Consider the following 121,896-nt stretch of genomic DNA (forward strand, 5'->3'; position numbering starts at 1 on the left):
TCAATGAAGCAAAGCTGCTCAGAATACATGGAGGAAACAACATTGCATGGGATGAGAGAGGTGCAAGGAGTTCTTTTCCCTGACTAATACTGTACTATACATTGTCCTTGACTTTGTGTTACTATAGCAGACAGCAGTGAAGGGCACCTGACTACATTAGGTACCAGCTGATATGAGGAAAGGAACAGGATGTCTCACTTACTTCTGGGCCTTAAAAAACTTAATAATTTCAATGGATAGTATAATTGACTATGCTACTAAAGGAACTTTTTAAGATGCTTTGAGATGGTAAAAATAATTAATCAAACTTTATGTTAGCTATTTAGAAGTGTAATTGAAATTATGCCTGTTATAAAAATTTCATTACTAAATCTGAATACTAGATTGATTTATTCTTTTGGTGATGGAATAATTTTGAAATTTAGGATACATTTTCCAGAGGAGTTTCTTCATGCATTCCAAAAATCAATGATCTGTTCCTGTTTGGACTGGTATAAATATATATAAATATAGGCATTTTTACCTATACAGAATTTAATGTAACAATTCACAATACAAACTAAGTTGGTTTATTTTTTGTTCAGTCTTACTTCTGATGTGTTATTGTTGGTGCCTTTCAAACATAACTTTATTAATCATGTTGTAGCTTGTATTTGTGCTTGGGCTTGCCCCAGTCCAGGTGCAGGACCTTGCAGCTGGCCTTGATGAACTTCATGAGGTTTGCATGGTCCCTCCTCTCAAGCCTCTCCAGGTCCCTCTGGATGGCATTCCTTCCCTCCAGCACGTTGACCACACTACACAGCTTAGTGTCATCAGCAGCCTATTGGGAGTACACTCCATCCCACTGTACATGTCACCCACAAAGATGTTAAGAAGTGATGGTCCCTGAGGAACACCACTTGTCACTAGTCTCCATTCAGACATTGAGCCATTGACTAGAACTCTTTGAATGTGCCCATCCAGCCAATATTTTATCCACCAAGTAGTCCATCCATCAAATCCCTGTCTCTCTGGTGTAGAGACAAGGATGTTGTGCAAGGCAGTGTCAATTGGTTTGCACAAGTGCAGGTAGATGATGTCTGTTGCCCTTCCCTCATCCACCACTGCTGTAAACCCATTGTAGAAGGCCAGAAAATTTGTCAGGCATGATTTGCCTTTAGTGAAGCCCATGTGGACTGTCATCAATGACCTCATTATTGTCTATGTGACTTAATATAATTTCCAGGAGGATTTGCTCTATGATCTTGATAGGCACTGAGGTGCAACTGATTGGCCTCTAGTTCTCTGGTTCTTCCTTATTTTGCTTGGTAAAAATGAGTGTTATGTTTCCTCTTTTCCTGTCAGTGTGAAGTTCAATGCACCGCCATGACTTCTCAAATATGATGGATTGCCGCTTCCTTACCAGGACCCATGGATGTGTCTCATCAGGTCCTATGGACTTGCGCACCTTCAGGTTCCTTAAGTGGTCTTGACCCACAATTTCCCTACTCTGTCCTTTATTGATAATGTCACTAAAGGAGCTTTTTTGTTATCCTTGGTGTCCTTGGTTAGATTTACTTCTGCCAGTGCTTTTGCTTTCCTTACCATCTCCCAGGCTGTTTGGGCAATTTCTTTGTATTACTCCCATGTAACCTTTCCCTGCTTCCAACATTTGTAAACCACCTGTTTGTGTTTAAGTCTATCCAGCAGGTGTTTGTTCAGCCAAGCCCACCTCCTGGCATTGTTCCCTGATTTCTTCTTTGTAGGGAAGCGTTGTTCTTGAGGCTGGAGAAGACAAGCCTTGAATATCACAGAATCACATAACATTCTCAGTTGGAAGGGACTCACAAGGGATCATTGAGTCCAACTCTTAAGTGAACAGCCCACATAGGGATCAAACCCACAACCTAGGTGTTATTAGCACCATGCTCTAAGCAACTGAGCTAATCAGGTCTTTCATTATTGCACTCTCTTGCGCCCCTCTTCCCTCCAGGGTTCTAATCCCACAGCTTGCTTCTTGCCCTCCTCATTCCCCCAAAACACTTCTGCCAAAACTCAAGAATGAAACAGAGACCTTTAGATCTTCAGTCTAATGCTCTTCCAAATTAGATAGTTCAGCTCCCATAGGTTGTTAACCTACAACTATCCAAAGAAGGACAGTTTTATCTAGTTAACTAGACACTTTTATCTAATTAACTAGTTCAATTTTCAGGGATTTTATTTCTGTATTGAGTGAGTCCTTCAGAAGGCACTTGAAATAGAAAATATTCTCATATTCTACCAAAACCATGTTGACTGTCCCATGAAGTAAGATGAGGTTACAATGACTTCACTTAGTTTTTACAGATTTATGCAAATCCTAGGCATGTTTCATTTCTGTAGAAGCACATTTCATATCATCAGTTGTATGTCTTCTGATATTTTATGTCTTCATAGTTTGTGTTAATGGGGATATATAATTATTAGGACTCTGAACACATTATATTTGATATCTTTGCATTTTGTTATGCCTGTCTTCAAACTGCTGCAAAAGATTCTCATCTTTGCCTTTTGGTCACTTCTTGTATTTTGATTTTTATTCCTTTCTTAAATCTCTTGAATGATATCAATTCCCTTATTTCACTGAGTGATAATATTTTCCCAAAGGAAGCAGCATTGTCACCAGCACACCTAAAAGGCAGTTATCAGACTCAAGCAGAGTCAAGTCCATTTCTTACAATACTGTTGTCTTGATATGGTTATGAGCTACTCCACATGAACAGTTTCCAGTACATTATTCATATGACTTCTCACTATGTAACTTTATTAAGTAACACAACCAATTTTGGTATCATGTAGCAATTGTTTTTGTTGGGGTCTTTCTGGTTTTTGGGTTTTTTAAGGGCAATGTACCTTTCCTCAGGTACATTCTCCTACGACTTTAAATAAATCTGACATTTAACTTGACTTTTATCTTGCTCTTTTCAGCTTGCTTCTTGCTCCCATTGGGATATCCCACATTTTCACACAGCACATGGATATCCATGGAGCTCCTTGTCACAGCACATTGTGAATGATAAAGTTTATAGAGTTCAAAAACTGACTGCACAAATTAATGGGAGAAAAATCTACTGAAGGCAAGTAAAAACATCAAACCTGCTTTTGACAAACATGTACCATTAGCTCAGTTGCTTATAGCATAATGCTAACAATGCCAAGGTTGTGGGTTCAATCCCTGTATGGGCCATTCACTTAAGAGAAGGACTTGATGATCCTTGTGGGGCCCTTCCAACTCAGAAGATTCCATGATTCTTCTTTAACTGAATGAATGTTTATTCATTTATTCATCTCCAGTGACTCTGAACAATGCTATTAATAGCTTTACCTACTCAAATCCCTTTTAAAGATGTCATAGAGAGTCTTTAAAATCTTGTGCTAATAAAACTGCACCACACTCTGGAAACTGGCTGGCACCAGGAAGCAGAATTTCTGAAGCAAATTGCCCAGCAATTTTCTCTTAATAGCCATCGACTATTTTAGTGAATATTCAGTGGCCATTTATTTCAACCTCAAGGTTCCTCCTCTTTTTCCTTTCACTTCCAGCATGATTCCCTTATACTGCCCAGCTGAACTAAGGCAATGTATTCCTCAAGGGATTGCAGCAGTAACCATGCCAATAAATACTATTTATAAATTATGAACAAAGGAGATTTACTTACCTCATTGCCACAACCCTTTGTGACTAGGCAAGCTGGTTTATTAAGCCTTCTGAGTTTAGCCTCAGCAATGGCTGCCTTACCTTTCTGCTGTGGATTCAAATAATGGAAGGAGGAGGAGACAGGGCTCAAACTTTTTGAGGAATAAAATAGTAGTTTGAGTGCTGTGGTTTGAATGCTGTGGCATTGGGGTCATTCAAGCTGCTTCACACTGGTAGTCTCTGTGACTGGATCTCTGAGCCTGGGAAACAATTGCCTGCTGAAAGCAGGGGTGATAGAGGAGGTCTAGAAGGAATGGTCTTTTGTTTGAATTTTACTAAAGACAAACAAACAAACTTCCCCTCAAAGACAACACCTCCACCAAAAGCCCACAGCAGATTTTCAAAAGGGGCTACTGAGAAAATAATTCTTGCAAGAAAATGAACCCAATAAAACAAAACTAAGTATTAGACACTCCTGCAGAGAAATAGTGTAAATGACAATAATACAGAAGGGTTAAAAAATGGAGCTGGAGAGTCATACTTACCAATGGTCCTGGAAGACAGAAAGTGCCAAGGTGCTTCTGTGTCTGGTATTGTTCAGTATTGTCACCAATGGTCTTGGATATAAGGTATATCACATTTGAAGAGGATATAAAGCTGGGAGAAACTGTTGAGTATCTTGGAGGACGTATGCTGGCAGATAAACTTATAATTCAAAATTACTTTGAATAATATTTTTTTGGTTGTGGAGTCTCCCTCGCTGGAGATATTCAAGAACCGTCTGGACACAATCCTGTGCCATGTGCTCTAGGATGACCCTGCCTGAGCAGGGAGGTTGGATCAGTTGACCCACTGTGGCCCCTTCCAACCTCACCCATTCTGTGATTCTGTGAATATTGCCCAGTCATTGCACATCACCCTTAGAAAGAGATGCAGCCCACACACAGCGGGATGACACAGAGGCAAGAGGGAAGCAATGGGAATGACCACTAGCTTAGAAAACATGATCTACAAAGAAAGACCAAACATATTGACCTTGTTTAAAATGAAGAAGGAAATATTTCAGAGCACACAGGATACAAATTTCATGTGTGACCATCCTCACCTTGAAAGCATTCACCCACATAATTATGACCTGTGAGGACAAAAGACAAAACCCTTCAAAGCTGCCATAGGAAAGGAAGAAATGAAGTTAAGGTCATCATGGAGGCCTTCAGGCCCAGTGCTGACAGGGCACATTTTAAGAGAGAATGCAAAGATTATCCTGACAATATGCCATAAACACACATATTAGAAGAACACTTGACAGCCCTTGCCAGACTAACCTTGAAGTGTGAAGTTTCCTTCTGGGCATAAATCTAGCAAATTACTTAATTTTGACATTTGAACAAGGTACATGAGCCAGGCATATGGAAAACAAAGACCTTAAAAATAGTGATTAAGAAAATTCAGGTCCAGGTTACACATCAAAATGGTGGAAAAAAAAGTCTTATGGTTTTGAAGACAACCAGCAATATAATTATAAAATTAAGTTCTATGACACTTTGAGTGCATTGAACTAATTAACAAGTATTAAATAATGCATCCCAGAACACACCTGTCTTCTCACTGACATTGTTCAAGCACTGCTAGTGACGCATAAATCCCTCTGTGATATCACTGAACTGGAGAGACTCCAAATAACAGTAAAAGCCCTCACTGTTGGTTTTTAAGTATGTAAGCTCCTCTTCAACATGTTTCTAACTTGCTAGGATGCTTCTGCTCCCACAGTCCTCAATAACAGCAATTGTGAGAGCAGTAATAGAGTTGTGTCTACCAGCTTTGTGATGGCCATACACTTCATAACCACACATACACTCCTTAACTCCAGGACCTGGGATCTCATCTCCAGACTGGTCCCTAGGTGCACCTTAAACAGCCTTCCTCTTTCAGTATCTTGGCTTCCTGTTTGCATTTCCCATACCTGAGGCTGACCCATACTTGCAGCTGTCTGCTCCATGTTATGTATTTTTCTCTGAAGGACTCTATTAAAGTGTAGACATCCAGACACTTTTGCTTCACTGCATTGCTTTTCCCTGAAGAATCACTTACCTTATCAAATATCTGAGTAGTCTGACATGATCTAACTTTGATGAACCACAATGTAGCTGAACTTATTCTTCACTTAGCTGTAAGACTTTCCTCAGTCAAATTAACAGGGCTTGGAGTTGCTGCTCCTCTCACACCCTCTGCCTTTTTAGAAAACAGGTTTCCTGTTCTCCAACAACAGTACTTCACCTTCAACTTGGCTGATTCATCGAAGTGTTGCTCAGGACTTGAAAAGATAGGTAATAATTCTTTCAGCATTTGGGGTGCAATTTTCTGTGGCCTGATACAAGGAAGAGCCTAACTTCAGCTTCATGTCTGCTGATGTCAGCTTTTACATTATCTTCACTTCTTTTGTGTTCTCTGCCAATACCTTCAGCTTAATAATTTTTTTTCATTGAAAATTAAGGCAATGTATTCATTCAATATTTGGAGCAGCCTTCATCTCATCCCTGGCATTTAGGCACCATATATCTCCCTCCTTTGAATAACTTTTATTTATATAGTTGAAGAATTCTTTGTTATCTGTTGGGCTGTTTTTCTTTGCAATATCTAGCTTAACTAGATTATTATCCATTCTTTCATTCTGATCCTGCTGTTTTGAACCCTGCAAACTGTACTTCTCCTATTTCCTTTCCTGTAGCTTCACTCACTAACAGCCTTTTCCAGGTAGTTACTTGTCCAGTAGATCTACGGTTGTTCCTGACCTATTCCAATCTCATTAATGGGATGAAAGTGTAATACAGGATTTTCTATTTTGGATTTAAAGTAAGTTCATGATTCTTCCATGCTCAAATTCTTGAGGTTTTAGGTCCATGCAGCCTCATCAATCATTTTTCTATAGTTTCTTAACGTTTGTCTTTAGATATCCAGGTCTGGAGGACCAGATCTATTCTTGGTTCTCCTGAAATCTGCAGTAAAAAATGTGAATCATTCATCAAAGGTTATTTTCTATAATCAAATTCTTTTTTTAAAAGGGTTTATATTATCCTTTTATTTTACTGAAAAGAATTATAGAACAGCTTCCCTTTAGGCATAGTTTGTTCAAGGGCTGCTGGTAAATAATGTTTATTGCACATCACAGCCAATAATACATGGTGCATATGGTCTTTCTTGTCCAGACTCTCTAGGGAATTAAAGTATTCCCCAACCCTTGCTGTTATTTAATATTAATAAAAATCTTCATCCATAGTTCTTCCTGAATGTGAGGGTGTTTATCAGATTTTGGTGCATTTTTATCACTGTTATCCACTATCCCTTTGAAATAAAAGTTTTATTTGTACCATCATCATCTCTGCCTTCTCAATCTATTATTTCATAAATGTTACTAAAATTAGTAATTAATAGTACAAATACTACCTCTACCCTATTTTTTCTCCTTTCTTCAACCTCTCCAAATTAGAGGATGCAAAGAGAAAAGTGTGGCTCTGTGGTTGGCCTTAGCTGCTGGCTTACTTGACTTCAGAGACTATGGGGGTAGTATCTGAGAAAGGCGTCTCTTTCTATCTAACCATTTCCTGGGAAAATCAGCCAAAAACCGAAGAACTTAAATACCTATACATACACACATACATTTGCAGGTTGGAGCAAAAGAAAAACAAGGATTTTAAGTAGAGTTTCATTTGTTGCATGTACAAGAACACACCTTAATGTAAGCAAAGCACTTGGCAGCCTATCAAAAACATCTTCCACAAAAAAATGTTATTATATTCTCTGCCATAGGAAAGTCACGCAAAAGGAGCAGCAGGCACCAAAACAGCACAGTGCCTTTGGCTGGTCCTTCTCAGTTGTTGCTACACTCTTAGAAGTCACAGAGCCCTGCATTCGGTAGCACTCTAAGCAACCTCTAGCAGTTCCTGGGTAGCAGCAGGACAAGAGTCCAGATCTGCACTGAGAATAAAATCCAAGACAGTGAGATTGATGGACACCATGTAAGAAAAAAACAGCCCTGCAGTATCTCTCAACTACTAATGTTTTCTGTCAGCCTATTCCTTCTTTAACCTGCACCTTGGAGATGCCTGCTCCTATTATTTCATTAGTATTTCTGGTTGTTGTGGCATCTTATTCCTGATGTATATTGTTTGGTGTTTGTTTTTTTTTTTTTAAAGGGAAACCCAAGCTGAAAGGAAAGTTTGGTAATTCTGATCTCCATCAGGTGACAAACTGTCCAAGAACAAATCCAGAAGTGACGCCAAGGCTGGGGCACGGGTCGAACATAAAAGGACTCAAATACCTAGTCCGAGCCCTAGGGTGACAGGGAGCGGCACCGGGAGGCGGGGGCGGGTTCCTGGCCAGGCATCCCCGGCGGGGGCAGCGCTGCTCGCCCCGCCCCGGCCCCGCCGGACTCCGCACCGCACCGCGGGCAGCGCCGGTCGCGGAGCGAGGAGCCCGAGGGCGATGATGGTGCCGCCGCCTTCCGCCGCCGTGTCGGGTCCGCTGGCTGTGCTGGACGCCTCAGGTGAGCCCCGCACCTGCCCCGGCGAGTGTGGGAGCGCCGGGGTGCGGTGGCGGAGCGCGGGTTGCGGCGCGGGGCTGGACGGCCGGGCTGCCCCGGGGCGGCGCCGCTGCTGCCGCGGGCTTTAGGCACGGGCTGTGCCCCGCAGGGTCGGGTTGGCGTTTTCAGCCCGGGGCTGACGGCGTGGTGCGCGCTGCCGCGCATCCTCTCGCCCGCTGACAGGTTCAAAAATAGCGGTTCTTCCTCACAGCTTTCCGTTGCTCTTGGTGGATCCCTGAGCTGGAGCTTTAACATTCGAAGGAGTAGCTCGGTGCGGACGCGGATAGGAAATTACTGTAAGAGACATCCTGCTGTGCTCGATGGCCGTGGCCGGTGGCCGTGCTGGTGCAGGTGGAGGTGCCCACAGGTGTGGGGAGGGCTGGGCACAGGTGTTGGGCTCATTTCCTTCCTCCGCTTTCTCCTAATTGAGTGGTGTGCTGCTTGTGTTTACAGTGTGCGTCCTGAAGTACAAACAGGCAGGTAAAAGGTCAAGTATTTCATTATCCCAGCAGGATTCACTGATGTCGAGAAAATACAGAGCTTATTGCTAGGAATTGTTCCGTGTAGTGTTTGAAAGGGTAAGCAGAGACTTTGCTGTACACTCAAGGATCTCAAGAGATGGATTAAAAATGTGTCAGATAATAATTTTTGTCTTAAACGTGGAAGAAAAATTACATTGGCATTGAAAAGGTGGCAGCGGAAGAAGTCCTGTAACTTAAAAATGTTTTCAGGTGGTCATTAGAAAAAGAAGTATCTGTATGCTTGCTTTAAATTAGTGATTACCTGCTCTTTAAATTATTTATTGGTGAAATAATTGCTGCCAAAGCAGTGAAGTCATAGTGAGACTGCATGGTATCATTTACTATTGCTATTCTATATAGTATAGCAGGATTTGTGGGATTGCTTTCTTGTTTTGTTTGGTTTGGTTTTGTAATAGAATTGTAAACTGTTACCCCGGTCTTGAATATATAACTCATGGAACCCTACTCAAGAAACTAATAATAAAGGTAAGAGATGAGTCTGATAAAAGTTGCTGTCTTGTGGCTTGAAACGAATGCTGTTTCATCTTCTTTAATTAGTTCAGCACTCTGGACAAGTCAAGCATTTAATCAGAAAAGGGAAAGTAATCACCAACAGCAGGTGTGAGTATCTCTTCTAAGCATCTCAATCCATCACATTTAATTTTGGGAGGCAGTGTAGGATTAATTCAGTTTCATTGGCATGGAACAGTTTGGAAAACACACACTAAAAACCGTAACTGAGAGAGAGATGACACTGAAGTGGGCACTGCAGTAATTAAAAAGTATTAATTTAGCTGTAGAGATCTTCTCTTAAATATTTTCTCAAAAGCAGCAGATGCCTTTAATATTATAGTCTGTCTATGGTGAAGTTCCACTTAAACCACCTTGTTATATATGGCTAATGCCACTCTTTGAAACGTCACAATTTTTAGTAGTATTCACTACATAATAAAAATGCACTGTTTTTTCTGTTACAAAAGTTCCTTCCTTTTTCTCATAGTATGATGCCAATATACATTGGGTTGGGCATTACTTCAAATAAGTGTTTCCATTTAGGTCACCTTAACTAGATCAAAGAAGAAGGTATCAAATTATTGTAATGCTAATATTCAGCAAATGTGACTGTGATCACAGCAAATTGCTACTTCCTATAGCAATTCTTTCCTTGCCAAAAATCATTCCAAACTTTTTAACAGACTTTGTAATGTCTGAAGATAAATTTAAAAGGAGTAGTGAAGTTGGCAAAGTCTAGTTGCCTTAGTCTAAATGTAGACTTCTATTTTTTTAGTTCGGTTGCAGATCATACACAAGTTTTCCAAGGTAGAAAGATGCTGTTTCACTCTTTCTTTCCCTTCAGCACTGGACACATTCTGTTCCATGGACATATTTCATGATTAATTAGTTCATTCTACTTTTAAACTCACTCTTTTGTTCCGTTCATATCCATACCGTACCATTCATCATTAAATTCACCACTTTGCAATCTGATGTATACCCTCCCCACAAACCCATTCATTTGCCCATAGTCTTCCCACAAATTGAATTTATCCCCCAGCCATTGCAAACAGAGCATTGTAAATATAATTTTGTTTTCTGCAGCCAATGAATGGACAGAAGTATCTTCCTGAGTGCAGCAGAGCATGTTCTTTAGCAGGCACTTTTTGGTGTTTGGAAGGTGATCTCAATTTCTCTACTCATAGGCTTTTCTCTGTCCCAAGGAAGCAGCAGTCTGGTGTCTCTCCTCCTTGTCCTGACAGTGCTCTCTCTCTCCTTTCATTGTGGTAGCAGTGCTGAATGGCTCAAGCAGGTACTTTGCCTGACAGACATTTAGCTAGAAAATCAGAGTGCCTCTGGAATTTCCTTTTTGTGCACAGCCCAGGTATGTGCCAGACAGAGCACAAGCCAGTGATGTGGAAGCAGCATTACCTTTATAATTTTTATCTGCAGCTCATTGCTGCAGTGTCAAAACTCAGTTAATACTTCTCTGGCCAAAATTGCTGAAGAATATTGCCAATAGATGGTAGTAGCAAATTCACACCCTCTAGTGACCCCAGCCTCAAGCTAATGCTAATAAAGATATGACAAGAACATTTTTTTCTACAAGCTTGATTTTTGGTATGCTAAATAGAAGAATTCTAAGTTACAACTAAATTGCATTAAGCTCCAGACTAAGAGTTTATAATATTCATACTAAATCATTGTTAAAGAAATTAAAGGTAATAAATGTCCAAATTATTCTTAGAGTCACTTCAGTATTAAAAAATTGGAAAGTGAATAGCCTATATTAACTGTTTCCTGCACTCTTGGTTTTGGAAGAAAGTTGAGCCTACAAATACTGACAGCAATATTTCCTCTGCTCTTAATTTAACTGCTGTTCTTGTAAATGGCCAGCCTTTGGTTTAAGCCTTGCCACAGAGTGTCAGGGAAGAAGACTGGGCCAGGCACACTGAGCTGTGGACATGGTTTCTGATGGAAGGCTCTGGCATTGGGTTTTGGCTGGCAGGTACATTAAGAACAGATCCAACTAAATTGCATGGCAACTGCTACAAACAGCAGTAAATAAAGGCTCAGAAAATCTTGGGAGCCAACATGACTGAAATTGCCGAAGGGAGCTAATAGTAGGAACCCTTTGCAGCATTTTTCATCCAGAGATATTTTACTGCTTTGCAAATATTACACAGGGCTTCTAGTATGCTGGAGGCTTATATGCATGTAGCCATACACTTTTTGATAGCTAGAGTAAGGATTTTTATTGTTGTGACTAAGGAAAGCTGAACTAGGAAAGCTGACTAAGGAAAGCTAGGATAGAAACCAATTTAAACCTGAGTTCTACGCATCTTCTCTGAGCATATGGAAGTCTTTGAGACCAAGTCTCATGTGTTGCCTCTGCTCCAGAAGGAGCCTTTCTGTGCTCCTTGCCTGTAAGTCATCTCTCCTAATGATGGAGCTTATCATTAACAATATGTAGTCACCAGAGTTTCCAAACCAGACTATGAAAAAGAGAAGATCTGACTAGGTATTTGCCTCTGTTTTGAGGTGCAGGTGGTAAAAGATCAGTGACTCTGAGGATGGAAGGGTAGTACATATATAACTGCCTTCTGGCATGTATAAATTTCAAAGTTGAAATGTAGTTCAGTCCAAGAAATGTCCCTACAAATTATGACATCCTTTTCTGTTCTGTCTCACTAGTTCCACATCCAGTTTACTCCAATAAAAAATAAGAGCATGCTTTTTCTAAGGACATTTTCCAGCAAAATCAGGCTGGGCAATCAAACTCGTGTCTTTCATTATTGATAACCAGAACTCAGGAGGGCAGGTTGGACCTGCAGTTTATCTGCCTGCAATCTGATCACCCTTGGCCAGTACTGGTGTTACTTTGAGATAAATGTGGAGGTTTGGGTCCTCAGGACTTCTTATAAAGAATTCAGTTATTTCAAAAACACTTGGCCGAGGAGCATCTGTCATAGTGACTTTCAGAAGGTTTGTGCTCCTGCGTCTCTTTAGAGTATGTCTACATTGAGCTGCAGTTTTGCAACAGTGCTATGAGCACGCATACCCAACCCACTTTCAGTCTAGCTGTCTTGACTATCATAAAACCAGAATCATAGAAAAATACAGATGGGAAGGTACCTCAGAAAGTTTCTATTCCAACCTCCTGCTCAGAGCAGAGTTAACTATGAGGTCAGGCTGGGTTGCTCAGTGCTTTTTCTGACTGAATCTTGAAAACCTCCAAAGATGGAGACAGCACAACCTCTTCCCACTCCAGTGTTTGACTGTCCTAATGTTGAACTTTTTTCTCCTTATACCCAGTCCAAAACACTTTTTCGTATTTCAGTTTGTCTGCTGTCTTTTCTCCTCCTGCTGTGCACCATTATGCAAAGCATGAGTCTGTTCTCTGGACAACAGCTCATAGGCACTGGAAAACGGCTACTAGCCTTGCCAAAAGTCATCTCATCTTCAGGATGAGCAAGCCCTGTTCCTTCAGCCTCTTCTTATACAGCAAGTGCACCAGCCCTTCTTTGCAGTCATCTGTTGAATTCACTGCAGTTAATTTATATATTGCCTGTACCGAGTGCCCAAAAATGGGTGTAAGGTTATGTGGTCTTAACAAGTGCTGAATAGATAGGTGTAGTTGCTCCTCTGATCTACTAATGATGCTCTTGTTAATACAGCCCAGGATTCTGTTGGTAGGGCACACTGCTGGTTCATGTTCAGATCATAATCTGCCTATAACCCAGGTCCTTTTCAGCAAAGCAGCTTCCTAGCCTGGCAGTCCCGTACACATATCACCGCAATGTGCTGCTCCTTCCTTTGCTCAGGACTTTGCATCTTCTGCTGGGTCTGTAAGTTTTCTGCTTACAAATTTTCTGCAAGCTGGACCATTTCTCAGTTCTGCTTAGATTCCTTTGAATGGGATTGCTACTCTCCAGGGTGTTAACTGGACCCCAGTTTTGTGTCATCTGCCAGCTTGTTGAGTAGGCTATTCAATGAATACATTAAACAGGACAGATCCCAAGACAGACCCCCAAGGTACTGTGCTTGTCACTGGCCTCCAGGTAGAGTACAATTCCTTAACTACTCACTCTGAATGCAGCACTACAGCTAAGTATTTTAGCCATCTGCTTATGCACCCATCCAAGCCATGACATCCCAGCTGGGTTATGTGGATGTTGGGGGATACTATGTTAAAAACCTTGCTAGAGTTAGGGTAAAAGACATCCGCTGCTTGACAAGTCCGCTCTTTTTGCCATAGAAGGCAGCTGGGTTGGTCAGATATAACTTGGCTCTGGTAAATCCATGCTGACTGTTGCCAGTCACCTTTTCCTTAAGTGGCCAGATGTCTACCACAACAAGAGGATTTACTCCATAGTTTTGGTCCCAGCATCCCAGGAACCAAAGTGAAGTTGGTTGGTTTGTAATTCCCTGAATTTTCATTTTGGTATTTTTAAAAACAGGCGGAGTATTTGGCTTTCATCAGTTATTGGGGATTCCTCAATCTCTAGGACTTTTCAAATATGATAGAGTGTAGCAAAGGCATTTAGATACTATTTATGATCCGGTAGATATATTGAATAATTCAGTTGATGGGAAGGACAGCTGATTTTTTGGAGCTGTACATCTGAAGTCTGCTTTTCCCTCTTGACCCTGTGAACTGGCTTCATTGAAAGAATTGTCTTCAACCCCATACACCTGGGGAAGAACTGATTGCTAATGAAGAACCTCTCCACTTCCATGTCCCCAGTGACCCTCCATGGGTTACCCGGAGGTTGGCAGAGGCAGACAGCAGGGACACGGGCTGGAGAAGAGGTGTTCAGAGAGTCTTATGAATTATTTCTTGATCTTCAGCAGGAAGACTTTGTACATGCAGGTGAAAGAGACTTGCATAAGCTCAGTAGATGATATTTGTATTCAGAAATGTGCTTGTATTTCATCCTGAAAGACTGGACTAATTTTGGCTGATTGCTCTACTGGAGAAATGTCAGTAAACACAGCTTTTTGTTATAGATGCTTTTTTTTACTGATTTAAATTCACTGGGCTGGTTTGCAGACATCTCTAATCTAGTCTGGCTTTCAAACTCTAAACATTTGACGAGTTACCTGATTTTAAATTGGCCATAGAACTCAAGTGACTCATTGCAAATGCCTTCTGCTTGCTTTTTGACTTTCCTGCATTTTCTCTGCTTTTGCTTACAGCAGCACCCCAGAGCCTGACCCATGCAAGCTTGCCCTCCCCTCTCTACTGCTCCTCCCTGCTGCCTCCTGTATTCAGTGGATCTCACAGCTTCTGCCTTCTCCCAAGACTGGGCATGCAGGCAGCTTCGTGGAGTCATGGAGGGAGGGATGTGAGCCCTGTGCTGTGGTCAGGTTGTGCTCTCTCAGGAGCTCTACCTTGCCCACGTGCAGTCTACGGTAGCATGGCATCCCATGGCCCAGTGCTCCAGGGAGATCCTGTACACTCTTGCTTTGCCTTTCAAAGCAAGAACATCAGAAATGGAAGCCACAGTCTGATTTCACTTGGGTGTCTTTTGTTAGTTAGGGTCATGTATCAGTGGCTTTTTTAAAATCAGCCTTACGTAAGTCTTTACTGTGGGATGGGACCCTTATGTTAGTAACGTGTGGCTCAGATATATAACCACAATAACAAGGCTAAGTGCCTTGAAGCAGGCTGAAAGCTGTAGGAGAGTATTCGGTTTTCACTTTGGGGTATCTGAGTCCAAATCTCAGTGCAACTGAATGTATTTCACTGAGCAGCTACTGTTGGAAAAGTCTCATATATCATTACCTGATCAACTCTATTACAGCTTTGCTTCAGGGATACAGATTGCTTACACCAGTAAATATGAAGAGCACATTCATTTTCATGATAGCATTCAGAGCTTCTGATAATCTTGTTTAAATATAATTTTTTTATGTTCTGGCCAGGTAAAGTGAGATTGGCACTTTATATAGTAAGCGTTTAAGGCCTGCAGGATCTAACTAACCACTGTGAGCAACACTTAGTTATAAACATTACTGAAGACAAGGCATAATTATCATTGTCACTTACAGTTCAGCTTAATAAAAACTCATCTCATACCTGTACCCAGTGCATGTGCATTAAGCTATGCTGAATTGTAACTAACTCTGTGGCTTCTAATTCCTGCTGTTGTCTGCCAGCAATTTTCCTTAGTGGGAGAACAGCAGTGCGTTAAAACCAGAAAGAGTAACAAAAGAAAATCTTGCATTATTTTGTATTTGTTCTGCCATGATTATAATGAAAAGCTTTTTTTTTTTTCTTTTTTTCCCTCCCCACTGCCTACAGAACAATTTGCCAAAAGGAAGAAGACTTCGCTTTGGTTCACAGTTGCACTACTGGTGGTGTCTGTTTTCATACTGACCATAGGGCTGGCAGCTACCACAAGAACAGAAAATGTTACCGTGGGAGGCTACTACCCAGGCATTGTTGTAAGTAAAAAACCAATTTTAGATTACTAGAGGTATCCAGATAAATTATTATCAGCTGTAAATGGGAAGCTCAGATTGGTTGGAAAACAAAAAAAGAAAATCGGTTCCGTTGCATTTCACAAGAGAGAGATGCTCATTTGTTTTGATCTAGCTCTAGTGTGTGATAAGGTAGCAGTGTAAAGGAGAGCACTCTGGACTCTGAATCCCAAGGACCTGAGTTCGAGTCTCAGTGGGGACCATCCCCTGGCAGTTCAATGCCTCCCTGCCATCCCATCCCGTCACATCTCGGATGCTCAGCAGGGTCAGCCCTGGTTAGTACCGGGTGCTGTGACAGTCCCAAGGACTTCACTGGCACTGTCCAAGCTCGCTTGGCCGTGGCAAATGGACCTTAGGACTTAAACGGTGGGGCCAGTTCTGCACACGCTGCGCCTCACCTAAAAAATCCACTGTGCAGGCTGGAAGGGCACACCCACATGGGGAGAGCCCTTTCCAAATCTTCCTTCATGATGTCTGGCCATACATACATACAAACTGTTCTTCTGAAGTGCCCCAAAGGGCTGTTAGGGGGCAGAAGGAGGCCAAGGTTGCACTGCACAGCAGTGTGCTGAGCTCAGAGACCTATGTGAAAACCAGTGCTAGACTTACTACTGGTCTCCATTAAATGTGGGTGTATAAGTGACTGGAAATAGGCATGGCATAATTTTAAGCAACCCTTTAGAAGTTTGCTACTTTGATGGCAGAAAGAGCCACTCCAACTCTTGTGTCCATGTGACGGGAATTCTCCTGGGTCTGTTGCAGGGAAAGCCCCCATGAATGGGCATGTGGAGGCTTCTCCCTGAAGCCTGCCTAACATCCTGTTGTGCAGTCTTGCTGCCAGTCCTCTCATACAAGAACCCATTTCCAAAATCTTTACCCTTGTTTTAGCCTTGGAAACAGAATGCTTGAACATGTTCCTGCAGTGGGCACAAGGTTTGAGCTCCACCTGCTTTGCCCTGTGGTGCCTCTGTGACTTCTGGGGACGAGTAGCCCTGACAGCCCCATGCTGGTTCTACCCCCATGGCAATTTGTGAACTTAGGAGAAGGGATCAGTCACAACCAGAAGCATGGAAACCCCTGGAGTAAATAAAAAAAAGTTAAATACCTGGGTTGCATTTTAAATAAGAGGAGTACAGGCAACAAATAGAGAAGGGCCCATCTACTCATTGGTCTCCCTGAGTCAGCCAAGTGGAGGTCAAGGCTGCAAGGTGGACTTAGACTTAGACACCTGCTTAGGTATGTGGCTCCACTACTGCCAAAATATATTGTGAAGTACCCTTATTTCTTATTCTCTGTGGAATTAAATGACCAGAGAAGAAGAATGTGTCTTTTAATACTGTGCATACATTTTGCATTGCCGTTAATAATTTGTGAGCTAGAATTGTTCCTCCTAAACAGATCCTCTTACATCTTAGTGTCATGCTAAGAACAGGACTTTCAGAAAGATAATTTTGGAATAATGATCTATAAGGAGTGGTGTTTTAAAAATAGAACAAAAAGCAGTTCCAAGAATAAGACCTTAAAAGAATGAATTCCCCTTTCATTAACCTAAAATAGATAGATTACTACTAATAAAGGTCACTTCTTCCATAATTTTAATTAAAATCTTTTAAAAGACCACATTACCTGCATTCATTCTCTAAAAAGAAGTTTCATTTTTAAATTGTTGTCTTTAACAAGTGTAATAAGTAATAAACCCATGTGCACAAAACAGGTTATTTCAGTATTTAGTTTCCTTTAGGAATAACACAATGTCTATTCAGACATCTGAAAAACATCATCTCCTGAATATTTTTTTCTGAATCTCAGAGTAACCAGATAAAATGATTAGAACACTTTGAAAATAAAACATTTCATTAATAATTTTCCCTCTCAAAAGATTATTTGAGCTATATAATTTTAATAAAATTCATTATTCTTTTTGTGATGGATTATTGAAGTAGCTGAGAAAGAGTGATGCATAATTGTTAGTGGAAATGTCATCAAGATACTAAATATCACAAACATTTAGTAAGAGTTAAAGGTGCTAAGCAAATCTTACATGGTATGTTGCCAAAAGCCTAGTCAGAGGTGTGCGACAACAGTTCCTGCCTTACTGCCAGAGGTTATTGACTCTAGTGCAGCACTGACAGATGGAATCATAGAATGGTTTGGGATGGAAGGGACTTTAAAGATCATCTCAATTCCCCTGCCATGGGCAGGGACACCTTCCACTAGACCAAGTTGCTCAAAGCCCCATCCAAACTGGCCTTGGTTGCTCAAAGCCCCGTCCAAACTGGCCTTGAACATTTCCAGGGATGGGGCATCCACGGCCTCTCTGGGCAACCTGTTTCAGTGCCTCACCACCCTCACAGTAAAGAATTTCTTCCTGATTGTCTTATTTAAACCTACTTTGTTTCCCTTTGAAGCCATTCCCCCTTGTCCTCTCATGCTTTCTTGTATGGCATCTCTAGGAACTGGAAGGCAGTAATAAGGTCTCCCTGGAGCCTTCTCTTTTCCAGGTTGAACAACCACAACTATCTCAACCTGTCCTCATAGGAGAGGTGCTCCTCTTTGTGCCCCTCCTCTCTACTTGCTCCAGCAGGTCCATGTCTTTCCCATGCTGAGGGCCCCACTGAATGCAGTACTCCGGGTGGAGTCTCAACAAAGTGAGTAGAAGGGCAGAACCACCTTCCCCCATCACTTCAGGATGAGCTGAGTAGCTCTGAAGAGGTGCTTCTCTTTGCCGACGGTAGAGGGAGCTTGGAAAACCAGCACAGCACTGATCCCAAGCTTCTAGATGCCTAAAGCCAGGGGAGTGAATTCAACACTACATATTTAACTGCTGTGCTCAGAGGAAAGAAAGAAAGAATATGAGGACAGTGTTAATTAAAGGCTAATTCTCATAGAATTCAGTAGTAAAATATTAATTTTACAGCTGGTAGATGAGATGTAAATCTCCACTGACCTTAGGCAAGGGATTTTGGTTTTAAAAATTCTGCAGAATTAACCCTACCTTGCAAACATCTATGAAGATGAATAACACTGTCCATTGGCATAGATTTACTTACACCTAAAAGCATTTGCAGAACAGGGCTTCAGGGTTACATCCATGATATAACTTGGTTTCTGCCCTAGTTCCCACTGGCTTTAAGAAGAGTTAAGTGCCTAATTTCCTTGCATTTGTCATTTGTCCTTCTCATTTGTTTTGAGAAGATCTTTTTTTAAATACATCTTTGTAGAGCTAGGTATTATCTGCCTTTATGCATGCAAAGTAATTGAACATAAAATCTTTCTGTGTGTAGATGAGTTAATATAATGTTATTCTTTGGAAGATGTTTGTATTTAGTAGATTACTGCTTGATCATCAGTTTGGGCTGTCTTGGAATAGTCTGTGAAGACAGAGTTGGAACTTCTTCAGCCTCACTGCCTTTATAAATATTGTTTATACTTAAATATTTAATGTCCCTTCTCTATGACTACTGCTTGTATTATTTTTGTTTGGTTTTTTTGTAATCTTTCAACAGGTTGCAATTGTCCCAGTCACCATACTGACTTGGACTATCAGAGTTCCCAAGTCAAATAGCTTGTTGTCTAAACAGACAGAAAAAGCATCTCATATGACCCTAAATCAACCTCAGGAATCCTGTGGCTTACATCATGATCCCTATGGTCCTGCTTCTTCTGATTTAATTGCTGTTGTTCTGTATTTGATGATTTTTTTCTTCATATGGATATTACTCCATTTTGTGTCCCCTTCCTCAGCTGTAAATGGGGCTTTATGAGTTGTTCCTGTTGAAATGAAAAATGGGGCTTGGAACAAGTTGTCATTTTGATGTAGTTATCTCAATTTACAAAGTTGCTGTGACCTGAACAGGGTGTCCTTGCTCACAGTTCTAAGTCTTTCTCCTATTTAGCTGTCAGCATGGCTGCTCTTGGGCGTGCCTTCAAAGTCTCTGCTTTTAGTCCTTGTGCCTCTTTTTCACATAAATCTTCCCAAAGCACTCGAGTAAATCTTCTTTCCCTACACTTGCTTTCTCGAAAGTAAGTGACGGATTCCTCTTGTGATACTGAACGAGTAAAGTGCTTGTGAGGGATTTGCTTTCTGCTGTGAGCAGTTGTGCATAACAGCAAGGAATTTACAGGCATTGCTCAAGCCCTTGGCTGGGACATATAGTCCTTAAAAACTTAATTTATTCTTGCAGGAGAGGCTCTGAGCTCAGCTCAGAGACCTTGTTCCAGAGAGTGGCTTAGATTCCTGAGCAGAAATGTCTTGCCTTGTCCATGGAATGGGTTGGGTGGAAGTTGAGAGGGTGACTTGAAGCTTTGTCTGTGCAGGGAGGAATGTCAGCCCGCGTAAAAAGGAGAGCAAAGAGCATGGAAGTGATGGGGAATTGAGTACGAGCTGATCACAGGGCAACATACAGCCAGGCCTTCAGGCAAGGAGGGAGCCCTATGAACAGTGACTGTTGACACTTGCAGTCCTGCTGTGGCTTCTTCTGGGTCTGTGGCCAGCTATGTTGCAGGTGTCTGGCACCAAGGAGACCCCGATTCTCCAAGTCAACAGGAGCCCCAGTGGGAGTCCTGACTCCAGGAAGTTCTGATGAAAAGCTGGTCTCACCTGTTGCCCATTTACTTCATGTTAACCATGAAAACAAGGTGTTTCTCCTGGTCCAAACCTTCACTGACCCACCATAAGGAGGGGGCTTTTCATGCCACCCCAGTGTTAAAGCAGCACTGGTAGGAACATAAGGGCCTGCTTGCTCCAGCATTCCTTCCTACTCTCTCTCTTCTGTGGCTGGTGGTGAAGCAGCTGATTGTACTGGTCCTTTTAGCATTTTAACAATGAGTTTTTCTGAGATGCGTGATAGTGTTTACTCAAACAAACCTAACTCTAAGGGTTTGAACTTCCATTATGGACATGGCAAATTTTTTGGAGGAAAACTGTGTGCAGTTGACTAAAACTGTGCAATTTTCCAAAATAATGATGTGTGGACTAAATGTAAATGTTCTTTTCTCTCACTTCACTTAATTTTTGCTTTACAGTGTGTAAAAACATATCTGAAAGTGGTAATAGTTGTCAAGTTATAGAAGTATGTCTCTACAGACTTCTGTTTACTGTGTGACAAATTTTGCACTGAAATATTGAAGAGCTGCAGTTCTGGCCAATCCCCATAACATTATATGATTTATGTCTAACAGTAACTTCCACCCTTTTCCCTGACCCGCCTCAGTTAGCCCATCTCTGTGATGCATCAGCTCAGATATCACTGTATGTGTTGGTATGTTGACCAAATAAGCTGATCTCATGCATTTCTGTTGGTTTTGTTCTTTGCCTTAGCTTGGCTTTGGATCTTTCCTAGGGATTGTTGGCATCTACCTGGTAGAAAACAGAAGACAAATAGTAAGTAACAGCCCTTTTCATTTTTCTTTTTTTTTTTTTTTTGGTAGCAGAATGTATTAAACATGAAAAGCACAGATTTCCATCTGACTTAAAACTGCTGTGTCTGCCTCAAAATGTTAGTCATTTGTTTCACCACTTCTGAGAAGTTTTAGAGAAGTATGAATGGGCTAATGACTTCATTTGTACAAGGCAAGACAAAAGCAGCTTGCTTTGTTTTACTGAATTTACTTTTCTGCTGGTTTAGTGAGTTGAATTGACCAAGGGCAGGATTATATAAACTCCAGAATTTGGCCAGGACTGTTTAGCTGGGGAAAGGACAGGGAGAGAGCAGAATACCAGTTTGAGCACCAACAAGCTACGTGATCAGCTCTACCCTAACATTTGATCTCATCCTGCACAAGGAGTTTGTCAATAACACTTCCCTGAAGCTGCATGTGTTAAATAGAAGGAAAAACCCCAGAGCTCTTGCTGTCAAGATTCCTGGGCTGTTCCAGATAGGATCTGAGACTGTGTGATTTGTTTGTAGATTTAGCTTGACGTTCCAAGTCCTTTGCTTTTATTTATATGGAGAAATAGAAAATCTCTGGGGCATCTGGGTAAAGAAAGGTGTAATAAGAGGAATGAAGGAATTTATGGACATTCTTAACACTTTCCTTGCTCTTTGCAAAAAATAGCAGTCTTGGTTGAACAATGGCATGTCCAATGTGCACTTTACGTTAGACTGGTTAAAGACAAGAATCATGAAATATGATTAATTTCATAATGCAGAGGTTTCATTGCTATAAATCAAGAGTGGTCTTAAGGTCAGAGGAGGAACTGATGGATTTGTGTTTTACTAATAAGTAACTATTTTACTTAAAAGTAGTTTATTTTGATTTCCTGTCTTGCCCTTCATAGAATACAGTCATGTTCTCACTATTTGCACATAAATTTCTTTCATAATGTCACTATGTTTTTGCATTGCCTTTAAATCTCAGTGGTGTATTTGCAAGTATTCCTTTGCTTTTAACTTTTGTTTCTAGCTGGATTTTCCAAAGTAATAAGATTTATAAAGCCATATTGTTTGTCTGTGTCTTTCTCTGTTCCCTATTCCAATTTTTTAACATGTTGCCCCATTACAGGCAAATTCAGGAGGGATGTAGAGACTTCAAAGGTGTACAATTTCCTCAAGTTTCATGAAAATTCATAGGTGGGTAGAGTAGACTCATGGTGGGAAAACTGCAATGTCAGCTCACCACTTACTAAACAGCAGAGAATCCAAATGGGACATGACCTATAAGACAAAAACCTGCAACAGGTCAGGCCTCATTAGTTTTTCTGCTAATACAACAGTTTATTTAAGAACTATTGCCCCTGACTTGTGCATTAGAGACCAGGATGAACATCAGGTTCCAGGTTGCAGACTCAGTGGTGGGCAGATGAAAATAGGTTTATCTTCCAGAGCATTCATGCTACCGTACTGACAGGCATAACTTTTTAGGGTGGTTTCGCTTTTCAGTTTTCTTCTAATCTGCCTTGTAGTTTTCTATTGCTTCTCCCCTTAATAGAAAGTAAAATGTCTACAAAAGTCATAAGGTGGTTAAGCAGTGGTTAAACCATGTGTTCCTCAATGTGTTGTGTCACTTACTCAAGGATAGTGGAAAAATAAGTGTCCTGTATGTTTGGGATTAGCGCCTCTTTGCACTTCCCAGCATGGAACAAGGAAACTGCTTTCTTCTAAGAACACATTGTGATGTTTTGGCTGTTGAAAGATTTAATTTCTGAGGAAAGACTAAGAGAGTAACTGGAAAGTTTAATTACGCTTCTTGCCTTGAGCACCATCCGCTGTGGGTCTTTTAACACTGTCTTTGCTGAGGCTGAGCTGTTTGTTGTAAATGTTGCAGAAATGAGATTGAAAGGGTTTATGGCATACTACAGCAGAGAGTGGTAATTATTCCCTGGTACATAACTGAGTTGAAATGGTTTAGGGCAGCTTTAAAAAATTTACAGCCATCAGTAAGACTGTAAACACAGAAATGTGGCATAAATGTCATATTCCTGTAACAAAAAAGTCTGTGCGTTGCAGAAGGACAAAAGAGAGTGGGAAGGAAAAGAAATTGTTTACTCAGTTGGTTCTATTTTAACTAGACTTCCTTAGAACAGTTGCTGTAGTGTAATTTGAGTTTAACCTACTGCAGCTCTGACAATTGTCTGGCCCTTGTAATGACTCTATATTGAATTTTTTATTTGTTATTTAAATTGAAAATTAATGCAGATTCAGTTGAGCTAGGAAAAAGCTCATTTTAAACTGACCTTTCTACTTAAATCTGTTTCTCTTTTTGTCTTGAAGTTCTATTTTTTATGACCTAAGCTCTGCAATTCCAGGTTTTTTCATGGTTGATGAAATGCTAAATACAATATAAAATATATAATGATTAGCAAATCTAGTACAGCAAAACCCCAGCACTCAGTAACTGATGAGCATAGAGTTTGAGAAGGAATGAAAGCACAGTTAGGCAGAAGGGATATTGGTTTGTTCTTAAAACATGACATTAATAATGTTGCACCTCTTTGACCTTACTCTTGGCATCCCAGGGCCCACAGTGGGAGTTCAATGTGCTGACCAAAGTATAACCCTTAATTCAAAGGAACTGCTGCTTTCAGAAGCAGGCTCTGCCTCATTGACTAGCATGACTTCACTTCAACTTTTAGCATTTGTGCTTGGCTCTGCTATGCAAAGCTTGGCACCTGCAGAACAAAATTTCCCTTTGACTAAAGATTTGCACTGACTTAGGATGTTTCTAACTGGCAAACAGAAGGCATTGAAGACTAATGTGTTGCAGTCCCTTTTTGCCTCTCTTGTACCCTGCAAAGCAGGTTATAGATTGAAGAGCGGCATATAAGCTGTATGTTGTTTCATTCCAAAGGCACACTTACTCCAGATGCATAAGTGGAAAATATGATACTGCTCAAATCAAATGGATTTGATTGTAAGACATGAAGTGTCCTTGTTTGTTTGCCATCTCCTCACGTTACAGTACAAAGTATTTTCAATGAGGAAATGAGATGCTGAAATTACATACAGAGATGGAGAAGGCTGAGTGTGTGGGGGGTTCATGGCAGCAGTTGAGCTGAGAGCAGAAATTCATGCTGAGAGAGTGCTGTAACAGGTTTCTTCAGAAAATATGTGGAGGTGGCATGAGCACTCTCTAAATGTGTAATGTCGATATGACACCATGCATGTGGTTTTAGCTAACCCAGTGGATAAACCAAGCTCTGGCTCACAGTTTCACTCACATGTCTTTCCAAAGCCAGCCTCACCAAGCTGTACTGTTTGCCAGGCTGAAAATGAGCATACTGAAGCTGTGGTGCCTACCAAAGAGGTTGGGAGATGTGAGGGCATCATAATAGCTGTCAGGGTTTTAAATGTTTGCAATATCACAATGCTGCCTGCAAGAGCCCACACTAGGCTCTTGAGAGCCACAGTGACAGGAGTGCAGCTATGGCAGAGAGAAGCACAGGCAGGAAAGGAGTAGGAGGAAGTACAGGACCATAAAAGACACAGAGAAGCTGGGGAGGGCTGATAGAATATGCTGAGTTTGGAGAGCACCCATCAGGATCATCGAATCTGACTCCTGGCCCTGCATGGTGCACCCCAAGAGTCACACTGTGTGCTTGAGAGTATAGTCCAAACACTTCTTGAACTCTGTCAGTGCTGTGACCACTTTCATAGGGAATCTGAGCTAGCACAAAGTTTGGTACTTAGGTACAACTTGGAGGCAGTTGCCAGCAGCAGGTCTGAGACCCAAATTCATCCACTGCTGAGTCTTCCTGATGTTTTCTTCATGCTAACAAACATTTCATTTTCATGCTGACATGTCTAGGTCATACTCCGATATAAATCTAATGCTCAGCTGGCTCAGCCCAGCCTGTGACTTGTTCAGGGAGATGGAGACCACTTCTGACAAAAGCAGAATTCAAAAACATGAGGAAGGTTAAAACATAGAGCTCTGCTCCCAGACAGGAAAGACAAAGCTATTTATTCATGCTTCTCAATGGATGCTAAGTTTAGGTGCCCTAATATGCTTGCTTCTTGATTTCTGTGAACAAGAGTGAGATTTCAAATGAAGTATTGAAAAGCAACTATAGCAAAAGTTGGAGAAACAAAATAATAATTTCATTTTTTGTTTTCAGTTGATAGACTTCCCTGACAATGCATCATTCCTACCCTGCATTGACATGTATGTGAGGCAGTATTTCAGTATCATCTCTTGCCACTAGACTTTGCATCTGTTTCAGAATAAAGCTTTTTATTGAAGCAGTTACATGTGTGTGCTGGTTTAAAGGTAAACTGGCAGGTGAAATGAACTTGATTCAAGAGAGGTTATAAGTCAGGTTTAAAATGTAATAAAAATATTACAAAAATACAATGATATGAAGGAAAAATTGGTTTTAACCCACAAACCCCAGATGTATATCGCAGCATCCTGGGGCATAAACAGAATTATGTCCTTTAGCCCCTGTGCTGAGCCCCACGTGGTCCTTCTGAGTAAAAAGTAAAAGGAAAGGAAAACCTGTTGGTGAGGATGATGGTCACAGTCCGGTCAAAAGTGGCAGTCACAGTCCTGTGGAGGTTCTGGTCATCCTCTGGATCCAGCAAATGGTACCAGAAGTCCCCAGACAGGTTCAGGTGGGAATGCCCAGTACCAGCCCCCTCCCCCCCTCCCCCTGCAGAGTGGGGAGTTTCACAGTGGGTGATTTAGTCTGTGAGTCATGGGATGTTTTTGGAATCTTTGATGATCTAGGTCATTGCAACTGCCTATTGTACCAGTCCCTAATGGCCCATTAGCAGACATGACCCCTCAGGCTGGGTGTGAAGGTGCTTATGCCTTCCCAGAGAGAAGTTATCACACATTGGTGTGAAAACAAGGAAACACTTTCCTGTCTCCCAGGGTTGTCTCACACCCAGCTTGTAGCCTGAGGTGCCAGGTGTGCCCTGGGCAGCTGCTGCAAAGAATCTATTGTTAACAGTTCATAAGAAATTCAGAGGGTGTAGAATACATAGTTTTGGTTACACCCACTGTAACTGTTGGTTCCTGCCACTGTAACTAGGACAATGTGTGAGCCAGTTTTCAGAAGAGCCAAACTTCTTTCACTTTTCAAAACCAATATATCTTGTAAATAGATTATTTTCATCATAAAATGCCCACTGGGCATTTTGTGTAAATGTGGTGGTTATTAACATGTGCACCCAAAAAAACCCCAACATTCTGCTAGGAGTATCTAATCTGCTCTGTTCAAACCTATTCTGTTTCATCTACTATTTCATGCAAATCAAACATTCTGGAAGAGACTAGCTCTAGAGCAGATTTTGGTCAAAGGTGTTAATTTCTGATTGATTTCATATCACATATTCAGCTAATTAAAGCAGTTTGTTTACATAAAGAAAGATCACTGATCTTCTAAAACTCTCCTTGATGTTCCTGTGCAAATAAGTGGAAGAAGTTTTTACTGTGGTGCAGGGGAATTGCAGATAATACAAAGGCAACCTTTGTTGTTACCAATGTATAATTTCTGTCATGAACTCTGTTTTGACAAACTCAACAGTACTTCTTTCTGTTGATGTTTTTTGTGGTCATATTTCACATGGTTCAGGGAAAAACAATTCTTGCTGATGTAGAAATGATAATAATGGAAGAAATTATCAATCATCCTTGTATTGCTTAGCACCTCTTAAATGATTAAAACTTAAAAGATATACTAATCCCTTTTCAGTCATGTGTTCTAGGTTTTGTGGTGTGATCTAACTGCATATTTCAGAAGTAGATAAGGAGATTTATATACTGATAATCAGTATAGGCTGATGTTGACACTTCCATGAGCTTGAGCAGTTCTTCTTTAGGTATCTTTGTTCTTTTGCAAATATGAAAGAATCTTACTACCTGTGAAGTTAAAGCAGCTTATTCTTTGAGTGTATTTTGCTGCTGTATCCTACCTGACTCTTCAAATCTCTGTAATTAGGTGCCCTTTGGAGGCATCTCATTCTCTCCTTAGATTCTGGAAGGAACCTGAAAGGGTGATTTAAACTAGACTCTAGTTTTAGGTAGCTAAATATGGTAAGAAAATTCCTGTATAAAGTGACAATTATATTTCTCTAATATTGAAGAGATTCAAAAGATGCCATACTCTAACGCTGCCCAGTTTTGAGTTTAGAGCAGAGCTTCCTATATAGAGAGTTGTTCAGTCTCCTTTAGTGCTATAAACATGGTGCATTCCTGGGTATTAATTGCCTTATTTTTCAGGAATCAGCTGTGAAACCCCTTTGCAATCATTTTTTAGGAAGGATTTGGAATGTAGTCTATCCATGGTAGGTCTGGGAAATCTGTGTTATTCCTCGTAGGGCAGGAGAATATTCAGCAAAGTCAGTAGAAGTGAAATGAGACCAGAGATGTTTTGAAGGCTCAGTTATATCAGCTGAAGAGGAGGCAGACAGGTGATATGTCTATGGGTATGAAAACACCATCTAAAGTGAAGACAAGTAAAATTAGAAGAAGAAAATTGTATGGCCTATGAAAATGTAAATAGTTGAAAAGTTGTTTCTTATTTATTTTAGTTAGGATAATGTTAGGAGTGACATTTTGCTGTTATTAGTGTTATATATTCCATGAATAAAGGACCGAGTAAAGTATTTTGGGGTTTTTTTATGCAGTTCTTTGACCGTGTGCATTTAATGTGAGGATTTCCAATTCATAATAAATGTAAATATCCCCCGGCACAAAGAGATCTTCCTTTCTCCTCTTTCTTCCTTCCTCTATTTTGCTGATTCCTTCTTCTCATCTTCCTTGTCCCAGCTGAAAATAGTCTCCACTGGTTAAGTGAGTAAAAAGGTTCCTAGCCAAGGGAGCATCAGACATAGCAAAGGTAAGTGGTGGGGCTGTGTAGCTCAGAGTAGAGAGGAATATGTGGAAGGACAGAATAAGACTTGTCCCTTTTGCTAGGAATGGTGTTCTGTCAACTCACTATGCTGTCAAACCTAATCTAAGTGCTGTCAGTGAGTTAAATGCCTGAAGTTAGTGTAAGTTTTCCACAGTTTTTGAGAATTTTAAAGTTCATGGACTCAGAGACAAAAATAGATGGTCTCACTGTGTGAATTACCAAAGGAAGGGTGGGAGGTATTTCAGCTCTTCTCTGGTCTAGTTCCTGATGGATCAATGTTTCATGTAATCTATCTACAGGTCTGTGTTTTCAGATTTTAACAGTGCAGATTCATCAGCTTGTCATGAAAATATTTATTTATATGTAAAATTATAATACAGACATTTACCATATAATATATAACCATATAATAATATAATTATTATAACCATATAATTATAACCATATAATATATAACCTGTAATGTATGTAAAATAATGTATTTACAACTGACATGTGCTGGCAAATGCCTGTCATAATGACAAAAATGTCTATGCTACTGTGCCACCGACACTGTCTTTATTGTACAAAATGCTTTTTGCACTCTTTACAGATGTGTCTGCCAGGGTGTTTCAGCTGTAAAGCTGTAATGGGACGTAGAGTCAGGTCTGTAGTAATTTTTATGTTTCATCATCAGTGCTGTGTCGGTCTGACATACCTAGAGATGCCACCAAGAACATCCTAGTGCTGTAGCCTAGCACTGTAGTTCTTTACCTCTCACACAACCCTATGCTGGTCTATTGGTTGTGCCAGTCCCATATTGTGCCCTTCCCAGCTTCCTCAGCTTGTGACACAACAGAGCATTAGCTCTGTCTCAGAAAAGAAACTACCATGTTTTTGCTGTTATCATTGGTAGAAAGAAATGGAAAATTGGTTCCAAAGGGGGAAATTTTGGAAAGAGATACTGTAGTTTCTGTTCAGAGGCAACCAGAGTTACTTCAGTTTGCTTCTGGAAGCTTAAATTCTATAGAAACAGAAGGGAGTTACATACATACAGATATATGCATATATATGTATGAAAATGCATATGCACCAGCACAGCTTATTTTTGACACTCCAATCTTTGAAGGCTGGCACCATTCTTCTGAGTCAGAGACTCAAGCAACCAATTCAGTTTAAGTCCTCTGTCTTATTAAGTGGAAGTATTTTGGGATACGATTCCTTTAAGATGTGTGCTTGCAAACAGCACACAGAATTAAGTGCATAATAGGACACTTCTTAACTGCCAGTTTGTTTTCTTAGTCTGTTTATGTAATGGAAGCATTACTGTCACATAGTTGAAAGCAAAAGTAAACTTTATGACCCATGAAATGTGTTTGTGGAACAATAAAGAAGTCGCTTGCTCTCCTTAGCAAGTAGGGGCACAAGATGGATAGAAAGACTTGGTAAGGAATCTGAGATAAGTGCTCATGTGTACATTGTGGAGAAGGTGAGGTGAAGTGTGCCCTGTGAGGACAGGCAGTTTCTGAGCCTCTTGTTGAAGAATAAGTTCAAATTAAATAGCTGAGCATCTCTGATGGCCAGATACAATCTTCCAGACTCTGCAGGTAGAACTTCATGAAAGCTTGCAATTGTAATGCATTTCTGATATAGAGTGTGTATGTCTTGAGAAACCAATGCAGTCACTGTATAGTGAAAGAGGATTTATAAAAACACAGACTTTGGTGTAAAAACACTTCCTGCTGATAAAACAGTCAGGTGTAACAGTCTTAATCTATGTCAATGTCACCATTTTCTATGAGGAAGCATTAACTTTTATGACATGTTGTATGCTGTGTATTTTTGGTTGTTTATTGTACTGCTCTGAACAGCTACCTGTGTTTAAGTGATGAAATGAGCTTGTTCCAATGTAATCAATAAAAGAGCATCCATGAAAGGAAGTATGTGATGAATTCCTATAATGAATCTGATTAGCGAATCTAAATTTTTCTCACTTTTGTTCCCTTTTAATGCTGAGTTTAGTTTTTGATTCTAGACTGAATTTTACGTCCTTAAAATGTGTAATCATTTTTAACCATTTTTAGATCAGTGCTGCTGTTGATGTTTGCAAAGGAGAATTCTTACCAGTTTGAAGTGCCTACAGGACTGAGGCTTGCTTAGGCTGGTTCCAAAACCATTAGCATTTCTCCAGCTGAGAAATCCAGATGATTTTATTTCTCTTTTCAGTATAACACCATTCTGTCTTCTTCTAGGCATCTTTCTCTCCTTCCACATTACTCCCCTCCCTCCCTCCCTTTCAAGTCCCAGGCAAATGACTGAAGGGAAGTTCTGAAGTGGAGGAGAAAAAGCTCAAATCAGAGCTGCCATTATCAAGGGAATGATTTTTTGTCGAGATGTTGATTTTGGCTGCACAGATACTTTCTCATCTAGGCTCCCTCTGTAGCCAGTGGCAAAAAGACAGATACCATCAGAAGGTAATTCATGCCCTTTCACAGTAAGTGTAGAAAGTACCTGCAAGTGTCTGGCTCTCCATTGACTGTGGAGGAGCACAGATAACCACCTGACACAAGTACTTATATTTTAAGTAACTGAAGGTGCATATGATGAAGTCTACCCCTGAAGAGGATTTTTTTTAGCAGCTTTGCCACATAAAACCCACTACAATTGGTGCCACTCAGCAGCCTGGATAAGAACTACTGCTTCACTTTGGATGGAGCACTGCAACATTCCTGTTTCAGAAATACATAGTGAGGCTTCACACCCTATATTTCTACTGATCAGAGCCCAGCTGATTGTCAGTATGGGCCCATCTGCTATGTGAAGGCCTGCTGGGTACATTTGGGATGTGCCTCAGCCTATACTTGTAACTGCACAAATGTATGAAGTACCAATTGCACCAATAATTTTGGTCTCAAAAATAATCTGGAATCACTACTGCCATAGAATATGGGAACAGATTTCTATGAAAAAAAAAGCTAAAATCCAAATGTAAAAAGATAAAAATAAATAAAAAGGTACATTTCCAAGAGAAAGCTCTTGAAACAAAGTAATAGTTTAGGGGTGCCAACTCTGATTCACTAGGAGATGCAAGACCAGGAGAAGATGCCTGTAACAGCACAGCACACTGATCTGCCCTGAGCAGCCTCAGTGTTCCTCTACATGGCTGTAAGAATGAGAAACAGAGAGAAAGAGTTTGATCATACTGTCAACACCCTAATGGGCAGGAAGAAAAGTATAGCAGCTATTAAAATAATATTTCTAAAAGGAGTGAAAACATGGGTGGAACAGACAATATGTATTGCACCTGCTTGAACTAGAGATGGTGGTTGTATCAATTCAGACTAGGGAGCAAATAGAGCAGTGCTGTTTGAATGAGCTGAGTGTGCTGCTGCTAGAAGGGAGTAACTGCAGTAATGGTTAGTGGGATATGAACTGCAGTCCTCAGATGCTGTGGGGGCTTAAAACAGCTGTGATAATAAAACTAACCCTGCCTCAGGGAAAAAATACTTTTTTTAGATTGCCTTCTGTTTCTTGTCCTGGAAAATGTGAAGCAAGTACTGTCCTGTCTATTTTTATTGTTATTATTATTTTTTTTCTTTAATCATTTTAGTAATACCTCCTGGACTTCAGTGGCTTAAACTCTTAAGACTCTACCAAAGTCCCAGGAGTCCTAATATTGCATCATCAACGGTGGCATTTTTAACTGAGTCAATACAAGCATTTTACTCATCAGTGAATGGATTATCTTGAATTTAATATGGGTTCATTTACACATATATTGAATTCATTCTCTGATTTCAGTGTAATGGTGACTCCAGTTTCAAAGTCTAAGTGCACAGAAACTGCTTGATATAGGTTATTTTATTCAGTAGATTGGTCATTCTAGTAAAGATTTTCATGTAAAACAAATTGAAATAATTTCCTAGCTATTTTAGGTCTGTTTTTGTAGATGATATTAGATTATGAGGGAAGAAAGAATGTATTAATCAGGTAATCCTTTTCAGTAATTTTGTTTCATGTTTCATAATGGCTGTTGATTTAATTCCCACCATTCTTTCATTGTCTGAAGATAATATAGGAAAATTTATCTTTATTTCATATAGCATTTTTCACAGAAACTGTATCTTTGAATGCTTTATTGGGTTAGAAGAAAAGACAAGATGAATTACAGGAAGAGTAGTGTAAACAGATTGGTACAAATTAAGGATTAAGAAGACATTTCTAAAGGGTGAAATCAATAGAGAGACCTAGACTAGGGAAATGCCAGAGTTAGCATACAAGGTATTATTTGGACAATACAATGTACAGGCAAAATGTTTTCCTGCTACTTTTTGATAATACTGAACAGCATATGACTGAACTTGCTGAATTCAGCAGTGATTATGCTGTGGAAAGGCTGTAGTTTTTCAACTTTGTCACTTGATCTATGCACAAAGTTTGATCTAAATATCTAACAACACAGAATCATAGAATCACAGAATGGTTTGGGTTGGGAGGGGCCTTAAAGAGAAGTTTGTCTAGTTCCAATCCCACTACCGTGGACAAGGACCAAAAAGCCCCACCTAGCTTGGGCTTGAACACTTCCAGGGATGGGACATCCACAGCTTCTTTGGGCAACCTCTTTCAGTACCTCACCACCCTCACTGTAAAGAATTTTTTTCTAATATCTAACCTAAAGGTTCTGTCTTTCAGTTAGATGCCTTGTCCTTTCACTAGATACTCTTATGAAAAGTCCCTCTCCAGCTTTTTTGTAGGGCTCCTTTAGGCATTGGAAGGCAATAGTTTGTGCAGTCATGGAAGTCTTTTATCATTATGAAACTGTGTCACTGTAACTGGTGCTGACTGGAATTGACATCAGTCAGTAACAAACATGACATAATCCTATCTCTTGTGGTGTGACAACCCTCCAGCAGGAGCCTCAGTTACAGTAGTGCCATTACTTAGGAACCAACCTTTGGAAAAAATACCTTGTCAGGCCATAAACTGTGAACAACATTACCTGGTGTAGTAAGAAACCTCCTTATTAGCTCAGTTGTGAAAACTTACATAGTAGGAGCCTTGCCCAAGCTTAATTTTCATTATAGCAGCAAAACTTCTGTCCCAAGGGCAAAGAAAAGAAGTGGCTGTTATGTGAGGAGAAGGGGCCACACAGGAGAGAGATTTTACAAATTAGAAAAAATTAACTCACAATTAAAAGCACTAATATACAGTCCCATCTCACAAGAAAGGCAGTAGTTGACAGCAGCATCTGAAATGCAATGAGTTTAATTGTTGTAGTTTTGCGTGCTGTTAATTTACAGACCTGCTGAGGTGCCATGGTAACAGATGCAGCTCCTGGCTGAGATTGGCAGTTTCAGCTCCCTGGTTGCACCAGGGTGGAAAATCATTCTCTGTATTGGATTTGTGATAAGTTTTTGTAAACTACTGCTCTTACATTGTCATTCCTATAGAAATGAAGAAACGCTGCAGATTTATTTAAGCATGTATTAAATATTGATCTTGGAGACATAGAGAAATCAAACCAGTAACAAGGCCCACAGAACTAAACTGTAATTTGGGGAATGTAATGTTAGGGGCAGCCTACAACCAACTGTCACATGCATTTCTTTTCCAAATACTTTTGCTTGAACCTGTGTGAGAATAAAAAGGAGTTTACAAACCTGTGGCATAACATTTCCTCAGCCTTTTGCAAAGACTTCCCTTTCCAGAGGAAAAAGGATTGGATGACAGTGGTTCTCAATTTACATTGATTAATGTAATTCTGATTCTTTCTCTGCCTGGAAAAAAATCCCTGAGAAACTTGATGAACTCACAATACTTGGAGATACTGGAGGCCATGCAATGAAGAAGTAGCCATTTAGCATGAGCAAAGTGTTTGATATCACAGAACTTGCTTCTGGTACTGAGGTGATTTCAAAAACAAAAATCCATATATTTTTCAAAGTCCCAGATCTACTTAGTCTAAACTGAGCGAATGAGGCATCTCACACAGCATCTGGTGGTAGAAATGACTTTATTATCTGAAACGTTGTGCCTTTAGATTGAGGACAGGTAAGGGCTAAATTAGAGCCGTGAGGAAAACAGGGATGTGCCAGAGTGGAGAACTGGAATCTTGCTTGCCTCTTGGAAGTATTTCACAGGAATGCTGTAAATATCCACCGAGGTACCAGCCTGTAGCCAGCATGTGCTTATGCTGGGGAACAATGGAATTTTCTCCATGTCTGCTGGCAAACATTGGTGGCATGTCTCTGCATGTCACACAACAGGGACAGAAGGACATGGCACCAGCAGCGTGTGACTCAGCACACGAACTGCCTGGGATCTGAGATGCAGTGTTTACGTAAGAGTAGCTGCAGCTGGGGTGGCCTCATCAAACTACCTGCTGGGTCTGGTCTGTGGCCAACTCAACTACAAAACCATGCATGGCTATCATTGTAGGAGACAACAACTACCTGTGCCAGGTGCATTTCTGGAAGCTGAACAGAGTCTGTGACCAGTGTCTGTGGCCACTGTGTGTCCTCTGTTGCTTTCACTAGTCTCACTTGGACAGGAGGGTGACAGTGCAGGCAGTGGTGTTATTATGCCTGCTGAAGGACAGGAGGTTGTCCAAGAAAGGTGAATTCTGCAATAAAATGCATGCCTTTTCTGAAAGAAGGCAGCATACAAGAGTTTAGCAGTCCAGCCTTTCACTAGATTTGCATTTTTGAGTGTTTTCATATTTCTGTGACATGTCTGAAGATAGATAACAGCTCTTCAGTTAATACTGCATACAAAAGTCCATGTGCCTATTTTGCTCCCCCTTTTGATTCAACACCTCTGTTAAACAGCTGTCTTTTGGGTTTGATTGTTAGGCCCCCACAGTACAGCTTTCAGTGTTTAATAACTGGTTTTATTGTCCCTCTGTAAATAATCAAGCTATTGTATTCTATACCAGAACCAGGAGTAAATGTTTTCTGATGGCAACAGCCGTAGAGAAGCCTGGCATTGCAACAGCAGAGCAAAAGCAAACTGTTTCTTGAATAACTGTTTTTGCTATGAGTAATGAAGTTTTCCTGACAAAACATACTGTTATTAAAAATGGAGATGAGATGATGTGATGGATCAGTATTTATTTTCTTTAAAGTGCTCTTTCTTTTACCTGTCAACAAGCATCTCTGTTTAAATAAACTGCACTGCTTTTCTTTCGAGACAGTGCTAGGCTTGTGAACTCAAAACTTCAGCAGTCACCCACTACTCAGGAAAATTATCTTCTAAATTTGCAACAGCTCTTCATTTGGCCATCTTGACTGCAATTTTTAGAAGTAATTAATTTTGTAATTTGTTTATGTGGTGAGAGATTTGAGACTATAAATCTGTAATTTCATTTTAAGGATTTTTATCATGATATCTTGTATTATTACTTCTTTTATCCTGCAAATACTTATGTAAGGCAATTTAAGGCATAAGAACCTTGCAGTGTCACATTGTGCGACTTTGGCATTGTAATAAATATTACTTCAGTCAAGAAATGTTCTTGATTTCAAAGGGACTGCTCACTGTAGGCATGGATAAGAAGGCAGACTCTGGCTAGCAACCTTTGACTTGCACACAACCCCTTGAATGGGTAGATGAACCCCAGCATGACTGAGGGGTGCAAAGCCAACTCCATAGCTCCTGTCTATACTGCGATTTACTGTGCACCTTTGTATGTGGTCTCCTATAGCTATACGGTGAAACTAAAAGGCCAGCATACTCATTAGGTGATTCAAGCTATCTCCATGAGTGGAAAACATTGGTTTGGGGATTGTAGATCATCAATAAGTTGCTCATGTGTGAAATGAAAAGCCACCTTGAGGTCAGCTTCCAGTAAATTCATCTTGAGCTCAGACAATTTGGAAACACCTGGCTAAGCCCACTAATTGTTTGATTGACTGCTATGACTTGAAAACCAAGATAGAGGTATCAGACAATAATGACTTAATCAGAGCTTTTAAACACTGCTCCTTTTTCAAATAAAGAGATCAGGATCTGTAGCAAATGCAGCTGCCACAGGGCAGCACAGCCCACTGGTCTGCAGTGATAGGAGCCCACAGCCTTCTTGGTTTGATGAATTGCATTCCAAGATCTTTAGACAACCAAATTCATGAGACATGACCTGCCACACCAGAGAGCAAGGGAGAGCGAAGGTTTAAGGGTGATGCAGCCAACAGTGCTTTCCTAGGGTTGCAGCGTGACAAAGCAGGGGAAATGCAGCAGGTTCCCAAGATAAGCCAGTACCATCTGCCTCAGCCACTTTTGTGTGCCCTTTTTCTCTCTGTGCTGAGGATTCCAATTTCACAGCAATCCCTGTGGCAGTGCCGACTCACCTCTGACTGCATAACACATGAGCTAATGAGAGATCAAAAGAGTGTATCAAAAAGAATTGGGATTCTTCTGCTTTTAAGTTGTACTGTTTTCCAGTTCACCAAGAGCTCTTATCTCCAAGTGGGTGATATTGCTTTGACCCATGTGTCCAGTGCTGTGGGCTTATATGGCTGTAATTTCTTCCCTGCCCTAAGTAATTTTTTTGAGGAAGTCACCAATGCTGTGTCCCCTGTTAACACTACTGACATTGTACTATTCTTAACATAAGCTAAAGACCCTATTTTCAAGGAGCTTTGTGGTGCCTTAATAGTTTTACACTTGTGAAAACAGTATTTAGGTAATGCAGATATGGATTTTGTACAGGCAAAAGGGATATATGAACTGTGTGGATGTAATTTTGGTAATCCATATGTGGGCATTTCAGGAATACATGTTGTGAAGGAGTAATTAGTGACTAGTAAATAACAAAAAGGTCCACATTCTTCACTGAATCCCCTGTTCATGTGATCTATCAATTAAGGATGGTGTTTTGTCAGTTTTCAAGGAAATTTTTTAATCTTTTGCAACGATTGACTATAACTTAATACTGTTGTAAATTAAAATTAACTTATCATACAGTATGTTTCAAAGGGTTCCTCTTGTGACTTTGCCTGAGAAATGCCAGAGGTGTGAGAGAGGTATATCACCTTACATTAAAAACAGCCAGAGAGTGCACGTTAGGTTCACCTTGTACCCTCCAGGTACCCACTCATCCAAACACAGGGTGCAGAGTCCTCAAAGTCACAAAACACTCTAATCTGAAAGTGGAAGGAGTGACAGCATCTCTTCTTCACCTGATGGCATTGGGGCTAACAAGGCCAAAGGGGAGCACCTTGCCAAGTGTACAGAGTTTGTCTCTCAGGATTCCATCTCACCCTCCTCCCAGCACTGCACCCTTCAGACATGACCTCAAAACAAGCCAGTGTTATCTCAGAAGCATGTGCTTAACAGCACACTGACTGGTCTCTAATGGAGATGTATACCACGTTCTTTTCAAGTCCCGCTGCTCTCATCAGAGTGAATTGGGCAGTAAGCTTCCCATGTCTGGGGTTGTGCCAAGCCTGCAGTTGCTGTTAAGCTGCAGCACAGCTAGCAAGGGGCTTAGCATGCCCAATAAGGCACAGCCTTTCCCACCAAGCCCCCTGTACCACCAGTGCTTGTGCTAGAGCTGTGCTCTAGCATTGCACCATTCACAGTCCCGTTGAAAAAGAATTGATAACGCTTAATGAATGAAGCAGCTTGAGAGACAGAATGATGTTTGAAGCTAAGTCTGGTGGGCTAGTAAAGATGGTCTGCTATCTGGGTCATGCACTGACTGAGCTCTGCTGTGTTCTGCTTTGCCCACTCTGAGCCTGCAGAGCAGGCTGGGAGCCCTGACAAGGGCAAGAGCCAAAGCAGTGCACCCCAGCCCTTCCAGAGGTATCAGTCCTATAAGTCTCTGATTTAGTTGTGGCATAAGCTGTCATAAACTATTTGAGATGATAAAAGATTTGTGATAGTTCACAGGCTTATTTTATTTTATTTATTTTATTTTATTTTATTTTATTTTGTTTTGTTTTATTTACTTATTTTTATTTTGTTTTATTTTTATTGCTACAATGTCTATCTGTTGGCGTGAAATACTACCACTGTAGTGAAGCTCTAAAGATTTATGTGAGCCAACAGGAACATGACTTCTTGCCCTGCTTCCTATGGAACCACAGCTATTTCATTAAATAAGCTGATTTGGAAATCACCATTGAATTTTATAACTCCTACAGCTGACCTAATTTTCTCTTGAAAGATTTGTGCTTTTGTAATAGACTTGATAGTTTGTCAAACCAGCATCAAGAATTTCTGCCTTTTCACTAGTGCATGACTGTCATGTTGACACACTGACCTAAAGTGAATTACAACAGGGGGAACTGTCACTTAACAATACTAGAAAAACTAGTGTAATTGTTTTACTTTGAGAATTACATTCAGTTTGTTTTTCTCTTTTCAGCTGGTAGCCTCCATCGTGTTCATCAGCTTTGGTGTGGTAGCAGCATTCTGTTGTGCAATAGTTGATGGAGTGTTTGCGGCACGGCACATAGTAAGTACAGTGATTTTGTCATCTTTTGGTTTTGATTACTTACGTAATTTCTAGCACAAAGCCATTTTCTTGTCGTGTATGTCTAGCAGTATATTAGGGGTTTTGATAGTTTTTGTTGGAGATTCCAAATACAAAGGTGATATTAAATAATGTAACAAAAGGCATGCCAGAAGATATATCTGTTTTGGAAAAGGAGGACACTTCAACAACCGTCAGCATTGGTTTCCTATTGCACAAAACCTTTGTGGGCATGGTAGGGATTGGGAATGCACCCAGTAGTCATGAGCACCAGAACACCCCATGGGATTTGAAGATGTCAGTTTACATGTTAGAAATGTGTTGTGTGCTTTTCTGTCTTTAGTGATAGAATACCTAAAATCCATCTGAATCCAAGCTTTTAATTGACCTTTGATTTCCAAAACCAATGAGAAATATATAGTCATATGTGTTAATAGACATTGGAGGCCAGATGTAGCATGCTATATAATACAGCCAGTATGATGGTATTTGACCCCCTCACTGCTGCGAAATACCATGGGCCTGTTCATCTCTCTGCTTATGTTCCTTGAGGAGCAGCGTAACTCTACTGGCATTGGTAGAACTCCACTTGAATTTCTGTTAGCAAATGCATCAGAATAATTAGTCTTTGCAACACTTGGAGCATAAAATTATAAACTGATTTCTTATTTACTGTTACTGAAGAGAACTTTTAAATCAAATGTGAGTTTCAGAACGTCATGTGCATTGCACAAGGAAGGAGACATCCACTGGTATAAACAAATGAGGTGCAATGTGGGCATTGTTAAATGTTCTGGATTGTAATCATGCTTCATACTATACAGAGCCTCCACGATGTTGAAGTGATCTGCTTTCACTTGGATTTGCCCTGGGATTGCTCTGTATGACACCTGGTATAACTTGGTCTCTGGTTAATGTAAGCCCAGGGAGCGTTTCCATGAAGGCTGGTTAAAAGAGCAGAAGAGCAGATTTCTATTTAAATTTCTTGATCCTGAACATTCAGCGTTTGTGCCCTGGTAAACCACTGCCACTTATTCAAATATTGGATCTGTTCTGGAGTGGCTGAGGAAACTGGGGTTTTGTAGTCTGGAGAAGAAGGAAGCTCATAACTCTTTACAACTACCTGAAAGAAAGTTGTAGTGAGTTGGTGATCGGTGTCTTCTGCCATGAGGAAATGGCTTTAAGTTGTGGTAGGGAAGGTTCAGATTGAATATTTGAAAAATTATCTTCACTGAAATAGTGGTTAAGCATTGGAATAAGTTGCTCAGGGAGGTGGTGGAGTCACCATTTCTCTAAGTGTTCAAGAGTCATCTGGATGTGACACTTAGGAATATGGTTAAGGGATGATTATGGTGGTGCTGGGTTGACGGTTGGACTAGATCATATTTTAGGTCTCTTCCAACCTTGGTGATTCTGTGACAGTAATTTCCCAGGAACCAGCCTTATATTTGTCCTGTTTTGATGTGAACATTAGAAGTGTTCAGATGGCACTTGTGCAGTCTTACAGCTTATAACTGCAGTGCAGCTGTGCAGCCACAGCCCCCCACTGCTGAGGTCAGGCACTGTGTCACCTTCTCTGAGGCAAGTTACTGTGTCAGAGGACTATGTGCTCCATCTCAGAGAGACAGTCATCACCCCTGTCACCTTTCTAGGTGTTTCTTTGTCAATTTGCCTATCTTGGCTCTATGGTCCTTTCACATATGTTACTTAGCTATTCTAGAAATGACACTGCTTCCTATCTAAATCAAACAACAGTGTCATCTTAGAGTATTATATACCCATATATATATACTCTTATATATACATTATAAATATTTTACACCCTTATATATTATATACCCTTATATATATATATACACACCCTTATATCTGACGTAACAGCATTTCATATGCATACCTAGAGTTTATATTTGCCTTCTGTGTATTATAGTATAATCAGCTGCATGACATTGCTTGCTATCATGGCATGCCCTTGGTATGAGTTTATAAATTAAAAGTGATTCGGTTCATTGCAGTGCTCTCTGGGAAGAAAGAGGGTCAGCAAGTTGCAGGAGAACACCAAGGCACAAAGTCATTGCAATCACCCAAAAAAAAAGCATCTTACACTCTGGGGTGCAGTTCTGTGCCTGGTTATATCTGTGCAGAGATGGAGGCAGGAACGGGTTGGTCACTGTCCAGCCATTCCCAGTGTGCTGGAGATTTACAACCCAATGACATGAACCTGCTTCAGTCATATAATGACAAGCTTCATGGAAATCAGTTTTCAATTGTTTGTTTGGGCTGTTTTGATTGTCATATCTGTCTCTTCTGGTTTCCTTCACATATTACAGAACTAAGAAATACTTAGCAGTACCTTTTGTTGAAAAACTAATATGCATCTCAACATAATCACAGCCAACCTCAGTCTCTTCCTCTGTTTAATAAGGAACTTTATAGGATCAGGTGAAATAAAGGTGTACATCATCTAGTTTCTCTAACACATCTGGGAAAATCTGTAGAAGTGGTAGAGTGAGTACACTCCCAAATTATCTTACAGTAATGGTGAGGCCTTACCTTATGAAAAGAAGGTGTGCATTGGAGACTGTGGTGTTATTGCCACTGGGTTACAACCTCTTTGTACCACAGCTCATTTCCTACAGGAAAAGCAATTCCACCACATTCAGTCTGTTTCATACAGGGTGGTATCAGCCATTTTCGGACCTGTGTTGTGCTGTTGCCACTTTGGCCACTGTCTTTGGGGGATAACTACTGGACAGCTGGACTAAACTGTCCTCTAGTTAGGGAAATGACAAACTCTTTGCATGTCAGAGCAGGTGTCTAAGTCTACACTAAAACCATAAACTTTTTATGAGGAGAAATAGGGCAGCACTGACTGTTCTGTTTCCAGAATCAGGCTGCTGATACCAATGCTCCAGGTCCCTTTTCTCCCCAGGCTGAAGCCAAGCAGTTCTCACACCAACAACAAATAAAACATCCTTCACATCAATTTGGTAAGAAATGTATCCTGTTTTTAATTTTATTTTTATCTTCATTTGAGCTGGGAAGGATGTGAAGAGGACAAATCACATAATTATAGATATTTCTTAGTGCGTGTCTGCTGTGGAATGGAGACTATTATTGTTACACATTTTCTCCTGCACTTGTAAAACGGTGAATAGAATAATAAAATACTTTCTCTGTTTTATTTTCTTCCCAAGAAGGCATAAAATTGACAAAAATTCTTTCAGAAAAGGGATATATTTCAGAAAAGAGATACTTAAATGATTTAAGACTCACTTTGCTTTAAAGAAAGCTCTGGAGCGCACCACTTAAAAATTAAGAACACTGAATTAAAAGGAGCTTCATTTAAAATAGCAGTAGCTTATTTAAAAAATAATGCAGATGTAATTCACCTTAAAAAAAGCCAGAATCAAGTGAAACAAATCAAAGCTGAAATTAATGTGCAGTGAGGTTATTTCAGAAAAATATGGTGATCACAGGAAGCCACTATGTGCATTCGTGTTTGCTTGAGACATTCTGTTATTTAGCAGATGAGAATAGCCCAGTTGTGCTGATGGAGATCACTCAATAGCCTCCTCTCAACACACAGGGAGATCCCCTGTCCCACCTCCCATACACATTCTCTGCACTACCTTACTACCCTCCTGCTCTATGACTGCAAGCCTTGGCCATGGCCACACGATCCTTAGCTTTGCAGTTATCCTTCAGGAAAAACCTAAAATAGCTGGCCAGCATCAAGAAATCCAGTTATGAAGTGAGGAAATTGCTTGCAAGAACTTTCTGAGAAGGTTAGAAAAATGACAGGTAACACAAGCACGGGCAGATATTTTAAGCTGTGGAGACAAATGCTTTGTATCATCTTTTCAAATGATCATCTAGGAATAATGGAATATTGGTACTGACACACGGCCAGTCACATTTTCCTGAAGTATGGAATATAAAGGGACTCAGATGTGCCTGAAAGCTCTAGGAGAAACCAAGGGCTCATCAGGTTCTAAGCCCTGAAATGAACCTGTAGCTTAACTGGAGAACACTGAAACACTACTAACCTGAGACCTTCATCCACATGGTTTAAGAGCAGCTTGTAGACTGCTGAAGTATATGTTCTGGGTAATTACCTACTGATTTGTGAGTTTAGAAAGTAAACTTGAGATACTTGCCTTCTCTTTATCTATGTGATCTCAAAATACTGTTTAATAAGACAGGCATTATGTAAACTCACTTTCAGGGAAGCCTAAAGACAAGGCAATGGCAAAATGGAGTTTTTGATCTGGAGGATGCTGATGGAAATTGAGCTCTGGTCAGTAGAGCTCCAAAGCTTCTGTATTAAGTAATATCAAGTTGGCAGCCCCTATCCAATGAGCAAATAATTACATTATCAATACATTCTATGTGATGAAGATCTGATGATTTCTGTGGTAAAACAGGAGCCCAGACAGACACACCCATCCAGCAGTGAACTGCAGGTTCCCAGCTGCTTCCTGAGGTCTGGGGCAGAAGTTGTGTGCCATCCAGAACTGGTGGCACCAATGGTGGTTGCATGTGCAGTGACCAAGGATGTCAGTCCTCTTCCCATCTTTGGAGCTTCTCACACAGATTACAGACACTTGGGCAAGAACTGCAACAGAAGTGACCTGCAGCTTTGCTGACCACAGCTGCATCTGAAGGGTGACTTCACAAAGCCATGGCATGTAACACAGACCACAGTCTTGCACACCACAGGTCAGATGTCCTAAAAAGGCATTTGAAGTTGCTCTGATCAAGCCTATTGGCTTTCTCACTGAAGAAAAAAACAAATAGTTATATTCCATGTCTAACAAAGTTGTTACCTTGATAACTGGTGGTAGAAAACACAACTCAGGGAATAAGTGATTGCTCATTGGAACAGAGTTAGGCAGTTTCTCTGGAGAACAGCACTAAATGCATTTGACTTTCTCCATGCTGCCACATGAGATAAAAATTACAGCTAGTTACTTTTAATTCCATTTCCATCCTGTATGACTCATTAATATAATAGCATGACATAGCATATACCTTAAAAAGCATCAAAAGAAGTGTGTGGTCTGCAGGTCAGGGAAGGTGATTGTGCCCCTCTGCTCTGCTCTTTTGAGACCCGGCCTGGAGTACTGTGTCCAGCTTTGAAGTCCCCAGCACAGGAAGGACATGGACCTGTTGGAGCAGGTCCAGAGCAGGGCCACAAAGATGATCAGAGGGATAGAGCACCTCTCCTATGAAGAAAGGCTGCGAGAGTTGGGGTTGTTCAGCCTGGAGAAGAGAAGGCTTAAGAGAAGCCTGACTGTGGCCTTTCAATACCTAAAGGGGGCATATATGAAAGATGGAGACAAACCTTTTAGCCAGGAAAGGGGAAATGGTTTTAAACTGAAGGAAGGTAAATTCAGGTTAGATACAAAGAAGAAGTTTTTGCTGTGAGGGTGGTAAAACACTGAAACAGGTTGCCCAGAGAGGTGGTGGATGCCCCATGCCTGGAAACATTCAAGGTCAGGTTGGAGGGTGCTCTGGGGAACCTGATGTAGTTGAAGATATCCCTGTTCATTGCTATTAGATGAGCCCTTCCAATCCAAACTATTCTATGATTCTATGAGAGGTTTTGCAGTTATATTTTTCTTTTAGCAGAGTGAGCACTAAACATTTATAACTGAAAACTAACACTAGTTCAGTAGTGATTTTTATATTGATGGTCCAGTGAGGTGAAAATGTTTTATTCTTCCTAAATATAAAGTGCTCAAGTTTGAGAGCAGTGCATTCTGACATTCCAGTGACCAACTATCCTGCAATATTAATGGCAGTATTAAAGCTTGCATCTGACACTGAGGTGGGAAGTACAGGCTGCATTCTTAGAGTACCAATTATTTAGAAGGGGACATTAATTCTTCTTTATGAACTTAATTTAAAGGTTAGAGCAAAGGAGGACTCTTGCAACCAGCTTAAGCCAATCTGCCAAGATTTCTCTTTTGTACTGCAAGATAACCACATTCACATAGTTATGGTCATGCATCCAAATGCAGTTGGGAATACCTTAAATCAAAGAGTGAATACTTTTCTTTGAAAAACAAATTTTCCTGGAGGGCCTGAAAAACTTGAAGCCTGTTGTACTATCATTTTTGCTCCTGTTACTCACATATATTTTCCCTGTGAAGCACATGACACCTTTGGAGTGTCCAGTCTTGTGAAAGGTGAATTAGTCAGAGGTGCATAAGTCAAAAACCTCACAAAAGAAGTCACAAGGAAATCTGGTAGAAAAGAATGTACTGACATTACAGAACAGTTTCAGACCACCACCACAAGCTCTTTTGAAACCAAATCTGAACCAGACGGATAATGCTAAGCTGTGTTGGTGTGAGCAAAATGGTGGGACCATGTGGTATTTGGTCCCTGGCTTTTATTTGGCAATATAGGAATAGCCTGGGGGACTATTGCTAGTTTACTGAGTCCAGGAGTTCAGAGAAGAAAAATCTGAAATTTGGAGTGGTACCTTTGAGAAACAGTACTCTGAAGTTTGATTTACTTTATTTAACAAAGAAAAGGTTGAGAGGTGAATTGATCTTGGCCTATTTAAGGTAACTGTAATCAAATGTTACCTGATAGCAGAAAACTAAAGTAAGTGCAGTGAGTTGAAGTCAGTGCTAAACAGATTCAAACCACGAAGCAGAGAGTTTTGACAATAATGAATTATGGAAATAGCTTTATCTAGGTTATGGATAGTTCTCCACCACTGAAGTATTTCAATCCCAATCTTCTTTTTATGTCGTCTTGTGAAGTTTATCTGTAAGTTATGAATTTGATGAAATTATTTAGTCTCTATTATTCTGAAGGTCATTGTAGAGCAATGTCTTCAAAGAAGGGTCCTGTTAACTATTTTTATAGTCACGTAGAAACTCTTTTGCCACTTGTCTGCAGGTCTGTCTGGGTGGTACCAGGACCTGTTCCCTGCTGGAAAATATTTGGGGGTTCATAGATTAAAAACCACCTGAAAACCATTAATCAAGATTTCAGATCTAGGTTTGCTGGTCTTCAAATAACAGAAGAAATGCAGTCTTTAACATGAACATAACTGAAACAGTACCTTTACTAAAACCATTATTCCTCACATACTGGATGACTTACAAGGCAACCCAGTGATGAGTATATTGGATGCATCCAAGGACTAGTCAGCAAAACTATCATCTCGTTACTGTTTTCTGGTCTAGAATACTGAGAGAGGGAAGGGCTTCAGAGTTTTTGTATCCACAAATCTGCAATCTGATGCACAGGTAGGTGTGATGCATACAGCCTGAATATATTGACATAACAGAAGAGATGGTAGTATGCATTCATTTGGTTGCCAGATATTTTGCACTAAGAAAAATAGTGTTCACCAATTTTTTTTGAGAACCTCTTAAGATTCCCCCTCTAGTTTGCAGAGCCTCTCACACTGGCAGGGACAAAGGCCTGTGGTTGTACTGCTCTTATTTTCCCTCTGAAATTCCTTTCAGGTTTAGCCAACTTGCAAATTCCTTAAAATCCCTTTTTTCTTCCCTGCTGTGACTTGTTCTTATGAAGAAAAAGGTCTGGTACTGTGCCAACCAAACAGAAATGTCTAAACCATTAGGCAGCACAAACACTGTGTTTGGATGCTGAAGAACAATTCACTTGTCAATGAGAAGGAAAAAGAGAGATTCCCAGTTCCTTTCATATCTGCACCATTGTATGGGACAAATGCCTTCTGCTGGCAAAAACAAGGATTGGTCCAGCATCCCCTAGTCCCCTGACATAAACATTGGTCCATTGGCTTCCCTCTTTGAGATGGAACAGCCCACAGTGAGGAGCCTCATTAATGTCATTACTTTGGTCTTTCAAATTTCAGCAATGCAGCTTTGAGGGAAGAATGATGTGAAGATGCAGTAAGAGATATCTTACTACAATTTCATGCAATAGGGAGGGAGGAAAAGTATTCTTTTGTTTTAAATTGGGAGTTTGCCACTGTGAGAAAATGTTATGAGAATGACTCACACATTTGAGTATAGGAAAGCTAATGGTTAAATGCCACTGCTATTTAATTGCGGGATCCTGTTGCACAGAGAGCACAATGTCAATGTACAACAGGGCAGAATTTTTAGTGCACTGGGGTAATAGCAAATCTGGCACTTCCAATTTCTTTGTCTCTGAACATTATATTATTGTCTTTTAGCTTTACTCCCAGAGTACCTAGATAGGTATGTACTCACTGACTATACTGTAAATCAACTCCAGAGATATGGAGGGAAATTCTACACATTTCACTGATGTTAACAATCACATTATTATTGCAAGAAATAATATAAGATGTGAGAAAGTGAGAAATATTTAATCCAAATTTAAAATTACACTGGTATTCTAGTTTCACTAGACTATAGTCTTCTGCATCTGTGTGGCTTCTATACATCCAAAAATCAGGTGGGGGGCAGGTATGCTGGAATTTGTTTAGCAATGTAGAATAGCAGCTTGGATCAGGGAAGATTTACTGTCCAATTCCATCTTTACTTCTGTCTTTATTTTGTTACTTTACAAAATATGATGCAATTTATGCAAAGCACAAAGCAAGTTAATTAATCCTAAGTAAGGTGGGTGACTGGGACAAGGGGCTTGCAGTCTGCTCTGAAAAGCATAATCTACTTCCCTTTGATGTGCTGCCAGCAGATGATTTCTTTTATTGTTTCCTATTCTCAGAAATGTTTCTAGACTAACCACAGATGTTTCTGTTCTATGAAAAAAAATCAAAGGTTCCACACAGATACATAGAGGGAGAGGAGGTAACCACCTGCAGACTTGAGATTACAGCAAAAATACTTGGCAATTTTTTTCATCATTTGTCAAAGGAAAAACAGTGTTTTGAGTTGCCCAGTGCAGAAACTAGTGGAGTAATAAGAGAAATAGGAAAAGCTGTTGTTCTTTCACGTTCTAAATTAGCAAAGCACATAAAAGTCCTTAAATTCTATTAGAGTAAAAATCAAGTGTTTAAGTATGCTGCCATTTTCCCTAGCAAAATTTTTATTTGCTTCATCTTTAAGAAGAAACCATGATTAGTATGACTAATAATATCGTGTAGCAGGAATCGGTCTGTGTGTGTGTGTATGATTATTCAGTTGCATATAATGTCCATGGAAAGTATAGTCCCAGGATTCAACAAAGTTTCAGTTGATGATTATTTATGGCTCTATTAAGAGCTTATTAAAATGTGTTGCAACAGCATTGATAGATTATGAAAGTTCACACTTGTAATATATTTTAGTCTTCTATTATAAATTCCAAGAAGGTAACATAGTTAAGAATTTTTTTTAACTGAATCTGCCTAGAATTTTCTTTTGTATATACCTCAGTGTAGTTCTCTCCCCATTCCCAGCCACCAGTATACTCAGTGGTATTTTTGCCTCTGGAGCACTGAACACCATGTTTGAACATCTGTAATCTTCTGAAATGCAGGTGAGCTTCAAAATGACAATCCAGTGAAGATGGGGAAAAGCTGCTTGTACCAGAGCAGTCAGGGTATGCATGAACCATTTCACTAATTGTTTAGATTATCTTAGTTTTATAACTCGTGTCTTTCCATTCCTCCTGAGGCCTCTCTCATGGATTTTTCACTCTCTTATATTTTGGGGCCTAGTCCTACAGTCCTTTCCATTTGGATGAGCCCTGTCAGCCTGCCCTCTAGTGTGATGTTATGTGTGTTGGTGGGAATTTTCCTTCACAGAGATAATAGGGAGTTTGATGGCAAATTTCTGGGGATAAACATCTATTTTCCGTCTGTTTTCTGCTCAATACCTAACATCAACATTTCATGCATAAAGGTGTTATTACATTACTTAAATTATAATAGGAATTTTTTGTGCCATTCCCTCAAAATAGAAATCAACACTGCAATATTAATTAAGCATCCAGCATTTTATTAGTAGATGTAAATATTCAATATATAGATATTGCTCAACTAGGTGCATTTAGTGCAACCTATTTCCTTCTCTTTAACATGAAACAAACTCAAAAGAACATTATAAAGGAAACCCTCCTATATTTCAGTCAGCAAGATATGCAGTATTTCAGATGTCTAAAGGCTAGTGTCTTGCAAAATGATGTCTGTTGCAGTAATCCACTTAGAGATTTATATATTTCTTACATATTATGATAGCATTAAGGAAAAAGGGAGGAGATGAAGGAGTTTTTCATGTATTTGAGTTACATTACCAGAAACAGAATAAACATTTCTTGCATTCTTGTGGAAACGTTAATTACTCACATGGCACAACATCATTATAATCAAGACGCAGCAATCAGTTCATATAACAAACCATATAATCAAAGTAATGTAATCAATGCAAGTAATCAACTATAATAAGCAATTAAATATATAACTGCATCAAGCAATAACTAAAATTACAGCCTTGAATAATATCAGCTAATTGCATCATTAGAAACTTGTGTAAAAGTCAGTGGTAAATCTAAGTTTTTAACTACACAAAATAGCTGTTGCAGGTGTCCTGGGAAGGTCTTACAGCCTCATTCTGAGAGAAATGACTAAAGAAAAGCAGACTTATTGCAGTGCCAGGCTTGGATTTGCCAGAGGTCTGGGCTGTTAAGGCAGAAGTAGGCTTCCTCACTGGAGCCTTGCGTGGCCCCTCATCCCCAGTACAGCCAGAGCAGCTGCCTCTGATGCAGCACAAGTTTGCAGCACCCCAGGCACAGTGTCACTCAGCAGCTCTGCATGCACATCTTTTCTTCAGTTAAAGGCACTGGAGATGCTGAACCTCCTTGGGGATGTGCAGGGGAGTCAGCTCCCGATTCTTCTGCCTGTTTCACTGCACTCCATCTACTTGTGAAGGCTGATGGGCCTTGCCTCCCACCTTCATGCCATGGAGAGTGTGGCCAAAAGTCATTGAAAAGTCAGTTGACATGAAGAAGTGACTTGTTTGTTCACATCCTTGAGCAATAAGGCAGCTCCAGCATCTGAAGGCTTTTCATTTTATTGTATCAGTGCTACCAGATCACAGACCTCGCCAAAATAAAGAAGAGTGAGACTAAGGCTATCACTTCAAAATACTTGCATAAAATAAAAAATTGGTGAGGAAATACAAAGTGAGACACATCCATGTATGCATGTTTTTCAGCCATGACAGTATACAGGTATCCTGACTATTTACTGGCTTGAAAGACCTGAAGTGAATGCTTAATGCTCACAAGTATCAAGAGAAGAGGATTCTGTAGGATTTAGTCTTTCAAATTACATAGAAATTCTAAAAAGAGCTCCCAGAAAGCACAATGTGAAATAAATTTGGTTTGTGAGAGTAAAGTTTTTAAGCCCCACCAGCTGCCTTTCTTATTTTTGGCACTGAAGTTGGGTTATTTCAGAATAGCACACAAGACCAACAGGGTCTCTAGGCTGGAGCACAGCATTTCTGGAAGATTAGCTCTTGAATTGATGCAAGGTGGATATAGAAGCACAAAAAAGGGCAAGTGCTGACTGCAGTCTGGAATGAAACTCTCAGCATTGCTCTCATGGCATGACCTCACCCAAAACACGTAACAAGATATTGTCATGACTGCCTCTTAAGTGTTTAAACAACACTGAGAATGTATTGTTTGCACCAGGGGATCACTAATGTGTAGTAGTTACAGCAGAAGTATGGCATGGACAGAATTGTCCTGTCTCTCTCACTCCGCATGGCTTTCAAGAGTTTGTTCAACTGTACATTTGGGAACCCTTGACTCTTAAGGCAGGGGCAATACATGCAGAAATTGAATCAACACACACTAGTCATGTTTGCAGCTTATGTCACACGGACATATAAAAACCTAATTTGAGGGCTTATTGTTTCTTAATTTAGTTTGCTAATTATTGGCTGAATTTTGAAAAATATAGCAAATAAAACTGAAAATATTTGTTCCAGTCCACTGGAGCCCTTGGCAGTAGCATAACCTCAGGTCTAGGCTGCTGCACAGACATAGAAGTGTGGGATTCCAGAAATGGATTGCTCTTTTTTTAGCACTCACCCTTCCAAATCCCAGCTAGCATGCACTATGCACACTGACAGCACAGGGCTTTCTATGTTGTTAGTCAAGGTGATGCTATCAAGAGGACAAAACACAGAAAAAAGTAGGAAACAAGCACTAGTATTACAGTGGAGAAAAACTGTTGAAATTCAGAAATAGAAAGACTTGGAGGCCTACTCAGTGAGGTAAAACTGAACTGACATATTTGGATTCAAAAGCTGATTATGAGCTTGGTGACTATGAGATAAAAGTTGTTAATACTTCTAGAAAAGACTGTCTTGGTGCATGGTCAAAATGTGAAGCAGGTAGGAATTATCATGGAATGATAAGAATCACTTAGGTTGGAAAAGACCTCTAAGATGATCAAGTTATCATCTTGCTCCCTTAAGAGCAGTCCCAGACATTGAAGGGAGAGAAGCCCACTGAGCCCCGTGGTGGTGGAGGGCAGCCCCAAGGCACTGGCCTGTCCAAGGAGGCACGTTTTCCTGTGGGAGCACATGCCCTATCCTGCCCAGAGAATCCTGAGCAATGCCCCACCTCTTCCCAGCTGCTGTCTGAAATACAAAGCTTATGAAAATAATGCCATTACTTACTGAAATAAATGTCAATGGGGCACATGAGAAGTAGTATTTTAATACTTATATGTAAACTCTGTACAAAAATTGAACATCGTAAGAATTATGGTTAAGGAATTCTGTTGGTCTGCCAGGAGGTTAAAGATTCTTTAATAATGCAAGGGAAGATACAGGTCTGCAGAAAGCTAGCCAGTTTCAAATGGTTATTTTAATTAGTTTGTTTTCCAGCAGTTGATGTGGGTTCAGTATTTGGAAATACGGACTTGGAGAGTTCAGAAAGTATTATTTCTGCTCTTTTCTTATAATCATGAAATTCTGCAAGACAAATTATTTTCTGAAAGCCACTTCTGCTCCAGAAATTGCAAACTGAATTGCAGGTTTTAGCTGCCAATGAATAAAAGCCCAAAACAGTTGTCAAAAAATCCACCCATGTTTCTGATTCCAGAAGGTATGGTCATGTGCTTTATGTGGAAGTTGCAAGCCTGGGGAGCAAACAGAAACATAAAATGCTTTTTTCTTTAAAGCTGATCCCCTCTCTCTGCAGTATTGATGACCTTAGAAGTTGCTAAATACCAGTCTTGTCACAGCCAATATGGAAACTGTTCATAACATTTTTTAAAAATGGGCATTATTCATTTGTTTATGAGTGAAAGCACAAAGATGTTTGAATTATTCATTCCTATAAATCTCTGGGATCTCCTAGCAGTCAAGTCTTCCTCAGGAGACATCCATCTCACTGAGAGTGTTGTTAAAAAAGAATGAGAAAGAGCCTTTGGTCAGAGACAGGAATTACAAAAGATTTGTAGCATTTCCTCTCATTATTTGTACAGAGTAGGATCCAACCAGCTGTCCCCAGACAGTGATCCATTCTGCCTGCTTTCCCAGGCTCCTAATGTGCTGGCACCTTCTTTTATGAGATTCTTTTACCTTTGGTCTGAAAGCTCTCAGGTTTGTGTGCTCCCATATGCCATGTGCTCTCAGATAGTCAGTGTGGGGCAGACACACTATGCTCCATCTTGCTCTCCAGAAAAGCATAAAATCTAGTTGCTAGTAACTTTTATTTGTTCATATTTGCATGCCTGCTTTTAGAAAGTTAGCAGAGAGCCTGATCTTGAAGGGAATTATAATCTCCAGAACACCCAACTGTTGGCACAAGGCTGAGTTGTCACTGAAGGGTGATGTTTCGGTTTGCTTTTAGGATTAAACTTGAAAAATCTTGGCAGCTATACCTCTCCTATTCATTGCTTGCTATGGTATAGATGAAAAGAACATACAAAAATGTTGTAGGAAGAAAACAGAAAATTAAAAACTTCAAGTTAATGAGCCACTGAAAACATTAGTCTGGTTTTGGACTCCTCAGTTTTATTTATATTTGTCTTTTACATGTGCCCAGGACAGTTCTGTGCTCCCCAGGCCAATTGGCAAGGTGAAGCCCACGTTCTTACTCTCAAAGTCTCCTGGAGTATAAATGACAATGTCCAAATTACTTACTGGGAATGGTTCTTGGCCTATGCTAATTTACAAACCATGCCCAGAAATTATTCTGGACTAGTGACAGTTTGCCCAGGCCAAAGCCATCACTGGCACAGTTCTAACAATTTAATGGGCTAGATGGTCGAGTTTCAGGCCTGGGAACATTCCCTGGCACTGATTAATCTACACCTCCAGAAGCCATGGAAGTTAAGACTAAATAAATACTGTAATTGGAAAAAAATAGCCCTCACTATATAATTATTTTTAAAAATTACTAGCCATGTTTTGTAAAATGTAGCACACATTTCAATCTATGAAGTTTAAGCTATATCTCAGTTTTCTGAAAGTCATCTTACACATAAGCGAGATGGAATTTTCCCTATGTTATCCAAAATATGTCTGTTCTCCAAGGAAACAAAAACTGGCATAGAAAAATCTACTTTCCATACCTTAGTTAATAACCCTCCAACCTCCCCACAGAGTCTGTATCAAATCCACCAAAGCTACTGTTCAAAGAATACTTTTCTTACACACAAAAAAAAAAATGTGTTGCAATACTCCCTCCATCAAGCAGAATGTGGGTTTTCTACTGTATGCTCTTAAAATGAAGAAATCAACCAAATCAAAACTGTATATATTTGGACCAAGTGTTCTCTTCCTTGGCATAAAGCCTTCCCTCTTGTCCATCTGTTTATCACTCTCAGGTTTTAATACACATACCAGAAAACTATTGAAATAAAACTGCAAGGAGACAGCTGCATTTTGCCCTGTAAGGTTCAAGGTTGCGCAGTTTGGGTTTGTCCGAAATTAAGAGGAGTTATTGCGTGTCCTTATTTTTTTCAATGTCTGAAAATGTTCTAAACTTACACTGATGGCAATCTGACTGTATCTGCCCAGTATGCACAAACACACTCATACCCACGTGGCCAGGAAGGCCAATGGGATCCTGTCCTGTATCAAAAATAGCGTGGCCAGCAGGACCAGGGAAGTGATCCTTCCCCTGTGCTCTGCGTTGGTGAGGCCACACCTTGAGTACTGTGTTCAGTTCTGGGCCCCTCAGTTCAGAAAGGATATTGAGGTGCTGGAGTAAGTCCAGAGAAGAGCAACAAGGCTGGTGAAGGGACTGGAGCACAAGGCCTATGGAGAGAGGCTGAGGGAGCTGGGGTTGTTTAGCCTGGAGAAGAGAAGGCTCAGAGGTGACCTCATCACTGTCTAGAACTACCTGAAGGGAAGTTATAGCCAGGTGAGGGCTGGTCTCTTCTCCCAGGCACTCAGCAATAGAACAAGGGGGCATGGGCTTAAGCTCTGCCAGGGGAAATTTAAGTTGGATATTAGAAAAAAATTCTTTCCAGAGAGAGTAATCAGGCATTGGAATGGGCTGCCCAGAGAGGTGGTGGATTCACCATCCCTAGAGATTTTTAAATGCAGATTGGACGTGGCACTGAGTGCCATGATCTAGTAAATGGACTAGAGTTGGACCAAGGGTTGGACTTGATGATCTTGGTGGTCTTTTCCAACCCAATCGATTCTATGATTCTATAATTAGCCAAGAAATTATCTTTTTCCAGTGCTCAGAAGGAGTGAATAAAACCTGTGTAGTTTTCCTTTACATCAATAAATAAAACCAAGCATACAACTGCATTTTTATACAGAATTCTTCCTGTCTTTGCCAGCCTACATATTTTGCCCTCTGAATATATCAGCAGAGCTCTAACCAACAGAACTTTCCCACCTGCCCATTTCCAGTTAAAGAAAGCTACTCAAAGAAGCAGAGAAAGGGAATGCATTATTTATTATATATTAATATTAGACATTAGACGGAGGTGTTTCAATAATAGTAGTTGAGGCAGTTCCTGGTACCAAAGGATATTAAACTAGTTATTAGATTTTGTGTATACATATATATATACACACACACACACACACACACACACACACACACACATACACTGGTGTGTGTGTGGCTCGGCTTCGTGAACGAAGATTTGGGCAGGGCTCTCCCCACGTGGCTGTGCCCTTCCAGCCTGTGCAGGGGATTTTAGGTGAGGCACAGCGTGTGCAGAACTGGCCCCACCGTTTAAGTCCTGAGGTTCATCTGCCACGGCCGAGTGAACTTGGACAGTGCCAGTGAAGTCCTCAGGACTAGAACCTACAGCACCCGGCATTTCCCAGGAGGTCTCCCATCCAAGTACTAATCCAGCGCTGACCCTGCTTAGCTTCCAAGATCTGATGGGATCAGCATTTAACTGCCTTAACATACACACTCTGTTTTAAGCAATCTGAAGTATATTTTAAGAGCAATCTGTCAGGAGTAATTTTATAGCTTTAAAGTATGTTTTATTTGCCTTTGGTATTATGAGAGAGAGGCTCGAGGAGGTGCTAATGTGCTGTGACATACTGTTGGATAATTTTTAAACACTATTTAATATCTGTGTGGTGCCTTTTTCATATAAACACCTTAGTAGAAAGACAGATCACAGCACCTCTGTGGCATGAATTTGGAAGCTTTTGCCATTGCAACCTTTAGGTATCCCCAGTGTACCTCTACTTAAAATCTTTGTGGTTTAGGTGTTAAATTCTGTGGGTGTCTGGACAAAGTCAGTGTTGTCTAATCTGTAGTATTTTTGTACACTCATCACTTATTTATTCTGATTGCACATACGGATGTGTTTAGAAGAACAGACTGAATGCAAAAGGCTGGCTTGTACTAGTGGAGCAGGCTTGCTGTTCAAAATTAGATGCATGAAGAAAGGTATTTGTTTGCCATGGTTGTGCATGCAAATGTAATAACAGAATTCACAGTGGTCGCTCCCATGTCACTGCTCTGACCTTTTTGCTGCACAGCAGTATGAAACGATAATAGCTGGTATGGATTAATCAATACCTCTCTCCCCAGGAAAGAGTGCTGCTTCCAGTCATGAGCACAGTGGGATGAAAATCATGTTTGTCTTCTCCAACAAAGACCAAACCAATAAAAGGATCAGTTTCTTCTTTAAGAGGAAGGAGATGTAAAGAGTAGAAAAACTGTTCAAGCCAAGTGAGGGTCTTTTTGTACTTGATGGAGGTAGGTTAGGCAGCTCTCTTGCTGCCTGTAATGAGATATAGAGGTGTCTGTGGAGAGTCATTAGCATTCAGGGTCAGACGAAGCGTCGTAGTGTGATGTGGTGGTGTCACTCACCAGCAACCTGTAGGAAGGGTATGAATGCCAAGAAGGTAAGGTTGGGGAGAATCTGTCTCCAGGTGCTGAAGTATATCTGGTAAATTCACAACCTGTGATAGTTTAAGAGAGCTTGTTAGTGTGCTCATACCCGGAGGTAGACTCTGACAATCTTCATAGAATCACAGAGTTGCTGAGACTGGGAAGAACCTCTTGAGATTTCTAATCCAACCACCTCTGCTCAGATCTGTGTCAGCTAGAACAGGTTGCTGATAACTGTGTCCAGTTTGAGTATCTCCAAGGATGGAGAATCCACAACACTCTAGGAAACCTGTTCCAGTGTTTAATTACCTAAATTAATTAGGAAAAGTTTCTTCTTATGTTTAAATGGAATTTGATGTGTTTCAGTTTGTGCCATTGCCTCTTGTCCTTTTTCTGGGCATTACTGAGAAAAATGTGGCTCCATCTTCTTTACTTTCCGCATCAGTATTGGTACATACTGATAAGGTACGTGGGAGCCTTCTCTTGTCCAGGCTGAACAGCCCCAGCCCTCAGCCCCCTCTCTTATGACAGATGCTCCAGCGTGTTTATTAACAGACCAGGTTCATGGTCTCTCTTGTACGGGGGAGCCCAGCACTTTACCCAGCATTCCAGATAGGTCTCACCAGTGCTGAGTAGAGAGGATCACTTCCCTGGACCTGCTGGTGATGTCTTTGCAATGCAGTCAAGGATACTGCTGGCTTTTCTTGTCACAAGGACACATTGCTGGCTCATGTTTGACCCGCTGCTCACCAGGACTCCCAGGTCCTCTGTAAAGCTGTTTTCCAGATAGTCAGGCCTCAGCCTTTTCTGGTTCATGGTGCAGGATTTGACATTTCCCTGTGCTTAACTTCTACATGTTCCTCTGGGCCATTTCTCCAGCCCGAGTCCTTCTGAACAGTAACATGGTGTTTCAGCCACTCATCACAGTTTTGTATCATCTACTAGCTAGTGGAGGGTGCACTGTACCCATCATCCAGTTCAGTAACGAAGATATTACACACTATTGTCCCTAGTACTGACCCCTGGAGTCCCTCCAGCTGGACTTCTTGTCACTGATCACAGCACCATGACCCCAGCATTTCTGCCAACATTCAATCCCCCTCACTGTCCATTTATTTAGCTCATACTTCACCAGCTTGTCTGTGAGAATGAGAGACTGACGGAAGCGTTACTGAAGTGAAGGTTAACAACATCCAGAAGCAGATGGGTGAGAAGCAACACTCATCCACCAAGCCAGTCATATCATTGCAGAAGGTTAACACGCTGGCCAGACATGATTCCCCCTTTGTAAATCCATGTTGAACACTCCCGAGCACTTTCCTGTCCCTGCGATATTTGGAAATGGTTTCCAAGATTACTTGCTCCATCATCTTCCCACCAGCGTGTACTTCCCTTGATTCTCTTTTTTGCCATTCTTGAAGGTGGGATAAATCTTCAGTCTACTGAAATGCTCCCTAACCCAATCCTCTTCCAACAAGGGTAATTCTTTCTTGCCCCATATTTTTCCACTGGTCACAACTGAAGACCAAGACAAAGACGGCATGGAATACCTTGGCCTTTACCGTGCCTTTTGTCACCAGGTTTCCAGCCTTATTCAGTAATGTGTGCATACTCTTTTAGATCTCTCTTTTGCTGCCAGTACACCCATAGAAGCCCTTCTTTTTGTCCTTTGCAGCCTTCACTGGATTGAATTCCAGGTGGGCTTGGGCTTTTCTAACCTCATCCCTGCATGCTCATGTAATTTCTTTATTTCCCTCCCGGGTGACTTTCTCCTGATTGCACTTCTTGAAGACTTCCTTCTTGTGTTTGAATTACATCTGGAACTCCTTGTTCGTCCATGTAGGCCTCATGCTGCCTTTGCTTGATTTCCTGCTATTTGGGATGAACTGTTCCTAAGCTGGAGGAGGTGAATGTTGAATCTCCCTCACTGCTTTCCAGGACTGTATCCCATGGGATTCTTTCAAGCAGGTTACTGAATAGGCCAAAGTCTTGTTTCCTGAAGTCCAGGACTGGGATCCTTCTTTTTCCTTCTCCCTCCTCTCCGGATTCTGAACCCCACCACTTCATTGTTAGGGGCAAGGCTACCTCTGACCCTCACATCCCTGCCCAATCTTTCCTTTTTTGCAAGTGTGACATCCAGCAGAGCTCCTGTCCTTATCAGCTCCTTGTTCTGGCAGAGAAATTGCATCCCTATTAGACCTCCCAACCAGTTCTGTCTCTGGAAGTCATGACTAAAGGCTAATGCTTTCCCAGGACTATGGAAGAATGTTGACCAAGTTCAAAACACGGAATGCTTTTGGTATGGTATTTGCTTTTCCTCTAGAAAAAAAATTACTGAAGTACTTTTTTCTTACACTTGTGTAATATAAATAAATATTTTTAGATGTAGGAAGCTAACCTTTCCCTAACCCTTGGGAGTTGGTGTCCAAACTTCCTTGGGTTTGCCAGAGTAATCAAAAAGGCAAACAAGCTGATGGAGGAGCTTTAATCATTGATCTGTCTGCATTCCTGCCTAGCTCTGCATTTTAACTTATTATGTATTTGGGGTCAGCAGATTTATGCAGTTCACACTTCATAATCCAACAAGCATAGAATACTCAAAAGTGATCTGAAGAAGTGCAGATCTTTCTGTAGTTTCTGGGTTATTCCTGGATGGATTTTAATGCTTTAAAATGTAGTCAAAGGTAATCAGTGCAGATTTCTGCCAACAACCTAGTCCTTTGCTTTTAAGTTAGCATGGAAAAAGGGGACGGCAGACAGTGGGTTTCCATCTTTTTCCTCTTGGAAGTGGTCTGATTGTGCATACTGGGGAGCACTTGAATGCTTTTGACAGCATAGATCAGGACTAGGTAAGTGACAGAAAGTTGAAAAAGGTCTTTTTTTTTAAATCTTTTTGCAAGCATAAGTCATTCCCACACTGCTTTGGGGTAGACACTGGATCACAGAGGACTCAAGTCATCAAATCCTCCCAAGGCAAATATGGTCTAGTCCTGAAACTGGCTGAGATATGCTCCCTCTAGCCTTCAAAGTGGCCATTTGCCAAGGTTGGAAACAAACACTCTTCATCTGGCCAAGGATATTTCATTGTGTTCTTCCTTTATATCAGTTTGTGGGAACCGTTACAAGCAAAATATGAAATATGAGCAGCAAATGCATATTTTGCAATAAGCATAACTGGAAAATAAGGCAAAAACAAACAGTGCAAATTGCTTTCTCCTTATGCCCTAATTTCTTCATTATTCTTTGTGTTGCTTTTGGGGTCTGAAGTGTGTGTTATAAATGGAATGTTCCAAGTATTACCTATTTTACTTTGTTTTCTTTATGGACAGTGGCAAAATCCTTTAAAAAGGAAGTCCGATATTTTGAAAACAAACAGCAAAGTAAATCTTGGTGCCAGGTAAGACAGTGTATCAGAAAAAAGAGTGACTGGACCATTCTCATAGAGCAGTACTACTTGACATCAAGCAAGGAAGTGGTTAAATGCCAGGGGTGATGTCTTCAGAATAGAGAAGACAGCACAGAGAAAAATAAATGATACTCACATAGCTTAGTGAAGGAGTGAGGAAGGAAAATGTAACCCTGAGGAGACCCATTCTGGAAAGAAAGTCAAAATGAATCTGTGAGCTGCTTACCCAAGTGACTGCATTGGCTTTGGCTTCACAGAGCTGTAAGCATCTGGCTTGGGGGCATGGGACATGGTGCCTTCACATTTCCTCCAAACCAATTACTATCTTGGCTGCTCTTGTCTTTACAGGAACCCAGACCTTTGTATAACAAAAGGTGCCAGTTTTATTCAAGTGGAATAGGATTCCTATATGATGCCTACCAGACAGAGGTAAACAAACTCACCTCATTATGTGTTCCATTCTGCTGTGTTTTGAGGGGCTAGGGAGGAGGGAGGTAGATGTTTGAGAGCATGTCTGTGCATGTAAGTCATGGGTAGAGAGAAACCCCACTGTTCTTTCTTCCACAAGTGACTCCCTTCTTGTCAAAGCCCCTGATGATTGCAAATCACTACAATCAGTGAGGTTTTGAGTCATCATTGGTGTTTCTGTCCAGTACATTACTCTGGGACTGGAATGCTGTATAATAGCTGTCTGGAATGTGTTTGTCACATTGGCATCTTTCTCTAAGGAGGTTTTTGTAGACTCCAAGTGGAATAGGAAATACCTAAATTAATCCATTTGTATTGTCCAGAAGACTTCAAATCTCTATATTTATCCAGCACAGGCCAAAAACATCAATGGTTTGAATGCAGCTTTTTTATTATCTCAATGACATCAACGTGGTTGGAAAAGTGCCCATATCCAAATGTCTAGCCTCCTGAGAACTCCAGATTTAGTTTCTTTTCCTATTTTACTGTTGTGGTAACTTGGTGGGAGGGAAAAGAAAGGCAGAGTAGGATAGAGAACAGCTAAACAGTGGTATAACTTTCGAGAAGCCAGATGTCCTTCATCACCATTTCTTCCATGGCTAAGAAATGGAAGGAATGGTTACCACCAATAATGCTAGAAAGTTTAGCAAAGTATATTACCAGGTTAAGCAGCTCCTTAAATCTTGCTGCTAGGTCACCCCATTGCTGATTACAGAAAATGTATGACAAAAACATTTCAGTGATCTCCTTGACTGAAGACCTGCCTAGACAAACTTATGAAGTGTGACAACACTCCTTCCTATAAGTTTTACTCCATCCTCTTCCGAAATGTGTATGCACATTCAGACACATAGCCTGAGAAATGCTTCTGATTCCTCTAATAAGCATGTGGTTGGCCTCACACTGACCACAACCCCTTGCAGGTGACCCCAGGCTTGAGCTTCTGGCCAGACAGTTTTCCACAGCTCTGCTGCTTCTGGGAATGTCTAAAGTTAGGCCACCCAGAACTCCTTTCTCTATCCAGTGAAAAAAAAAACAAACCAACAACAAACCAAAACGTATCTTTTGAAAGCATAGGTAGTTTGTAATAACACTCTTGTCTGGCTGTCCACTGATTGACAGTCAGCATGTGCTAATTCAGATTTAAGGATCCATGGCATTTGTACTTGGCTTTTACTTTTCCAAAGTTAGCCAGTTAGTGAGTGAGGGACATGCTCTGCATGCCAGGCAAACACTTAAATAGGAAGGCAGATTGTTTACTGAGCACAAGTTTCCTTTTAATTGCCGTCTCTCACCTATCAGCGGTCTACAGCTCGCTTGGTTTGCCTGTTTTAGTTCTCTTTGCTCAAAGGAGAAATAATTTGATTGTCTTGTAATTACTGTGAGATAAGAACATTTCTTCAATTGGTGCTGAGAAGACAGACTGTCACAAATGTCCATGACATGAAAAACCTAAATGTCTGGTCACAGAAATTAAACAATAGGTCTTGACATGCAGAATACCCACCCTTGCTCACACCACACAATAATTTGTTTATTTTGGTTTATTCACAGTTCTCCTATGAAGCAGTGTCTTGTTCTTTGCATGTAAAAATGCTGTGATAAAAATAGGCAACTACTGTAACTTCCATGGCAAATACTACATATCTTGCAGTCTAGAAGCAGATAAAAAAGTAAGTTTAAGATCTTGCTGATCTCCCCCTTTTGTACTTCTATCATTCCACATTAAAAGGGACAGGCTGGCCTTATTCTTGCTCAGAAAGGGAAAACTCATTTTTTCCTTATCAGAAGTGGTCCTCAAACCATGCATCAGAACAAACTACCTTTTAGCAGGCCCTACTATCCAAGTCATGCATGTGTATCAAAAAAGGGTGTTTTAACTATGCAGGTCCTAGGCCATTTTCACTGCATACAGGAGGTCAAAAATCAAAGTCTTAAGTGCAAAAGCCTCCCACAAAATGGCTGTGTTAGTGGATGCATTAACACGCTGCTCTGCGATCCCTTTTCAAACTGCTTTGAGAAATAACCAGGTGTGATGTTCCATTCACTTCCTTGACTCAGCTGATGCAATCCCTGATGGTAGCATGCTCCTCCTGTGCAGTAAATTGTGGCTCAGGTTGAGGACAGCTGCAGCTGAATGTGACTTCAGGCCAACAAAGCCCTTAGGTCAAATCCCAGTAAGTTGAGACACAATAGAGCAAGGCTGATAAAACAAGGTCCCATCACAGGTTGAGACGTTTATGTAACAAGCGGGATCCGTCTGTATCAAGCTTTGAGCTCCATTTCCAGATTGCAACCTAGACTGAGTCTATCCTTTTAAAACCTAACTTCCATTTTGGGATAGAAGAGCTGGTTTCTATGAGACACTAACCATAGGTACAGCCTTCTCCTGGACAGCAAAGCAATCGCAAGGCATCATTTTGATCTCCTTTTAACATTAGTTTTGTCACCCATCTTCCATCTTCTTAGCAATTCCTGCTAAGGACAAGTGTGGCAAGTTGAGACCATCTGCAAGATTCTCTGGTGCCGAGTGTGTGTGTTTAAGACTTTCCTTTTTGCCAAGAACAAACATGGGAGAAGTACAGACTTATCAATAGTGGCAGTTTTCACACTAAAAAGGATGCACAGATCCAGAACTCAGGAGCTGAGAAACATCTTGTTTAATATCTCTTATGGACACCATCCCACAGAGTAGCACATTCATGGCTAAGCAGAACTGTCTGACAGAAACTTTTCAAAAGCAGTCATGTATTCCTAAGCACGCTCCTTGTGCTTTTTCATTAAGAGGAATTTTCCAGCCAACAATATATTTTATTTGCATTTTGCGAACAAAATATTTCTCAGTGGTTACAGTACATTTTTTCCATCAAAATAAAATCTATAGAAAGAATATATTTTCTGGCTTGCTAGCTTTTAAAACCTGATAGCTCTCCAGGATTTTAAAGTCATTAAGCTAAAAATCTTAGGGAAAAAAAAGCCTTACATTTAAAATATCTCACTTGGTTTGTAGCGCCAAATAGAAGTGATTAATGCTAACCACACTTAAGGAGTCATTAAAATGATTTCTTGTCTGGATGGAGAGTGGTGTACATGTGCCTGCCTTTATTGTTCTAACATCTGTCCATCCCTGCAATTCCTGCTCACACAAATAAGCCTTTTCAGTTTTCTATTCAAGACCCTGCAGTAGATGGTACCTATTTACTGGAATGCTTGGATCTTTTCTGAACGGTTTTTTTGTGAGTTTGGAGATTGTTCTTGCTAGTATTCCTAATTATTTCTTTCTTCAGGAGGGTTTTACTGAAAGGAGAGAGCTCACATTTGTTGGCAACTGTTCATATAAATTGTCTCCTTTGCCCATTTCCGCACTTCAATGAACTGGTATTCTTATCCACTTCAGTGGCTTGCTGTAGTGTATCTCTCAGGACATGGAGGCATGGTCTCTGCACCACAGCTGTAGAGATCCGAGTCTCATGGTGGCAGACTCTGAGTCACAGCAGCATAGCACCAAGCATTGCAGCAAAGTGCTTCAAAACTCTGCAGCCCTGGCTGCTGCTCTCTGGGCTTCACAGTGCAAAAGCCCCCAGACTTACGGGCCGACATCCTGGTTGAAACTCCCAGGAGCTCAGGGATGTCCCTTCGGCCTGTGGTTGTAGATTCTGGAATCTGAGGATCCTTCTGCACAACAGGTAATAAGCTGCAGAAGTTGCTTTTTTTGTGGTCAATAGGATGATTCACATAACATGGTAACACTGAGAATAAAGGTCAATCTCTTCTTTTTTGGCAGGTGACATGTCATACCTTAAACAGCAAGTGCCAGTTGAAAGTAAAGAGTAACACATGCTATTGCTGTGATCTGTACAACTGTGAGAAGTAAGTACCTGTGTGCAGTTCATGGCCTCTGGGAAATCCTTAGGTGTTCGTCCTTGCTTGTAAATGATAAGGCCTGGAGAAGCAACACAAGGAGCACAACTGTATGTTGAGAAGTCCAGTTTCTTTGCAACTGAAGTCCTGACACAAGCAGAGAAATGATCAGGAGTTGTTTATTGTTTGTATTATTTCAGTTTCTTTTTCTTTAAATACATCCATAAGCTCTTTGCTGTGTGATCAAAATTGATCACACAGTCATAGCCCTGTTCTGATGTACTGTTTGTCTGGCAATACAATTTCCCCATTAATGAATCTTCTGCCTGACTCACCCTTTGCACACCTCAGTATCACAGAAATCACAGAATTATTTGGGTTGGAAGGGACCTTCAAGATCATCTAGTTCCAACCCCCTTGCCATAAGCAGGGACATCCAGCAGGTTGCTCAGAGCCTTATCCAACCAGGCCTTGAACAGTTTCATAAATGGGGCATCCACAGCTTCTCTGGACAACCTATTCCAGTGTCTCATCATCCTCACAGTGAGGAATTTCTTCCTAATACCTAATCTAAATCTTTCCTCTTTCAGTTTAAAGCCATTCCCCCTTGTCCTGTCACTACATGCCTTTGTATCATCTTACCAGGCACTCTTCTGCAACCTCTGGAAACTGTTCACTCACAGTCACTTTTCCTCTTTTCCTCCTGTGTATTTCTCATCTTTCTTCCTTCCTACATCTCCTGTTTTATTTTGGTTTTCCCCCTTTTCACATGCTAGTAGCCCTTTATAACCCCAGTCCTCTGTAAGCCTTGGATAGCCTGCTGCCAGACTTGAACATTTAAGGCATAGGGAAAGAAGGGTGGCACAATCTGGCTTCTGCCTAAAAAAGTTACTCTTGCCCAGATCCTGACTCAGCTAGAGAAGTGGAAAATGAAATGTGGGACTAGGGGAAAGTAATTTATGCATGCATATTTCTCATGAAGATAGGAGACAAAAAGTGAGTGCAGATGTATGGAATGGATTAAAAGATCCTATGAACATTACAATCTTGTGCTTATGTAAGAAATGTTTAATCTGGATATGATGGAGGCATACAAAGCAAGTGAAATGGGAAATGGGAATGCACAACTGTGGTACCTTTCCTATGACAAACACAGAAGTCCTTACATTAGCCAAACAGGCATTGGGCATTTCTATGACAGACAAATGATGGAGCACCATATTTGCAGTGCAATGCATATTCTGAGAATTCTTCCTTCCATAGTACACAGCTAACTGCTGTGTGTTAAAACTGAATCAAAGGGCAGAATTCAATATAGAAAAGAACAGGGGTGCTAAAGGGGTGAAAGTATGCAGAGTTATGAAAGAAAAGCGACTAAAACTCTGTTGCTTAAAGCATTAGGTAACAACAAGGAGAGCTCAGGCATATTCCCCCTCCAGATAGAGATCCTCAGTCCCATTTTTCTAAGACATTTGCTTTGTCTGAAACGCTTGTGACTGATCGCTGCTGTGAGGGTATCCAGTGATATCATTAAACAAGTGTGTTCTTCTGTTGTCAACATTCCACAGTGGAATGCAATCTTATGGCACTGGCATGGACAAATCTAGAGTAAATAAGCAGTCATGCTGCTCTAGAGACTTGTAATTCCAGTTCCCAGGATGGCTAGAGAGAAGTAATAGACACAGTCACACAGAGGCTTGTTGTCAGGCATGGAATAGAGTGGTATGTAGGCAGGATCATACTAGATTTCCTCAGCCTCGTGGCAGCTGAAGGTATAGAAGTTTTTTAGTTAAGATGGGCTCCTGATAGAGGCCCAAGTGAACTCAACAGCAGTGGTTCTTCAGTGCCTGAATCATGCCCCAAAGCCATCGATTGAACAATTCCAGAAGTTACTGTGCCTGGCTTGGTTCTTCCCAGAAATACTGAGTGTTTCTCCACACTGCTACCTTCCTCTGCACAGCTTTCTCTACCCACCATCACTGCTGCCCCACGCATTGGGGATGGAAGAACAGAAGAGCGGGTACAAACTGCTCACTTCTGGTTTCCACTGTAATCTGATGGCATTTGCCTAACAGTGGGAAAACAGGCTTGGCATTTAAAAAATCTTTCCAACTCAAAGAGCTGCTTCAGGAGCTCATTAGTGGGCTAGAATTAAGGCAGGTACTGGAAAGAACTGCAGGAACCTGTGGTTTCAAATTTTGCAGTAGGATATTTCTGGCTTTTGGCAAAACAATGAGGATGAACTTGACAACATGCCTGATTTACAATAACCAATGTGGTGTAGATATATGAACAAAGATTTCTGGATAGTACAATCCATAGTGTAAAGACACATCTTTATACTGTACTGTGTCATATTTCTTAATTTATAACCACAGACACTAATATTTCTTAATATTTCTTATAACCACAGACACTATAAACAGATGTAGCCAGCTGGCAAAATCTCCCTTCCTGTGATTGAATTAATGCTTAAGTAACTTGCCTGTCTCCATTTCAGAGATGCCAGCAGGTGAGCTGTGGAAAAAAGCAAAGTAAGCATGCTTTAGCTGCTAGCTATATGCCAAGGGCAGCATTCATATACCAAGATTATACCTGTGTTCAGAGACCCTGAGCAAAAAATAAAAGAGTCCATGTCCAACAGCATGCTGTTACACATGACCAATCAGCCGAACTAGAGCTGGTATTAGTTGGACTATGTTTGATGCTAGCCTTAGCAGAATGAGTTTTGCAGCAGGGCTTTCTCTAGTTCTTCTGAGCAGTGTTTGGTGGGAGCATGGATGAAGTACTTTGCCAAAGGAGGGATTGAGATCCTCTAGTGCTCTGTATTATGTGCAAAACCATTCCCACTGCAGTGACATTGTCTCCATTCCCTTTCAGTTCAGACCAGTCCTCCAGCTACTATGAATTTCTTGGCGTGAGCAGCTGTCAGGATGTGGTTCACCTGTACAGACTGCTGTGGTCCTCCACAGTCCTCAACATCATTGGCTTGTTTCTGGGGATCATCACAGCAGCCATTCTTGGGGCTTTTAAAGACATGGTAAGGTTCACAGTCTTTTCCCTTATGTCTGGACCTCTGTGCTGGTTGACATTATCAAATGGGTTAAAACCAAGGAAGCATAAGAATACAAAGGAGACACTTTAAACAGGTTTACTGTGTGTTCTGGGAGTCTGCTGGAGTCATCTCTTTAGGCTAAGCTGTTGCCAAGCTGCTCACAGCTAAGTAGGTCAAGGCTGGTCAAATACATGAATAGAAGAGAAAAAACAGGTGTCTGTGTGAAAAAATGGTGGCAATTCACTTAGTGGTAGGAGTTTTTTTCCTTCTAATTCATTACTGACTATGTGGGCCAGCAGAGTCTGAGGATGCTAGTTCGTAGCTAACTTGTAAAACTCAAGTCTTGGGTGTGACTAAGCAGGTGTGACTGCTTAACTTTACTAAGCAGTTCTTTTTCCCAAGAATGGGGATGAAGTTTGAAGTACCAATCAAGTTTTTATTTAAACAGTTGTGTACCCAGGTCACATTAGCGTTCTCTTTTCCTTCACTAAGGAATGCCACACTGTAACTGCTCCCTGTGCCATACCACCATGTTGTGCTGATGTGCAGAACTGCGTTCAGAAGGGGCTGTTTACTATGAGGGATTCTCCAGTACAGTGCCTCATCTGTCTAGATTTTCTTACACATTAAAGGGGTGAAATTGCTGTTCCTGGGATTATCACTGTCACTGGTCATGTTTGCTAAAGCAGTGCCTAAAGACCTACAAAGGGGCTCATGATTTACTGGGCTCTCAGAAGAGCAAATGGTCTCAGCCCAAATTGCTTCCAAAGTAAATGGGCAAAGGTGTGGGGATGGAGGCAAAATGCCAGAGCCAAAGGGAGGTGTGATAGCAGCACGGGTAATCTTAGAACCATGATGTTTCTGTTGACTGTTCCAGAGGTAAAAACTAAACAAAAAGCCGGATAAAACAAGAGAGGGATGGAGCAGGGAAGAGAAAGCAAGAGAGACAGCTCTGAAGTACATCTGGACTGGAGGAAGGGCAGACTAGAGGGAAGGTGCTGCTCAGAGCTGGCAGCCAGTGAGCCAAGAACCCAGTCAGACTGGGGGCCATCCAGGCCTGGCTCTGACCACCCAGTGTTCCTTAGCAAGCATGCTCAGGCTACAACATGTGTTGGGTGATTAAAACCACATGACAGTGCAGGGCCATATGAATTATTTGAAATTCACCTTTGTTAAGAGTTGCAAAATTTCCTGGAAACATTCCCTTTTCCAGCTTAAGGCAAATGAGAACACAGCTTTCCCATGGAAAAAATGTGCAGCGGCTGAGTGGTCCTTTAAGTGAGGGGACACTTGCAAGGAGTTGATAACAGATTTCAGCCAGCCAGTAAAGAGTTGCAGCTGCCCAATGGGAGGGACTGGAATCAGCTTTCCTACCTTAATTCATTCCCTCCCTGTAAGAGAAGCAATGGCAGAAGGGGAGGAGAAACAACTACAGTGGGAAACGAGAGGAAAAGCAACTGCATGAGAAGGTGAAGGCAGGAAGCATCTACAAGAAGTCCTTGGGAGAGTACTGCAGTTTTTCAGTGCTGCTAAGTGTTTTCCCCAGCCTAGCAGATGGGTGCAAGTGCAGCTCTGGGAATTGTTAGTGCTCTCTCAGGATGGGAAAGGGTATAGAGAGCCAGTGTGAGTGTACCTTATTTGTCTTGGTCAAACTAAGGCTTACATGGGATATGGGCTGATGCTTTGTGGCAGGGTGAGCTCCAGCCCAGATACAGCTCTGTGCTTCACAGGCCCAGCACTGCACTCGTGAGGGATACCAAGCCAAGGAGATGTTTGTGGGAGAACTGGGGTCTTCATTACCTGGCACATTGCTTGGCTAGGAGGCTGAGCCTGGGTAACAGTCTTGGCCCTTTTGATTGGAAAGCATAAAGCTGTGCAAGGACATTGTAGTAGTAGTGGATATGCAGCTTCCACACAAGCTCAGATGGAGTGAGTCTGTCAAGGCTCAAGCTAAAATCCTGATCTGAATAAGCTGTTCACTGTCTCCTCTCAGTGTGAGCAGAAAAAAAGATGTCCCTAGTTCAAGGAAAAGATAGTTTTGTGACAGTCACTTCAGGACAGCACAGGAGCCATGCTGTGCTTGTGAAACAGCAATTCAAAATGCAATGACCACTCCTTGCTCCTGCCTGTGCTTTTTCAGGGTTCTTTTGAGTTTTGTACTAGAGCTGGTTTGCTAATCTGCTACTCCCTTTCCTTAAAAAAGGAGTACCTCTTGCGGAAAGAGAGGGGCCAAGAAAACCTGAAGCAGAAGAGGGAAAGAAAGGGGACTGAAATAACAAAAAAACCAAAGCTTTAAAATATGTGGGAGAACTTCTTTGTTTCAGGCCATCACCCTCTCACAGAAGTGCTCACTGGCATTTTGCAGGGGAGCTCAAAGCCCCGCGGAAACGCCTCAGGACATTGCTCTGGGATTGACTTCCAGCAATCACAAGGGGCCGGGCTGACTAGTCAAACAAAACACATCATGTTTATCTCTGGGGAATGCTGGCAGTCAAAACATGTTAACAAGGGGAGAGTTTGCGAAACAGTGCAGTTGCCTTTAAAACCATCGTATTTCCTGGGCAGAAAAAAAAAAAAGTGTTGTTTTGGTTGTTGCGGGCTTGCTTTCTCGTGACAAATTCCCTGCAGAGCTTGGCACGCTCCCTGTGGTTTTGCTTCCTGCCAGAGTGCCGTGCTGGCTTGGTGGGGAATATTTCATCCCCGCCAAGGGGGCAGCCCAGCGCCCCCTGTGTAACCCCGGGGGTCCTGCCCTGGGATCTGCAGGGTGCTGAGGGAGCTGCAGGGGTTGCGGCAGGTACCCTCCTTTTCAGATCTACAGTGTGCTTGGATATAGGATGCTGGCTAGGCAGGTACACTGAAGTCACCTCAAAGAAAAAGCAGATTGACATTTAACTAGATGGACTTGGAGCATCCGAAATGGTAACAACCTGTGATTATTTCTTACAGAAGATGGAGGAAAAGAATTGCATGGAAAATTTCACTTGCTGGTGCTAAAAGTTAATCTAGAAACTCCCTTCTCTCTCCCGGTATTCAGCTGATGACTTCTGGATGTTTTCCTGACACACCTTGCCAAGGAATCTGCCTGCCCGGAGTTTAGGGTTGCATTAATCCGAACTACTGATGGTCCAGAGGGGGAGGGGTGTTGCTGCTTTTTTTAATTTTTTTTTTCAATTAGTCTCCTTCTTGCAGTCCTTAAGGGATTCTGAATAGATTAAATGGCATCCCCTTATCCTCTCTCCTCTTCCTTCACTCTACTTTAAAAAGGAAAACAAAATGAATCCCTCATTACTGAGCTACTTGCCACGCGTTTATGTCTTAGCTCGTACAACTAAAGGTGCAGCCTGATGTGAAAAGTAGCTATGGCTCAGAAACAAATGCTCTGGCAGGTCTGTGTCAGGCCAGTGAGCTGACACTGGCAGCATGCCCTGGCCAGTTTGGAGCTCCTTATCTCTGACTCGGGCGGTGGTTCAGTTTAGAATGTCTACACCTACCCGTGTATTTTAGGTGACTAATTTAGTGGTAAATGCTGGAATACTTGATAAAAACGCCCAGCCAGCTTCAGTACCTGCAAATTGTTGATGGCTGTGGGCTGAGACCAGATAGCCTGATAATAAGCTGCTTTGATCAGTAAGTTTGGAGTGGATGACTCCCTGACACTGACTTCTAAGGCCATTGTGATGTACATCCTTAGTAATTAGAGAGCGCTGCTGCTATGGATGGAGGAAATGTGAGAGGACTGACAGAGGTTCCCAGGAGAAGAACCCTAAGTGGGTCAAACAGCAGCACCCAGAGCCTCACATCAGAAAGCTGAATGCAAAACAGACATCTGTGCTTCACACTGGGCAAAATAAGCATTTCTTGATGCATTTATGTCCCTTGCCAGAGGGATCTGATTTCATCCCTCCTCCGAGGAAGGAAGAGCACACTCTGGGGCCATGTCACTGGCTGCAAACCTTTGGGTCTGAGGCAAGCATATTAACTGCTTCTCACTACCCCGCCTGAAAGGCAGTGTCTTTGTTTCTTCCCACCATATCCACCCAGCAGGGTGGGTAGAAGGAGGGGTACCTTGCAGATGAGAGTGTTTTGAGGAAGGTGCCTTGAAGATGAGTGACTTGCCTTCTCCCGTGAAATAAGCTCTCTGCTTTCAACCCCAGCCTTTTTCTGTGCCAGTTTCTGAAATGCCTAGTTTCTCCAGGGAGCTAAGGCCTAGATTGTCAGGTAACCTCATGTGGCGCATCAGTGGCTTAGATGACATTTTCCATGTACAAACACAATTAATATGCCTCTTTCTCAGTCTCAGAGAGATCTCACACAGCCGTTTATGTCTCTAACTGAGAAATCTGAAAGGAAATGCTAAAAAAAGGTTAAAAAAAATCCTGGCTGCTGCTTTCAACATTTGTCTGGCAACCACCATATTTTATTATTTCAGTGAAAAGTCCATGCTCTCATGTGGAGGGATCCACTAATAAAAACAAAGGAAAGAAAAAAACCCACTGGATTTATCTCAAGAAAATCTTTCTGAGAGCTCTGTTGCTCTCTTGTCCTTCGCAAATGGTTATATAGCACATGGGTTTAGCGTTTAACACAAACCCCCTTTCACATTTAGCTTTTGCTCTTTTTTTCCTCTTCCTCACCAAGTTTTATTAGCTGGTTTAATATGAACTATTACTTCTTCCTGCAAACCTCATTTCACACTGTAATTAAGGGACATGCCAATAAAGCCACGGGAGAAGGATTTTATTGTGGCAGGAATGAGGTATGCATGTTGAGAGAGATACCGGAGTGCCAGCAGCAAACTCCAGCTCACAAGTGAGAGGGACCTGTGAACGTAGAGCAACTAGTCTGGAAAGCGATCTTTGTAAATCTGTGTAGGAAAGCAGGGAAAAAAGACATGAGGGCTTCAGGTAGTTGCTAATGGAAAGCGTCTACAGCAAATGACAAAGGACTGGGTATTTGGTGCTGGAATGAGCGAGAAGAGGCAGGCAAAGCTCTATGCTGTGCTCTTCAGGGTGTCTCAGATCTGGAGTCCTGCCACTGCTTCTGGAACTGTTGCTAGGGAAGCACCAGCAGTCTTTTTCCAAGGGAAGAAGATTAAAATAGCTCTGTATTTTTACTCAGAAAATTCACTCCGGATACACCCTCCTCATTCTGTCTGTTCCTTGGTTTTTTGTACTGTTGGTATTGTGTTGGAAAATAGAAAGTTGTTAAATTGTCTGGTTGCTTGTGTTAGGAGCAGTTCCTGCTCCATGCCCCTCTATGCTGTGCTGATACATTGCTGTCTTCTGTGCTCAACAGGTACCTCTGTCCCAAATGGCTTTCAGTGCTGCACCTCCTCCTCAGATCCTGTACAATCCTGCCCAGCAGATCCTGACATATGCCGGGTTCTGTCCTTCTGCAGCAACTATTTCTGCATATCCATCCTACCCATTACCTCTTCAGGTACAGTACAAAATGGCACCCTTGTTACTCCATGAGTTAAGTGTAAGATGCTACTCAGTACAAACTTTGCAGAGGTATGTCTTAGCTCCTGGAGGTTTGAACCAAGGCAAGGAAGTTGGATCCCAACACACAGGTTTATCTCTGGGATGACTTAGTCTGTGCTTAGTTTCAGGTTTGTTCTCAGACCTCAGGCTTTCTCTGGTTATCCTTTGCTGACCAGTATTCCCAGTGTGGGATTCAGGCTGTACATAACTACCGCAAGTAGTTACGAAGGTGAACACAGCCCCCATGTTAGGGAAGATGAAGCAGCAACAGAGGCATTGGAGAAGCCCAAGGAAGCATCTGACACACACAGAATTTGGGGGAAAAATTTACACACCTTAGCCCACCTTACTCTTAATACGGAGATAAGTATATTAGCACTCATCAGATGGAAAGGAAACAAGGGGAGGAAATAAGAAGCCTGTGAAACTGAGTGCTACAGAAAGAATGTACCTTGTAGAAATCATAGGAGCATTTAGACCTATGAGAGCAAAATAAGACTGTTTTGTTCCATATGAGAGCTTGTTGTACCTTGGGTGTGTAGTGCTAGACCAGTGGGTACCTCAAGTTTTACAATACTTCTTAATTGAAGAAGTTCATTTAGCTAAATGAAGTAGCTCATTTCACATGAACTAACAGCAGACCAGTTCCCCAAAGCCTCCTGTGCCACATTTGTTCAGGGGCAATAAGCTACCAGGCAGCAGTACTGGGACATGATGATCATCCACACAAGTGAACAGTTAGCATGCTCCCCAGACCACCTACCAGTCTCCCAACAATGCTTGGGAAAGGGTCAGAAGATGGCAGGGACAATGGACTGTTCCCAGTAGAAAACTGGCACACAAATAGTCCCACTGGTTTCATGCTAAGAGTTGTCATATGTGCTGTGCCACTTGGCTTCATAGGCAGAGAACAGTCCTTGGCATGTCTTAGTTAACATAAATGGGGCCAGGCACTTTTGGAGACCAAGGGTTGAGAGGCAAAAAAGAACATCTTTTTGTTTGCTTTTAGCTGCAAAGCTGTGCTGTTCTGTGGAGTTCAGTTAGCACATAGCCGAGAATAGAGGGAAGGGGATAAAAACTGATGGAAAAAAAGCAACTAAACTGAAAAACCACATGTAAGTAATCATGAGGATCCATTGTAACTGTTCAGTCCTGCATCCACTGAGAAACAAAAATACATTGCATTTACCCCAAATTCTTATTTGCATTCCAAAATAAACAGTTATTTCCCTAATTTCTACTTTTCCAAAGAAATGTATTTGTCTTCTTTCCTCTTCATAACATTCAGAGGCAGACATCATCAGCTGTCCCCAAGCCAGGAGAGGTTAGTGAGAAGCACGGGGCTCCAAATGGGAAAATTTAATCTTATTCCTAGGGAAATAAAGCAAGCTAGCCATCTCCTTTTATGTATGACCTCACTGCAGTTTGGAGAGAAGTAATTTCTGCATCAGTATATGACTTAAAAAAGCATAATAAACTTACTCAAGGCTACAAATGGTGAATGTTGGAAACCTGCACAATTAGGAACACCCAGAAGCTTTACTGTCATAACTTGAGAATTGTGGGCTGAGTCCATGGGGCTGGAGGTCTTCATGATCCAAGTGCTCCAAGCTGCTGGATTCAGGCCTTTGCACACCCCACTCAGCTGGTCCTAGTCCTTAATCCCAGTCTGGGGCTAGGATTCATCTGGCTAAATGCATGGGCTATTGGCCTGTAGGGATCTAGTACTGCCTAGTAAGGAGATCAAGTAGCCACCTTGTTCCCTGCTGCCACTCTGAGGCAACGTCCAGGTCCTGTAGTCCTCTCTGTGTCACATCTGCATGGACATGTGGAATATCCCATGGCATCCCAAAAGGGCTGGATGCTTACGTGTGGGCAACTGAATTAAGCTCTAGCTGTCCACTGAGTAGGAGACCCTGCTTGAGCTGCTCTGTCCCTCAGAGTAACACGTGGACTATCTCAGGCTAAAGTCATGTGGCATTGATTCCTGGTGCTCTCCTGGTGCTTAGCAGAGCAGCAAAGTCTTCAAAAGAATCACACCCTGAGCTGATGGTAAATGCTCCTCAGTTCACCTCATGGCTTCCTTGTCCACAAGCAGAAAGCAGCCAAATGCAAAAAAAGCGTGCTAAGGGGAATGCATTTTGACAAGGTTGTAAACAGTATTTCTTTTGTTTACTGTGGCATGTGCCAACAAAATCATTCATCACTTACTGGTACAATTCAGCCACAACTAGTCTTGGTAACAGGCCTTCCAACTGGTCAGGTAATGGTTGTGATTAGCTGTGCAGGGACTGGTGGTGATGACAGCAGTTATGAGTTGTCCCAGTCATTCCTGCTGCTAAAGGAGAACTCACTGCAGAAGCAAGTCCAGGCAAGCAGATGGAAGTAGTGGTTGTAGTTTGAGAGGGGAGGGAAGCGACAAGTCCAAAATAATAAAACCCAGAGCAACCCAAACCCACAACTAGCTCTGTCAGCATACCTGCAGTGCCTCACAGTATTAAAGGGCATAATCAGCCTTCCTGTGAGATGTCCCTACTTGCACCAAGTCACCCTGTGGTACAAAGGCAGGACAACATTCTCCTTGGGTTTGACCCAGGGAAGCAGTCCCTGTTCACCCAGAGCCCTGTGGAAAAGCTGTACACTTCAGCATGGGGTCTGCCAGCCCTGGGCAGCTCTGAGATGCCACTAAGGCCCAGCCCTGGTACTGGCCTTTTAGATTGTGGCTATTAATTTTTTTAGCAGCAGGGAGCAGCGTCTACTTGCCCATATTTTTCAATCCCTTTAAAAAAGGTCCATGATTACTTTGTTTTCGTTTTTAAATTCCAGGCAATTAAAGTTCACTTAAAGCCTGAACCTGAGGGGAGCTGAGTCCAGCTCTTCAGTTGAAGCCCATGGACTGGCATGTGCTGGCATATGAGGGGAGGAGTGATATCCTGACCCTCTTGAAAAACTTGGTTTAAAGTAGTGGTAGGATTTTATCCAGAATATTATTCCCTACGTGCATTCTTTTAGCAAACTCTTCTTGTTCCTGAACAGGGGCTACTTCCTAAGCTCTCGTTATTTTTGTGCCTCTTTCTGCCAAAGCCCCATCATAGATGAGACAGCCAAAGTGAAAGACCTACAGGGAGACACGTGTCTACCTGTGAAATTTTAAGAGGAATCTACATTTGGCAAAGGAATAAGACCTTGCATTTATGCAAGTATTATAAATGAGATTAATTACCTCTGAGGTAATTTAAATTTCACAATGATGCCTGGAAATGAGCAGCTACACGTAACCTAATCAGCCGGTCAGGTGCTGTGCCTCACCCAGGAAGTCAGAGCATCTTTTCCTGCAGAAATTCCTGTTCTGCTATTGCCCAGCTGTCTGCACAGTATCTATTAAAAATGACTTAGGTTACATATGGAATCTGTCTTGTTTCACTAGACACCATCCTTGCTAAACTTAAGCAGGTGCTTTAGAACTAAAGTTAATGTTGAGCTGCAATGCATGAGAAATTAATCATGGTGCTTATTATACAACACATAGTAAAAAAACTCAGAACTGCAATGAGTGTGTAATCCTTTATTGAAAAAGGTATTTTCTTTGTTTATATACAGCCTGCCAGCAATTTTCCAGGAACATCATCTACTGACATTTCTTTATCAGAAGAAACTCAGCCTCCATCTCAGTCCAGCTCCAGCTATGGTCTTCCCCCGAATGCTCCAGCCCTATATACACCAACTTACTGCTTGCCTGGAGAAAAGCCTCCACCATATGCACCATAGAACAAAGGATTTATTTTAGGTAGCTGGTAGGCTTTATTTTGTTTCTAAGAAATCTCTGGAAACTGCCGTGCAGGCACTAGACTTCCCAAAGGAACCCACTGCAGAGTGTGTTACAGCCACTCTGCTTTTACCCACATCTCACTGTTAGCAGGGCAGAAGCCTGGAAATGTAAGGGCAGGCACATCACCACTGGGGCAATCGGTCACCACCCCATTTGCCTGCAGTCAAATGTAGCACTGCTTTCTGGCTACCATAAGCATGAGATGTTTCCTTCTTTGTGCACTGCAGAATAGACTTTTTTTAAGAGGAGAAATGAAGACAACATTCTGGATATGTGGCCTGCTTTCATAAACCAATATAGTGGGGTTTTAGACTGTGTTGTCTGAGTGGGTAGTCAGGAGCAATCTGAGTCAATCGTTGTCAGTAGTAAGAGACCAGGTTTGTTTGCTTTTAGTATTTATTTAATAACCCTTTTTGGTGAAAGTGTTGTATCAATAAAGTGTGGCAATTATTTTACAATAAAATTCACAGTGTATATTTATACAGTACCAAAGGCTGTCTGTTTTTGTAAGGACAGGAAAACAAAATAACAGAGGAAGAACTACCCTACCAAATTGTTTCCTCTTTCAAGTTTCAGACAGAAAGGCTAATTTTATTGGACTGTTATATCTGTACTTTGTGCCAGTTTCGTCTGCATAGTAAAATGTCATGTCAGTGTGCTAAAGATGAAATTTCCAGACATGTATTTTATGTTGCACTTCAGTGTTTAAATTAATTCATTCTAGTCCAAATTGGACCACAACCAAAACCATTCTATGTTAAATGCCAGTTATTTATTTTTAAACTGATCAGGACTTGATGCAGGCATTTTACAATGGCTGAAACAGAATGAATGAAGGGTCTTTTTTTGTTATTTTCTCCTATTGTATAGAGATAGGCTAAGCAACAATACCTGTGGCAGTGCCATTGACAGGAGAAAAAGTCACGTCCCTGTTGTGTGCACCTTGCATCACATTAGCTGAGATTCCTCTTGGCACTGAGCTTCCATATTTTGGGACAGGAGTGGTTACACCAGCATGAAAACCCATCTGAATGTTGCATCCATTCACTGCATTTTGCTCCTGCAGGAAGGGTGTTGGTGCTACTTGCTCCACAGCACTAACAGTCTAGACATCTATGAAGCTATAGAAATTTCCTGAAAGGCCAAAGAGCAAAGCAGGGGAAGGAAGGTATTTCTCATTAACATTATAACCTGCTGCTCTGAATTACTAAGATATTGAAAAAAAACTATATAAACAAAACCAGGTTGCTTGACAGTTTTCTTTGAAAGGAAGTGACACCATCAGACCAACTCAAAATAGAACAAAGAATAATGATCCTTTTACATAATACTTTCCAAGTTCTAAGAAATTTCTGTTAATTCATGTACCTCCATGAAAGCAGATTCAGTACTAATACAGGTAATATCAGATGAATTTATATGGACCATCAAAGCCACCTTTTGTTCAGTTAAGGTTTTTCTGAGGTGCGAAGTTTTAGGCCAGTGACAAGGTGCCTTACGTGTATTGTTGACAAGATGAGTTATATGAACCTAATTGAGAATAACAGAAGTCATAGACCATTATTTTTGTTTTAAACATGAATTTAATGCCTCCAAAATGCTTAGTTCTTGTGCAAATACAGGCTGTGAAGATCACAGTCACCCTGCTCATGAAATAAGTAGAACTACACATTTGCTTTTTTTTGCTTGGTATGAATACTACCAGGGGAATCACTTGGTTCATTTTAAGGACTCAAATCCCAGAACAAACTTGCTCCCTTTGAATTGAACACCTAGACTTCTAACTGAAAAAAAATGAAATCAATGTTTCTCTTGGGTTGAAGCAAGTGACTGAGAAGGAATGAAGGAATGCTTACCGCAGCTGCCTCTTCCTTCAGTAGTACTGCTGTAGGGTATTAAAAAATTCACCTTTACACAAATGAACCCACCCTCTTCTGTCATTCTCCATAGAAATTCTGGGTTTCTCTTCTAAACCACTTTTTGGGTCAGGGTGCATTGTGGTCAATGCAAAATATCTTCACATGCATGCACACATATGCAAAGTCCTGTAGCAATTTTTGCTCTGCATTAGAAAATGGAATCATTTTGTTCATAGAACGTTTAGTATGAAACTGCAGAGTACTGTCATGTACCACAGGACTCATTTCTAGGACCCAAAATAATTCTGGCCTCATAAATAGTGCCACTTACATGACACAAAAGCAAGACATGTTTGTGATTCATTTATGCCACATGGTAGTTTTTGGGGAACTACCACAGAAATTATACAAAAATGCCAGACATAAGACTATTTTCCTAATGTTTCCTTTCAAAAGAACAAAGTACAACAGGGTTTGTTTGATCTTCTAGGTTTAAAAATACATGCCTTCCAAGTCTGTACTTTTTTCAGTAGAGATAATCCAAGTTAAAGAGATGAGAAATTGTGGTTTGACCCCATCCAGGAGTTCAGCCTCACACAGCCTCTTGGCCACTCTCCTGCACTGGGGTGGGCAGAGGGAATTGGGACGATAAAAGTAAAAAAAACCTCATGAGATAAAGGCAGGAGCAAAAGCCATGCATGCCAGCAAAGCAGAACAAGGAATTCATCTACCACTTCCCATGAGCAGGCAGGTGTTCAGCAATCTCCAGGAAAGCCAGGCAATGTCACATGTAACAGTGATGTAGGAAGACAAACACCACAATGCCAAATGCTGCCCTCCCCTTCCTCTTTCTTCCCCATTTTATAGGCTGAGCATGAGGCCATATGGTGTGGGATATGTCCCTGCTCAGTTGGGATCAGCTGTCCTGCCTGTGTCCCCTCACAGCTGCTGGTGAAGCCCCAGCTCTCTCGCTGGTGGGGTGGGGTGAGAAGCAGAAAAGGCCTTGATGCTGTGCAAGTCCTGCTTAAAAACAGCTAAAACATCCCTGTGTTATCAACACTGTTTCCAGCACAAATCCAAAACATAGCCCCATACTGGCTTCTATGAAGAATATTAACCAAAACCAGCACAGAGCTCTATTTCGGTGAAGGTCTAAAACAACCATGAAAAACACACAGAAAATATAACACTGCAGTGAGGACATGCTATTAACCAGAGTATCTTAAGGATTTCCAGCTCTTACTGAAGGTACTAACCTAATCTTTCTTGGGTACTCCATGAAATCACAAATTTATGTCGAGTCATCAGCTCTAACATAAAGGAATGACATCATTTCCCTTGCTCAATCAGAGAAAGCAAAAACTAGAACTACTTCTGGGTTTACCTATCCATATCCACTCCACCAGTAAGTTATTACTGTCTAGTGAGAAACTTTCCTTTCAAACTCGTGTCTGGTCAGACTTGAGTGCAAAGAGTCTTCTGACAGCTCCTTCTGTAACTATAAAAGAGTAGGTTTGGTGAAAGTGATAAAGTTCTGTTCTTTTCTACCCTACTGCATTACTGCTGACTGATTTGGTCATGACGTAGAGCTATAATGCCATGCTTTCTAATGGCTAATAGAGTACCTTCCTCTTGTCTGCTAAATAAAGCAGGGATCCTTGCCAGAAAATATGCTTGGGATAGTCTTCCCCCTCTTTCATCTTTTCCTCGGGGAAGTTACATCTTCACAGCTTGGTCACAGATGTTGCCACACATGTAGATTATTAGACTAATGTGTCATCTCCGTATTTGCTTAGGAAAAACATGACAAGAATGACCAGGAATAATTTATAAAAGACCTTGCAGAATTGGACCTTTTCCATGTTAGCCCTCTGAAGCATGGTGTAACCTTAACCATCCAGTATTTGGATTTTGCACCACAGCGTATACTTGTATTATTCAGTTTATTAATTTGATGCCAGACAAGGACCAAATAAAGCAAGATTTAAGTGACTCAGAGCAGGCTAGGCAAAGCCCAGCCCAACTTCACAAGGATAGCTTAAAAGCTGAATGCACTTCATGGTTCTACAACCTCTCCTGAGTAAATCCTCATGCATATTCTCACGTCACTGCAGTTCAGCCCAGCTAACTCTCACAGCTCAAGCTTCTCTGCTCCCACTAGGGTCACAGTGAGTGAGCCAACCAAAAAATTCAGCAGCAGAAATATGTCATCACCAGATAATATTCCCCAATTCTCAACACCTCATCATTTGCTCCAGGGGCTATTGACAAAAACTTTCAACTTATTAAATCTTTTCTTCTAAATGTTTCCTGCTGACCCAACTTTGTTTTCCATTTTCTGTTGACCAAGGGTTTTTCTAAACATCACAACTTAGTCTTCTTTCTAAGGCACCAGAAAGAGAAATTCTAGCAATAGGAATTGCAGCAACCTTTTGCTCTTCAGCTGAGAAGATAATACACTACAAATGTAAGCACATAAACCTCCCCACCTCCAAACAAAAAACCAAACCAACCAAACAGCACCCCCCTCATTAGTGTAATCTCCACATCAGGCACAGTGTGAGTCATTATGTCCAAATACCAGAATACAGAATAATCTCAGTACAAGTAAATTAAAAACTTGTATGTAAATATTTTATTCTCTCATATTTTGCAAATCAGAAAGCAGTGTTTGGTAATAAAAAATAATAGAGAATTATTATTTTTCTTCCAGTCCACATTCATATATTACCACGTTTTGCAAATTACAGATAAAACTGTCTCTTACAGTCTAAAGGTAACATTCACTTTTGGTATATTCTGTACTTCTGACATTTAATATTAGGCTTCTGAACTATTTACAAATATATTACAACCTTTAAACCTCGAAGCAAAGAGTATTTCAATAATCAATCTGACATAAGGATCAGTAGCTCCTACATAACTTCAGTGTTTACGAGAAACTATACACACAGTGCGGTAGATCTGAATAATTTATATCTTAAAAAAAAAAAAGAAAAGCACTGAAAGTTTCTGAGTATAAAACTTTCGCATTGCAGTGGTACCTACTGACCTGCCTCGACTGGAGGACAGGAATGTGAGGTGATGTCACTGTGCTTGTAGAGAGCCTCATCTAAGTCCAGTGCCTTGTTGCTCAGCTTGACAGTCATGCAGCCATGGTAGGATGCGGTGACCGGAGTAGAAGTGACAGGAACACCTGTGGGAAAGGGGAGACAAACATCTCTCATGGCTGGTTTTAAATAAATACCTGCCCTACCTAGGCTCACATGACTATCATTTCAATGAATTCAAGTTAACCTCTTCTCCCCTTCAGGATTTCTACCTCCCCCCTGTCCCCCTTGCCAGAAGGCAAGAGCACAATCACAGACGTGGGGAAAATACCATCTGCTCTGGTGCACAAAAACCCTTCTCCCAGGATGAACTCTTCCTCAGCTGCTCTGTGTCTCTGCACGGCCTCCAGTCCTGATGAAACCATGTGCTGCACAGCAGCAAGGCTTCACTCCATTTGCACACTGTGTTCACACTGCATTCCATCTCAGTGTTTTCCTCCCTCTCCATCTCTGAACCTCTTTGTCATTCATGGAGCTTCCTCTAATGCTCTGTCTCTTCAAAATAGCTGCTAAAAGATTATAGGAAGGACTTTACAACAGGAAAGCACCTCCTATATGCAGTCTCTATAACTTCCTGGACTCATCTTTACTATGATTATGGTACGTATCAGCACAAGGTGCTTGGTAGCCTTCATCAGAAAGACACTGGAATACATCAGTTGACTTGGTCAGACTAATGAGAGTAATTTTTTCCATCGAAATCCACCAGTGACATTCTTTTAATCAGTTTATCCAAGGCAGAAAACACATAGCAAGGGAGAAGACACTAAGTACAATTCAATAGACGAGAGAAAATTAGTCAATCTTACTACTAACTTCTCTAACAACACATACACACTGACCTTAAATAAACAAAAACCCCCTCACAGTAGCATAACAACATGAACATTTATGTGTGCTGTGTCCTCTACCCTTCCCCAAAGGTCATTATTTTATTTACAACCCAAAGCTGACCCAATCAAACTGGTTGTGCAATGGAAAATAATGAACGTCTCAAAGATTATTTAACTTCACAGTGATGCAAGTAGCTAAACAAACCCCATATCTTTACACTGAAGCAAGGACAAACTGAACAATAGGTTGTCCTGTTGACCCAAGATTATATGAAATTTAAAAGGTTCTGCCTGGAGACATGCAAGGCCAAATTTGAAGCTGATGTGATCAAACACAGCTCAGACAGAGTCTAGGACTAACTGAGAGAAAGAACATTTGTGGGGAATCTCTAAGCTACAAAGGGATACTAGAAATTTTTCAGCTTCCTGAGTGAGAAGTACATTGCTTAGTAGTTGCTTAAACTAATAGTGTTACCTATTTCATATTCCTCCCCATTTACCAAATTTTATCTGTGAAGTCTGCTTAAAAGAAGGGGGTATCTGTTGTAGTATACATGAATGTAAACTAAAGTTTATAGACACAGAAGAAGTAGAAGTTGTGCCCAAACAGCTTGAAGCCTCATTTAAGGGATCTTGCAGATTGCTGTTACATGTGCCACAGGGCAGACTGAAAGACAGTGTGGGCTTTCAGATGGCTATGTAAGATCCTACCAAAAACAAATTTTTTTTTTTTGTGTTATAGTTTTACATCAGGTGAAATACTTAATTTTCTGTTATGATTAGAAATGGATGTGTCTGAAATATGGTCCTGTAAAGATTCTGAAATCTGGTTTAAAGGCTGCTTCACCTGGTGGAATGCACATTTCCTGAAAAAATACCTATGCATCACATAAATCACATAATTCAGGATTTACCAGAACTGAAAAGACCTTAGAAAATATAATAAATGCCTACATGTTCCCTCTTATCTCTTGAGACTCTTAAGTAGTATTTTTTCCATATCTGCAATATTAGCTGTACTGAGGATGGGACATATTACGTATTTGGACTTAGAATTCTTTCTTTTTGTGGCAAATGGAATAAAGAGATCAAGTGTGATCACTACACTTTGTTCTTTTCCATTAGGTATGGAAGCCAGGAAAAGCAAAAACTACATAATATTTTCAAAATCTGAATAAGCCAAACTCTTAGATCTCACCATTCAGAATAGTTATTTAACCCACAGTGATTAATCCAACTGAAGTGCTGAAATGTTTATTTGTTTGGCAAATGACAAGGTTTCTTGATGCAAGAGCTGGGTTCCTCTCAATGGCAAAAGCAGACCCCTGGCATAAATTCCCATTACTGAGCAAAGCAGACTGAAGAGGGGAAAGTAGCTAAACCTACAGAAACCAGCTGGGTCTAACCACCCATAGCTATGCTCACACTTAGTTCTGAATAATTAAAAACTGTGCTTCGCTCAGCACAGTTAGTCTAAGCAAACCACAGAGAACCTGGGACAGTGACAGAATGGGATTTTTTTTCTGAGCTGTGAAACTCTCTGCTCTGCATCTGAGAGCTACTTTAAAGAAAGAAGGCATTTTCTCTTGCCAGTGCAATGGCCAGCTTGGACAATTCAATCTGACACTGGCAAAGGAAACGTTTGCTCCTACCAGTGCACGGAAGTCCCAGAGTATGTGGCCTTGCTCCTACCAGTGCACGGAAGTCCCAGAGTATGTGGCCTCCCCGTTTTGGGTGTGACTAGGAGCCATTTACATCATTGGCATAAATACTCAATAAACTCCTGTTCATGGCTGGAAAAGCCACGCTATGTGTCCTAGTACACGTGGCATCTCAGCCACCCTGTTCCACCCTGACTGCTTCAGCACCTACCAAGAGGCCAGTGTTGCTGCCTTTCCCTTGCTTGGGCAAGTAAAGACAAGATTTTGCTTAGCTGCTGGCATCATGTACATCAGAGGCATGAGTGTTTCTTTAATTGCATTCCTCAGCAGAAGGGACTGATAAACCAGTTCAGCCAGAACAAGAAATAAACTCCCAAACTTGGCCAAAATTCACAATTCAGATCAAAGTCTGACCTTCCAGGTTCAGAACAGAGAAGCAAACTGGTGACCTCCCAGAAGAAGTCCTGTTGTTGCTGGAAAGCCACAGAACCTATAAATGGTGGTAAGCCTTTAATTGTGCCCTACATACCCTCTGCTGGGAGGCAATCTGTTATCTGTGTAGTGCTGTGATCAGTTCAAAGAGAGCATCATCCAGGGAGAATCACCACACTGGGCTTCTCGAGCTTCAGTCAAAATACTGTGAGGCCACAGTACTCCCTTCAAGGAGTGCTCTCACAGGTTCATTGTATTAATGAAGCACTGCAGGAGTCTGTGGTCCAGCTTCTGTGGATTTTACCAGGTTTAGGATAATGATCCTGCTTACAGGTATCCTTCAGATAAATCATTGCTACTGCTGAACAAGCAAAGACTCCATATTTTTGCCTCCAGCTCTTCTCAGAAGGACACAATCATTCAAGAAAAGTGCAGCCCCTGATCTGTTATGCTCACATGTCTGCACTGCAGACAGAGCCTGCTCAAGCAGGATCAGAGAAGGAGGCTCACAACTTGAACAATCAGAAACAATTTTCCTCATTTCCAGCTCAGCAAGGTGAGTTGGGAGCCTATGGCCCATGGTACAGAACTGGAGACTTACCTGGCAATCCTCCCACATATGTCTTCACTGCTGACTGCAAAGAGCTCTCCAAGATGGACAGACTGTCCTCTAACTCAGGGATGCTTAGTTCACTTTCTCCTCCTATCCCATCTACCTTCAGGGATAAGTGATCTTTCTTGAGAAGGATGTCCACAGAGTGTTCCTTCTTATCACAGAGATTTATTGCCAGTCTGGACACAACTGTGTTCTCCAAGGCCACAATGATAAACTGAACAGCAGAGGAAAGAAAGAAAGAAAAAGAGGCAGTGAGCAGAAATACACTAACCACACTTACCCAGTACCAGGATGACCCCACTGTGGCCTTCACTACAAAGACTTTGCAGAGCCACCAGAAAATTAGGCTTATTACTATTGCTGATTGCATTCTGAGCTACTTTGCACAGATCAAAAAACAATGAACCAGTGGGACTAATGACTGGTTGAAACCAGTGTCTTCCCAGAGAGAATTCTTAGTGGGTCTTTCAGAGGTTGTTACATTGCACTGGAACCAAACCAACTGGAGCTGCTGCACTATAAATCAAAAGTTGCTTCATGGGTTTTAGTGAAATCATTCCTGGTTTACCCTTGTGTAATGCCAGAATCCATCCCTTTATTATGAATATCATTAAAAAGAATCTTCAGCACTCCATCATAACTGGCCTTTCACAGCACCTGGGTGATACCTAAAGCCTGTCTCTTGGATACTTTGGGACTGTTACTGATGAGCTCCAGAGAAAGGAAATTCCTGGTTTATGGAATTAAACAGCTTCTGTGCCAGAAAAAAATAGTAAAATGTGACTACATTCAAGAGAGCAGTTCCAATTTTTACTTAGAGTGTGCTTGCAAAGAGCCCCATAATAGCATTTAGCACATACCCATGAGAGGCAGAACTTTGGTGTCAGACAAGCACTGCTGTCTCCAACCATGTTCTGAACTGGTGGGGCAATAAGCAGGCTGGCAGCAAACCAGACCAGGTTTTGAAAATTACTTCACTTCCTAGGAATCAGCAAGGAACCTTCTCTAGAAAAATGCTTTTGTCTGTACCTGTTGTTTCAGTTTCTTTGTGGAGTGATAGTCAATCAGAGAGAGAGATAAAGGGACAGATGCTTCTTCTGTAACTAGAGCAAACAACACACCAGTATCTGTTGCTGGTTGAATTACAGCATTTACTTCTATTTCCCAGTTCTTCTTGGTTTCATTTCCAGAAGAAGGTTGCACTGCAGAAAAAAAATGCATAGGACACACATAGGACTAAGAGGTCAAATGTGTAGGCTGTGCAATTTCTCCCTGGAGAAGAGCAGAGGCAGATGAGCAGAGGCAGATGAAGGGATTGCCACATTTCTTTTATTCAAAAAAAAAAAATCATTCCAAAGCACCTGAACATAAAATGAGAGATGAAAATAGCGTCAGTTTCATCTTGTTACCTTGTGCATTCTGCTGCCTTTCAGAATGTCGCAAGGTAACATTAAGCTTTTTCTATCACAAAGACATACTCAAATTCCCATGGCTGACAATGCAACACATTCTAACAAGATAGGGCACCCAATTTTCGAATCGTTCTTGACTGCCCAAAGATCACTGAGGAATCTCAGTCCAAATCTGACATACAGGAAACATTTCTATGAAATCCTGTATTAAACTGAAAATCATGTAAGCATACTACACTCATCGCCTACCCAAACACTTGTCTCAGAAGTGTGGGATGTTTTATTTCACCTGTTGAATGCTGAATTGAACTTTCTGGTATCTTCCCACTGCCTCAGTGCCCTTGTATTTTAAAAAAGAATGCTGGCTACTAAGAAGTATCTCAGTGCTGCTCCTGCAACCTTCCTTCATAGGGGTATTAGCTTTGGTGGTTCACCACATCTTGAAATACAGTAATCTACTCTTCATAAAGCTTACCATTATGAAGAAAGAAAAAAAAAGAAAATAGAAAATTATTGTTTGGAAAAAAAAATGCAAATACTGAGGCCTTATCTCTGATGAGTGCTGTCATCTGCACTTCAGGTACTTCCTTGTCTTTACATTGCAGGTTTTGAATCCATGTGCTAAATAGTATGACAGACAGCTGATACTCCCTAATTTACAATGGCACAGCAGAAAAATCCACACACTGATGAACAGATGGGTCCTGCAGAGGAGAACTTACACACTAAGCTGAAATAGATGGTCGGCATTTGTGTGGGTTCAAAAACACTGACAGCTGATCATACATATAAACAAACATAATAATCTAGAACAATAAAGAGGTGCCCTTCTGAGTGCTATGTTATATGGACAAGTTTGGTTTGAAACTTGTTATTCCTGTATCTATGCCAGTTTCATTCAGCTTGTATCAGGGATATGATTATTTGCAGGGATATGCATTTGAGCCAAATGTAACTAATGCCACCTCCTGATTAAAAGTGAACCCAACCTTGGACATTTGTTACAGACAATTTCATTTTTTTTGTCCACCATAAACTCAAGATACAGCACTATGGCTTGCAGCTCTCCCTGTTGGGCAGAAAACAGTGGTAAGGACTGGAAGCACCTAAGCTAGTGGCAGATATGTGAAGTGTCTAAGACTAAGGATGAGCTTGAATCAGTCTGGATGTGAAATATATTACTAGAGCTAACCCACAAAGAACCTAATCTATGCTGGGCATACCCACACTGGCTTTAACTATTGTACCTAGGCCTTCCTTCACTATGAACCACAAGTTTAGTTATTCCTCTTCATCCACAGCTGCCAGTCTTTTGTGCATCAATCAACAGGTAGTCTGGCATACACTGTTTATTAACTAAGTACAGTTAATTACAGGACAACAGATCAGAAGTAATAACCTACTTACCGTAAGTAAGATTAAACACAGCAAAACCCCGTCCAGGATAGAAAGACCCTCGTCCTGCTACAGCAAAGCACTGCATCTTTTCATTCATCTTTATGGTCTCTTGGATAGAGGTGTCCTCCCCATTCAGCCAGTTCCATGCCCGCATGCAACCATCCAGCCGAGGGTTTATCTAGGAACATAAAGCAGTATCTCGTGCCTCAAACTACTGTTCAATGAAGAGGAATTGAGTGCAGGGGAATACTGTTATATTATGATACAGGAGAAATAATTTTGATGTGCTGTGCACATGCAAACCAATTGGCAGCAACACCAATCCTGCAACCCCAAGCAAGTGAGTGGTCAGTATTCCCCAGGAAACTTCCCCAGCTCAGCTTGTCTCCACAGAACAGAAGGGCACTAGCTAGTGCAGGTGCTGATTTGGTTTTACTGATTATGTAAGCTCCTCTGTATGTTGCACATCATTAGTGCAAGTTATTTCTAAAGCTCTGTAGCCAAGGCTCTGTAACTCCTATAATACTGCATGCAAATGCTGAAGGGTAACTGAAGTTAAAAACCCCAATCGTTTGTGTCCCTGCATGACACACAAGACAGACATTGGACCTGACCATGGTATAAATTTTTGGGTTCTGACTTAAGGAAGGGTGCCTGAACCACAAGACAGGCACACCACTCTGTACACACCTTGTTCCTTCCTGCTTCTAGTTAGGCTGTTCTGTAGGAAACGTCAGAGAAGAGAAGGCCCCTCACCAAGCCTCTAAATCAGCACCATTACCCCCATTAACTGAAGGAGAGAGAGAATTAAGTGTCTGAGCCAGGATAAAAACCTGAGGAGTTTTTGGCTCTCAATCCTAGATTCAGACCACACCCCGAGCTTACTGTTTCAGACAAGCAGTGGCCCTGAATGACTTTTTGTGAAGCACAGGAGCCTTCCCCAGCTGCTACACTTCCAGTTACAAGCCACAGGCTTGTCATCTCATTTACAAATAAAGAGATGCAAATTAGGGTTTCAAGGTGCCAGCTCTGTGTGTGGTAGACATTCAAACAGCCTGAGCAGCAGCTACTTCAGAAATGCACCAATCATCTAATCTCATCCAAAGGAGTGCCTTAACTTTTTTTATTCATATGCCCTATCTACTTGAATAAATAAAAATAAGCTTCTGTTTTCCTCACATCTCACTAAACTGAAACAGCAAACACAAGCAGCAAAATTGTGATAAAATAGAGGTGAAGCACAAACTTTGGTTGCAACACAAGAAGTGTCCCCGCTGTTGTTTGTGTAGAATTAACAGGTACAGTGGCACCCTCACACAGCAATGTGCCCACTGACCCTGCCCAGGGCCACTCATGCTCTCCAAGCCAGCATCACCACCATAAACTTTGTCATGTGCTCCAGTTCTGCTGTGCCCTAACTCTGCAGGTGGGATACATCTCACCCAAACTTACCAATCAAAAAATCAGGTGTCTCACCTTTGCTACTGGCTTAGGCTCCCACTACAGTTAATGGAGAGAAAGCTGTATCCAGAAGGTGACAATTCCACCTGTTTCAGGGCAGGCTGAACAGCTCTCAGGAAGGACCTACATTACCCCAAGAGAAGAGGAAATCAAGCGCTTTGGGCATGCAAACCATTACCAGTGTTTGTGCTATACTTACAGGTAGAATAAGGTCCTTGGTTTTAAAAGGAATGCCGCCTACTGTCAAATTCAGCTGATACACTCCTTTGTGTAGAGTAAACAGGTCCCCTGAGACAGCTATTTTCATCACTGCATCCCTGTTGATCTTTAATATCAAATTTCTTTCAAGTTCTTCAATAGAGATCTGAAAAAGTAAAATTTCAAATTGAATAATCCAGTATGAGAAGAACTTAGTATCTGCCGCCTCAACTACAGGGCAGACCCCACCAGAGAAATCCCCAAGACAGAGAAATATTTTCTGTCCCCAGGACTCTTTGTCTGCCTTTTAAACTACCTTCCACCTGGATGTGTAAATCTTTATTCCAGAAAGCAGTCTGTGATTACCCTAACAGTGAACATAGTCCAGCTACTTTGAAACAGCTACAGCAAAACACAAGTTGCATTGATGCCTTAGGTTGCTCTATGCAAAATGTAAATGCACTGAGTTAGTAATGAGAAACTTCTTACTGCAACAACATGTGAGAGGAAAAGCTGGAAAGACAGACAAGATGGAGTTTGTTAGAGTAGTGGAAGATAATGCAGAAGCCTTCCAGACACAGTCTTTGAATACTGACCTCTGCAAAAAGAACAACAGATGACGTAATTTTTGAGAGGGTAATAAAAACATGTAATAGGCAATAACTTTTCTCTCAAAAAAACCTCTGCAAGTTTTCCCTCCGTGTCTCCGAAGAGCTACCTCTAGGAAGATTATATTACAACTCACATTTTTTTAAAAAATCATAATTTTAATTACAACCAGGCTGCACAGAGAAGCACTATAAAGCATCCCTCTCTACAGAGGGAGAGAAGGAGGCAAAGCACAAGGATGATGCAGCAGGCTGAACAGCAGCATTGATCCTGCAGCCTTGGGTACTGGGGTACTGCTACAAACAGGGTGTTCTGTGGCTGTAGCAGAAGACAACCCATTCTTCCTGCAGAGAAGAAAGGTGTGAACCTCTACTATTTCATAACTTTCTTCCCACTCTACAGCAGCTACTTCACCTACCCACTCTTCATACAGCTCTGTTTCCTGGGACAACCAGATGCTGCCTCCATCCATAAGCCACTGCACGGAACCAACTATCTATTTTTGAGGCTGTTTAGAATTGATTTTCCCTCTCCCTGCTAGTAGGCCAAGTCCTGAGCATCTTTCTCTTTGCATTTTGAGTAGCTGTCCCACAATTGCTCTTATCAGCCATGCTGAGCTCTTGCTCTGTGGCTCTAACACAAAGGAGGACAGGGTTGAGCAGATTTGTACCTGGACACTCCTTTTGAACCGCAGTCTTCCACAATGAAGATTAAGTGAATTTGATGATTGAAAAGATTATTCACAGACTCTTCTATTCTCATCAACCTTTTTTCTTCTCTTGTGAATTCCAGTAGTCTGGTTTATATGGCTAGAGCCCTGTTTACACCCTATGTGTTGCTCTATGCTGTATCCTACATGAGATGAATTTATTTGTCTGAAGCTTGCTTGTTTAAAGTGACACCGACACCTCCTGACTGCAATCCACAGAGACACAAGCCAGTCTCAAACAGGCTTTTTTGGGCATTGGCAGGCTGTAAAGTCTACTGAGTGGGTGAGAACATAAGCCCACAGGTCCTGGCAGTCACCCAACTGGATGAGCTAGACATGCCAACAAGCTAAAAACTCACTTGGATGCCTCTGCTCAGTGTCATGGTCACTGCTGCCCTAATGCACCAGGGTATGGAGTGCCACAGGAGCTGGCACAGACCATCTTCCTGCTCCTCGCACAGACACTGGGCAGCCACAGAGCAAATGGGAATGAGAAAAAACCATCTGCAACAGTGCCCACACTGTTCTTCCTCTGTGAAGAAATCCTGCTACTTGCAGGGCCACCAAAATTCAGGGCCTTCTAAAATTTTATTATATTGTATAGCAAGTAATAACACAGAAATTTTAAAAAAAATTCTTCTGAGTTCTTTGCTGCTTCTGATCATTAATACAAGCAAACCCAAATCAGTGAAAACTTCCATACAAGGGGTTAATCTCTGTGAAAACACTTAAAAAATTCCAGTTTAGGAAATTACATTCTGCCTCCTTCATGATGCCTCTGGCTATTTAAGCTCCTGTTCCTTATATTAAAAGCCTAATTGCTGATGCATCACTATCACCTACAAACCAAAGGGGAAGCATTCCAGTAGTTACTATCCTGCTTCAATTCCCTCCTCTTGTGCCAGAGAGAAGGTAGGTGCTGCCTGCCACAGCATGCTCAGGGACATTCATGGGGGCAGTTCTCATAGCTAAGGGTTCCCATACAGTCAGCTATAAGAGCAGTAGTCAACTTTGTGTTTTGGACTCAGGCACTAGATAGTTCACAGCACAAGCCAGCCTGCCTACTTTTTGCTGAAAAGCAAGTGGACAGCACTGCAAAGGGACAGAACTACATCAGCCACAGGGTTAAAGCCAAATATGAATCTGCTTGCGATTGCTCAACTTGACATTTAACAGTGCAGGTAAGTTATTATTTTTGCTAACCATATTGTGCCCTCAGAGTGGTACTAAACTGAAGATTGAAAGGAAGACAAAATGATGACTGTTTTTGGAAATGCAAAACAAACAGAAGGCTAGTGTGTCCTGTACTAGCATCTGTTCATATGTGCCTCTTCATCCAGCTAGTTTATGCACAAATAACTACATTATAAGTCTTTCCTGAGGCTTGCTTGCTTGTGTTTTCAATGCTTATTTAAAAATAGCTTAGGAGGGATCAACATCAGAGAAAATACCTAGGTAGAAATACTGGCCTGAAGTTTTCAAAACGCCATCATATTTTCATACAAGTATGCAACATTTGCTTGAGAGACCAAAAGTCGTACGCTTCTCATGCTTCTTCATATGTTTTGCTTTTAAATATCTACTGGTTTTCCATCTGCTGAAAGTTACATAGTAAAATTATTATTTTCTCATAACCCCTATAAAGTTCTCCTAAGTATCCAAACTCCTCTGTTTAAGGTCTACCCAAAACCAAGGGCTTGATCCTGTGCATGCTGAAGTCCAGACTAAAGCTCCCAAACTGCATTTGAGTCCGGACTGTGACCTCTGAAGGTTGTTGGGGTTGTGCTTTACAGAAGGCGAGGCTGAAAAGTACAAACAAGTTCACGCTTAAAATGGAAAGCGTGGCTATACATTTTATAAAAGGAGACAGACAAAAAGGAGTAATCCTTCCTCAGCGGGATTTCCTAAATTAAAAACCATGCCAAGGAGAAAACAGGGAGGGGATAAAATGGAGGAACGTATTTAGTTGTATCACTCAGCCATATAGATTAAATGGCATTTAGCAATGGATGACACTGGATGTCAAGCAGAAGAAAACCAAGCAGCTCTAGGGTGAAGGAAAGGAATAATAGGACAGAGAAAGGAGAAACCAACAGCACCCCAGCAATGCCAGCAGGGTCCCAAGTTTCAGAGGTGAGTCAACCATAAAGTCAAGAGACTAAATGGCTCCTTCCTCCTCCTACTCTTCATATGTGGGTAAACCCTTCTGCCTTTAGCCAGCACCAGGCACTGCATTAACAGTTTCACTTTGAGTGAACTATGGCCACTCACTTGCTCCAGCAGGCATTCCTGTGTCAGCACTGCATGATGCTCTCTCCTCCACCCATGCCATGCGATGCCTCTGGCAGCAGCCTGGCCCTGCTCAGCCCACGTGCAGGGCAGCACTGCTGGCTGCAAGGGTACCTCTGACCCCACCATCAGTGTGGGTCCTGTCCACCTGGCACCAACAGCTCAGTCTGTACTGTCCCAAAAAGCCTTGGGAAGGATTTCCAGGGGATTTTTACAATCTCTCAGAAAACATACAGAGTGTATTATTTTAGCAACTCAGCCAGGCAGTTTCTTGGTTATGATGGTACCTTGGGTTAAGAGTCCTGACACTGGTGGCTGGCAGGAGACAAATAATTCTTGCCTAAACATGATACTTCTATCATACTGCCTTCTCTCCCTGAAAAAAGCAAATACATTTCAGCTGTGTCCTCTCAAACTAACATGGGACAGCTTGTAATTATTTGATAATGAGGTCTGGCACTTAGCAAATATATTATGCTCCAGTGTTAAATGATTAGCTTGGTAACTGCTGATTTTTGTTACTCCCACATCAGCCCACTGGCATCCCCTCTGCTCTTCATATCTTCTACCACAATCCTCTCTTTGCAAGCAATTACAATTGTCATATTTCAAATTAGCAGCAGAAATTTTACCATAAAATTCAGTAAAAATTAGCTTGAGGCTATTCCCACATGTAAAGCATGTCACATATTTTATCTACAGCTTCACTGAACCTCTGCAGCTCTCAGTTTGGAATTTAAAATCGTTTCACTGTTGGTAAAGAAACTGAACAACACATCACCTCATCAGCTGGAAACATTACCAAATGTCAGTAATTGACAATAGTGGCAAGGAAGGTCTTCTTTATTTATTCATCAGAAACACAATTTTTCCCACCTTGCTTATTTATTTAATGTATAATTTTGATTTTTTTATATACTAAAAAATGTAAACGAGAAAATGACTCACAGTTACCAGTATCTACATTTGTCTCATACACCAGTTAGCTGAGAACTTCCCACCCACTCCCTAAGAGGCACACCAACTTAAAAGAACTAATTAAGTAAGAAAAAATGAAAGAGGAGAAAAAGGTAGAAGTGAGAGAGCATATATAAATTGCTTGTCTACTGTGGATCACACTACAGGATGTTTTTCATGATCATGTCACAAATGTCACAACCATAATGCTTCCAGAATCACCAGGCGATGTTCTGTGAGAGTGTCAGGAAGAATGTAAATCCTTCTAATCCATACAATCTCATCAGATTGCTGGAATTATAATACTAAACAGTATTATTAGTGGTTACAGTGATAGTGCTGGGTTGACAGTTGGACTTGCTCTTAAAGGTCTCTTCCAACCTCGATGGTTCTATGATTCTACAATACACCTCAGTATCTTTACAAGTGAGATGGTCTATTTTGTATACAAACAAGCCTGAAGACTTTATAAAAAGGATACTGTAGCATAAGAGATTAGTCAAAGCTTCAGACAAACTATGCCCTGTGACTAAATGAATGAACAAAGAAATAAAAGCAACCACCGCCCCCCCCCCATCATACACTAAACACATTTGGAAACTTCCTTAAAAGAACAGAAAGTTCCTTCCATCTTACTCCTTTCCAACCATCACCCAGATGGCATCTTCTCAAACTGACATGAAGTCAGCTTAGCGCTGTCACATCTCAAAGACACTATTTGTGCAAATGGTTGCTCTGGTTGTGCAAATTAGTGATGCAGTCTATATCCCAATGGATATTAAGTATAATTCAATTTGTTAGGAAAAACATCCCATTCTCATCTTACAATGTATAACATATTGTTCTGCACTGAATGGATAGACAGGCTGGAAAAGCATCTTCTCAACAGTAAGCAAGTCTATCTGCACTTGACTGAGCCCGTCCCAAACTAGTCAAGAAGGGGTTGGACCTCAGCAGTGGTCTGGACTCACCGTTTGCCACATGCCATGGTTGACAAGTGGTCCAGTGCTCGTCACACGCCCTATTCCATTGTATTTCAGCTGCAGCTCTAGCCGTCCTTTGCGCAATGCCAACACTATCCATGTGCTGTCTTGATGGCCTCCAGCAAAGAAAAGGATACCTTCAGGATCAAAGGTTCTAAAGTCGAACTCAGCCACAAGTCTGACCGCACAAGTGCCAAGAAATAAATTAGTTATGCAGAGTTCAAAAACCACCGAGTACTTTCCATACAGATAGCATCAATTTTAGCAGCTATAAAGCTCTGTTAAACCATACTAGTTTTAATGCACTTCTGAAAGACTTAAGCTGGGAAGACAGGTTTTAAAATAGCATCAAGAATAAAGAATACAATACCATACTTCAGTAATTATCCTAACAGCTCTGTGGTCAAGGCTGCCTCTCTCAATTACTGGTTTGGATAATGTTTTGCCTTGCAGGATGCCATAATCCAAGCAAATAATGCTGAACATAGGACTAATTGTAATTGTAACAACTTAACTCCCTTGCATGCATCAAAGCCAGTCAGAGCATTCGACTGTCATTCTAAATTGTCCTCACCTCGTCAGTTGTTTCCTTTTGAAGCGTAGCCTGATAACAGGAGTGCCACTGAACATCCTCCCCAGGTACAAGGATTTAATACTTCTTCCAACAGCAAAAGGCACACATGGTATGATGTTCTATAATCAAAACACATTTTTCGAGTGCTTATTCTCCTCACAGAGCAGAAAGAGTATCCAAGAGTAAGTCTCCACTTCTTTTCTCATGTACTTGCTATACATATAAAGACAGAGCTATTGAAATCTGTATTGATGAGTGGATGAAGACGCAAATCATCTGGACAATAAAACTAGGGACTCAGTATGATTATAAATGTATTCAGAGATTTGTTGGACACTTGAACTTCTTGTTGCCTTCTACAAATATGCCAACTGAAATTCTGAAACCATTTTATGTTGCTATTTCTCAGAAATAGAATTTGTTTGGGGTTTTTTTCCACACAAAGAGGTGAACAAACTTGTAATGAGGGCAGGTTGCTTATCATTAATTGATACAATACATATAGCAGGTAAGTGCACTGTAATGCTTGTTCTTTCAAAATACAGTTGTACAGAGAACATTTCCTCTTTCCTTTCCTCTGCCTTCCTATCTGCCCTGGAGTAATGCTTTCCTGTTGCATAATGAAATGATATTGATAAGGTACAGCATAAGGTATTCTACCGCATTTTGTCTGCAACAAAAGATGTGCTGAGAACTTGCTGTTGGTTGGTTTCCACAGAGGCAGCCTGTGCCACTGAAGCCCATCCACCTCAAAGTGTCAAGTGCAAATGCTGGTCCACAGCTTAGACCACAGGCCCTTAGACCTTTGCACCATCCTAGTGGGCCTAGCTCAGAAAAGCTTGTGCAGCCAAGGTAACTCATAGTCAGAGGGGCTATCACTGGAACTGAGACAGCAGGAGCCAGAGAGGATAGACTTTCAGGATAAAGTTTCTTTTCAGGAGAGCTACTGTCCTCAGCTCAGGTAACTTTGCCAATAGGATTCTCTCCTGCTGTTCATTCTCCTCAAGTGACTTTGGTCCAGAACTTCTGGACCATCAGTTATTCTTAACTTCAGTGTAACATAAAGGTCTGCTCTGCAGTTACAGCAATGAACACCAACATACCTCACACGTATTCATGTCCTGGGAAAGTTTCACTCCTCCTCTGCCATCACAATGACATGTATAACTCCCTGGCGAGTTGACACAAGTCTGTTCACAGAGCTTTTCTTCACATTCATCTATATCTACACAAAACCAGAAAAGAAGAGAGGAGAAAACAGTGGGTTGTTTAAACATGAACCATCCTGAGCGGGGAAGAGCATTAGTAGTGCTGTTTTGTAGTACCTTCCACTTGAGCATGAGCAAGCGCTCTGTGGCCAGTACTTACCCTATGGCACATCTTTACAGGAGAGAAGAGTTAGAATTAACATCTGCACAAATGTATTTTCACAGACAGATTGCAGCTGCCTATAGATACATAGTAAGTCAGTGGAAAGGCTGTAAGCAGCTGGAGTAGAGCCCTAGACTTTAACTTCTAGACAAGACTTCCTCCCTTCAGGCCCCTTCTGCTATGCCTGTGCTGACCGGCTCCTTCAACTTAGGGACTGCAAGTAAAAGCTGAATTTCTCATTCATTGTTTTCTTTTTTTTCCTTTGCCTTCTTTTCATCTGCTTCACAAACAAATGCAGGAAAACAAATTTTGACAGTCCCCATGGATCTCTTCAGGCAGAGTTAAACAGAGCCTGGTAGTACTGGTTGGCGTGTGATTCGAGTCCGCATTTAACAAAAGGCAGGGAACAATTTTGAAATACTTTCAAAGGTTACTCCATTGAGAAAGCTTGCAGGCAGTGTAGCCAGCAGAACTGTGCATGGTTCCAACACATATTAAGCTCCTAGTTCACAGTAATACCAGAAGACAGGTTTTGAAAGAACAACAGCTACTGCTCTGTAACTTTTCTTGTCCTATCAAACGAGACAGCCACATGCACAGCTGCTTCTGAGCTTTCACAAGATCTTGAGCTTGGCATAAATTCAAAAAAATCTCAGTACTCTAGCTTGTACAGCTTGATTCAAGTCATCAAAGTTGACTGCAAACTCAATGAACTCAAAGATAATTGCAAGCTTGATGAACTCAAAACAATCTGCAAACTCTCCCAACTAGGAAAAGGGACCCCAAGTCCAGTGTGTAAGCGCGATTGAAAAAAAAGGAAAATGCTTTTCCTGAAGCCTGCAACTAAATTTCTGGTAGTTTACATCTTTAAATTATGTAATAAATGCTAACATGATGGTATTTCATGAGCTTACCCTGACAAGTTTTTTTCACGTCATCGTACTTGTAGCCTGAATCACAAAGGCATTCGTATGAGCTTATTAAATTTTTACAGTGAGCTTCTCCACAGATGTCTGGTGATGTTGTGCATTCATCTATGTCTGCAAAACAAACAATTAAACAACATGACTTCAGAGAAATATAACCACTTCACTGTTCACATATTGGAGTGGGCTTAGGGTCATGAAATTATTTTGGAAACTGAAAAACCAATATCTTTAAGAATCTACCCTTAGGGATAGCTAGCTATAAGACGTGATTTCAGGCTTTCAAAACCAGGCGGTCTTTCTTTCCTTAAGACATTAACCACTATCAAAAAAAAAACCCAACAAAGTAAGCCAGAGAAAAACTCTAAAACAAAACAACCAAAAAGCCCCACTCCCTTCACGCAGGGGAGCTGAAACTGCAGGTTTAAAAAAACAACAGGCAGGAACTGAGGAACAGCAGCATGAATATTACCAAAACAGCCTGTGGTGCATAGCAGATTTCTGTTCTCTGTCCTGAGACGGGGAAACAGTAATTTTTCATACCTTTACAAAATTAAGATCTGTATCTGCTGATTTGTAGTGGCAAAGGGAAACTGAAGCAGCCCAATTTGTCACAGAGAACAAGTCATGTCTGAGAGATGTTATGGGGTTTTACTGTGAAGGCAGGCAATGAACTGGAACTGGAGGTCCATAAAAACAAACAAGTGTTTTCCTAACATGTTAAATAATATCCAGCAAAATCCTGGTGCTGACAAAACCTTTGCAGTATACTGAAAGTTTAATATTTACTTTTGCTTTCTAGTATGTGTTAAAACTACAATTACACCTTACACTTGTTGACTTTCCCACGTATGAGTGAACTGGCCAAGGGCCTATCTAGTATCCTATGTAGTCTAGTCTACAAATCAAGACAAAAGGTAACTTTTGGGTGTGTGCATATGATGACAAGAATGAACATGAAAGAAAATTAAAATGCAATGACAAGTAAGAACTAGCAATAACCACACCTGATAGCAACCTCAGCAACTGCAGGGTCACTAGTGCTCACAGTGCTCTAAGAGACAGTACCAGGGTATGAAACAAATGTACATACACATGAAAACAAACGTGTATGTGAGCAGCCTCACCATTCACCTGTCCCTGCCAACTGGCACCAGAAGACAATTCAAAAGTGAAGTTGGCCCTTCTAAGTGGCTGCTCCCATTAGAAAGGGATACCATGTAGTCTATACAGTCATCTTTACAGTGGAAGTGACATGGAAATAAAATCTTAGTCATTGTCTTTTGCTGGTAGCATTGTTGTTCAGATCAGGTAGGGAAGCTGTTTAAAATTATGTTCTAATATCCATCTCTATGAGGTATATACACAGACTTATCTGTTTTTTCATGAGATACACATAACTTTAACAGGCACTTGTGATCATTACTGAGTCTTTGCCTCAGCATGCAGTTTCTTAACACTTCTAAAATCTCAGTTGCTTAAGTTTTGGTTATGTAAATTCATTCTGCAGTTTCCATCAGATACTTCAGATCCTCACTTTCTGTTCTCAGCTGCTATGTAAAGTATCTGCCAACTTTTGCTAGGGCCTTTCTACAGCTATTAATATTCAGTTGCAGTGAATTTGGCCATCTGTATCTATTTGAACTTATTAGCTGCTGCACACATCCAAATTTAGAAAATAAAATAAGAAACACACAAAAGAAAAACAAATGGCTCATATACTACAGCACTGTGAGACTGGGAAGAATCATAACAATGCATCTGGCCAGCAGTTCCTCCTCTCAGTGTCAGGATATGAGGACTGATCAGCTTAACCAATTTAGCACAATTCGAGCCACAAATCCTCTGTGAATCGTGCCTGTGTTATGATACTGAGAGCATCATGGTCCAACTGCTGACAAGCCCAGGCATGTAGGCCGGCTGGAGCACCCAGAACAATCCCAGTGGACTACAGCTAACAGGAGCCACCAGCAAGTTTGTGCTGGGCTAGGGAGCAGAGCGGACTGCTTAGGGCAACTCAGCTCTCTGAAATGCAGACACAAGTCACTAAGCATCCCCTGAAGCAAACTGAGAGTCCAAGCAAAGCTTACCTTCACATATTTTGCCGTCTTTAAGTCTGTAACCACTGTTGCACGAGCAACGGTAGCTGCCTAGTTTATTGAGACAGAGCTGGTTACAGCCGCCATTCTGCGTTCTGCATTCATCGATATCTACAGCAAAATAAAGTGTTACAGTCAGCTTTACACCTCTGTAAATAATCTGGGGGGTGAGAGTGGGACAGGCATTAGGAAAGAGAAAGACCAAACAAGAAACAGCATTACAGCTGCAATACAATGACTACAAAAAGCACAAAGATTTCATTCAACCCCTTCAAACACAGTAGCTCAAGTTTGTTTTAATAAAACAACAAAAAAAAAGAAAAGAAACCGTAGCCAAGTATCTCCTTCACAGTTCTGAGAATGCATGAGTATCTTTAGTCACTGTGAAAGTTTGTTTGCAGAAGCAAACTAATTAGAAATAATGTACTTTATATCATAACTAACTTTTAAAATTATACTGTAACCATTACGTTCAGGATGAAAGCTTTAAATAAAACAAGAACACTATATCCTTACTACTACAGAACTCACAGGAGCAGAAAAAGTTTTAAGTTCACAGCTATTGAGCACTATGTGCTAAAGTGTGCTCCATTGAATTTGACAGAAAAAGCTGGTAAAATCCAGAGAAGCCTGGATGTCACCCTCGACCTGCCCTACCTGCTTATTATGTCCTACTTATCTAGGGGACTCTAGAGTTAGCTGATGGGTAGACCATGATGTGTCATGGAATTTTATAAGAAAAAAAGGGAATATGGTTCAGACTGATCATTATCTAAAGCTGACTGGATACCGACTGGTCTGCTTTCTGAATTGCTTAAATATGTTCCTTGTGAGTAATCCTATAATCTCACCACAATATTTACATGAGAAGAAGAGACTTTTGATCTCCTGCTATCTTGGTTGGCACAATTCTGGACTGGCTGTATGGGATTTCTGGCCATTACTTACCTGACAGGAAGCCTTGCATGCAGAAGGAAAAAAAAGACACAAGAAAACAAGAGAAGGGAAGGTAACTTGTAGAAAAGTCTTGTGGCTGTCTGGCACATCTTGCACAAATAGATTCTGTCTGAATATTCTCTTTGGAAGTGATGGAAACATACCCTGGGATATGTGGCATTAAGTGGATGTGGAATAAGGTCCTCCTAGTATGGAGGCTTTAACAGACTAATTTTGTTAATTTGTGTATCATCAGACTCAGACCCCAACCTGCCAGCTGAAAGTCGCTGTTCCCACTGCAGGGATGCTAAAGGGGAAGTGGGCCAGCTTCTCTGGCTCTGCAGTCTGTCCTCTGTTACACCAGGGTTCACAGCAGCAGCTGCTGCAGTTCTTGAAAAGCCACTACACCGCTATTTCTGCTTTCTGATTCGGGGGTAGGCCAGAAAATCAGAGCAGAACTTCTTAGATTACCTTGCCAAGACCAAGATGAGCTCCACTGAAGTCATACAGAATGCTGATGTGAAAAAAATTACCTGATTCAAAGAAGGGTAAAAACACAAGCAGTGTGTAATCCAGGTTTAGTTCTGTGACTTTTGAATTGTGCAACACAGTATCAATGAACATTGGAGAAAACAGAAAAACCCAAAACATCTTTGTCAGAAGTATAAAAGATAATGAAACCCAATTACCTTTTTCACATGTTTTTCCCTGCCAGCCACTCTTGCATTCACAATAGAAGTCCCCCTTGAGATCCTCACATTTGATAGTCCTCTCTTTGTGACAAGGATCAGGAGAACACTGGTTTGGCAAATCTGATTTACATAAGGAATAAAACGAAACAAAACAGAACAATACATTGAAGTCACTGACAAGCAGGTGTTTTGCTCTCATTAGAAGTTGGGAAGCTTAAGCAGTAATGGGGAATCACTCAGAAATACACACACCTGGCAAAACGAGAAGGTAATTCTTAGTGCTCACATGCCAAACAAGCTGTGCCAGAAATTTTGAAGACCACATGCAGTGCAATTCATTTCATTGCAAAAGGGAGTGAGCTACTACCCCCTTATCTGAAGGGCACATCCTGAAAGAAACAACTCAAAGTAGCTAATTTTTAAGAAAGCTAATTCCACTTTCCCAAGTTTTGGAGAAAACAAAAAGTAGTATCAACTAAATTACTCAAGAAAGGATGGGTACTCTTCTCAAGTACTTTGGTTAGTTCAACTGAGGATCTTACCAGAGCCGACAGATTTGTGGCTAGCAAAGATTTATACATAATCTTTTTCATCAGAGCTTTTCTATTATGTAGAATCAGAAAAAAAAGGAATACCTGTGCATTAACAGTAAAGGAACAGCAAACCACTAATCCAGTTTACAGACAGCACAATGATCCTATGGGGATTTGTCGGAGGAGACTTTAAGCCATGTTCCAGCATTGGACAATGAGTTTTTTTCATTAGAAAGCAGCAACAGAGTAGTTAGTCATGACTCTCTGAGGAGGATTGGAGGAACAAATCTCAAACTATCATGGAACTACTCAACAAATGGAAGTCACGTGTCCAAATTCACTTGCCCACCTATCTGCAAAACACACAGGGATAGTGCTTTGCAGAGGTAGCTAAAGGCAGGATGAAAGAATATCCTTGTCCCCACAAAAAAATGAGTTGGTAATTATCACATAGTAGCAACCTGCTAACACTAGTGTTCTAGATCAGTGATCTTCAAAAACATAAATGTGTCAATTGTTTCCACAACTTTAAGCAGAAGGAACAGTGCAGAAGCTCATCCTGTAGATTGCAAAAGTCACTTAGTTCAAAGGCCTTTCTTTTCACCTATCTCCTCTGAGCAGTGGGGAGTGCCCAGTGGGTACACATTAAGCAAGCAGCAGGAAAGACCCATTTCCACACACCGCTGAAACCAACATCCACTTCAGACTTTTGATGATATTCTGAAACATGACTTGGGAACTGATGGGTATACAGGATGCCACGGGGGCTTTTAGGAGAGGAACTAGTTGTAGATTAGCAGACCCATCAGACTTCTCAAATTGAGAGAAGAAAAGACTCCTACTTTTGTCAGGACTTTAGTGCTTCTATATGTCTCTTCTTAACTTCCTCTGTGTGACCCTGTAAGTAATCTTCATGACAGGCTGCTTTGGAAGAACTTTAACATTTTGTGAGGGTAGGCAGAAGCAGCTCTCTCATAAAGCACTGAACAACATTTTGGTTTGGACTGACTGCTTCAGATTTGAATCTTAGTAATCACAGGGTGGTTAAGGTTGGCAGGCATCTCTGGAGGCCACTTGCCACCTCCCTGCTCAAGGAGGGTCACCTACAGCCAGTTACCCAGCACCATGTCCAGAAGGCTTTTGATTATTTCCAAGGATGAAGACCACAATCTCCCCAGGCAACCTCCGCCAGTTCTGGGTCACTCTCACACTGAAAAAGTATGTCCTGCTATTCAGGCAAAACCTCTTGGTTTCAGTTTGCTCAACAGTTTTTTGCACTTTTGGTTTGTCATTTTGGACAGCCATTAAGATTTATGCCATGTGAGGCATGAAAATAAGGCAAGAGCATATGCTCAAATATTGTATAGCATTTGTTTTATAGTTACCAACAAAATAAGGTCTGCTTCGTGGGCTGCACTGCATGCTGAATCACCAGAAGAATGAAGTTAGATGCACACGGTGCTGCAGTTTATTCAGATTACCACGGAGTACTAATTTCCTGTTTCTTTCCATTTATCTCATGGGTACTCTTTTCAAGTACTTTTGGTAGTTCAACTGAGGATCTTCCCAGAGCTGATACAATATAAAAGTTTTCATCACTCCTTTCTCTGTAGGGTATTTAATTGAGCTTTGGTCATAAGAACTGTCTAAAGCAAGTTCAAAAACTATGACAAACATTACTTGTCCACTATGCATGTATTTATAAAGAATCCCCTGTTCTTCTGAAGAGGACTGACAGATGGCAGAAAACAGGAGATGATTGGCAATGTCTGTCATTAAACGCAGTGGGCTGAATCAAGCAGCACAAAATAGATGAAACAAAGAAAGGAGCTCTATAGAAGGCCATAAATGATCACAAATCTCCACAACTGAAAGTTTGCATTCCCAGTTATGATTTCATCTACCTCTATCAAAATGCAGCCAAAACACCGTGGTTCCACCCACTCCCTCACTTCAGGTTCTCCTCTGTAACCAGCACAGCTTCAACCTCTAGCTAGGGCTATGCCATGGAGAAGTTAGGCATTTATTTTCAGCCTCAGCAAGGTGTCCCTTCCGGGCAAAGGAGGAGAGAGCCAGAAGGCTGATAGAGAAAGGAGTGTGACTTGGTCAAAGAAATGCCCATTTTCAGTACTTCATCTTGATGCTCAGAAGCTAGTGCCTGGGAAAACTACTGGAAAAGCATGGGTACACAATCCCAAAAGCCTCACAGAAATAACCATCCTCTCACTATAAAGAAGGCCTAAATTACCTTTCATCCTCCCCACTCCAGATGTGCAGAGTTGGGGCAAAATCACATCCACAGTAGAGGGCAGGCCATACAAAAGAAAACTCAGCTACATGGGCTGTCTAAACATCAACCTGCCAGAACATCTCCTGATGAATAACTGCCCAGCTGACAAGATGCTGGAGGTGGAGAAATCAGGCAAGGAGAGGGAGAGGCCATGTTTAGGCAGCAATGAGCCATGACAGAGCAGGTCTGACCAGGATGTTCCTTTTCCTAGACAGACTAGAATGTGTGTACAGTAAACAGAATGGTTTAGGCATAGTAAGCCAAGTCTTGTTTTTTCCTTTTCCTTTTGAAGCAACACAAACCAAGCCTCCCAGACATGCCAGTGTTTTCAAAGTCACTTGATAAGCAAAACAAGTCAAGAGGGTTATGCGTGACTTATCTGGTATATCTACAAGTTTCTGATCGTTTCCTTCAAACTGGATTCTGATGTGCCTTGCAGAGCCAAATGGTAATAACACTTGCTCAGCAAAACACCAACCTATTGCAACCCATGGTATATGGCAGCACCAACCACAGACATTTCTATCACATCAACATTGTGCTGATAGTTTGTGCCATCTTATCATGAGAGTTTGAGAATGTAAGACAGTCTTACACTCTTCTGCTGGCTTCACAGTTGTGTAACTCTGCCAACTACACAGAAGGTGTTCCTGATTTAAGCAATTGCAAAAGAAAATGGAGCTTTTGTTTCTATTCATTTACACAACAGATTTAGTAAAGTTGTTAAAAGTAATGACAAGCATGACCTTCCTGTGTGCTTTGAGCTACATCTAATAGCACATAGGTAGGTCCTAAGAACAGACAGGGAATAGAACTACCAGTTCCATTTTTGAAGTCTTGTATGGAAACAAGACTTTGCTTATGTCTGCTGACTGCCACTTCCAGTTCATTACTCCATGCTATGAATTTGTTTTTTGATATTCACAAAATGGTGCATATTAAAACTTTGCAAGGAAAATGCTAGGTTGCAAAGACTGTGAGAGTCACTTTCGACATGCAGGCACATGTGATATAACAAAAACCTCATTCTGTTTTTCAAGTCCACATGAAGCCTTATTTCCAAAACATCCTGTAGAGTTTTCCGAAGTCTTGCAGAACCAAATCCTTAATTCCTGGCTGACCCACAGGATCTTTTTTAGAGAAAGATCCAGATCTGCAGACCAAAGTACAGGTATCTGTGTGTAAAGTAAATATCTATCTGCAAAGCAACTGTAAATACTGCAGTCAGTGGAGACAGCACAATAAATAGTCCATACAGTGATTTAGGTCTCCCCAGAGCAGAACACAGTTTGGTCAGCGGAATCCCTCTAGAACCAGAGGATATGAACTCTCCACTGACTGTGGAGAGTATGCCCACATACTGCTCACGTAGGCACCTATGCTGCACCTAACTCTCTGATTCCAGAGCTCAATCTTACCTGTTAACCTGATCTAAAGAGCTTATGAAACTAGGAAGACTCATATTCTGCTTAACTGTCTAATCACTGTCACAGTTAAGATTTCTACCTTATTTCTAGTATAAGCCAGTGTAGTTAATCACTCTCCAGCCCTTAGGTTATGCAATGTTTTTGTACACCAGGTTAAAAGAGCCTTCCACTGCCTTGTTTAGAGAGGAGAATGCTGTTAAGAAACAAAATTTAAAAGTATCTTGAAGGCAAAAACCTATAGAGCTACGTAGTCTTTCGGCAGAATCTGTGAAAAATTAAGAGGCACACTGGAATTGACCAAGCATAAAGCCTGTCATTCTTCCAAGCACGTTTCAGGCTCCTTCTCTGTTACTTCTCCTGTGAATTGGCAATGACCAGCCAAAACTCAGTCGTTTAAAAATCTTCTAATATTTTAATGAGGGAAAATATTATCATTTTCTTTTCAAACCACTGCATTTGCAATGGGCAGAAATCCCTAAAAACAATTATTCTGCTTTCATTTTTTCAGATTTTTTCATCACTAACCTTTAGACTTTCATTTCTGAGACACTGATGAGTTGTTTGGAGCAAGTGTTCCCAGTTGATACCACCATTTTCAGCAGAAACTTCTGCCTCTGCCACACCACACACACAGGTAAAAGTAAGCATTCAGCCTCATACCCCACTGTGAACTAGCTGGAATATTGTAGTTGACACAGGTACCAGAGGTCCAAGAATTCCAGTTCAGAGGACTCCTAACATCCATAAGTGATACCACTGCATTATATGAGGGCAATTCTTCACATACCTCTTGTTAACCTCGGAATTCACTCTTAAAAAGGTTGTAATACAGTTTGTAATTGTGAAAGATCGACTAAATCCTGATCCTGCTTTGGTAGCACTGGTATGAACACATGACAAATCAAACTTGATCACAACAAAAGACTGAAACATAGGGGTAAAAATAAAATAATTAAACATACATGTGATTTTTCTCCCCATTTGATCTGCTTCCAGGACATATTTAGAATAGTTATGTAGTCTTACACCTTTAGCACTGCTAAGCTTCAAGAGGCAACTAGAAAGGTATTAGAAGAATTCCCTTCACCCTCTACAAGGTTCAGTTTGATTTCCAAATTAATTTGAGTTTTTAGAGGTTGTAACATTTAAAGCTCAGTCATGCAGCATATGAAACTGATCTCCTTAATGTAAAGAAGGCTGACATGAGCCTGAGCTTGACTTTTAAACTTTTCTTAAGGTTCCTTAATCAAGTGAGCCAAGTTAACATTCAAGAGAATAGAGAATGAAAGGCCAAGGATAGTGTACAACCTTACGTACATCCTATTTCTTGTCCCTCTTGCTTCTCAGATTTTTCAGACCTTGGGAAACTGGTGGGAGAGAAACTTGAATCATAAAATTCCAAAGCACTAAAACATGACAGCAAGATGGCATTAGTTTATAAATGGAAAAGATTTTGTTGGTGGTATGGAGTCTCAATCCTAGGGAATAAGAAGACCAGTATAGAAGTATTATTAAAAATGGAGATGGCTGAGCTAGTCCCAGACCTTCAGATAGAATGAGAGAACATTTAACTACAATATACAAATCAAAAATGCTTACTATGAATGCATGTAAGGAAATCTGGACTTCTTGTACGCGGTGGCCCATATTTCTCAATACAAGCTGAAGAATAGAAAATGAAATCGTTATTTTAATAATGATGACAGGACAGCTGTTCAAAGCATGTAAAATGATACCTGGACTGCAAGGATTTGGAAGGTGGATGCAAAATCTATGCAATAGTACCATCTCCCAGATGCCTTACAAGTCTTAAGTTCATTAAAATTTTTCAGTTTCGATGTACGCCAGTTATAAACCATTTGAAGAGGATGATCACTTAGCCTGATGCTACTAAAATTCTGAAACTATGGTAGTAGTTACTCAAATTTGATCAATTAAATCTCTTAAAATATTTTAAAAATCCATGGATTTTTCTTGCATCATGGCATTTGTGATCCAAAGTGTTACATATAAAACACAAATAGAAAAGAGTACGATGTCACGACTATGATACAGTCAATAGATTAAGCCAGAGGTTCAATCAGCAAAGGCACTTTTTAAAAATAGGGATATTAGTTAATAACTAAGTTAATTAAAAAGGGGGAAAAGGTAGAAAACTACACATTACTTAATAACACTGCAAGCCACAGATATATATGCAACATCAGTACTTCAACATGCAGAAAACACATAAAGCATCTGTGTATGCAAATGTACACGTAAGTAAAAAAACCACAACTCAAAGTATCATAAGAAATGCACGTTTATCTTAAAAGGTAGCAATGTATGTTTACTGCAATCAGAGTTCCATCACTTTCCTTAGCAGGGACTTCAGCTGTGACAAGCTCCACTGTTAGGCACCACATACCAGCACTGCCACAAAGTAGAAGTAAAAGCTGCAACTCACCCAAGTATTTTGGGTAAAAATATTCCTGTAGAAGGGGGAAAAAAGCAAAGATTTATTGAATAACATTGGCTTCCATTGTCATACTATTTAAGAGCTGCTGTTAGTTTAGTGGTCTTGCATGGCAGTTGTTTAACAAGTTCTAAACAAACATCCTAATTTCTTTATATTCAGAACCAGAAGCAGCACAGTATCATACATACATGTCATTTGAGAGGGAAAAAAACATTAGCTCCAGTCTCAAGGTAATTTTTGACGGCAGCTGCCCTAGTCAGTGGCAGTGACTGAGCATGAAGCCACTTAGCCACCAAGGGAGGTAAAGGTGCTGATGATGCCATGAGACACAGTAATGCCACAGCCACTAAAATGAAAGGGTACCTTTTGCTCTTACAATAAGCATCCTACAAGTCTAATGCTACCCACTGTAGTACCACCCACACCATCATGGAGATGGTCTGTTCAAAAAGGGGAATAATGACAATTTGCAGCTGAGGGGAAAATTGACATTCATTAATCTAAAACCAGACTGCAAAAGGCATTCCCACTCCTCTTATGGTACATGGTCATGTGTTACTGTTTCCTGCTTTGCATCATCAAAGTGCATCCATACAGCAAGAGCAGCTGTTTGCTGATGTGATGTGGATCTAACCTTGCATGTTAGAAAACTCTTCAGTCTGGTGAGTCCCCATTCCCTGTTTTTTGTTTTTTAGTGTTTAGTTTTGGAAAAGACAAGTCAAAAAAATGCAGTCAAAATAAAAATAAATCCAAGCAGTCTAAGTATTCAGATGAGTGCCCAGCTGTACTATTTACCACAAGCTGAACTTCAGCCAGCACTCGAGAAGAAAAAGATAATGGCATGTAATCAAATATTTCAAACAATTCTTTCATTATTTCCCCTTTTCCAATATACTTTACAAGAATGTGCAGATATGTCTAACCACCAACAGGATAATCCAGATTCTGGCAAGAACAACTTTTTTGACACTCACAGAACAATAAATGGGAACTTTCATATTTATGGCCATCAGCCTAATTGCTCCAAGTCAGTGGTGGCAAAGGCATAAAACTTCATTTTCTCCTTGACCTCTGATGAACGAGTTGAGTGCTAGAGAAGTGGTACAGAGTTTACTTTTGTACAAATAACCTTCTAAATGCAAACTGACTGTGTATTGATTCAATGTCAGTTGAACAGCAGAAGAGTGAAACTTCAAGACACTGCACCATGACAAGCTTCATTTCATAAAGTACATAACGAAGGTAAGTGATTTAAACAGGAGGCTATTAGTAGAAATTTAACCCTTCTTTCCCTGTCTTCCTCATTAGCTTACGTTATACAAAAGTACTTGCTGATCAGTAGCACTTCTCCAGGTTTGCAGGACCTGCTGATACTACCATTCTAAAAGAAAGCAATGTGACAGGTTCTAACACTGTTCATTCTTGTATGATTAACTTTTCATATTTCTCCATAATCAGATTTTTCACAAAAGGCTTTTGGAAATAAAGTAACAATATATTTCCATTCAGCCAAAACATTAATCAAGAATGAATGATGAATGATCTCACACCTTAGGAAAAGGAACTTGCTCAAACTGAAAGCAGCAGTTCTTTTCCAAAAAACACCAAGGAGAAGTTATCTCAGTCAAAAATTCAAGCTTTGCCTAACCTGCATAGATATGCATTATTTCTTGTGTAAGCCTCAGCTCCAAAATATCTTTTCAGTCTTGTGTGTTGTACTAAGCCTTAACGACCCACGGATGTCAGGGAAGATGAAGATCCTACACAGGGGCAAGTCCCTGTTAAAAGTGCGAGACTCATCTTCTCTCCACCAGAAGTGTTAATTGTATTTTCAGGATCCAACAAAAATGCCATGATAAACGCTTTGAGGCTTTCTAAGAAAGACTTGGCAAAGATGCCCTGTTACTATTTTGCTGATTTCTCAACTAGGCACCTTCAGTTTCAGGCTCACCAAATATTTCCCCATCCAGAAATCACACACTATTCACAGAATCAAAATGCAAGAAGTTATTTAACTGCTACCACCAGGGGTGGCAAAAATAACCAGAGAATTACGTAAGTGTTAAATTTTCATCTTGGACTCTGGTAAAAAAAGTCAATGTTTAAATGTTGTCAGCCTTTCTCCTTTGGATTTGCTTTCCTAATTAGTGCTGAAAATAAAAGCAGGATCAATGGGCTTTTAAAATAAAAAGCTATAAACAAATACATGTTGGAAATAAACATCCTCTGGATAGGCTCCTCTACAGACACTGACCTCACCAAGCTCTCTAACCCATCTGTCCAGCAGTAACATCCCAGAGCAGGCAAGAGAAAGACAATACCTTGCAGAAGCACCAACCTCTGTGAGAGATCAACCAACACAAATGTAGTTTCAACAATTCCAACCTCTAGGGCCACTTCTACCAAGAAAACCTTCATGTATTTCCACCCCTCTTCTTTGTGACCCAACACACCTTCTGTCTTACTGGTTCTCATGTATGGTTGGGACACCAGAAGCTATGATAGTCAAGGGCCTGGCAGCAGGACATCAGCAGTCTGTGGTGTCCCAGGAACATGAGTGGTCCTTTTGTAAACTCCATCTTTTATCTGCTGCCACTACAGCTCAAAACATGTAGCATGAGCTACACACCAGAGCTGTCACCCAACCACGAATTCCACATCATAAGCCATCCCAAGTGCAGCTCAGCAGAGATCTCACGTAAAGAGGGAGAAATAGGAGAGATGGTGAAGTGCCCAACATCTGCAAGTCTCCATCCTTTCACTGAGGTGGAAAGCACAGCATGAGGCCAGTCTCTCGAGGCAGTCCTGGCTTGCTTATTTCAGCTCAGTTAAGAGGCCTTTCCCTTGCTGTCCAGGAGACAGTTTTAACAGAAAAGATTTAAGCACTGCAGTCTCCACCTCTTACACACAAACACATGTAGATGCCAGAAGCAAGTTGTCTGATGCATTAAATTGTCAGCTTCCACAGCAGTACTGCAAGACCTAAGAATGCATACCTTTACCAATTATAGAATAACACCAAACATCTTTCAGGGGGCTAAGATGTTCCTCTCCCACCTACAGCCAGAGCTTACTACTATCCTGATAAAACAGCCACTACAAAATTTAGCCTGGATATCTAAAATGGAAAGAGCATAACTTTAAAAGTGTCCTCAAAAAAAACCTAACCCAAGCAAACAACCTCTCAAACTCCCAGGTCATTAATTTTTGTATTTGTTTTTTTCCTTTCAAATGTTGAGAACAGTTTCTCTTGGGCCATCCCCACAACACCCTGCATTGAAACAACTTAAGAGAACAGAATATGAAGGCAGGAATTCATAGCATGGCTGTGGAGTCGAAGGGGCAGAATTACCTACATCAGCTTTCCTGCCAAAGGAAACCTACATTGTGACTGGGGTCACCATCTATTTACAACTCTATGACCAAACCCCTGGTGGTAAAATCCAGAAGTTAGTAAAATTATACGGGGTACGCATTAGCCCTGCTGCATTTTTATAGAAGATGGAAAAACACCAAATCAGAACAGGCGCTAACATGAGTCACTGTGTAAAAATAGCCCTTCTGAAAACATAACAATGACCCTGTCAACACCAGGAAAATGTTCTCACTGTTGCTTTAAAGTAATTGGTAACACTGGAGACTTCAGACAAAAAGGCCTGCCTACTGCTTCTGTCTGTTTTGAGTACTAGGTCAGGCAAGACTGCTCAGCACAGAATCTAACCAAAATCATGTTTCAGCTCTGGAGGCAGCAGATAGAAGATGTAGTTTACAGGATGACTGCTCACGTCCCTGGACTTCTGGCTCTTGGTGGCCCTGCTTGGGCAAGGAGGGTGGACCCAAAGGCTCCAGATGTGCCTGCCAATGTCAACCACCTTGTGATCCTGTGATTCTATGACTGCAGCACCACTAACACTGGAGCATCTCACCGACTTGTGTTATCAACAGTGATTTCTAAAAAGCACTTTCTTAGTTACCTAGTTACGTCTTAGAGAGTAGCAACAACTCCCACGTTATGCCCTTTTCTCATTTCCATACAATGACTCTCCCTTTTCCTCTTTCCTTCAGCACTGAATGTTTGTCTTGGGCATGGCCAGACCTCATTTATAAATGTACTTTATGTTTCCACAATGAGGGCCTGCATTATCGTTGCAAAGAAATGACTGCTACCAACCATAATGTGCTATAACTTAGTGTTTGGCAGTTGTTCAACTGTTTCAACTTGAAAATGCAAATCTCACTAATGCTCCAGAGCTCTCTCCATTTTATAAAACTCAACCCTAGACTTTTGTTACATAGCAAATCTCATGCAATGTGATTGGGCCCTTCCTCCCATGTAATGGAATTAAGGAGTTCTGCAATTCAGAATTTTAAATATGTAGAATGTACAGTTATAGAAGTTATGCTCAGATGTTGCTTGCACAAGCCTTCCTTCTCGTTATGAGGAACCCATCACTCACTCAGGTTAGTTTGCTTCCAGTTTCACTTTGTGGTGATGTGTGTTCTACATGCAAAGAGCAAAGAGAACTTCTCTCCATAACTTCATATGTGAGGCTTTAGAGTAGCAAGCAGGTCATGTTGCAGTCCAAAAGCAGACTTCAAGTCTCACCTCCTACCACCCAAGTTAGAGATGCTTTGAGTAGCTTTTAGATTTTGTGCCCATTTCCTTCATCCTGTTCAGCTATTCTGGTGTACAAAGACTATGACTGGCCCTTGTACCAAATTATTGAACTTTCTAAACAAGAAGCATTCAAGACCATACTCTCCAGCAGCACCCCTTCCATAAAGACTAGGTATGTCTGCAGAATCCTCAGGCCTGGAAATAAAACCCATCTACTGCCATAGCTTCCCTTGCCCTTTTCTGAGGAGCAAGACTATTTTCCAATAGCCTACTGAGGTGCCACTTCAGCAAAGGTGTTCCTCTACAATAAGGAAAAACTCAGAGATGATTAGAATGCACAATTACGGGGAGAAAATAGTAATGAAAAGAAAGAGAAGAAGAAAAAAAGTTACTGTATGTCATAGATGCTTTAGATTTAGTGAAGATGCAGGGGGCACAGAGAGATAATTTCTATAGATGGCCTGAGGCAGGGTTTGATTAGACAGTTACGGTGTGGAATGGATGTAACTGGTGCCAAATACTCTAACAAAAATCATTTGTAGACTGATCCCAGTAAGTTGGTTGCATGTGCTTTAAAATCATTCTGACTGCAGTCCAATCACAATGGACCTTGATGTTTCCTCCACTGCTTTAGGACTGAAAGGCTACTTTCTCTCCAGCTGTGATGATGTGTAATTTCAGAAGATCTCAATTTGATGACTGATCTTCACTCAGTATTGATTATTTGAATCCTTAGTTGTTGCAATAGTTACAGTACTTATATGTGTGGTTAAACTAACTCAGAAACTTCTGTCAAATTGAGGGAACTGGCATCTGACCAAGCACCTAGCATAAGTAAAGGGCTGCCTCCCTTTGACATCATCACTGTGTAATTACCCCGCAATTATTTTAGCCATATTTAAAACAGAACAGGTCTCATCAAACACAATTTAAATACCTATGATCCCTCTTACAGGTTCTGTGACATTTTATCCACTGAAGTTTTTTCCCTTCTTATAATCAATTATATTGGTTTTTAGGATTTTGCTTATCTGCAGAAGTTGCAACTCATACTAACAGCATTTAGCCATTTTAGGGCATTGCTGGATTTGGCCTCGGAGGGGACAGGCGAGCAAGTAAGAGGGAACTGACATCTGAGATGACACCAGTCTCTTGTGACACAATCTGATCTCATACTTCCTTCTTCACTATTTTAATAACTAAGTAACTTTTGCTTTACTGTTCCTGTCCTAAATATCTTAGGGAATTGAATTAGAATTCCCTGTTCAAGGAACTAGCCAGATATGGTAGCTCTCCAGATGCACGTGATTCTGTACAGTGCAAGCATGACCCATTCTCCTTTTACCTCTTCATTTACGTACCCTTTTGTCCTTGCAGGTGTGCAGCGTGAAGGCAACACCAACACTTGCTCCCCTCTCTGGGTATCCTCCTTATTTTCCATCTTTGCTCTTCCTCTAGGTTCCACTGCTGATGCTCAGAGGAACAGGGACAAAACCATCAACTAGGAAATTTCCCCACAGATGTTTATGTGCAGAGAACTTATAGGACAGCAGGTCATAAAAAAACTGTGATGAAAGTAGAGATACAGAAGGGAGACCTGCTGAAAAACTTCAATCAGATTCTCCAAGGCTTGGTTGTTCATTCACTTCTTTGGCAGCCTGAGCTATGACAACCAATTCTGCTTCTTTCCCAGCATCTGGCCTTCCCATCCTAACCCCGGGTTGTCCTTTCCACTATGTCAGGTGAAGCTGCGTGGTGAACTGGGTTGGAGAACTGATCCAGCTGCAAAATCACTGTTTTTCTCTGCAGACTACTTTTCTTTAGGTCAGTTACTTAAATTGGTCCCTACAGTTGCCCTTGTTGTGCAAGGAAGGGTGAAGAGGACAGACATTTGCTTACCTCTACTAGATCAGCTGAGCTTCCCAATGTGAAACCAAAGCCTGAAAAGTAACCTGAGGGGAGAAGTAAACCTTGCTGCTTGTGCCTTCTCAGTTTCTTCTACATCTATGATGGTGGTTCCATCCTTGTTCTTCATACTTACTGCAAAGTGACTGCTTGTACTTCTTTAGGCTCACTCAGAGTCTGGAGCACACATGAACCACAACTGCGAGTTTATGGTTTCTCTGCGAGATTCAATGTTTCTCTTACCTGATTCTTATGCAGCTGCACTAACAAACTGTATTAACTCCCAGTCGCCTGCCCCTTTTCTTTATTTTAAAAAGCAAATGAAATGAGCTTATGACCACGGAACTGTTTTCTTCATTTTAATTGGCTTCTTTCCCCTCTCATGTATTTATTAAAACCTATTGTATTCTTCTAAAAAGAAAAAATTACTTACCCTAACTTTGTCTGCTTTTTCCATTATTGTCCTTGACCCAAACGTGTATAATTCCCCCTGCTTTCATCTGTCATTCTTAGCAGCATTCTTTTTCCATCCTATCTCAAAATAGACCCTCAGTGTAACATTAACCATTTTTGTCTTCTCTTGTTCCTTCCCTCCTGCTGCACTGGAGGTTTAGTATGTAGCACTTTATGATGTAGCGTATCACTGTTTTCAGGTCTATTCTGAATTTCTGAGCTACACTCACATGAATGGCAGCAGATAAAGATCAGGTAATCATGAGTCCAGGACAGTTAATGGAGCTGTGTCTGCTTCCACCAACAGCAAACTTTGCTCACTCTTCTCAGTAACTTTTGATAAACCAGCATTTAGCCAATAAATGTATAACCTGCCTTCTCAGGCAGGCAGGAGTATTTTTGTCACCCTTCTGCTACTGCACAGCACCACCACAAACAAACTGTGGGTCTGTACCACAAAGCAGACAGATGCATCCTGGTCCATGGTCCCCATCCTTTTGCCTTCCAGATCAGTTAGACCCACTGGATTTTGGTACAAAGCTCCCCTTGTCCTTTATAAGAAACTACAAGGAGAAGGAAGAAAGGGAAGAAAGAATACCTGGTAAACACCCAGATCTCACCTCAGCCAAACTGGGATGCCACTGTGGCATACACCTGGCACTCAAATTTTTTCACTTCCTTCTCTCCTTTAAGTCATTGCTGGAAAAACGTTGAAATCTCCCCATATTTTCCTTCTCAAAAACTACTAAGCAGGTACCACTGTGCCTGGTAATACATTTTTCTGTGTACTGAATCCAAGCAGGTTAAAACCTCAGCACTGAGTTGTCCAGAAACTCTTTCCCTCTCTCTGTACCAACAAGAAGAGATAAAGAAATTTATACCAGCTACAAGTCTAGCCTTTTCTCTGTGCTCTGCCAAAATGTCAAAACAAATCAGTATATTGAGAAGAACTGTCACAGCAAATAAAACCAGAATTTTGCCTGGATCTAGAAATGAATATTCTATACAGGGATGATGACATCTGTATCTAAAGATGATATCAGTATTTTTCATGTCTAGACTACACAACATTCACTAAATTACTCAAAGAAACATTACACTGCTCAACTCTCCCAGTAACTCCTCTCCTCTCCTCCTCCTACATGCCTTCATACTTTTCTGATTAGTATTTACAAATGTTTATCTGCCTTGTTATTCTTAGAAATCAGACCTAAATATTGTCTGACAAATACTTTTCCTAAAACCAGAGTAAAGTTTGGATGACCGTAGCCCATGCATACAGCTCATCTGGGTTATCATGACCATGTCATGTCACAGAATACATAAAGAAGTAAAACCAACTGAGCCACCAACACTGTGAAAACCAACCAAACTGCCAATTATCACACCCTGTACATTGCTTCATCTGCATTTCAGCTTCTCAATAAACACAGCCTAGCAGAAGGCATGCTGAGATTACTGGATGTTTTGTTAGGATCAGTCATTTTCAAGACAGGATTGCAAAAAGTCCCAAAAAGCCTCGTCTGGTGTCACTGCTGCACTTGTCATGAGTGACAGAGTGGACCAGATACCTCTTTAGTCCAACGTTACCCTGTGATATTCTGTCAGTGTTTTGTGTATCTGAGAGCTGTAGGTTTTAATAGCACTTTGGATCCGAGACCCTGAAAAAACAGAACTTTTCATGTGACTGCCTATGAATCAGATGTCCATTCTGCACGCACATGAAAACCAGCTGGCTTTCCACAGTAATCTACTGAGGACCAAATCCATAAACAGTAAACACAGGTGGCCAGGCTGACCTACATCAGCATTTCTGGTGTGACTAACACCTTTCAGTGCATTCAGCATGGCAATTTCTATGGTGAGCTGCAGTAATTCTTGAGCAGTAACAACAGCTAGCCAGATGTGCAGGGACAGATGCTGTACTGATAAACTATGGTACCAAATCATAAGACGCTGCATTCAAACATCTTCCCTATGCTCAGCCTTTCAAAACAGGAAAAATCCTTGCACAAGGACACCTTTTAGCTGTATTTTTTCTTTAGTTTCCAAGAAAGCCTGGAGATACACTCCCATTTGCCCTTTGTTTTACATGCCTAGATGACCAGATTTTTAGAACAGGTCAAGCAAATTCCAGAGTAGTTTATCAGTCACTTAACAAGCTGTAATATCTTGACTGCATACCAACGTCAAATATTTCTGCAGTACTGCTTTTTATAAGGCCTCATCAACGTTTTAAGTAAGATAACATTCTTATCTCTGCATCCAAGATATTTTGAAACTTCGTCCCATCTATCACAGCTAAAATATCTTTTTAATAGATCACGTTTAGAAACAGTCCTCATACCTCCCATGAATATGTTTTTCATCCTTCTTTTTTTTTCCTCCCATATTATCTTTTAATTTTTCTGTTTGGCACCTGTAGCAGAAATTATAAAACAGGAACCATCCCAGAATTCTGTAGTAATATTTAAGGATGTTATTATCAGCTTCATGAAAAAAGTAGGCTGCAAGACTCATTAACCCCAGCACATACTTGTTTTTACCATGTATAGTCATACAAATGGCACAGACTGGGTTTTGTTCTGCCTCCTAAAAAAAAAATCCAATCTAAAAATGTTTCAATTGATCTTCCTTCCTCCAGTCTGAGTGAGCTGATATTTATATTTTCCGTAACATAAAAGACAAAAGCTGCACTGGCCTGCAAATGAATGGCTATTTAGACCCGCCTAATACACTATTCTTAGGAGTTGATGTAAGTAACTGCACATGTGGCAACACCCACATTCAGGTTTCAGTGCATCTTCTGCTGACTGCCTACAGATGTTGCTTTGGGAAACAGATCACTGAAACAATGGAGAGCACAGAAAAAGGGTGCTGTGATACAGATATGTGACATTTCATTTCTATTTACTGGTCTGTCTAGGAAATAGGTATTTTTCTGTAAAATGTTGTTCTTTGCTAGATGTTGTAATTCTCTGCAATGGTTTTACCTGGGAAGCTCATGCAAGCTATGATACAGCCTTGCTTCATCTTGACCTCAGCTTCTGGAGCTGGTTGATTGAACTGGTTAATGAAATTTCCTATCACATCTTTAGGTCATAGGTCTTTAGACCTTGAAATTCTCTTCACATAACCACAGGATAGTTAGGAATGGCAAGGTTTTTAAGGAAGACTCACACATTTCATTAGCATCTAATGTGGAGGAAAAGCAAAGAGGTCTCACAACACAAGTCTGTCTTTAGGTTGAACAAAGAAGCTATTAACTAACCTCAAACTAACCTTTAGTTGTCAAGGCTGCAAGACCATTTCTCCCGTGGGACAGTAAACGGCCAAATGCCTACACTGATGCTCATCAGTGCTTTAAAGCATAAACCCTGGAAGATGCAACAGCACAGACGAGAAATGTGTCCCCCATGGCTTTCCTGCACAGGGCAAAAAAAGGCTGTAGCTGTTTCTTTCTGCTACAACCTAAGTAGTTAATCCCTGTGACCAGATTCAGCAGGCAGATGCAAAAATTTCAGCCTTCCTAAACTACAAGGAGTTGTCTTCTGTCAACAGCAATCTGTACACTTCCCTGGTCAATAAAAACTCACTTTACCAGCATGGATCAGCTGCAGCCTGAAAATATGCTGCAGCATGACCACAATTACTGTAATTCTTCAAACTGCTTGTTGTTGTCTGCAACACTTTTTGTCTTTCCCGAGTCAAGTGTGTCTCAGCTAGCTTCCTTCTTCTGTCAGTCACCAGGACTGGATGTACAACACAGCATCAGTGAAATGGCAGGACAGTAACTCCCTACTGTTTAAGAAACACTTCCATTGTGTATTAATGCCTTGTCCATCAAATCCACAGATACTGCCACAGGAGTAGTCACCCATGTCTTACAAAGCACTGAAGGCTTCCCTTGTCGAGTAGTAACAGCCCACATACACGACTTCTGCCACCATGCATAAGAAAACTGCTACTGAACAGCAGCTGCTGCCTTCATGTCACATACTGATTGCAAAATGGATAGGAATAGCCATAAATTCTCCTGATACGTGGTGGCACACCTGCTTCTCAATCCAGTTGAAGCAAAGTAATGGCAAGGAGTAGAACATACTGCACGTAACAAGCAGCTTCACAGCTCTTGGGAGGTTTGTGTCTCAGAAAAGGTAGGATCTTATGTCACTGAAGACTTCAGAGTCCTGGTGTAGAAGGGCATTTAAAATAAGCCATGGGGAACAGGCCCTAGAAGCCCATCTAGCCTTTTTTTCAGTGGTTTTAAGAATTGAGTGAAACCAAGCAGCAATAATGAAGGAAATGCACCAAAAAATCAAAATCATTTGCAATGACAGAAAGTTGGCATTGTGCTACAAAACATGCTTAAATGGCATGACCATATCTTTAAGAATTTATATTATACATGAGAAGATTTTAAACCAAAATGATTTAGCTATTGCAATTACAGTAGAACTGTCTATTTTTTCCAATTTACAACATTACCAAATATTGTTAAAAATTTACACAGTATACCACCCTCCAAACTGATCTATCAATGCATCGCCTTCAGCCAGTTTCTTGGCCAGAAGCCAGTTAATAAAACTAGTGACCTCAGATCACCTTTGTTCCAGAATGTCACAAAATCACACTTATCATAGTTTTCCTGCTTCTGCTGCTATGTGGTGAATATTTCTACTGAGCTTAAAGTTGTATTACTCAATATGAATATGGAAATAGTTGTGCCAGCCACGCTCAACACATTACACTTATCCACATGCTCAAGTAACTCAGTTTTTGCACAACAAAGCAAACACTGCTGCATGCAGATGTGACTACACATACACATAAAAGGTGTAACATTAAACAATGCCTGGGCAAGTGCTCCAAATTAATATTTAAAATAAAGATTGTCAAAAATCCATCACAATGTTTTTGCTGTACTTACTACTGCCTTGTGACAACAAGCTACTGCACTGTATATCCAGTGCTGAGACTGCTAACGAAGCACACACACATGTCAAGACTTGTCTGACTGAAGCATAAAACATCTCCGCACTTGAGTCCCTCCCTTGCCTGTGGTTTGTGTGTCTCTGTGTACACACACACACACACACACATGTTCTCTCTCCTTCTGTCCTATCTTCTCCCCAGAGCATCATACCATTAACAGGAACACGCTGTGCAGTATTACACTTCGGTCTGAACACCACGAAAATTCACTTCCCACTGCTAAATCAATTCCAGATATTCTTTGCAATGAGAACAGCCTATCCAAAACAGTGTTGAGAGGAGGTGTAATGACTGGAAGAGTAAGCCAAGCTTAGTAAAGCATCCACGTGCTGCTCAAAGTGAGAAGACTGATGTGGTAAGGCTGGAAAAGACAGCTCTGTGTGCAGTGTGCATTCTGTAACTATGTGAATCCACACTGTTAGAAGTGCCCCAGTACCACGTTCCCATACACGTGCTGTCCTGCTGTTGCAGTGACAGGTCCCGAACCTACTGATCCCAAGATGCTGACCAAGCTGAATACGGCCCCAAGGGATTTAAGAGTGGTTAGAACATACTTCTTCTGAGGAAGCCCTGTTGCGACGTATGCCGCAACATTAAGGGGATTTTAAATACAGCTGGGATGGGAAGCTGAAGTAAAGAGGAGGGATAGCAGCATGTCCAGAGAAGCCATACCATTATGTCACACTGGTGGACAGGGCCCTTCCACTCTCCAGAGTCAGTCCTGCCAGGTGTGCTAGGCCGGGCTGCCCACCCAGACCACGCTCACCTGAGGCGCTCCGAAGTGGACAGCCCTAACACTGCCCTTGCGCAGGCTGAGCACTACCGTGTCTTCCTAACTGCCTTCCATTCACCTAGTGGTCCTGGGTCCTCCTCCTGACGGCTTTTCAGTCTGTGACGGCAGCTGGCACCCAGCCGCGGATGGACAGAGGGTGGGCGGGAGCGCGGACAACCAACCCAAATTCTCCGCGGCAGCTCTGCGCCCTTACCGTCTCCGGGTCGTTCTCAAAGACCTCCCGGGCCTCCTCCTTGTTGCAATGCTCCTCCACGCACTCCCTCTCCAAGTGCCCTTGCTTGGTCTCCTCGAAGATGTGGTTGGCTCGCCGCTGTCTGTGCCGCAGGAACTGGGCAGCCTCCGGGGCGCGCAGCAGCACGGCTGGGCAGCCGAGCGCCGGGGCGGCGCGGGGGAGGCGAGCAGGAGGACGCGGAGGAAGAGAGGAGCAGGAGGAAGGAGCAGCGGTGAATAACCGAGCCCGCCTGGCCGCCCGGAACCCGCCGGTCCCCCGCCCCGCACACGACCCTCCCTCCGGTGGGCACCGAGCGCTCTCCCTGCCCGGCGCTCCGCCCGTGGGTCGCCGCGGCCTCAGCGCGGCCCCTCACCCGCAACCCCCGCTGCCCCCGCCACCGTCCCTACCGCAGCCGCGAAGCTGCGCATCCCCGCCGCATCCCACCCCTGCCCCATCCCACCCCTGCCCCAGCGGCGCACCCCGCACTCGCAGGCACAAAGGCGGCGGGGGATGCTCGGCGGCGCCTGCGGCAGGGACGGGCCCCCCGCGGTACTCACTCTGCGAGGTGTCCGCCGCCAGCAGGACGAGCAGCAGAGCGGCCCCGAGGGGCGCCGCGGGATGCGGCATGATGCGGCAGCTGGGGCAGGGCCGGGCCGGGCCGGACGCTGTCGGAGCGGCGCGGGGCGGGCGGCGGCGCGGGCGGGGAGCGGCTGCTACTGCGGGAACGCGGCGGGAGCCCAGCGGGGGAGCCGCGGAGCCGCTCGCCCGCCCGCCCGCCCTGCCCAATCGCTCGCCAAGGCACCGCCAGCCGCCGCACAGGGACACACCTCGCGGCGCAGCAGCCGCCCGGCCGGCCCCGCGTACCTGCCCGGCCGCCCTGGCACGGCACTCACGGACAGTCGGGCCGAGGGGCGGCCAGCAGGACCCGGGGGGCGGGCGGAGGCTGCGCCCTCACCTCCAGGCGCATCTCTTTAATAGCTCCGGAGCTTGTCATTGGGCAGGGAGAAGCTGGCACCAAACCCAACCCAGTCCTGCCGTAAATTAGAAACTTGGGTTCTCCCCACCCCAACGCAGTTTTCTCCGGAAAGACATCTGCAGTTTATTTCAGTATTTTAGGATAACCTTCTCAGGAAGGACATGAATGTGGTTTTATACCAATATATTGCAAGCCATCCTTTACTGTCCCTTGTCCATCTGTACTTACACAGGACATGTCCAATGTGGAAACCCTGTT

General features: G+C 41.4%; 2 protein-coding genes across 6 annotated transcripts; one reads left to right on the plus strand and one right to left on the minus strand.

The window, feature by feature from the left end:
• The first annotated feature begins 8,102 nt into the window (after positions 1 to 8,102).
• On the plus strand, positions 8,103 to 76,340 carry TMEM255B (transmembrane protein 255B). Of its 2 annotated transcripts, XM_071573472.1 has the most exons (9): positions 8,103 to 8,198; positions 15,558 to 15,700; positions 21,057 to 21,119; positions 38,380 to 38,469; positions 59,507 to 59,587; positions 63,411 to 63,496; positions 66,368 to 66,527; positions 71,838 to 71,981; positions 75,626 to 76,340. In XM_071573472.1, exons 1-9 carry the CDS (start codon positions 8,138 to 8,140, stop codon positions 75,791 to 75,793), a joined length of 996 nt encoding a protein of 331 aa, XP_071429573.1. In that variant the 5' UTR covers positions 8,103 to 8,137; the 3' UTR covers positions 75,794 to 76,340. The 2 variants fall into 2 exon arrangements, with proteins under 2 accessions (XP_071429573.1, XP_071429656.1); XM_071573555.1 differs by lacking the exon at positions 21,057 to 21,119.
• On the minus strand, positions 63,433 to 121,595 carry GAS6 (growth arrest specific 6). 4 transcript variants are annotated; one of them, XM_071573088.1, is made up of 16 exons: positions 121,220 to 121,595; positions 120,645 to 120,811; positions 107,676 to 107,700; positions 106,829 to 106,891; positions 100,977 to 101,099; positions 99,343 to 99,462; positions 97,241 to 97,366; positions 96,059 to 96,180; positions 94,956 to 95,074; positions 94,370 to 94,559; positions 88,836 to 89,000; positions 87,185 to 87,353; positions 85,395 to 85,567; positions 84,351 to 84,579; positions 80,766 to 80,909; positions 63,433 to 63,634 (listed from the first exon to the last, which is right to left on the minus strand). In XM_071573088.1, exons 1-16 carry the CDS (start codon positions 121,287 to 121,289, stop codon positions 63,516 to 63,518), a joined length of 2,124 nt encoding a protein of 707 aa, XP_071429189.1. In that variant the 5' UTR covers positions 121,290 to 121,595; the 3' UTR covers positions 63,433 to 63,515. The 4 variants fall into 4 exon arrangements, with proteins under 4 accessions (XP_071429189.1, XP_071429266.1, XP_071429355.1 ...); XM_071573165.1 differs by lacking the exon at positions 63,433 to 63,634 and adding an exon at positions 75,728 to 76,988 and having other exon boundaries at positions 121,220 to 121,594; XM_071573254.1 differs by lacking the exon at positions 63,433 to 63,634 and adding an exon at positions 78,263 to 78,334 and having other exon boundaries at positions 121,220 to 121,594.
• Positions 121,596 to 121,896: the final 301 nt, after the last annotated feature.

The sequence above is a fragment of the Pithys albifrons genome, chromosome 1, assembly GCF_047495875.1.
Source record: "Pithys albifrons albifrons isolate INPA30051 chromosome 1, PitAlb_v1, whole genome shotgun sequence".
NCBI classification, from domain to species: domain Eukaryota; kingdom Metazoa; phylum Chordata; class Aves; order Passeriformes; family Thamnophilidae; genus Pithys; species Pithys albifrons.

Coding starts and splice junctions, on each gene's coding strand:
- TMEM255B (XM_071573472.1), top strand. CDS start 8,138: ATGATGGTGCCGCCGCCTTCCGCCGCCGTGTCGGGTCCGCTGGCTGTG. Junction 59,588..63,410: donor ATGATGCCTACCAGACAGAG/GTAAACAAACTC, acceptor CTTTTTTGGCAG/GTGACATGTCATACCTTAAA. Junction 71,982..75,625: donor CCTACCCATTACCTCTTCAG/GTACAGTACAAA, acceptor GTTTATATACAG/CCTGCCAGCAATTTTCCAGG.
- GAS6 (XM_071573088.1), bottom strand. CDS start 121,289: ATGCCGCATCCCGCGGCGCCCCTCGGGGCCGCTCTGCTGCTCGTCCTG. Junction 106,892..107,675: donor TTTTTACCCAAAATACTTGG/GTGAGTTGCAGC, acceptor TCTATTCTTCAG/CTTGTATTGAGAAATATGGG. Junction 94,560..94,955: donor AAAAGGAAACAACTGACGAG/GTGAGGACAATT, acceptor TTGTGCGGTCAG/ACTTGTGGCTGAGTTCGACT.